At 41.6% G+C, this 144,179-nt stretch overlaps 1 long non-coding RNA gene across 1 annotated transcript; it reads right to left on the bottom strand.

Moving 5' to 3' along the window:
- Positions 1 to 42,202: 42,202 nt before the first annotated feature.
- On the bottom strand, positions 42,203 to 132,294 carry LOC106607394 (protein ELFN1). Its single transcript, XR_001329190.2, has 3 exons — positions 131,848 to 132,294; positions 87,856 to 87,951; positions 42,203 to 47,163 (listed from the first exon to the last, which is right to left on the bottom strand). It is a non-coding gene; the product is annotated as a protein ELFN1 (long non-coding RNA).
- Between the last annotated feature and the right edge of the window lie 11,885 nt (positions 132,295 to 144,179).

Below are 144,179 nucleotides of genomic sequence, written 5' to 3'. Positions count from 1 at the left end.
AATCTACATTTGATAAACCTGACTGACTTCATTTAATATTATATTAAAACCATGTGCAATCAAGTATTATGTGTTTAGCTGTCTAAGATCAAGAAATACTATATTTAATTTGGTCCGACCGTGATTTGATTTGAAACGGTTATGAGAAGCGAATGAAAAAAGCAAGTGTTATTTAATAACTTTGTATAATATATGAAATCCCATACAACGCATAAAGTTTAAAGGGGAATTTCACCCTGGAGGAATCAGGGCTTGTTTTCATCATGTCCGAGGCATTTCTATGTCAGTGAGATGTGTTTCACACATAATTGTCCAGGAGGAAGGCAGGTCTGGGCTTCGCGCACTGAATGATACGCTCTATGACGGCTTCTGGTGTATTCACCCTTTCATGCGCGATTTAACGGTCGCCCCAGCGTGAGTTTTTTTTATGCACGTGATGTTAGAATGTTCTCTCCATTCCAGAATGTGATTGTTACGTAACAGTACATTTAATCCACGCTGCCCTCAAACCAAAGCACGCAGCCTGATTTTAATTATAGGCAGTTTTCAACATGTCAAGTTTAAAGTTTTAAGTTTTTTTTTTCTAATAACAGTTTGAATTGAGGTGTGTTCCGCCTCATTCACATAAAAGTAGTCATTTTTACTTTTGTCTCCTTTTGAAAGACATTACTAATGCTACAGCTTAGCTCATTAGCTACATACATAAACAACAACACTGAATGTCTCAGAGTGGGAGTGAGAGGTTACGCGATTTACTGCCTGCATGCGCCATTTGTATCAATAAATCACTATCAGAAAATGTTGTGTGGTATTATTGATATATTTACTATTTTATTCACGTTTTTCAATTACCGGTGATAAATCATGCATTCCGATTCTTTCATAGATTGTAATGGGCACGTAGTATGTGTGTAAAATACTTTTTTGAAGGTTGTACTGATTATGATGAGCTAAGCTAATTCCAGCAATGTGTGTGGAGCCATGTTCGTTGACATACAATGAATTCTGGGTTTCACGTGATCATCTGTCGGACCAAAGATGCTATAACAAAATGAGGTGAGTAAGGGTTCACTCATTTTTTGAGAACTTCAGGAAGTGAATGGTGGGATGTGAACGATGGTAGACGACACACCCCTTCAAAATGCATACTATAAACCGACCAAACTCATTTTGTCTTCTCTTATTATCTTTGGTTTCTGTGAGAAAATAAAAAGCATGGCTGCGCGCTGAAACTAATCGTCGGATTACTTTCGATTTCTAGAAAGTGTTTTACTCAATTATTTTGATCAACGGTGAGCTCACCGGTGATGTGATTAATTATACATAGTAATTGCTATTAGCTAATTCATATTGTAGTTTATGTCAGCCGAGAGTTAGAAAATATGACCGCTTGTGTTGCGTCAATCTTTCCTCAGTTAGCGCTAGGACAAATGTAGGCTACATTTTTCCAGTTAGGATGATTGTGTTATGCTATAGATACTTCTGTGAATATCGGAACATTGCATCCAAAAATAAACTGCTCACATTCTGGACATAACTTTGAAAGGATTGTGTTTGTGTAAATAGTTTCTGGAAAAAGTGTGGCCAGCTCAAATGCTGATTGTTGTGTCATTCGAAACTGGCCGTTCTAAATGAGCGTTCTAATCACACGGTTGTGATCGTAGCTTCAGGGACCACTGTAGAACGAACACACCCGTGTGATGGTACGTGTGAAAGGGTTAATAGGGGGATGGGGGGGTGAGGTCTGAAAATAAATGTAGTCCTGCTTTGTGTTATAGGCTATTTCTTTTTTATTTCACCTTTATTTAACCAGGTAAGCTAGTTGAGAACAAGTTCTCAATTACAACTGCGACCTGGCCAAGAAAGCAAAGCAGTGCGACAGAAACAACAGCACAGAGTTACACATGGAATAAACAAGCGTACAGTCAATAATACAATAGAAAAAAAAGAAAGTCTATATACTGTGTGTGCAAATGGCATGAGGAGGTAAGGCAATAAATTACAATTTTAGCAGATTAACACTGGAGTGATAGATGAGCAGATGATGATGAGCAGATGATGGTGTGTAAGTAGTGATACTGGTGTGCAAAAGAGCAGCAAAGAAAATAAAAACAATATGGGGATGAGGTAGGTAGATTGGGTGGGCTATTTACAGATGGACTATGTACAGCTGCAGCGATCGGTTAGCTGCTCAGATAGCTGATGTTTAAATTTAGTGAGGGAAATGTAAGTCTCCAGCTTCAGCGATTTTTACAATTCGTTCCAGTCACTGGCAGCAGAGAACTGGAAGGAAAGGCAGCCAAAGGAGGTGTTGGCTTTGGGGATGACCAGTGAGATATACCTGCTGGAGCGCGTGCTACGGGTGGGTGTTGTTATCGTGACCAGTGAGCTGAGATAAGGCGGAGCTTTACCTAGCATAGACTTATAGATGACCTGGAGCCAGTGGGACTGGCAACGAATATGTAGCGAGGGCCAGCCGACTGCAGCATACAGGTCGCAGTGGTGGGTGGTATAAGGCGCTTTGGTAACAAAACGGATGGCACTGTGATAGACTACATCCAATTTGCTGAGTAGAGTATTGGAAGCTATTTTGTAGATGACATCGCCGAAGTCGAGTCAGTTTTACTAGGGTAAGTTTGGCGGTGTGAGTGAAGGAGGCTTTGTTGCGAAATAGAAAGCCGATTCTAGATTTGATTTTGGATTGGAGATGTTTGATATGAGTCTGGAAGGAGAGTTTACAGTCTAGCCAGACACCTATGTTATACTGATCGCACTATACATTTTTGTGCATGTAGATATGGTTCTCCTTCTTTGATAGAGCCATTGGACGTCTTTCAGCGATGTTCCTATCAGCGGATTCATGGCTAAATATACAGTCATACACATTTTTTCCAGTCTCTGTAAGACTACAACTCGATGGGGCGGTGCTTCGTGCTCTGGCCCTGTCACTCCCCCAAGGCAGGCATTTTTGAAAGGGAGGCGAACACTAACAACACAATCCTTTGCGGCTAAACTGAAAGAACTGACCAGACCGCAATGGCTTCAAGTGATTCCTCTCACCACCACGAATTCAACAATGGAGCATTTTTTGATGTTCTATTAGCTACATGGTGACATTCAACCATACATGTTTCAACTGGAATATAGCGAAGAGGATTCGAAACAAAGAGTTGGATTTAGCTAGAAGCTCAGCTACAGCTGATGCCAGCACCAAGAGTGCAGATGACTAATAGTAAGTAAGTTATTTTTTCTTCAAGCCACATAGCTAGAGGTTTTATAATTGGGTATCTATTGTATCTCGATTGTAAAACCTCTTCTCTTTTTAGTCGTAGATTGGCTACTAAACAGCAAGCTACAATGTTACAACCAGTCACCTAAAGCAAGGGTTTACCAGCAAACATCCGCACATGACTGGAGTTGGCTCGCTAGCTCGCCTGGTCCCTGCTAACTTGGTATGTGCCAAGTCTTGCATTTGTAACTTCTTAGCAAACGTGTAACATCAGTCACTGTAAATCATTTTACTAGCTAGCTATGTAACATAATTGATGAGGGTTGACATTGGTTATGATTATGACCATGGATGCATTTCAATCTCACAAAATTATAGATATGATGCAAGATAGGAGTCGGAAGTTTACATACACTTAGGTTGGAGTCATTAAAACTCGTTTTTCAATCACTCCACAAATTTCTTGTTAACAAACTATAGTTTTGGCAAATCGGTTAGGACATCTTTGTGCATGACAAGTCATTTTTCCAACAATATGTTTACAGACAGATTATTTCACCTATAATTCACTGTATCACAATTCCAGTCGGTCAGAAGTTTACATACACTCAGTTGACTGTGCCTTTAAACAGCTTGGAAAATTCCAGACAATGATGTCATGGCTTTAGAAGCTTCTGATAGGCTAATTGACATCATTTGAGTCAATTGGAAGTGTACCTGTGGATGTATTTCAAGGCCTTCCTTCATACTCACTGCCTCTTTGCTTGACATCATGGGAAAATCAAAAGAAATCAGCCAAGACCTCAGGAAAAGAACTGTAGACCTCCACAAGTCTGGTTCATCCTTGGGAGCAATTTCCAAACACCTGAAGGTACCACGTTCATCTGTACAAACAATAGTACGCAAGTATAAACACCATGGGACCACGCAGCCGTCATACCGCTCAGGAAGGAGACGCGTTCTGTCTCCTAGAGATGAACATACTTTGGTGCGAGAAGTGCAAATAAATCCCAGAACAAAGGACCTTGTGAAGATATAAGTCTGCACAAGGTGAAGGTAAATTGGCCAAAATATTTACAAGTGGACATCTAAAATAGCATAATTTACAGTACGCATGGTATAAACATGAATTGGGTAGTGTTTGTATGGTTTGTGTTATGGGGTTAGAGGTAGCCTGAGTAGAGAGAGCCTGAGGACCACAGAGTACCTTCCAGACCATGTAATCAATTTAGTCTACCCCTCTTCTCTTTTACCTTTGCCTTTTGTAAAACCCAGGTTATCTGGAGTCGTCATCATCTTCTATGGTATAATGGCATTCGTAACAATTAGATGTGCATTCCGCCGCCTACTGTGCAGGTGGATAATAAGGATCCCAAAAAGTTAAACATTTGGGTAAAAATAAATAAAATATAATGCAAACTACCAAAAAATATCAACCAGATTTTCTGTAAAATCTCATCCTAATCAGGTCCCAACACAGGCTCAGAAGCCTCCTGTGAGGGTGGGACATTTCCTAGCAACAAAAGTCTTTGTAGTGCTTCTGCCGTGAAGTCTTGGAGCCCCAAACTTCTCGGCTGCAGAAATGATATCCAGCTTCTAGGACGTCTTAGACACTTGTGCTGTACGATTAATCACTGGCTATAAATGTCACAAAATCCACCTTCACAATGTGTGTATCCAGATCACCTGATTGACTTAAAACACTAGCAACTGGTTGCAATGCATCCACTGCCATATCTTCAACACTATTGCCGCTTGCCCCTTCGACTCTCTCTACCGCCTCCAATTAGTAGATCCGCTGCGCAGACCTGATCCTTGACACCTCGACCTCCTTCACCCTAACAGGGTACTCAAGGAAGTCTGGAGTATGATCCCCACCACAGTTGCAACATTTTAAATTCACAGATTCTTTAACATCATACTTCTGTCTGCAAACGTTTGACACGTGACCATATCCTTTACAATTTCCACACTAATGTTTTGAACACAAATGCTCTCACCGAATAATTCACATATTTAGGTAGAGTCTACCCAAACAATAGACAGAATTTTCTCCATCCATCCATTTACCATACAGGTCAGGCGACATGCACTGACCACTCCTGGGATTTTCTGACTAAGGTACTCATCTGTGACCGACTGCCTTGATTCGGTCTTATGTAGCAAAATTTGAAATTGTGTTTTTTACATTGGATAAAAGCAGAGACACAGAGCTACAAAATGGTATTTCATACACTGCATTTGAGTAACAATGGGAAAACTTGCAACCTCACTTTTGAGAAAATGGCCTTTGAATGTTTTTGTACCTATTGGAGAGCTCTTCGTCTGCACCCATTCAGCATCGTTCACATCCTCTTATGCTTTAGCTCCACCAATCTAAGGGTTGATCCGAGCTTTCTGTCCTAACAACATCAGTCAAGCACCCAAGCTAACTGGCTGACAGTTGTCACAGTGACATTCTATTAAAACGTGCATAGTGACGTCTTTTAAGACATGTAGCTAGCTAGCTAAACAATGAACCATAATCACAATTCATGACATTACTACCCTGCATGAATCTGCAGCAATGTTGGCTAGCTAACATTAGGCTATAACAAGCAAAGCAAATGGCTCTGAGATACAAATAATAAGATCTGCTTCTAGTCACCTTGATTGAATCCACCTTTCCCACTGCTTTCTTCACAGTCCTTGATATTACAAATGGATTTCCCAAATGAATCCATGTTCAAAAAACACAGTTGAATAAGAAATGCATTATTGGACCGGTCCTTGCAACTTTTGCTCATTTTGTTCCATTCTTTGATTTCACTATTTTCCATTCATTATCACACACTTCACTTGCCGTACTTTCGGATTCAAGCACATTCGCCATTTCCTCCTTCTACCTATCTGGAGTCATTCCACAGTGCCCTGCTGAAAAATACCCCAAAGTGTTTTTGGTACACAAGCACAGGCAGCCCAATTCTGATCTTTTTTTCACTAATTGGTCTTTTGACCTGTCAGATAATTCTGAAAAATATCTGAGGTGATTAAGACCAATTAGTGGAAATGTCATAATTGGGCTGCCTGTGTAAACGCAGCCAGTGAGGCTCAGCATACAACCATGTAGAACACACAGGCTGCTGCTGACAGGAGGATGGTTCATAATAATGGCCGGAATGGAACAGATGGAATGTCATCAAACACGTGGAAACCATGTGTTTGATGTATTTGATATCATTCCACTCCAGTCATTACCACAAGGCCGTCCTCCCCAATTAAGTTGCCACAAACCTCCTGTGGTAGGACAGGGGTCTCCAACCCTGTTCCTGGTTAGCTACCCTTCTATCGGTTATTTTGCTTCAACCACAGTTTCAACTAACCTAGTTCCGCTTATCAACCAGCTAATTATAAGAATCAGGTGTGCTCGATTAGGGTTGGAGCAAAAACCTTGCGGGACAGCAGCTATCCAGGAACAGGGTTGGAGAGCCCTGATTTAGAACCACCATAAAATAAATATGGATATTTTCCATCAATCTTTGAAATTTGTCTGCCCTTATGGATTCACAGAACATAAGTTGTACAGGGCTCTGTAGTATCAAACAGATATCCAAATAATGTTTGTTTATTTGTCTAATTCTAAAATACAGGGGAGTGTTCACTATTTAATGCTAACTCAAGAGAACTGGGTATTCAACAAGAATGTGATATGGTAATGACATACATATAGAATAGTATGAACAGTGTAGTTCAGTGTGTCTCTGGTGTAGAGACACACAAGTGCAGAGAACCGTAGCTGCAGATTGTTGCACCAGATAATGTTATTCACCCAAAGATTTTTGACGACATCATGTCTATTTCAAGTCTTCTCTCATTGATCGAGACAGGTGGGTGTCCACCCCAAAGTGCTCCATGTCATGATGACAGAGACCTGTCTCGATCAATGAGTGAGAAGACGAAATAGACACGATGGCAGCACACATTGTTGGATTACTTTATGGAGCCAAAAAAATATTCATTATAATAGAGCATTTTCTAAATTAAAACTGACCCCCTGCAACTGGACACGGACATTTTATGCAACTCGTTTCCTCTGAATCGAGGATGAAGACAGCATCGCCAAGGTTGGTCGAAAAATTCTGTGCTACACAAAACAGCATCTATCCTATAACTCCCAGTATTGAGAACTGGTGATCAGCAGATGGGAGAGCTGGTCATGAGGAAATTGCCATTCCAAAGAAACATACAGTAAGTTCAGGGAATACTTGTAAAGCTGTGGGAGGAGTGTTGTCATGATCTAACTGCCATGCCTCATGAGTCATCTGCTTGAAATCCAGCATAATGTCTAATCCCTCAAGAGGGATACAGTTCTGCTACAATGACACACGCAGGCAAAAAAAATTATGTTTCTGTATTTAGAATCCACTCCAGGAAGAAACCCAGACACCACATGTTTTTTCTGTAAGACAAAACAACAAAACAAATTATACAGTTTGAACAGCAGTTGAACCGTGCCAGCATAACATTAGGGTAGACTAGTTGAACATGCATACATGTGTACAGGCACAGATATTACATATACAACAATATCTAGCCTAATAGAAAGAAATATGGCATAACCCTTAACTTTTGACAGTGACCAGACCGTACAAATGAGCATAGGTAGGTAGGAAGATAGACATGGCTGTAGGTAGATACTATCAGGCATGCTTAGGCAAGTATTTTTATAGTAAAACCAGCTTCAGGTTTTGAGATTTACAACAGTAAATTGTTGTTTCTCCTTACTGTTTCCTAGTAAATTTAGCTAGCTTGCTAGATAGGCAATACTTGTTATTTACATCGGATTGGAATCCTATCTTGCATCATGCCTATAATTTTGTGAGATTGAAATGCATCCACGGTCATTACATAGCTAACTAGTAAAATTATTTACAGTTGCTGATGTTACACGTTTGCGAAGAAGTAAAAAATGCGAGGCGTGGCGCATAACAAGTAAGCAGGCACCAGGTTAACTAGCTAGCCAAATCCAGTCATGTGCTAATGTTTGCTGGTAAACCTAGCTTTATGTAGCCTGGCGAAAGTAAACACAGCACACAAACTATTTGGGGATGGTTTATCTGTCAAAGCTTAATTTTAAAGTAGGATAATGTAGATGGGAAATCACCGCAAGTCACCATAAAGTAAAGTTAAGTCCAAATCACAATCAAAGGAAATGAATCTGTTAGTAAAGTGCATAAAAACAATCTGAGTACAATAAGTACAAAGTGAAATGCATAAATGGTAGTGGCTCTGCTTTCTATAGAAAAACACAAGAAAATAGAGAGACCACAATGTTCACAGTTAGAATGGACTTCTAACATTTCAGATATCTGGGTACAAGATGTCTATAAACAAAATGACATCTTGCATGAAAAACCAAAATACATTTTGTCATAAAACAATACGAATACTTACAAACACTGTCCACGTGATGCCCTAACCCCACGTGGAGCAGTAGATCCTCATCTCACCCATACAGCACTGGGAGAAATGTCATATCAACAGATAAGTTACAATAAAAAAATTAAACAAAATACAACACACTGAAGCTTTACACGAAACAGAATGTAATTCTGATAATTACTCACGCTTCAAATAATGTTATCATCAACTCCACAACGTGGTTCTGAGAGCACTGGTATTCAGCTATGAAGAAGCTAACATCCTCATGTCAACCTGAAAGTATCAACAGGCTAACATGACCATCTGGCATAAATATTATAAAACAAACTCTTTGAGTAAGATAAAGTATTATTTACCCACCTAAAGTAACGTTGGACCCACGAAGGATTTCAACAGCTCTCCAGTGTAATTGCTTGCTCTCACTCTCACACACTGCGCATGCACAATCCCATAACTGCTTGCACACCTCATTTATGAATCTCTTCAAGGGACAGTGCCACTAAGTGGATATAAATCAATACAGCTACGCGCTTTTACCACCTGGCTACATTTAGGTGGCTGGTTGTAGCTTGCTGTATAGTAACTAGCCATATCTATGACTAAAAAGAGAAGAGATCTCAGATTGTAAAAGCTGTTCTCTTTTTAGTCATAGATATGACTACCGGTAATTGATAGCTAAATTTCCCACCGCTGTATCACAGTAGTATGTTAGCCAGCGATACACAATATGGGTTGCAGTAGATCAACTAAAGTTAGCTAGGTGGCTTGCAGGAAAAAGAACCTACTTACTGTAGCTAGGCACCAATTTTTGTAATCTGCTCTCTTGATGGTGGCATTGTCTGTAGCTGAGATTCTAACCTGCCCTGCCTTCTAACGCGCAAAGCCCTGACCTGCCTTCCTCCTGGGGCTGTATGTGTGAAACACATCTCACTGTCCTAGAAATGCCTCAGACATGATGAAAACAAGCCCAGATTCCCCCAGGGTGAAATTCCCCTTTAATATAGTAATGACTATATGCGGTGGCAGAGTCAGGGTGAAATTTCCCTTTAAGTTACAAGGCAATACAGACATTAACATAGCATCCACAATCTAGGCATACAGATCCTAAGGTTAACTTACCAGACAAAGCATGAACTAATCAGACCTACTCATGCCATGGGCCTTGCAAGAGAAGCATTTCATACAACCGTATTCCATAGGCAGGATACAGGAGAAGAAGCAAAACAAATACATTTAATCCCGTTTCTAAATTTGAAGGTGTGAACCCTTTAAACCAAAGCCAATGATACCAAGTTACAGTAACCTCATCACCATCCACAGGATGTCTCAGCATCTAAAGGCTTGTGTGGGTCATGAGACCTAATGCAGATAAGGCAGAATTCCTAAAGACAATGAAAGCCCTTTGCATAGAGTAGTTTGGAGTACCACAGAGATCATACAGTACAAGTTTCAGATAGGTATCAAACATGGATGCGATAGCGTCACCAACACACATTCCAATAGCCAGTCCTCTGGATACTGTAGAGAGAGAGAGAGATACATTTTGGCCCCTTGACGGGGAAGGGCTGACTGGTACTTGGGCATTGTCTTCTGTGTTTGTTGAGCCATTTGCCATGTAGCCGGTGGTAACAGAGAGCACATAAATTAAGACCGAGCCTATACCCAATAAGTGGCGATAAGGACATTAACTTAAAAACCCAAACAAATACACTACATGACCAAAAGTATGTGGACACCTGCTTGTCAAACATCTCATTCCAAAATCATGTGCATTAATACGGTGTTGGTCCCCCCTTTGCTGCTATAACAGCCTCCATTCTTCTGGGAAGGCTTTCCACTAGATGTTGGAACATTGCTGCGGAGACTTGCTTCTATTCAGCTACAAGAGCATTAGTGAGGTTGGGCACTGATATTGGGCGATTAGGCCTGGCTTGCTGTCGCCGTTACAATTCATCCTAAAGGTGTTCGATGGGGATGAGGTCAAGGCTCTGTGCAGGCCTGTCAAGTTCTTCTGCAACAATCTCGACAAATCACGATTAAAAACAGCCCCAGACCGTTATTCTTCCTCCACCAAACTTTACAGTTGGCACTATGCATTGGGGCAGGTAACATTCACCTGGCATCCGCCAAACCCAGATTAGTCCGTCGGAATGCCAGGCTGTGAAGCGTGATTCATCACTCCAGAGAACGCGTTTCCACTGCTCCAGACACCAAGCTTTACACCACTCCAGTCGACGCTTGGCATTGCGCATGGTGATCTTAGGCTTGTGTGCGGCTGCTCGGCCATGGGAACCCATTTCATTAAAACTTCTGACAAATAGTTATTGTGCTGACGTTGCTTCCAGAGACAGTTTAGAAGTCAGTAGTGACTGTTGCAACCGAGGACAGACGATTTTTACGTGATACGCGCTTCAGCCCTCGGCAGTTCCGTTCTGTGAGCTTGTGTGGCCTACTACTTTGCAGCTGAGCCGTTGTTGCTCCTAGACGTTTCCACTTCACAATAACAGCACTTACAGTTGACTGGGGCAGCTTTAGCGGGGCAGAAATTTCACGAACTGACTTGTTGGAAAAGCACCATCCTATGACGGTGCCACACTGAATGTCACTGAGCTCTTCAGTAAGGCCATTCTACTGCCAATGTTTGTCTATGGAGATTGCATGGCTGTCACGTATACTCCCTCTCCGGCTTCTAGGTCATCAGGCTGCTGATTATCCCGCACACTTGTCACCATTGCTCGCGCACCTGCACCTCATGACACTCATCTGGACTCCATCACCTCCTTCTCCTTCACCTCCTGCATCTTCCCTATATCTGTCACTCCCCTTGGTTCTTTCCTCAGGTGTTATTGACTCTGTTTCATGTCGGTGTGTTGTTTTGTGTTTCGTGTTTATTTATTAAAACACTTACTCCCTGTACTTGCTTCCCGACTCTCAGCGCAATTGTTACAATGGCTGTGTTTTCGATTTTATACATCTGTCAGCAACGGGTTTGGTTGAAATAGCCGGATCAACCAATTTGAAGGGGTGTCCACATACTTTTGTGTATATAGTGAATAATGTTTATGAGTCGAGAGATGGTGGACTTAACTCCCTGATCAATTAAGATTAAATTATGACAAAATATACAGTTTCCTCTAAGGATAGACAAACTTATCTGGAACAGAAATTAATGTTTGAACAGTTGCTGACTGAAGAAGGAAGTTAAACACATGATAATTGATTTTCATTTGAAGTTCTTTTTCCACGTATGACTCCCCATATTTTTTGTGGCAGTCATCATAGGGATAGTCCTAAACTAACTGTTAAGTGAATGAAAACGCTTCAGTGAGTGTATGCCACACAATCTCTCTCCTCCGTATGTGGTTTGGCAGTGTGCAAAAACATCAGTCAATTGGGACATTTTACATATGGTGATACAAGATGTATTTTAGAGTGCTTCCAAAGCCATTTTCATTAACCAATTCACCCCAGCCCTTAGATCTTAATTTCTGAGCATACTGCATTATTATAGGCTTTTGATTTCTTCTATTTGGTCTGAAAATACATTGCAATTTGTGACCCTATTACTGTCTCTTGATATTCACATTCATACCACATCAGCTCTGTAGATGCTTGAGGACTGCTCCTACAATAGCTAACTACAGAATTCCACGCTTGTGGCAAACTGTTCAACTTTTAAGCCCATCACTTCTGATTGAGACAGAATGCTGCAGCTCCCTCAGTCTAATTGACGTATTGGTGAGCAATGACTTACAGTGGAGTGTTTTGGAGACAGGTCCCTGAAGGGAATATCAAGGAGAACTAATCAATATCGATAGCAACTGCCCAAATTAGAGAAGACTGTAGGGGCTCCCTGCTTAACAGTCTGGAGGCATCAGCCTCTGTGAGTTGGTAGGTAGCAGTGGGATTTTTAATAACACCGAATCCATAAGCAGTGCCTGCAAACCTTGTCGAGTAAAGTTATTAATTCGGTATGAACAATGCCAAGCTGCCATGTGTAGTGTTGTGGGGCACTGGCAATTTAAACAGGGTCCAGCCATTTCCCCTGGCAGAAATCCCTGTCCACATTGTTTTAATGCTCGACAGTATTTATCCAGTCTATTGTCAGTCTGAACATACTGACTCTGGTTAACACCCATTGCTGTTACAAATATTTGCTGGTACATCAAATGGAACAGTCAGATGATACTGCACCTCCATTCTTTGAATTAGTACTATGAATAGCCAAACCTGGAGCTTAACATCTCTTTTGAGAGCTCAATATTATGGTGAGTGCAGTCTGGATTGCAGCAATTAGAAGGCTTATTTCAGCTGCTCATTATGTAAGGCCAGGATGTTTCTGATAGCCTTGTTAACTGTTGTCAGAGTCCAGCTTTGATCCACCTCATATCCCTTCCTATTCATTTGGAACACTGTTTGAATTCTGAAGTCTCTCCCATCTTCAGCATTTCAAAGTCTGTGCACTGCGCTGCAAGTCCATCCCTAGAGTGAACGTGGTCTTCTACAAAGAAGCCATTGCGGTTGTTAGTCATTTGGGATTCTCAGTTGAATTCACACACTGGACTTGGTGTTTTGCAGACAGACATGCTGGCTGTGTTAGTGTGTTGGTGTTGGCTGTGTTTTGTTTCCTCCCTGGCTGGCTGCAACACAAGGCAGGGTGCCTCCCCACAGTTGACCCATTAATCTTCCTGAGGGTGGTAAAGATCGCTGTCTAGCTCCCCTCACAGCCTCGCTCTCACACTCAATACTTCCTGTTTGATGTTCAAATAATTAGAGGGGGACTCATCCTAAAGTTCATGAGTCTTGTTAGAGTCATCATATTGAGGGAATGGGGACCAATGCAGATCAGGTCTGTGAAAGCTGCCGTCTTATACAATCAGTCCTACCATAAGGCCTCAAACCTCAGACAATTCTACTTTGTTGAGGTGAAGAGACTGAGAACCACTAAACCCAGTTATATCGATGAGTGGGGTTGAGATGTTGTGCACTGACTGCAGTTGAGTTTAATGTCGGAGTTTACAATTGAGATCTAGCCAGAATTAATGCTTCTGTGCTTGAGGATTTATTGTTTCTGTAACTGCTCAAAAAGGTCACTGCTCAAAAAGCTGGGCTAACAATGGTGAGACATCCTACCAAGTGTTTACTGTGAGGCAGAGGGCACTCAATTCAGCTGAATACTTGAACATACAACTTGCTTCCCAACTAACAACAAACGTTCCCACAACGTTCCCCTAACACTCAGAAAACCTGACATATGAATGTTCTTGTAACATTGCCATGAAACGTGTCTAGAACATTAACATCTTATCTTCTGAGAGCATGGCAACCACGTTCTGTGTATGTTTGGCGTGGCATTGATTGAATATTCTCCTAACCCTCAGAAAACTGGACAGGTGAATGTTCTTGCAATGTCCCAAGAAACATGTTTAGAACATACATTTAAGGATATTCTGATTATGTGGTCACCAGGATCTGGTTACGTTTTGTTTGACTTTAAAGGAACGTTCTCCTAACTCTAATGCCAAAACATGCTAAATAGGTTCTCGTACATAGAATGAAAAACTGGACACTCAAACATCAGGGGAACGTTACATGTATCGTTACAAAAACGTTCTCTTTCCCTAGAATTATTAGCTGGGGCTTTTTCTACACTCAGCCAACCTTAATATATTTGACAGAATTTACAAAGACCAAATACCAAGAGACTAGGTTTTACGTCATCATTAATATTAGTCTACATTGTCACAGCTACATCTTGCTCTGAGCAATAGTGCAGATAGCATTATGTATTTAAATGTGGAGGCAGAGAGCAGTGGAGCCCAGGAGAGGTAATTCAGGCTAAATCTCAACACCCTCATAAACACGAGGCCTTATTAAGCCACGTCTTCAGACAAGAAAACCATTGCACACTTTTCCTTTGGTTTACTCAACAATATTATGGCTCATGACAACGGTTTGCACACGAAAATATTCTAAAAACTGCTCAAGTACTATTTCAGTTAATCAAAATGGCTTAGCCATGTGTACTATTTATCATTGCTTTGAGAAGATGTGTTTTTTGTATTACTAAAGATGTGTTTCTGTTTTCTAGTGGCATTTTCCCCCTAACAGCCATGGAGAGAACAGCGTCAGAGGTAGGCTGTTACAAAAACATGGTTTTGTTTGGGACATTATCACCAGATGTGTAATTTTGTAAGTAATTATGGTACATGATCAGTTCCCTTTTAGACTAAGAGGTAGACAGGACCCCACAACGTCATATTGATTTTGCATGGGACTTATTTGCTGGCTGAATTAATGTGCAGCGTTGCCTTCCTGACTTATGATCTTTTTGTTTTATCTTTTTAATTGCCCGTCAAGGGAGGGATGACAGTTATAGACACAGGGAAAATTTAAATCTATTATTCCCTGGTCTCACACACATTGTTCACAAGGTCTGAGCTGCAGAATAGTTCACTGTAAATCTTTATTATAACAGTACCACGGGACAAATCACTGAGTTAGCCACAGAGTAAGCCACACCTCTTTTATTAGTGCAGAGTGTATTCCTGACTGTTAATATTACCATATTCTGTATTACTTAACTTTAGAGATAGTTTTGAATGTCTTTACTTTTACATGGACGGATGGAGGCATCTAATGATAATCATATTTGCAAAAGTTCTACAGCTGCACCTTCGAGAGCATCCTGACCGGTTGCATCACCGCCAGGTATGGCAACTGCTCGGTATCTGACCGTAAGGCGCTACAGAGGGTAGTGTGTACGGACCAGTACATCACTGGGGCCATGCTTCCTGCAATCCAGGAGCTATATAATAGGCGGTGTCAGAGGAAAGACCAAAAAATTGTCAGAGACTCCAGTCACCCAAGTCATAGACTGTTTTCTCTGCTGCCGCACGACAAGCAGTACCAGAACGCCAAGTCTTTGACCAAAAGGCTCCTCAACAGCTTCTACACCCAAGCCATTAGACTGCTGAACAATTAATCAAATGGCCATCGGACTATTACATTGACCCCCCCCCCATTTGTTTTGTACACTGCTGCTACTCACTGTTTATTATCTATGGATAGTCACTTCACCCCTACCTACATGTACAAATTACCTCAACTAACCTGTACCCCCACACACTGGCTCGGTACTGGTGCCCCTGTATATAGCCTTGTTATTGTGTTACTTTTTTACTTACATTTATTTGGTAAATATTTTCTTAACTCTTCTTGAACTGCACTATTGGTTAAGGGCTTGTAAGTAAGCATTTAATGGTAAGGTGTACACCTGTTGTATTCAGTGCATGTGACAAATACATTTTTGATTTGATCACAATACATTGTATTGATTACTAGGGGCGTCATGCACCCATTATTTTAGAGGGGGCACGAAGTAGGTGAGGATGGAGGGGTGGTCAAATCAAAGTTTTCTGGCCGAGTACACAGTTTTGCAGATGTTATCGCAGGTGCAGCGAAATGTTTATGTTTCTAATTCCAACATTGCAGCAATATCTAGCAATACAATAACAATACACACATAATCCAAAATTAAAACAAGAAAAAAATAACAAGAAATGAAGACATATCAGAACAAGAAATATCAGAAAGAGCAATATCAGTCCGGAATATAAATAAATATATACAGTACCAGTCAAATGTTTGGACACACCTACTCATTGCGGGGGTTTTCTTTATTTTTACTATTTTCTACATCGTAGAATAATAGTGAAGACATCAAACTATGAAATAACACATATTGAATCATGTAGCAACCAAAAAAGTGTTAAACAAATCAAAATATATTTTATATTTGAGATTCTTCAAAGTAGCCACCCTTTGCGTGCCTTGTTAATTTGTGGAATTTCTTTCCTTCTTAATGTGTTTGAGACAATCAGTTGTGTTGTGACAAGGTAGAGGTGGTATACAGAAGATAGCCCTATTTGGTAAAAGACCAAGTCCATATTATGGCAAGAACAGCTCAAATAAGCAAAGAGAAATTTGAAAGTTTCTTCAAAGTCAGTCGCAAAAAAACATCAAGCGCTATGATGAAACTGGCTCTCATGAGGACCGCCACAGGAAAGGAAGACCCAGAGTTACCTCTGTTGCAGCCCAAATAAATGCTTCACAGAGTTCAAGTAACAGACACATCTCAACATCAACTGTTCAGAGCAGTTCATGGTTGAATTTCTGCAAAGAAACCACTACTAAAGGACACCAATAAGAAGACACATGCTTCGGCCATGAAATACGAGCAATGGACATTAGACCGGTGGAAATCTGTCCTTTGGTCTGATGAGTCCAAATGTGAGATTTTTGGTTCCAAATGCCGTGTCTTTGTGAGACGTAGAGTAGGTGAACGGATGATCTCCGCATGTGTGGTTCCTACCGTGATGCATGGAGGAGGAGGTGGGATGATGTGGGGGTGCTTTGCTGGTGACACTGTCAGTGATTTATTTAGAATTCAAGACACAGCATGGCTACCACAGCATTCTGCAGCAATACACCATCCCATCTGGTTTGTGCTTAGTGGGACTATCATTTGTTTTTCAACAGGACAATGACCCAAAACATACCTCCAGGTTGTGTAAGGGCTATTTGACCAAGAATGAGAGTGATGGAGTGCTGCATCAGATGACCTGGCCTCCACAATCACCCGATCTCGACCCAATTCAGATGGTTTGGGATGAGTTGGACCGCAGATTGGAGGAAAAGCATCTAATAAGTGCTCAGTATATGTGGGAACTCCTTCAAGACTTGGAAAAGCATTCCTCATGAAGCTGGTTGAGAGAATGCCAAGTGTGCAAAGCTGTCATGAAGGCAAACGGTGGCTACTTTGAAGAATCTTGGGTTCACACTTTTTTGGTTACTACGTGATTACATATGTGTTATTTCATAGTTTTGATGTCTTCACTATTATTCTACAACGTAGAACATAAAATAAAAATTGAATTGGTAGTTGTGTCCAAACTTTTGACTGGTACTGAATATACAGTGGGGGAAAAAAGTATTTAGTCAGCCACCAATTGTGCAACTTCTCCCACTTAAAAAGATGAGAGAGGCCTGTAATTTTCATCATAGGTACACGTCAACAATGACAGACAAAATGAGGGAAAAGAATCCAGAAAATCACATTGTAGGATTTTTAATGAATTTATTTGCAAAATATGGTGGAAAATAAGTATTTGGTCACCTACAAACAAGCAATATTTCTGGCTCTCACAGACCTGTAACTTCTTCTTTAAGAGGCTCCTCTGTCCTCCACTTGTTACCTGTATTAATGGCACCTGTTTGAACTTGTTATCAGTATAAAAGACACCTGTCCACAACCTCAAACAGTCACACTCCAAACTCCACTATGGCCAAGACCAAAGAGCTGTCAACGGACACCAGAAACAAAATTGTAGACCTGCACCAGGCTGGGAAGACTGAATCTGCAGTAGGTAAGCAGCTTGGTTTGAAGAAATCAACTGTGGGAGCAATTATTAGGAAATGGAAGACATACAAGACCACTGATAATCTCCCTCGATCTGGGGCTCCACGCAAGATCTCACCCCGTGGGGTCAAAATGATCACAAGAACGGTGAGCAAAAATCCCAGAACCACACGGGGGGACCTAGTGAATGACCTGCAGAAAGCTGGGACCAAAGTAACAAAGCCTACCATCAGTAACACACTACGCTGCCAGGGACTCAAATCCTGCAGTGCCAGACGTGTCCCCCTGCTTAAGCCAGTACATGTCCAGGCCCGTCTGAAGTTTGCTAGAGAGCATTTGGATGATCCAGAAGAGGATTGGGAGAATGTCATATGGTCAGATGAAACCAAAATATAACTTTTTGGTAAAAACTCAACTCGTCGTGTTTGGAGGACAAAGAATGCTGAGTTGCATCCAAAGAACACCATACCTACTGTGAAGCATGGGGGTGGAAACATCATGCTTTGGGGCTGTTTTTCTGCAAAGGGACCAGGACGACTGATCCGTGTAAAGGAAAGAATGAATGGGGCCATGTATCGTGAGATTTTGAGTGAAAACCTCCTTCCATCAGCAAGGGCATTGAAGATGAAACGTGGCTGGGTCTTTCAGCATGACAATGATCCCAAACACACCGCCCGGGCAACGAAGGAGTGGCTTCGTAAGAAGCATTTCAAGGTCCTGGAGTGGCCTAGCCAGTCTCCAGATCTCAACCCCATAGAAAATCTTTGGAGGGAGTTGAAAGTCCGTGTTGCCTAGCGACAGCCCCAAAACATCACTGCTCTAGAGGAGATCTGCATGGAGGAATGGGCCAAAATACCAGCAACAGTGTGTGAAAACCTTGTGAAGACTTACAGAAAACATTTGACCTGTGTCATTGCCAACAAAGGGTATATAACAAAGTATTGAGATAAACTTTTGTTATTGACCAAATACTTATTTTCCACCATAATTTGCAAATAAATTCATTAAAAATCCTACAATGTGATTTTCTGGAGAATTTTTTCTCATTTTGTCTGTCATTGTTGACGTGTACCTACGATGAAAAGTACAGGCCTCTCTCATCTTTTTAAGTGGGAGAACTTGCACAATTGGTGGCTGACTAAATACTTTTTTCCCCCACTGTATGTGTGAATGTTGTGTAAAGACAGAATTGACAGTATATGAATAGAAAAGGTGTGTACAGCAGCAGTTATATAGAATGGGCCTTGACTAGAATACAGTATATACATATAAAGTGACCAGTCTGTCACTTTATATTATTAAAGTGACCAGTGTTCAATGACTCTATGTGCAAAGGGCAGCAGTCTCTAAGGTGCAGGGTATACTGGGTGGTAGCCCAACTGTCACCTTTATTCAGATACTACTCGTTATGTTAGATGTGGCCATTCTGTAGACATGCTGAATGCCTACAATCGATTGCCAAATCCCTATAGTCACGTGACGACTCGGTGAATCCGTCAAACAGTGCAGCCAGAATAATAACCAAGGTTCTGCATTTGAATTTGTTTAAGCTGTTTTCTAGTGACATTTATTTGGATTCATCATAACAATGAGCTAATTATGCTCAATTTCTCTCGTCAGGACACTGTGGTTCAGAGGAGCTAGCCAACAACACAGCTAACAGAATCACTTCAAATTGAAGCTGGAAAGACCGCAAACCAGCTGCACTTCGTTTAGTTTTACCTTTTTTCTATTGATATTTATTTGTACATATCCATAGAAATTATGATTCATGATTTCAACTGGCTGAGAAAAGCTGCCTGCGTGTCTGTCTCATCTCGACTCCCAACATGTTCATTACTATGCGACAGCTGGAGATCGAATTTGAATACTGAAACAATGTTGCAAATGTCGGAGAGACAGACGGCAAGGTTTATGCAAATCTCCACTGTTGAAAACAACATTTTTGTAAAAAAGAAATGTGAGATAATGTCTGGAGGATTTTTATAGTGGAGATCAAGTTTATAAATTGCCTGGCTGGACTGATGAGACAGTGGATTGTACAGTCAGATGAAACAGTAATTTTAACTTAAGGCACTGGCTGGAATGCTGTTTTAACCAATCAGCATTCAGGATTAGACACACCCGTTGTATAAAGTGGTAATAAAAACATTAGTGAACCAACAATTATTACAATATACATACAAATACATATACAAATACACAGTTCAGCAGAATAAACTTGATAAATAGCATTTAGGTATCATGATGACATGAAATATGAGAAATGTTTGGCGCATTTAGTTACTTCCTATTGCACAGTAACGTCAACAAAAATAAATGTTTGGGGGTATAAAAAATGACATCTGGATAGAAAGATTGTAATTGAATGTAGGAAAATATACATACACTGTACATAAGCATTCAAAATACAGCACAACCATATCATCTACAAAAAAGGTCTGAATGAGAAATAATCATTTAGTCCTCGAGGATGCATGGTTTTTAATCTATCAATCCAAAACATCTCTCGTTGTGAGAGTATTTTAAGGAGGTTACCGGCTCTAATAGATGGGATCTGTTCCAGGCTCCCAAAGCGCAAAGACACTGCGCCGTGTTTGACTTCTAAATAGTGTTTTGCCATAGCATATTCAATATCGTTCAGATATCTTTTATTTTTAAACATCTTTTTGTTTGCCCCGCATAGGCTTTACCACACGGTCACGTAAGCATATACACAACACTGGCAGAGTTACAATTGATGAAATGCCTCTGGTAGAGCTTTCGGTCTGTAAGAGGGTGTGTAAAGTATTTACAGTTTACCGTGTTGTTACATTGAGCACATCTTCCACACTTATGGTTCCCTTGTAACCAGTTTGAATTGTCAGACTTTTGGAAAGAATAAACCGGTGTGTCCCTGATCGTGCGTGCCCGTCTGTATGAGAAAAGAGGGGCATTATCCACCAGAGGCTGGGGAATTTGATTGTAGAAAAGGCCAGTGTTTTAAGATTGCACTTTTAATATTGTTCAAGCAATGATTGATGTCTGTTACCAAAGCACAGGCGTGGCGTGCTGTCCTTTTGGGGCTTCTGAGCTAGAAGTGACGGTCTGGGCATGTCTCGAGCCCGGACGTGGGCACGCTGGATAATTGGACTAGAATATCCTCTAGGTAGCCAACCTATGTGTCATGTCTTTTGCCTGAGCATCAAACTCTTTGAGTGTAGCGCAGCTCTGGCGTAAAAACTGTCCAGTAGGGATGTTGGTTTTGAGATATTGCGGATGATTACTGTTGAAGTGGAGGACAGTATTCCTCTCTGTTGGTTTCCGATAGATGTTAGTTTGTATTTTGTTAGCGTCATCCCTGAATATTTTGAGATCCAGCCAGTATGGCAATGGAACATTTAGATGAACGACTGGGTCGCGTCCATAGATACAGAACAAAAATACTTAATGACTGGTTTGCGTCTGTGGCAACCGAACCGATAGAACGAATGGTCATGTCACGTCCTGGCCAGTATAAGGTTAATTGTTTTTGTAGTTTGGTCAGGACGTGGCAGAGGGTATTTGTTTTATGTGGTTCGGGGTGGTGTGTTTGTGTAAAGGGTGTTTGATTTAGTATTTCCGGGTTTTTGGTTGATGGTCTATGTGTTTGTAGTCTATGGTTAGTCTGGTGTGTGTGTTTCTATGTTTGGTTAATTGGGGTTGGGACTCTCAGTTGAAGGCAGGTGTTGTCTATCTGCCTTTGATTGAGAGTCCCATATATTAGGGTGTGTTTGTGTGTGTGTGATTTGTGGGTGATTGTTCTGTGTTGAGCTTTGCTTTGCCAGACTGTTTGTTAGTTGTTCGTTTTTCAGTTTTGTTATTTTGTATGTTCATTTTTGAAGATAATTAAAAATCAAGATGAGCATTCACGTACCTGCTGCGTTTTGGTCCTCATTCACCGACGACAACCGTGACAGAATCACCCACCACTCAAGGACCAAGCAGCAGAAGAAGGAGCAGAGGGAATTCGAGTTGGACTGGCGGGAGAAATGGACCTGGGAGGAAGTTCTGGACGGGGCCGGACCTTGGCACCAGGCCGGGGATTATCGACGCCCGCAGTGGGAAATTGAGGCAGCCAAGGCAGAGAGGCGGTGGTACGAGGCCATGGACGCGCTGAAGGAGAAGCACGAGAGGCACCCCCAATACATTTTTTTGGGGGGGCACATGGGTAGTTTGGCTAGGCGTAAGAAGAGCCGGAAGCCAGCTACCCGTGGTTATATGGAGGAGCGTATGGGGTGGAGAGCGCTATGTTTCGCTGAGGAGCGCACTATCTCACCCATACGCACGCACAGTCCGGTGCGCGTTATTCCAGCCCCTCGCAGGTGCCGTGCTAGAGCGGGCATCCAGCCTGGTAGGAGGATGCCTGCGCAGCGCATCTGGTCGCCGGTACGCCTCCGAGGACCAGGCTACCCAACTCCCGCTCTACGCACAGCTACCATCAGGCCCCTGCACAGCCCAGTCTGCCCTGTACGAGCACCCCGCTCGTACAGGGCTACTAGTTCCATCCAGCCAAGACGGGTTGTGCAGGAGGTAAGATCGAGACCGACTGTGCGCCTCCATAGCCCTGGGTTTCCAGCTCCTGTCTCTCGTGCGGACCCGGAAGTGCGTCAACCCAGTCCGACTCGTCCTGTTCCCGCTCCCCGCACTAGCCTGGAGGTGCGTGTACATAATCTGGTAAGCCCAGTACCAGCACCACGCACCAGGCTACAAGTGCGTCAACCCAGCCACGCCAGTCAACAGTCACCAGAGCTGCCCGCCAGTCAACAGTCGTCACCAGAGCTGCCCGCCAGTCAACAGTCGTCACCAGAGCTGCCCGCCAGTCAACAGTCGTCACCAGAGCTGCCCGCCAGTCAACAGTCGTCACCAGAGCTGCCTGCCAGTCAACAGTCGTCACCAGAGCTGCCCGCCAGTCAACAGTCGTCAGAGCTGCCCGCCAGTCAACAGTCGTCAGAGCTGCCCGCCAGTCAACAGTCGCCGAGAGGTCAGACTGCGCTGAACTGCCGGAGTGGCCAGACTGCGCTGAACTGCCGGAGTGGCCAGACTGCGCTGAACTGCCGGAGTGGCCAGACTGCCCTGAACTGCCGGAGTGGCCAGACTGCCCTGAACTGCCGGAGTGGCCAGACTGCCCTGAACTGCCGGAGTGGCCAGACTGCCCTGAACTGCCGGACTGTCCCGAGTTGCCAGACTGCCCAGACTGTCCCGAGTTGCCAGACTGCCCAGACTGTCCCGAACTGCCAGACTGCCCAGACTGTCCCGAACTGCCAGACTGCCCAGACTGTCCCGAACTGCCAGACTGTCCCGAACTGCCAGACTGGCCCGACTGCCCCCCGGCGATGCCAGACTGGCCCGACTGCCCCCCGGCGATGCCAGACTGGCCCGACTGCCCCTCGGCGATGCCAGACTGGCCCGACTGCCCCTCGGCGATGCCAGAGTGGCCCGACAGCCTGGAACGGCCGGAACCAGAGCCACCTCCAGATATAGGTGGGTTGGGGTGGGGGGGTGTAGCACAGTGCCGTTGTTGACGGCAGCCACCCTCCCTTCCCTCCCTTTAGAAAAGGGGAATTTTTTTGGGGTGTTGCTTGGGGTTATTTTTGTGAAGGTGCTTCTGGGGTAGCACCTTTAAGGGGGGGGGGGTACTGTCACGTCCTGGCCAGTATAAGGTTAATTGTTTTTGTAGTTTGGTCAGGACGTGGCAGAGGGTATTTGTTTTATGTGGTTCGGGGTGGTGTGTTTGTGTAAAGGGTGTTTGATTTAGTATTTCCGGGTTTTTGGTTGATGGTCTATGTGTTTGTAGTCTATGGTTAGTCTGGTGTGTGTGTTTCTATGTTTGGTTAATTGGGGTTGGGACTCTCAGTTGAAGGCAGGTGTTGTCTATCTGCCTTTGATTGAGAGTCCCATATATTTGTGTGTGTGATTTGTGGGTGATTGTTCTGTGTTGAGCTTTGCTTTGCCAGACTGTTTGTTAGTTGTTCGTTTTTCGTTTTTGTTATTTTGTATGTTCATTTTTGAAGATAATTAAAAATCAAGATGAGCATTCACGTACCTGCTGCGTTTTGGTCCTCATTCACCGACGACAACCGTGACAGGTCAGCTGGCTTGGTTAGCAACCCTAGATTTGTGTTCGGGACTATTTCCTGTGGAAGGATGAAATAGTATGAATAAATTCATCAAAATAACGTTTTAATGAAAATATGTAAATCATTATTTGAATATGTTGGGAAACCGTTGTATAAAAGTGATAAGGCCCTCGAAGCCAGTGTTTGGAGGAAACTTTGTTTCGGGCCTAACAATACCTGTGTCAATATATCCTCTGCTCTGAGGACGTGGCTTGGGATGCTGTCTGGGCCGACAGCCTTACGAGGGTTAACGCATGAATGTCTTACTCACGTCAGCCACGGAGATCGTGAGCACACAATCCTTTTGAGCGGCGGGGGCCATGTCGGTGGCTTTGTGTTGTTTTCCTCGAAGCAGGTGTTTAGCTTGTCCAGGAGTGAGGCGTCGGTTTCTGCAATGCGGCTGGCTTTCCCTTTATAATACGTTATTGTCTGGAGTCAGCTGCCACATGCGTCTTGTGTCTGAGCCGTTGAATTGCGACTCCACTTTGTCCCTGCACTGTCATTTTGCCTCTTTGATTGCCTTACGGTCATAGTTGGTCTGTTTAAACAGGTCTATATTCCCAGTCACCTTGCAGTGGTTAAATGCGGTGGTTTGTGTTTTAAGTTTTGTGCAAATCTATCCATGGTTTTTGATTTGGATAAGTTCTAATCTTCACAGTAGGAACAAAATCCTCTATGCACTTCCTGATGAATCCATCTCACCGAGTCAGTGTATATGTATATACTATTCTCAGAGACAACCCGGAAAATGTCTTGCAGCATAGAATCCGATTGGTCAGACCAATATTGAACATTCCTTACCACGAATGCTTCCTGCTTAAGTTTCTGTCTATAGGCGTTGAGGAGCAGGATGGCGTGGTCTGATTTCCCGAAGGGAGGGTGGTGGAGGGCCTTGTAGCTATCCCGGAAAAGAAAGTAACAATGGTCAAGCATGTTCTCTACGCGTACAGTACAGGAGACATGTTGATAGAATTTCGGGAGCGTTTTCATCAGATTTCCTACATTAAAGTTCCCAGCTACAAAGAATGGGTATGCGTCAGGATATGCGGTTTCCAATGGAGTTCCTTGAGAGCCGTCGCAGTGTAGGCTTGGGGGGAATATACACGGCAGTGACAATACCCAAAGAAAATTCTCTCTGGAGGTAATACGGTCGCCATTTGATGGTGAGGTATTCCAGATTGGGAGAAGAAAAGGACTTGAGTTCCTGTTCGTTACCACAATCACACCATGAGTTGTTAATCATGAGACATACCTCTCCAACTTTCTTCATGTCCGCGTTCTTTCCACTGGCTTTATGGACGGGGACAATATATCCGGAGAGAACCATGATTCCGTAAAACAGAGTATGTTACAGTCCCCTGTGTCTCACTGAAAGGAGATCCTTGCCCTGAGCTCGTCTACTTTGTTGTCCAGGGACTGAATGTTACCGAGTAATATACTCGGAAGCGGTGGATGGTTTGTTTGCCGCCTGAGCCTGAATAGGACCCCACTTCTCGGGCGTCAACGTTTTGGTGTAGCACCCGGCATAAAAATACTGCACAGTTACCTTTGAGCTAGAAACAAGACGACCATGTCTGTCGGCGCCATCTTGTTGGCCCTGAGGGGGCTGGGGAATTTGAAATGTTTTCAATTCCCTGAAACATACTTTTTCTGCAATCTAGAGTCATAATCATTATGCCTAATTCTATGTCTATTTTAAAATATGTCTATTTTTCCGCATAGGGTATCTAAGCCTACCTCTTAACCTGTTCAATTGTCATTTTAATGAATGATGCACATTCATTCTTTAAGAACTTTTACGACGCCTCTGTTGATTACAGTTTATTGGAAAGGGGAGGTGTTTATAGGTTTCATTGTAGCTTATTGGAAAATTATAATAATCAATAGTTTCAATCCCCTAAAACTTGGATTTGGGTAATCTGCAGTATTTGAATACACTAAAACTAGCCTCCAACACAAATAACCATCTTCTACACTGTTGAACATTGATTAATGGGGCCTGAAAGATATGGGCAAACAGCTGTCCCTGATGACGGATAGTCAAAGATCAGGCCTCACATCACAAATAGGGGCAAGACATCAGAGAAGCTGACAGCTCCAATACTATCTGTCATCCCTCCCGCAACAGCAATCAATTAGATGTCCAGACAGGACCAGGGAAAATGCTGCATCTTTCGCTTTGTGGAACAAATACGAATATTATGTCATTGGAGAAATGGGGCATTCAGGTGGTAAGTACAATAATGGATACAGTGATGGTGTCAGATTCACACACTGATTTTTATGTCTGACATATAATAAGGGCCATTACTTGCAGACAATAGGCTATGAACCTGTTGATATCATGGACTCTGTATGTGTTGAGTCAACATCCAATGATGTATGATGCTGTCTTAATATGGACACTGTACAACACAGATTTGCTTCCTGGTCAAAGCAGAGGGACTGGAATGGGAATGAGAACTTATTTTTAATATTTTTTTTTTATTTTATTTTTTTTTTTAAACACACCAAAAGGGATCTTCAGCTGTCCCAATAGAATAACCCTTTTTGGTTCCAGGTAGAACTCTTTTGGGTTCCATATAGAACCCTCTGGGGAAAGGGTTCTACATGGAACCCACTAGGGTTATACCTGGAACCAAAAGGGTTCTTCAAAGGGTTATCCTATGTGGACAGCTGAAGAACTCTTTTAGATTCTAGATAGCACCTTTTTTCCCGAAGAGTGTACTTGAAGGTGACTGGGGGCAAAATGGATTTTCATTTGCAAGTGTCATACAGAGTGTTTATGTTCCATTAACTGTCCAACTGTTGAACTCATAGTGAAAGGGATTTCGGGCTAGATAGTTGATATGCCTGCCTTAGTATGCACATGGAGTGCCCCAGAGAGAATTGAGACTGCCAAATGGCTTGAATAGGGCCCAGTATGTGGGGATTACTAATGATTTGCAAATGAAAATACTATTTAAGGTTGGTTTTCATGTCATCCTTCTGTGGATTCATTATGTATCCCTTTGTTTTTTGCTTTCTCTCATGTTGTTTTCGTGTACCTTTTTGTCCCCTGCCTCATAGATTAAAGGTTTACTCAAAATCATAGTTTGCATTTCATATTCATCTAATTCATAGCTAGCTCTACACAAGAGCACACCTTTTGATTTCAACTGTGAAATTGAGTGAACGCTACTGTCATTTTTGGTTCTGATTAAAAGTGAATGTCACCCACTGCTAGCTATACCTTAGCTACACATTCAATGAGTCAATAAAAATATATTAAAACCTAAACTGTGTTGGTTGCTCTGGCTCCTGTAACTCTACAGCTACTACAGAAGTGCCTAGGTAGACTACAGCAACAATGCTAAAAGCAAAGTTAAGCTAAGGTATGCATAAATCCCCAGTGGATGAGTGGATGACTCTATTCACTTAATTGCAAGCCAACACGCATACATAAACTACTTCGAATTATTTCAACCCCATACAGTATGAAGGCCATACCCCTCATTTGAATATTATTTACGTTCAACCGTTAAGATCCAATTATCAGATTGGAAGTGTAGAATTTTCACATTGCCCCTATAATTAGTCTGTTGTGGAATATTCTTTCAATTATGCTTCTTTACCTGGCTGATGGAATAGTAATGACTTATGTTCTTCGATAAGGACCTTTTGTCCCCAACTTTCCTGCATAATGCTCCTATTGTAACAAGACATTCACAATGGATAATCCTTTGCTAAATGTAATCTTTTAATTTTCCACAAAGAGCCTAAACATAGCCTTTTGTCATGGAAGGATATTTCAGTTTTAAATGTGTAGGAACCACCTGTTTGATACAAGTCCACCATTTTATGCCAGAACGCTCACCATACATAGGGAATCTCATTAGAGAAGTGAGGAATGAGAAATTGTGCCAATCCATTCTCCCTCAATAAATGCCATGGGATCTTAAAAGTGACTAGACAGCATCTTTTGCAGGACATTGTTGTGGAACATTGATTTTCCAAGTACCGAACAGGCCCCGTCGTACTTAGCTTTCAAAGAAAAGTATATGCACGGTAGTACAGTACAGCTGCTGGCCATGTTGTGAGTGCAGCTCCTCACAACAGTGGATCTGTGATATTCCCCAAATAGTGGCAGGCTTGTTTCAAGGCAATTACTGTGGAAGAAAAGCTGTCTGTACACACCTCATCTGCCCAGCAACAGTGAACGAAGCCTTATCTTATCAAGCTATTTCTCTCTACCCCAAATCATAAATGTAGCCCTGGTCTTGAAGTATGACTCGCAGTTGTTGACAGTTGTTGATGTAGTTCCTGTCTCTGTTTAATCACTGAAAAATAGAACATTTTTGGTTTGTTTTTGACTGCAACATGTCTGGATTCTGACATAAAAGTGCAGGAAAACAATACAACACAATTATTTGTTGTTGTTTTGTTGTGTTTGATTTTCCTGCACTTTTATGTCGATGATGTTGTTAAATGTGTCAAGGAGTGCTGTTAGTGTAGCAGAGAGTCTAATGTCTCCTGACAATGTATCCAACTACTCTTCATTTGCTTTAGTGTTGAGCATATGTCAGCTGTCCAATTGGGCCTGTGGCTAAGAATCCTTGCAAGGGCCTCTTGTCATTTGTTCCAATGTATATTAATGTTCCAATGTTAATCTGACAACAAAAACGGAGGGAGTCAAAGGCTATATAAAAGTTCACTAAGTCCAGAGTTATGTGTTTACAGTGACAGAGCAGAATGGTAGAATGGTATATTGAGGGAAAGGATAGGAGTATTGTAGTCAGCAACGCATACTTAAGCAATAAGACCCGGGGGGGTGTGGTATATTTAGGCAATAAGGCCAGAGGGGTGTGGTTTATGGCCAATATACCACGGCTAAGGGCTGTTCTTAAGCACGACGCAATGCGGAGTGCTAGGTCACAGCCCTTAGCCGTGGTATATTGGCCATATATCACAAACCGCTGAGGTTCCTTATCGCTATTTTAAACTGGTTACCAACGTAATTAGAGCAGTAAAAATGCATGTTTTGTCAATATACCACGGCTAAGGGTTGTATCCAGGCAATATTTGCCATATACCACACCCCCCGTGCCTTATTGCTAAATTATATACCAGATAGTTCAGTCAACCCTACCAACTCTGCATAATTCTCTAACTTTTTCAAACGCAGCGGATAGGAATATAAACAAAATTGTAATAATATTGGTTTACTTCAAGGCAACTTACCACATGAGACATATAATGTGTATTATTATAAACTGTTTGATCCCTGAATGCTGATTGGCTGAAAGCCGTCGTTAACCAGTTTATAATTGCATTAAGGCACCTTGGGCGTTAGTGATATATGGCCAGTATAACACGGCTAAGGGCTTTTCTTAGGCACGACGTAGTGCGGATTGCCTGGATGCAACCCTTAGCCATGGTATGTTGGCCATGTATCACTATCCCCAAGGTGTCTTGATGCAATTATAAACTGGTTAACAACGTAATTAGAACAGTAAACAAGCAATTTTGTGTCATATCCGTGGTATACGGTCTGATATACCACGGCTTTCAGCCAATCAGCATTCAGGGATCAAACAGTTTATAATAATACACATTATATGTCTCATGTGGTAAGTTGCCTTGAAGTAAACCAATATTATTACAATTTTGTTTATATTCCTATCTGTAAACATACAGTCGCCGCTGCATTTGAAAAAGTTAGAGAATTATGCAGAGTTGGTAGGGTTGACTGAACAAGTTAGATTAGCTACTGGGGAAAACTCTTGAAATGCCGCAAGCCGAAGGAGGTCATTGAAGAATTTGCAAAGCCTGGTGTAAGACTGATGATCCTCTGTCCTGAGTGCAGCCACTGTGAAGTAGTCTGACAGTGCATTAATATCTACATGGGTCGGATCTGTTCTCACAAGTGCCCAGGAGCACAGTGGTATGTGATGATGAGGCAGAGGGTAGAGCGGCTGGCCCAAACATTCAGTGGTAGAGGTTAGCTATGACAAATGTTTACTAGCCAAGAAGTAATGATTGCTCCATCAACACTTTGAAGCAATTAGCTTGTTATTCCCCAGACAGAGCAGATTTGCTCTAAGAGCCACATACCTGTATTTTGAACTCTGAATCACCCCAAAATGACTGGCCACCAAAAGTTAGTCGTGTCTGTCTCTAAGGTAACTGACTAAAATAGCAAACACAAAATAATATCAATGAGCAGTGGGGAAATAAACAATGATTATGTAGGTGTTGGAACTGGTTGCCAAGTATAAACAGAAATCTATTTGATTCCTGTATGTTGTCTCCCTAAAGTGGGGAAACTCTTGTTCCTTTTAACCACAGACAATATGTGAGTATCTACCTTCTTATTCAGGGAAAGAAAGGCAGCATGACATTCTACAATACAGTATCCTACAAAGATGTGAGGAAATCCAAAAGAGCTGTTTCATCCTTTGTATTCATCACATTTTCTTGCACAGTGTATACTAGGTGATATTAGAGTGCTTTGTGTCAGTCAACCTTCACAGGTATAAGGAATCTGCTGCAGCAAATGGCCACAGAGAAACACTGGTATTTTAGGCAAAGGCAAACCCTGGACTCCGATAAGGAGGTGCATCAGGCTGAAATTTGTCTACACTACCGGTCAAAAGTTTTAGAACACCTACTCATTCAAGGGGTTTTCTTCATTTTGACTATTTTCTACATTATAGAATAATAGTGAAGACATAAAAACTATGAAATAACACATATGGAATCATGTAGTAACCAAAAAAGTGTTAAACAAATCAAAATATATTTTATATTTGAGATTCTTCAAATAGCCACCCTTTGCCTTGATGACAGCTTTGCACACTCTTGGCATTCTTTCAACCAGCTTCAACTTGAATGCTTTTCCAACAGTCTTGAAGGAGTTCCCACATATGCTGAGCACTTGTTAGCTGCTTTTCCTTAACTCTGTGGTCCGACTCATCCCAAACCATCGCAATTTGGTTGAGGTCGGGGGATTGTGGAGGCCAGGTCATCTGATGCAGCACTCCATCACTCTCCTTCTTGGTCAAATAGCCCTTACACAGCCTGGAGGTGTGTTGGGACATTGTCCTGTTGAAAAACAAATGATAGTCCCACTAAGCGCAAACTAGATGGGATGGCGTATTGCTGCAGAATGCTGTGGTAGCCATTCTGGTTAATTGTGCCTTGAATTCTAAATAAATCACAGACAGTGTCACCAGCAAAGCACCGCCACACCATAACACCTTCTCCTCCATGCTTTACAGTGGGAAATACACATGCAGAGATCATCCGTTCACCCACACTGCGTCTCACAAAGACACGGTGGGTTGGAACAAAAATCTCCAATTTGGACTCCAGACCAAAGGACAGATTTCCACCGGTCTAATGCCCATTGCTCGTGTTTCTTGGCCCAAACAAGTCTCTTCTTCTTATTGGTGTCCTTTAGTAGTGGTTTCTTTGCAGCAATTCGACCATGAAGGCCTGATTCACACAGTCTCCTCTGAACAGTTGATGTTGAGATGTGTCAGTTACTTGGACTTTATGAAGCATTTATTTGGGCTGCAATTTCTGAGGCTGGTAACTCTAATGAACTTATCCTCTGCAGCAGAGGTAGCTTTGGGTCTTCCATTCCTGTGGCGGGCCTCATGAGAGCCAGTTTCATCATAGCGCTTGATGGTTTTTGTGACTGCACTTGAAGAAACTTTCAAAGTTCTTGAAATGTTCCGTATTGACTGACCTTCATGTCTTAAAGTAATGATGGACTGTCGCTTCTCTTTGCTTTTTTTAACTGTTCTCGCCATAATATGGACTTGGTCTTTTACCAAATAGGGCTATCTTCTGTATATCACCCCTACCTTGTCACAACACAACTGATTGGCTCAAATGCATTAAGAAGGAAATAAATTCCACAAATGTACTTTTAAGAAGACACACCTGTTAATTGAAATGCATTCTAGGTGGCTACCTCATGAAGCTGGTTTGAAAAATGCCAAGGGTGTGTAAAGCTGTCATCCAGACAAAGAGTAGCTATTTGAAGAATCTCAAATATAAAATATGTTATTTCATAGTTTTGATGTCTTCACTATTATTCTACAATGTAGAAAACAGTAAAAATAAAGAAAAACCCTTGAATGAGTAGATGTTCGAAAACTTTTGACTGGTAGTGTCACACATATAAGGAAACAAATTAGTAATTTGGGAGAGCTATCTCTTTCAAACTACTCTGTCCAGTGACAAATAAAACTATACTAGTTATGTGACAATTAATATACTGTAGGCAAATGTTCTATTCATGTCCCTCTGATCCTCCATATCATTCCTACCCCACAGCAGTTCTATTGCCAGACTCTGATGTCGGATTTCCATATAAAAATGAAGGGGAGAACTGAGAGGAAGAGCAACCGTACTTATCGCTATGGAAAGGCAGCTTTATGGTAACATTTATTTGCACAGAGGGAGCTGTGTCACTTAAGAGGATACAACCATTTCAAAGATGAGAGTTTTAAGCAGTGAAATGCACAGTATTCTCATTTCCTGAGTGACTCAAACTGCTGTCTTTGTTGACAAGCTCTCTCCATTTTGCTTCATATTATATGCTGATGGTGTGAGCAGATTTCAGTAGCAAATAGAAATGAGAGAATAGAGAATCAGGGTTGACGTAAAGTAGGCACTGTAGACTAAAGAGGGAAATTTAGAGATGTCCCTCAACTGTACATAAGATCCTGGAGATGGCCCAGGCAGTCATTAGTCTTTATTGTGTGTTGCAATTTCAGCATGGATTGCAATCAACTCAAACCCCAGAGTCTCTTCTTCTTTGCTTGAATCTTATTCGCACCACAAAAAGTGTATTTACTATGTAAATAGCAACAAAATGTATTCAAATTTGGTTTGATATGTTAATTCATGCTTTCATTCTATACAGAACCATAGATATCTCAGTTGGATACCTACCCCAAGTCACAGTGAATTGCATTCATCATTGCACAAATACAGTATATTATTCAATAGAAAGCCATTTCTGATCTGCAGGATGCTTCAGAGATAGCTAGCTGCCATACAAACCAAAGATCTATCTGTTCTAAGATGTCAAAGTCATCCTCCATTTTTCCTCGCATAAGGAAGAAAATATTGTGACCAACAATGAATATGGGGTTTTGCCAAGACAATGACGTTGCTAGCATTGTTGAATGCATAAGTAGTAATGATAGCCATATAATGTGTGATTTCCTGGTCCTAAACAGTAATAGTCAAACTAATTCAATTTTGACTACTGGTCTCACGGCAATTCATATTGTTCTGTATGTAAATCTGTGACACTTTGTTGGATATGTTTCGTTACATACATTATGAACGGAATAGCAGTTACACTATATCATACGTATTAGAGGACGTATAGTATCACACAACTTACCTGGTCATACAATAGCATACGAATTGGATGATGTAACTTACGTCTTGAAGGATTTAACAACGAAGGAGAATTACAGAGAGAATTTACTTTGGTGGTTAGGTGAACTAACGACAAAGGTTAGGATAATTTACGTGGAAAGTTAGGGGAACTAAATGACAAAGGTTAGGGGAATTGACTTAGCAGATTAGGTGAATTGGGTTAAGTTTAGAATAAGGGTTAAATATAATGTTACACTTGTCCCCGACGAGACTCGAACACACAACCTTTGGATTGTTAGATGGTCGCGGATTACGCCCACCCATCCTCCTCGACCAATCTCCCTACTTTCGTTTCTTTCTAAAGTAACTACACCATTAGTAGGTATCATATGTCTTGGAGGTGCTCAGACATACGTATAGTATGCTTCGTATGGCTCTGAGGCCAGGCTGGTTTATCCAACATACATTCAGAGTGAATTAATAGTTATCGTGATCATCCTCAAAAAGGTGTAATTTCTTCCAATCACTACACTGTCTGCGTTGCAATCAGTGACACCTTCTGGACCCCCAGTCGGTGTGTGTCTGATTGTTGGACGGACTTGAAGAGTAGATTTTGGCATTTGCATCAGAGAGGCTTCAGCCCAGGAAGGAAAGAACAAGTGCCTCAGAAATCACAAATGGACTCCTGTAGGGTCCAAATCAAGTCTATGATTGCAGTGTTTGATATATTATCACTTACACACCACAATAATAAAAGGTCTGTAGTAGCTGTTCTAGGAGGGTGCTCAACAACCCATTGGTTTAAGCCAACAATACAATTATGATTATAACAACAGAGAATGAGAACATTTGCCTTTGGTTTTTATATTTTGACAATGTTTCTGTTTATGGCATTAAGCACCATCTCAGACTCATAATTGCAGGTGTATTGATTGATAGTCGATAGAGAGGTTGTCTTGATAGTGGAGAGATTCTGCATTGAGGAAGTGTTTTCAACCTGTCTGCTAGACAGTAGATCGGATAGTTTCCTTGCTATGTTTACCAACGTGTCAGCCATTGCATTTTCCTGGGCACAGTCCTTTACACTCATAGCGCATTTAACTGTGAACACTTGCATTTACTGTAATTGCTATCGTTGTAAGTGGGTCAGATATTATACAATGTAATTAATTTCCTGATTTCCTAAAGAGAAGTGTGATGCTCAGTGTTTGTTTTTGTGTAGTAGCCTACAGAACATGACCTGTGCATATCTGCGGGCAATGTTGTTAGAACATGTGTACTGACCTGAGCTATCCCTAATATACTGTACTGTTTAATGTCTTTTTAGAAAGGAAAAGCATTTCATCTATCGTAAGTATTTGCAGGGGAGCCCTCACCTCTGAATTGAGTTGTAAGCAAATTAATAAAGCTACAAGGGGGACATAATTAAAGCCTAAAAGCTGTTTATCTTCCACAAGAATGGAGCCATTGATTTCCCCCCCCCAGCTTCTTCTCGTTTGTACTCATCTATGATCAGAAGAGTCTTTGTTTGGTGAAAAAAAAAAAATGAGGACCGAGATGTGGAGAGGAGACAGGCGTGCTCATTATCACCAGAAGCAAAAGTTCCTCGAACAAAAAGTCATGTGACCTGTGTGGGTACTCTTCTTATTTTCTCCTGTCTGCGGTGTGAAGGCTCTTTGATTTGCTCACTCTTTTATATCTTAATGAGCAATATGGTTTAATCCTGCTCCAACATATGGCGCGCTCAGCGATTCCCCTTCTTTCTACCTGCCACTTGTGTTGACTGGCGGTCCCTGTGACCTGCCTTTGCACAGCGCTCATTTGATGGTTGGCTCACTCGCTCTCCCTGCTTGTCATTGGGGCTTCACTCTGGTTGCAGTGCCTTGTATTAATGAGCAGGTCCTGGCTCCTTCTGCAACATCCATTGACATCCATCTTCTTTAACTGGAGTGGAGGGATTCAACCCTACAAGATCGAGACACTCATACATCACAGACCAAGACGCCCCTTTGGTAATAATAACCTAATAGACTTGCTCATGGATAGATACCTTTGCATAAGGCAGCAAATGCATCGAGATTGACTGATTTACTTTAGGACAGTTGTGTTTTTTGCTTCATAGAAAGTGAAAGGGATTTTCCGATTAATTTAGACCTGATCTTGACTTAAGCACATCCAATCAAATTAGCTATAAGCAAATCTATGAAGTGCAAAGATCATATCACACAGTGGAATTTTATATTTTTGAAAAGCTTTTTAAGTGAGGCTGTATAGCTAGCTATACTGTATGTAATCTTCTGAATATCATCACATCCTTCATCTGTTAGCTTTTCGTCTTCTCTTAAGAGTTTTATATTCCTAGGCCGTTATTGAAAATAAGAATTTGTTCTTAACTGACTTGCCTAGTTAAATAAAGGTAAAATATGGACACGACCTAGTAATTATACCATCCATTTGAGCTTTGAGCTTTGCCAGTGGAGATCTCATTTGGAAGTGCACTGTAGATCCTGTATACTCTGTACTTGATCACCCACATCCTATTAAACATTAGCTACATCTCTGAAGAGTGGAGAGGAACTTTCGGTGTTTTCTCTCTTTTTCCACTTTTCATAACTTTTCTTCTCTGAGCCTTAGTCACGCTCTGTCTACAGCTGATTAATGCGCTCTCCACCATGTCCAGGGGAAACTCGTTGGCTTCCATCTCTTAACTTTGGTGGGGGATGACGGAGAGGCTGGCTGGGAGAAAATAACCATATCTTCCCTTGTGGGGAAGGATTTGACGAGACAAAATGAACGTTTGTTTTAGCCCATTGCAGCCTTAATGCAACTTATATATTCCAATTCGTTTTTTCCCCATTAAAATAACCTTGTGAATTCAAATGAATGATGATCAGACCGGCCTATGATGTACAGCCATTGTGCAGCCTAGTTGGCATATCCCCACTTTGAGACTCACAATTCAAAAGAAGTGACTCAGCTCTGCACCACCAGTTCTTTACGATTTGACAATGGATAATGTGAGGGTTGTAAGTGCTTAAGAGATTTTGACAGTGTACAGTAGTGCACACACAGTGCTTCTCCTCACACAACTAGCTGTCGACACGTAATAGTAGTTCATTAATAAGACATTTAGTGCTTAGAGACATAGGCCACATGATTTAAATTACCTTTTGAAAGTTTTGCCAGTAAAACCTCATTAATTTCCCTGGATGTGGTATGGTGGAAGAAAGGCATTTGCTGACTAATTATTGAACTGTGTAAAGTTTCACTTTATCAATGATTCATTTAGCATAAGGTTAAAAGCGGTAAACACAATGAATAGAAATCTGAATTGGCCATAGAGGAACATCTTAGACCAAACTATTTATTTAGACTTCCTTGTTAAATATCTGTACATATACTACTACTAGCAAGGTACATTTCATACTGTAAATTACTGCAAAAAAAGATTCATCTTACTGAATTAATTTGGGCGAACCCTAAGGTTGGGTATGTGCTCTCTCCCTGACAGTGCACTTTCAAATCAGATATTCCTTTAAAAACCTGGAGCCTGGCTAGATTAAAGGCAGAGTGAAGCTGATGCTTGGATGCTTTCAAAGAGGGCCTGGTTTATCTTATTTTCCATAAAGCCCTAAAGCAATGGTTCCATACTTATCAGTTCTTTCCAGAATAATCTCTGATGACACTACCCATCCTATTATTTCTGCTGTCAAAAGTACCATACCTTCCTGGAGATATGAGTCCCTAGTTTTCGATGCATTGGATGAAGATTGATATTGACAGGGGATTTACAGAGGAGTAAAAGGGAGTCCATTAACAGTATCACACTGAGGAAATATGTTAACTACTCGTAAGTGTTATTTTTCAAATTCATTCAAAGCCTCCAACAACAAAACGCTTATCAAGTCAACATAATTAGCCCTTGACTAAGCAATCAAAGAACACCTTCATGTTAGACTCAGATTTCTGATACAAATTGCCTCTAATAACATTGGCTAATCGCAACCATTAGGAGCAAGTATTCACACCCGAGTCAATACTTTGTAGAAGCACCTTTGGCAGCAATTACAGCTGTGACTCTTTGTAGGTACGTCTCTAAGAGCTTTCCACACCTGGATTGTGCAACATTTGCCTTTTGTTATTAAAAAAAATTATTCAAGCTCTGTCAAATTGGTTGTTGATCATTGCTAGACAAACATTTTCAGGTCTTGTCATAGATTTTGAAGTAGATTTAAGTCAAAACTGTAACTCGGCCACGCATGAACATTTACTGTAGGTTGGTAAGCAACTTCAGTGTAGATTTGGCCTATGTTGTAGGTTATTGTCCTGCTGAAAGGTGAATTCATCTCCCAGTGTCTGGTGGAAAGCAGGCTGAACCAGATTTTCCTCTAGTATTTGGCCTGTGCTTAGCTCTATTCCATTTCTTTTTTTATACTGAATAACTCCCCAGTCCTTAACGATTACAAGCATACCCATAACATGATAAATCCACCACTATGCTTGAAAATATGGAGAGTGATATTCAGTAATGTGTTGTATTGGATTTGCCCCAAACACAACACTTTGTATTCAGGACAAACAGTAAATTGCTTTTGTTGCAAACAGGATGCATGTTTTGGAATATTTTATTCTGTACATGCTTCATTCTTTTCAATTAGGTTAGTATTGTGGAGTAACTACAATATTGTTGATCCATCCTGTTTTAAAGTCATCATTGGCCTCATGGTGAAATCCCTGAGGGTTTCCTTCCTTTCTGGCAACTGAGTTAGGTAGGACGCCTGTATCTTGGTAGTGACTGGGTGTATTGATACACCATCCAAAGTGTAATTAATAACTTCCCCATGCTCAAAGGGATATTCAATGTCTGCTTTTTTTTACCCATCTACTAATAGGTACCCTTCTTTGCGAAGCATTGGAAAACCTCCCTGGTCTTTGTGAGTGACTCTGTGGTTGAAATGCACTGCTCGACTGAGGGACATTACAGATAATTGTATGTGTAGGATAGAGAGATGAGGTAGTCATAAAAAAATAATGCTTAACACTATTATGGCACACAGAGTGAGTCCATGCAATTTCTTATGTGACTTGTTAAGCACATTTTTACTTCTGACCTTATTTAGGCTTGCCATAACAAAGGGGTTGAATACTTATTGACTCAAGACAGTTCAGCTTTTCATTTTAAATTGATAAAAATTCATAAAAACATAATTCCACTTTGACATTATGAATTATTGTGTGTAGGTCACTGCCAAAAAAGTCTAAATGCAGGCTGTTACACAACAAAATGGGAAGCAAGTCAGGAGGTGTGAATACTTTCTGAAAGTTCTATATGCAGGGTAATATAAATACTATTTTAAGTCGAATCTGAATATTTTATAGGCTAATATTTATGAATACATTTAAACATAGTCTAATCTAGAAGTCTTTGCAGCCCACATGCAAATTATTTTAAATATCATTATCTATCATTATTCCTTTTTTAAACCAGAGGAGCCCGAGACAAAATGCTTTAACAGTTTCAATGAGCATATGGAGTCGAATTTGAACAGAGTATACATTACTTACTGTTTTAATTAACACAAATGTGCAAATGTACATGTGTTTTTAGTCTTACCTAAGATACATTGTCGTCTGGTTTACACCGAGTTTCATTTCAACACTTATAAGAGGCCTCTTTCACTCTATCAGAATTAGTAACAGGAGATGGAAGGTGTGTATTACAGATAAATTATTCAAGGATATTAGTTTTCCTTTTGCATATGGTATTATCTGTATGGCTGCTGAAGCGTGCAAGGGCTAGTATTTCAGTTTTAATTTCTGAAATAGAGAACATGATATCACATGCAGAAGTCAGTGTGTTATATACAGTGCATTCGGAAAGTGTTCAGACCCCTTTACTTTTTTCACATTTTCTTACATTACAGCCTTATTCTAAAATTGATTAAATCGTTTTTTTCCCCTCATCAATTTACACACAATACCACCTAATGACAAAGCAAAAACAGGTTTAGAAATGTTGTCTCTGTCAGGTTGGATGGGGAGCATTGCTGAACAGCTATTTTGAGGTCTCTCTAGAGATGTTTGATCGGGTTCAAGTCCGGGCTCTGGATGGGTCCCTCAAGGACATTCAGAGACTTGTCCCAAAGCCACTCCTGCGTTGTCTTGGCTGTGTGCTAAGGGTCATTGTCTTGTTGGAAGGTGAACCTTCACCCCAGTCTGAGGTCTTGAGAACTCTGGAGTAGGTTTTCATCAAGGATCTCCCTGTACTTTACTCCGTTCATCTTTGCCTCGATTCTGACTAGTCTCCCAGTCCCTGCCACTAAAAACATCCCCACAGCATGAGGCTGCCATCACCATGCTTCATCGTAGGGATAGTGCCAGGTTTCTGCCAGACGTGGCACTTGGCATTCAGGCCAAAGAGTTCAACATTGTTTTCATCAGACCAGATAATATTGTTTCTCTTAGTCTGAAAGTCTTTAGTTGCCTTTTGGCAAAATCCAAGTGGGCTGTCATGTGCCTTTTACTGAGGAGTGGCTTCCGTCTGGCCACGATAACCAAGAAGGCCTGATTGGTGGAGTGCTGCAGAGATGGTTGTCCTTCTGGAAGGTTCTCCCATTTCCACAGAGGAACTCTAGAGCTCTGTCAGAGTGACCATCTGGGCTCCCGAGTGGCGCAGCGGTCCAAGGAACTGCATCTCAGTGCAAGAGGGGTCACTGCAGTCCCGGGATTGAATCCTGGCTGCATCACATTCGGCCGTGACTGGAAGTCCCATAGGGTGGTGCACAATTGGCCCAGCGTCGTCCGGGTTTGGCCAGGGTAGGCAGTCATTGTAAATACGAATTTGTTCATAACTGACTTGCCTATTTAAATAAAGGTAACATAAAGAAATCTGGTTGATATTTTTTATTTATTTAATCCATTTTAGAACAAGGCTGTAATGTAACAAAATGTGGAAAAATTCAAGTGGTCTGAATATTTTCAGAATGCACTGTAATCTGGTAACACCTGAGATTCTCTGGAGACAGTTACGTCATGTCTGAGAGAAAAGGAAATAGCTTTTTTCAAATGGTACTTCAATTGCTAACAATCTCCTGACTCCTTATCTATTGGACGCGTTCCAGTCACTTTCAGATGCTGAAATCTTATCTGAGATATAAAGATACACTTTCATAACGAATACCTGTGTTATTTCCAATCATTCCTCACAAATTTCAAATAGAAGTGCTGTTTTAACCTACAAACAAATCGAATACATATATGTATTAGGTGACCCTTACATTTTGTGAAATTATAGTGATCTTTCAAGAAAAGCAATAACTGTGTTCCCTGCTTTTTTTGATGTGCTGAATACTACCCCTTCACTGCTGAAATATTCACATAACCTCAAAAGCCAAATACACTTAAAGGGACGGTTCACCCAAATTAGAAATGACATATTGGTTTCCTTTCCCTGTCAGCAGTCTATGGACAAAGTTTTACAGCAATACATGCTTGGATTGTGCTTTGCAGGTTGGCATTTATTGTCATGAATCTTGCCCTGGAGGCAGCTCTGCAGCATGGTCACTAGCTGGCACAGCGACAAAGTCATAAAATCTGATTTTAAACCTAACCCTAACCTTAACCACACTGCTAACCCTAATGTCTAACCTTATATATTTTGTTTTCATGAATTTTTATGATATAGCCAATTTTGACTTTTGAAAAATTGCTCAGTTCTTTCTTCAGGGCAAGATTCATGACAATAAATGTCAACCTGCTTTTGCTTTGAATGTTTTGGAAGCATATTGGTTTCCTTACCCATTCCACGGTCCTGTGTACTCACGGTCCTGTGTCAGACAAGCGTGATTGACTCTAAGAGCATTGCTTATAGAAGCGACACAGTATGTGCAGTCAGTATGGGGTTTCAGGTTTTTAAATTCAATGTTCCACAGTTGGCACTTTTAAGGTTAAGATATCTGACAACCATTGGAAACAAGACAAATTGATGTTTGTTTTTCAAAGTATAGGCAGTCCTAGGGCTCGATTCAATCCATGCAGCTGAAGATAAGCGCTGTAGTGCGATTGAAATGTAAAGATAATTTCCGATTGAGACGACATGTAGCGTTTACCGTGAATGCAGTCTCCGTGAACGCAGGAACATTAAATGAAATGTATATCGCACTTCAGCGCAGATCTTCAGCACTACATATTGAATCGAGCCCTCAGCATTTTGTGAATGTAAAAATATCTTCAGCTCCCAAGATAAATGCATGCAGTCACTTCTTCATAAGCACTTGCTTGGAAATGTTCAGCAGAGCATTGGAAACATTGCCAATACTCCGATGGAAAAGGTGTTGTATTACAGGGTAGATTACATTTGAATATTTAGCTATACATGAAGAATGGTACAGTTGCTGAAATTCCTGGACTACAGAATATTATGAACATTTCATAGTTTGGTAGAACCGCTGAACTATCATAAAAACACGATTATGATGTGTGTGATACAAATAAGCAAGTTTTCTCATACGTTCAGGATTCCATACATTCAGGATTCATACATTCAGGATTCCATACATTCAGGATTCATACATACCTTGTTCAGAATTCAAAAGTAACAAAAGAACATAATGAAGATACTGATGGGTGCACCCTTCCCTTTATTTCACAGTACTTTGTCTGAAAGCAGGTAACATAGTATTAAGAAATGAAATAAAAACACTTTATTGTGCTCTTGTTTGTTTCTGGTGTACTTAAACAACAGCTTTTCACTGTTTTTTCCACCGGTTTCCCGACAATTCTAACTTTAATGAGACACAGAAGTGCTACAATATGCAGTATAAAAACATGTAGCTTACTTGCTAATTTATCTATAAATCTGACAGCTCTTGGAATCTATTGAAATGCATTTAGAAAAATTACATCAAATAAGGACTTGTCAACAATATCAACACTGAAAGAAAAACAAAGAAAATTACAGTCGCACACATATCCCAGAAATTTAAGGCGGTTGAAATAAGGACTCAGACAGCCAAGTTACCTCTTGTATCCACTCAAAAATAGTGTATAGATAATATACAAATCCAGCGGCAGAAGTTAAGTTCAGGCATTCATGGGATATTATTTAATAGTTAACCCAGGCATGTGGATATACCTCTGATAGGTGACTTCTAATTTACAAAAGTGTCATAACAGCCACACAGTATAGGAAAATATCCTTCAACAAGAGCCTTCAGTGAAACCAACAACTTCGCTGTTTTTTACTTTGTTGGCTGAGACAAATATAAAATATGATAAGTTATGGGAAATATATGAATTGAAAAAACAAGTAGAGTCAAAGGAAACTCGAGATTATGGTTGTAAATAGCAAATAAATAAAAAAATCGCTCAGAAATAAAATTAAAAAGCTGCCATATACAGATTTCATCATCTATATTGTACATTCATCCATCGGGCTATAGGACAGATATTCCAGTAAAGAATGTGAACTGCATTCTCAGCATTCTGCCTAAACAACAGGTGGGAAACTAAAGTTGCCTGTGGAAAATATTGGTAATATAAAGGTGAACGGTCAATTACCCTTTCAACAAAAGTAACTCTTAAAATGTTTTGGCTCTTTGAAACACAGTAGAACAAATTCAAATGAAATGCATATGGAACCTGATTTACTATGTTCACACATATCTAAGACCAGTGTTTCCCAACCCCCAACTGTATATATTTTTGTTGTAGCCCCGGACAACCACACCTGATTCTACTTATCAACTAATCATCAAGCCCTTGACAAGTTGAATCAGGGGTTTTTGTGCTGGGCTACAACTAAAATGTGTGCTGTTGGGGGTACTTGAGGACCAGAGTTGGGAAACACTTTCTTAGACCATGCAGAAAGAAAATGTTGTAAACACTTCAGCTTTTTCTACTTTGGTTCTAAAGATATGACTAATGGCTCACGATGCTGATGCCTAAGACAGACCATCAGCATCAGAATAATACAATGAACTGTCTATGTGGAATATTACACTTAGAAAATTCCAGCCTTTTAATATTGTGCAGTTTGTTTAGTGGCCTCTAAAATGTATTATGTGAAAGTGCTGTAAATAGGGGAAGGGAAAGTTAAGTGGTCTGGCTAAGATAATACCAATTATCTGACCAGTGTAATGTTTATCAGTTAGGGCACGGAAATCATTAGAAAACAAATAATGAGCTGTCTTTGAAATCCATGGGCTAAACCTGAATCAAACATACTTTTTTAAATCTTATTAACAGCAAACATTGCAGATATAGAAACTGTATCAGTACATAGTTCCATTGTAGAATTAAATATATGTGGGGAGAAAAAAATGTTCTTTTTCGTATGATTGTTCAGTAGTTCTTGAAGAAAAATATTGAGGTTTCAGTAGACATGTTTTTCAATATTTGTTACAGTATTTTCTCAAAGTACACAACAGCAAATCCACTGTCACAGGACTTGGCCATGCGATACCCAAATACCTATAATCCATTGCAACATATAATATGTATATTCTTAATTTGCAATATGTTTTCTTCTTGAAACGTTAGATAAATTCCCATAAATTCCATACATAATGTGACAAATTTAAGATGGTCATTTCCAAGGTGGTCATTTCCAAGGTTCTTTTCCTATTTTACTCACAGTCAAAATATGTTGCTATATATATGTTTAAGTAGTTGATCGCAATATGGAAGTATCCATCCAATCAATAGTGAGTTTCACATATAAGGTTTCTGTGTCATTTCTGAAAGTTGTGGTCCAGTAGAAAATACTTGGAGAGATTAAGATTTCTGTTGAGCAGATACACCTTTCCAGTAGTCTAAAATGTCATGCAGGTCCTCATCCTTGGCAAACTGCACTTTTTTACGTAGCGCATGCCCTGCAGCCATGTATTCGTCCTCGTCTTTGTGCCGTTTGCCGCGGAGTTTGAAGCGCTCCCAGATAGTGTGATGTGGTTTGCAGTAGTACTCAGGACTGGAGGAGTAGCTGAGGTTATGGTACTGAGGTGAGAGCGGAGAGTACGCCATATCTCTGGGACGTGGCCGAGTTAGGGGCTCCAGGATGGAAGGCTTGTGGCTTCCGGGCCCTTCCAGCTCCTCGATCTGCAGCTGGTGGCTGTCGGGATAGGAGTGCCTGTGCTCATTGTACTGCCTGATCTTCTCCGCCTCTGCCCTAAGGATGGCAGCGGCTGGCGTTACAGTGAGGATGGTCTCACCCGCTGGTGAGGTCTTCTCTATGTACTTGGACTCTGAGCGGTAAGGCCTTGGGCTCCGCATTGGACCTCCAGTGGCAGTGCTGGGCCGCTTTGGCGGGACATCCGAGGTGTGGTGCCTCTGTAACGAGTGGTGGTAGCTGTCCTTATACACCGGGGACAGGAAGCTAGACTTGCTCTGCGGCTGCTCTGATATTAGGACCAGCTGGGGCTCCTGGGTGGACACAGCTCCTGATTTCCCCCCTTGAAAAGATGTGGATTCTGACTTCAGAGCATCAATACAGTTGTTAATGATCTGATTGACCTTATCCACCTCTTTTGCAATGGTTGAAATCTCGGCCACTGACCCTTGGCTGTTCCCAGGCATGGACATCCCAGGCATGGACATCTCACACTCTCTGCGTTCATGGTGGTCCCCGGTTCCTCGCACCTCTATGTAACTTCCCTTGGCCATTTTAGGCGTGTCATCTCTTATCTCCTGCAGTTTGTACTGCTCCATTTCACTACCAGATGGTAGGTATGGCATGCGGGACATACTCTCCCCACCCATCATTTGCTTCTGTGACATCCTGGAAATGGTTCCCCCTTCGAGCTCTTGTCCATATTTTAGTTCAATTATACTTTTCTTTAGGCTGCCTGCCTTTTTGTGCTTTTCATCTTGCTGACGTTTTTTACGCAAGCAATAGTAGACCACCCCTAGGACAATCACCATACTAAAGAGACAACCTAGGATGGTCATAATGTAGTGGGTAGCTGTTGCATGGTTTTGTGATCTCTCTTTCCCATTCCAGGGTCCTGTGGAGACTGCCAGACAAGTATGATTGAATCTAAGATTATTCTTTATAGAAGCGACACAGTACGTGTATTCAGTATGGGGTTTCAGGTTTTTAAGTTCAATGTCCTCATTCTGAATTTTGAGGTTTTGAATATCAGTGAAAAAGCTGTTATTGTAGAGAACCAGGCTGTACATCTTCTTGAAGGGATGGGGGATCTGAACAGTGATGGTGGCACTTGTTTTAGAGACTTGCTTCAGCTTCATACTGGGTTTTACATCCACATGAATCACCGTTGGGTTGATACTCATACTCTCATCTGGCTCAGTTCCGGAGGGACAGTCCTCCAGCCCACAGGGAGTGTAGTCTGGTGGGAGTGTGGTGGTCTCAGGAGGCACAGGTATGTACGGCGTCACATAGTCATCTGTACACACAGTGGAGAGCATATGGAGGGCATTCCGAAAAGTCGGGTTGTTAGGGTTCTGGCTGAGCAGACTGTAGCCAGAGACACCTGATGGGGAGTCACAGACCATCCGTTCATTTGTCCTGTTGGGGAATGCAGAGAGCCACTTCACAAAGCCAAGTAGTTCACAGGAACAGTTGAAAGGGTTGGTGTAAAGCTCACAGGTAGTCAGTTTAGTCAGGCTGGTAAACGTGGTCCCATCTAGCTGCTGGATACGGTTCATGGAGAGGTCGATGTTTTCCAGGCTATAGCACTCCAAAAAGGCATTGGGTGTCACAGTCTCAATTAGGTTAGCCTGGAGGTAGAGGTACTGCAGCTTGCCCAAACCCCTGAGGATGCCCTCAGTAAGGTTACGGAGTTTGTTGAAGCCTAACTGAAGGACCTGTAAGTTGAACTGGGCAGAAAAGGCCCCATCATCTATGTAGTTGATCTCATTCTTGGTCAGGTTTAGGTAGGTCAGGTTGGCAAAGCGGCTGAGGGCAGAGAAATGGATACTTTTGATCTTGTTTTCATTGAGCCGAAGGTCCACAATGGTGCTGTTGATATGCGTGGGGATTGCCTCGTATGGAGGCTGGTTTTGGCTGCAGATGGCCAGCCACACAAAACCCTTCTCGCCTTCGATGAGCCAGCAGTCCCCATTGACTCTGCCTATATGGGTCAAATATACTATGGCTAAAGACCAGAAAAAGGCACTCATTACCATAGCTCCACCGCAGGCCATTGGTGCTCCTCTTGATGTCATGGGCAGGGCCCAAAAGCTCTAAGACGGGAACACCACTGTGGTTTCTAAAGATGCTGAACTGAACTCTTTGTAATCTAGCTGGACTTTCAAGTGTTCTCCTCCGTGAGGACAATCAATATATTGGCCTTCTGTCCAGGGAAGGATAATTCGGTCCCAATGTTCCAGCCATTTACAAAAAGATGTTGGGCGTGTGCATTTAGACCAGCATCCATCCAATGACTTTAGCCTGGAGTGAAGTTCTAGAGATGGTTCGCTGAGATTCAGTATTTCACCACCTCAGATTGTCTTGTGCTTATTTCCCCAGGGATAACATCGTTGATCGGTCTCATCCTATTGTGTCTTCCTCTGTCTTTCTTGCTGGGTCGCATTCATGGGCTCAGAGGAACTCCCTGTGAAGAAAAGAGAAGCAGGCACATGTTAGGGGAATCAATAACTGCTTGAATGTGAGGTTTGCAATTTGAATATAATCACATTTACACCACTAAATGTAAAAAGTATATATCTTTTGGCCAGAAATATTCAGAATGCAAAAAAACGTATTAGGTGAACAATAGGTAAGTAAAGAAATAAAAATAACAGTAAAAAGACAGTGAAAAATAACAGTATGGATCCAAGTAATCAAGACACATTTTTGTTTTGCACATTAAGTAGAAATAGTAAATATCATTTTAAAGGCAAAATAGGATGAATGTGTATGCTTCCTCTTTCATTGCCATCCAATTATTTTGTCCACAATTTCAGAGGTTCTTTGCGTTCCCTGTGGCATATTGCTATTAAAGGAAACCTTTGGCCAATTACCACTTGACAGGTTGGGGAAAGCAGGGTCCCTATTATCACATCATTAACCTGGGGACTGTCAAACACAACTGAGTCCAACTAATGTTTAGATGCAGCATTAAATGAATTAATTACACTGCACCATACTGAAATGTTCCTTTGAAACTGTCTTCTCGAGAACCTTCTAGATGTTTTAATTTGACAACAGAAATAGAACATTAATGTCTTTCATTGCCATGGATGTATCTCTTAAACATCTTACGGTAACTACTGAGGATACAAACCGTGAACCAAAAATAGCAAACTGTTCATTGTCAATTTAACCTTGTCAGATAGCTCCCCCGGGAAATTGCAGTGTTCCATTGGGTCTGGTTAAATCATTTGACCCAATCAATTTTATCAGCAACAAAAAAGACACAGCACACAGACAGTCCAAACAGCCCAAGGTTTCCGAATAAAGTTGATAGCTACATGAGAACACCTTGGAACTGGGTGTGTAGCCTACAGATCCTGGTTTTATGGAGAGGTATTAATGAATTATTAATCATAAACAGCAGGTGACCTCAGCATGGGAGGTGCTGATAGGAAGGAAAGTCAAATGTTTAAGTATATGAGTCATTCTCGTAATAGTCTTAGGTATTAACTTGGACCACGGTCAACCAGCACAGCCGTGGTCATAATCAGCAGCAGTGGCCAGCGAGGAACACTGAGACACTTTGTCTTCCTGGAACAATACTTTTGTGTTTGGACTATGAATTGCATACACTATTTCCATTCAAAGAACTACCTTATAACTTTGATATTCCCACCATACTAAATGATGATTATTTTTCCATTTCTTAATGGATTTCATTGTGCTGAAAATAAAAAATTATGGGATAGGCTACTGCACGTGCCAATTACGATATTGATTTCTATGTTATGACTGCATGCCAAATATAAAAGTATTTGTTCTGCTTTTTGAGAATAAGAACTGAGGCTACAAAATGCCTATGGAGGAATGAAAATGATTTACTGCATGCCAGACATTTCAGAGTGAGAGGGGAAACACTTCATCTGCATTCACTAATGTGTAGTTGTCACGAATCCCACCGAAGGTGGCTCCCCTGCCTGCTCGGGCGGCGCTCGGCGGTCGTCGTCGCCGACCTACTAGCCGCCGCTGATCCTTTTTTCTTTTTCGTTTGGTTTGTCTTATTGGTTGCACCTGTTCCTCATTTGTCTTTTGATTTTGGTTATTTAAGCCGGGTTAGCCCGCCCAGTGTTGTGCGGGATTATTTAGCGTCAGGTTTTGTTTTGTATTTGGATGTGCTGGCGATCTACTACTGTTCTATTTTCATGCATGCTGTGCACCTGTTGTTTGGGCACTTTGCATTTTTCACGCCCGTTGTGTTGGCGTCGATCGTGTTGTGTTTTTATTGAATAAACACACAGTTCCTCACCTCTGCTCTCTGCGCCTGACTCCTACCACCACTCCTAGCAACGACTGACAGAAGTCAATACATCTTGCTGACCCAACGCCTACAGTATACTTCATTGTCAGTGGCACCTAGTATTGCTTTTTTATCCAAACCTGAGCCACTTAACTAGCTTTCAAATCAGATTGGACTCAGTCAGTTATTCATTGTTCATTGTTAAAATTCAATATGATGGCAAACATAGCCACAGGAGGAACACTCACCACCAAGGCAGGGGTCTCAGCTCAAAGCGATTAATTACATGTTCTCTTCTCCGGTCCACTTAAAGCAGCCCAGACATCTCTGAGGGAGATATTTGTTTAAACCTCACAGAGATGTGTAGGCTACTGTACAGAACAACACCCGGTACCTCATCTGCCATGCTTACTGCTGTCACACTTGAATATTTCTAAGAACAATGAGAATCAAGAAGACAACCAACCTCTAACCGGCAAAGACAGAGAGGGATTTGTGTATATTCATAATTTAACAAAGCCAATGAGAGCTGTTTCAATTATGAAAATTATGTTTATGAGAAGTAATTTCTTTTCCATATTATACATATTAAGACCTGGAAGGATTCCTACTGTAGATAACGTTTTTTTTTAAGAAAGCAAATCAAATTTTAATCCAATCGAATACAATATATTAGAAATGCAAGTCACTGTTCGAGAAATGGTACTTGTGGACTTCCCTTAAGTAACATCAAATATTCAACTCTTCTAGATCCGGGGACTTTGTTATTACAGCCAATAAGTCATTGTGAATGGTGTGGGAGTGACTGACCATGAAAGTGGGCTGGAAACTCAAGTGATGGATAGGTTAATCATAGAGGACAGCAGTTGAATACTTTAAACCCAGAGGTATGTGGTGTGCACCCTCATCACTAGCCTCTCTTAGCCCTCTGATGCAGCTGCTGACACAGGCCAGGAAGTGGATGTGTTGCCTTGTGGGAGGCCACAGAGGGTGAGAAGAAAGGGGTCCCTAGGTGGTAGAGGACATGGGTCTTTACATTTTTTTAATTTAACCTTTATTTAACTAGGCAAGTCAGTTAAGAACAAAATCTTATTTTCAATGGTGGCCAAGGAACAGTGGGTTAACTGCCTTGTTCAGGGGCAGATAATCATGTTGCTACAACAGGATAATTGTGACAGTTTATTGCAGAGGGAATACACTTCAAATTGGAACCGTGGACCTAAGGTCATTCCAGCAGTCTGTTGACCTTTCGTGTGGTCTGCCCACCACACTCCAATTAGGCCTAAACAAATGGTGTGTTGCCATCTAGCATTGCTATCATAAATGAGGAAGTGAGCATATGTTTTCAGGAAGTCAAAATAACTAACAGCCATACCATGATCTCTAGGGCACAATACGGAACTGTTCATATTCAAAAACAAAACTGTCCACATTCCATAAACTAAAGGACAATATGAATACAATTTCCATTGTTTAGTATCCTCTTACCGCACAGTGTACATGATGCTGGCTTGATTCTAATGGGAATCACTGATAATAGAGGAAGTATGTCCATTGTTCAACATAAACCTATTCAGGACTACACTGGTCAGCGTGTTTGCACATAAGTGCTGATTGGGACAGAAACAGGGTTGTTGAGGCTAAGATTCATCGCTATGTATTACTGACACAGTCATCAGTCAGTGGAAACGTTCCAGTGTTTTCATCTTCTCAATATGTTCTACCTTGAAAAGAACATTTGTTATATCCGTGCAATGATTCATTATACGCTTAGCACCTTTCATTCAAATCACTTCAAGCTCAGTTACAGCAGTGTAATATGTAATATGCATTTTCCATTTTAATTGAGATGTTTAAGCCCAACTAAAACAAAAGAGTGGAGCCATTCGTAGAGCTGTCTTGTATGGGGGGAAAGCATACTGTGGCTATGGATGAGTTCTGACAGTAAATGTCTACCATTGGATCGGAGGGAGCAGTGCTGAAGTAACCTACTGAGGGACTGTTTGTTTTGCTTGGATTTGTATGAGCCCTGAGGGAGAGATTACACACAAATCTAAAGCCCAGCTTTGTCTACTCGTGCCTGTGTTATGTGTGAATCGTAAACCCGATACATTTGAATACTAAATAAGGAAGCACACTGTAATACAGCACAGTAGCAAACTGGGTTGTCTCCCATTCTCATATTTCTGCACCCTCACCATTCCCATACACAATCTGTCCCCATACATACCAAAGATCCTCCATTTTGGGTATGCATTTTGTGGGGGACTTCGAAGCAGTGTTACAATAATTTACTTGGTTTCCATTGAGCTTGGGGATGTCTTGAGGCAGTAATATGCTGTGAGCTGCTCAACATAAAATGTTAGGTGGATGTTTGGGTTTGACAGGTTTCTATAAGGCTGGGGCCGTGCCGGCCCACTCACATCACTGTGTTCCACTGCTGTATGACATGGTCACCAGAGGAGGCTGGTAGGAGGAGCTATAGGAGGATGGGCTCATTGTAAAGACTGGAATGGAATAAATCAAATCAAATCAAAGTTTATTTGTCACGTGCGCCGAATACAACAGGTGTAGACCTTACAGTGAAATGCTTACTTACAGGCCCTAACCAACAGTACGTATTAGGTGAACAATAGATAAGTAAAGAAATAAAAACAACAGTAAAAAGACAGTGAAAATAACAGTAGCGAGGCTATCTATATACAGTAGTGGAACTGTATTAAACACATGAAACATGTGGAATCCGTTCCATTGATTCAATTCCAGGCATTACAATGAGCCCGTCCTCCTATAGCTCCTCCCACCAGTCTCCACTGATGACCACACTTTATGTGGAGCACTCTTTTAATGTCTGTCCATTGAAACTAGAGGATTTTGTTCGCACTGAAAAGGACTGTGCCCGTTGGCTGAAAAAATGCATGTGGCCCAGATTTTAATCAAAAGCACATTAAGACTGCCTTTTTTGAGTACATGGATGGCATCTGTCCAAAGTATTTAAGTGACATTTAGTTTAGCATACCTCTTTCCCACTATATCATGGGCATGGTAAAGTGGGTGGAGTCGCTCTGTCACCTGCTAACCTAGACACTGAACAAGGAAGTACACTGTGCACCTCCATACACTATGTGGAACGCTCTGCAAGGAAATGCCAAAGGCTACCACTACAAAACCACCTACCACAAAAGTGCATTTACCAAGGGGCATTCAAATATAATCACTTTTTAAACCCTCTGAAAGAAAGAAGGTTCCCGTTTGGAAACCCAAACCAAATGTTCCATGAAATGAATATGAAAAGTATGGCTCTGGGAAATATCTGGCGAGGCGAAACTTTTTAAAGAGAAAATTGTCTCTTATCATTGTCCCCTTTTTCTCTGACCTTTATCGTAAATACTGGCTGGCAGTGTCTGAGAGCCGTTCTGACCCGTTCTCAGCTCTCTCTTAGCATGGTGTTGTTTCAGGACCCCTTTAGGTGTTACATGGAAGTTGAAGTTAAACCTGAAAAGACTTTCTATCATTAATAATGCATAGAGGGGTTTGTTTGTCCGCTGTGACTCACTCCAGTGGGCTCCTCATTAATTCCACCACCGCTACTGCGGTCCACAGCATAAATTACAACCCTGCTAGTTTGCCTCGTTAGAGTAACCCGCTGTTGCATATGAATGTTAGTGATTTAGTAAACTACCTTTTGCATAAACAAACCTCTCATCATACATTCAGGTTTAGTGTCTCCGAGTGCTTTAATGCCACCCTGGTACCTATATGCTTAACCAACAAATACTGCAGTGCTAACTAATAAAAAGAGCTTGGATGTCACGCTCTGACCATAGAGAGATTTTTATTCTCTATGTTGGTTAGGTCGGGGTGTGACTAGGGTGGGTAATCTAGGTTGTTTTATTTCTATGTTGGCCTGGTATGGTTCCAAATCAGAGGCAGCAGTTTATCGTTGTCTCTGATTGGGGATCATATTTAGGCGGCCATTTCCCCACTGTGTTTTGTGGAATCTTATTTTGAGTAAGTGCATGTAGCATCTCTGTCGTCACGGTTTGTTGTTTGTTTCCTTTTGTTTTATTCGTTTCTTTAAATAAAAGATGTGGAACTCAGAGCACGCTGCGCCTTGGTCCGTCTCTACACACAATCGTGACAGAAGATCCCACCACCCACGGACCAAGCAGCGTGCCCAGGAGGAGCAGGGATCCTGGGCCTGGGAGGAAAGCCAGGAGTGGAGGACATCCTGGACTTGGGACAAAATAATGGCAGGAGACAAAAGCCTGCCATGGAAGCAGGCGGAAGCAGCGAAGGAGGAGAATCGACGACATCGGGGCTCGCGGCCACAACATAGGCCCAAGAAGCAGCCCTTCCAAAAAATGTTTTGGGGGGGAACACGGGGTGGTCGGCGACGCTGAGGGGTGAGTTAGAGACCATGGAGGAAGTGATGGATAGATTGAGAGAGAGTGAACGGAGGGGTGAAATAGAGACCTTCGAGGAGTGATTGGCGAAATGTGAAGAGAGTGAAGCGGAAGAGCTGTTGGTTTGGCTGGGGAGGCAAGACATTCGCCCTGATGAGCGTGTTAGCCGTCCGATGCCACCTGTGTCAGCTCCCTGTATTCGTCCTGAGGAGCGTGTCATCTGTCCGGTACCATCTGTGCCGGCTCCACGCACCAGGTCTCCAGTGCGCCTCCATAGCCCAGTACGTCCTGTGGCAGCTCTCCGCATTCGCTTTGAGGAGCCTGTCATTGTTCCGGTACAATGTGTGCTGGTTCTATGGACCGTGTCTCCAGTGCGCCTCCACAGCCCAGTGCGTCCAGTGCCAGCCCCCCGCACTTGCCCTGCGAAGGTTGTCATCTGTCCAGGACACGTTGTACCAGCTCTACGCTCCAGACCTCCAGTGCGCCTCCACAGCCCAGTACGTCCTGTGCCAAACCCCCACACTTGCCGTGCGAAGGTTATCATCTGTCCAGGACACATTGTGCCAGCTCTGCGCTCCAGACATCCAGTGCGCCTCCACAGCCCGGTACGCCCTGTGCCAGCTCCACGCAACAGGCCTCCAGTGCATCTTCACAGTCCAGTACGTCCTCTGCCATCTCCCCGCACTCGTCCTGAGGTGCGTGTCACCAGTTCGGTGCCACCTGTACCGGCCCCACGCATTAGGCCTCCAGTGCGCCTTCCCAGTCCAGAGCCTCCGGCGACGGTTCCCAGTCCAGAGCTTCCGGCGACGGTTCCCAGTCCAGAGCTTCCGGCGACGGTTCCCAGTCCAGAGCTTCCGGCGACGGTTCCCAGTCCAGAGCTTCCGGCGACGGTTCCCAGTCCAGAGCTTCTGGCGACGGTTCCCAGTCCAGAGCTTCCGGCGACGGTTCCCAGTCCAGAGCTTCCGGTGACGGTTCCCAGTCCAGAGCTTCCGGCGACGGTCCATAGTCCGGAGCCTCCAGAGGCGGTCCACAGTCCGGAGCCTCCAGAGGCGGTCCACAGTCCGGAGCCTCCAGAGGCGGTCCACAGTCCGGAGCCTCCAGAGGCGGTCCACAGTCCGGAGCCTCCAGAGGCGGTCCACAGTCCGGAGCCTCCTGAGAGGGTCCACAGTCCGGAGCCTCCTGCAACGGTCCACAGGCCGGAGCCCTCCTCTGCGCCAATGCCCAGTCCAGCTCCATGGCCGGAGCCTTCCTCTGCGCCGGTGCCAAGTCTACGCATGGTGTCCAGTCCCGCTCCAAGGCCAGAGCCTTCCTCTGCGCCAGTGCCCAGTCCAGGCACGGCGGCCAACTCAGCTCCATGGCCGGAGCCTTCCTCTGCGCCGAGGCCCAATCCGGGCACGGCATTCTACCCGGCTCCAAGGCCGGACCCGTGGTCTGGGCAGGGCCAAAGTCCCGCACCAGAGCCGCCACCGATGGGGGCGGATCCAAGAGCGGAGTGGGTACTTCGCCCCGCACCGGAGCCACCACCGATGCTAGATGCCCACCCGGACCCTCCCTTATAGAGTCAGGTTTTGCGGCCAGAGTCCGCACCTTTGGGGGGGGGTACTGTCACGCCCTGACCATAGAGAGCTTTTTATTCTCTATGTTGGTTAGGTCGGGGTGTGACTAGGGTGGGTAATCTAGGTTGTTTTATTTCTATGTTGGCCTGGTATGGTTCCCAATCAGAGGCAGCCGTTTATCGTTGTCTCTGATTGGGGATCATATTTAGGCAGCCATTTCCCCACTGTGTTTTGTGGAATCTTATTTTGAGTAAGTGCATGTAGCATCTCTGTCGTCACGGTTTGTTGTTTGTTTCCTTTTGTTTTATGAGTTTCTTTAAATAAAAGATGTGGAGCATGCTGCGCCTTGGTCCGTCTCTACACACAATCATGACATTGGAGATGGTGGGAAAAGAACAACCAACATTGGAATCCATGTGTATGCATTAGTTTCACCTAAATCAAATCAAACGTTGTTATTTGTCACATACATGTGTTTAGCAGATGTTATTGCTGGTGTAGTGAAATGCTTGTAAAACGTGTCACATACTAAAAATGAGTTTAAGGCAGTTAGGGCAGCATAGCATGTTCGTCCTCATAAGAGCCTATAGGTCTATTTGCAGCCCTGGTCTCTTTCCCCATTGGCAGCAATCTCCATTGGCAGCAATCCCCATTGGCAGCAATCTCTATGGTCCAGTGGTAGTGTAGCCCTGAGGGCAGTAGGCCAGAACACCCAGGGCATCAGAGCCAAGCTCCTCTCCCAGTGGACACCCAGGCAGCCCAGGCAGCCATTCCCCAGTCTACTTGTTCCCATTGGGGCCCTGCTGCATACAGGGTAATGATGGATTTTCTTGTCATCCCCTATGAACAACTAATGACACCCTGATTCAATGGTCATACATTAAGTTGTTGTAAATTCCCACTGTTCTGCTTGCTCAGGGCACTTTCATACACTTACATAGCTACACTTTCTGCATTGAATATGTTATTGATGGATTTTATGAGAGAGATACTGAATTCTCCATAAGCAGTCAGCGTTGAGGAAATACTTTTTTCAATTGATGTTTAACTCAAGAGTGTAGATGCTATTTGATCTTTGTTGTAAGTAGTTGCCTTCAAAGTTCCTACAATTAACATATTGGGGCAATACATAGACCCAATGTTTACCATATGACAACTGACATAACACAGCGTAACTGTGAGGCCAACTAGCATTACTGTTTGATAGGAGGGGGCAGACAAGGGTGCTTCGGAAGCTGAGAGCTCATGTTACCTTGAAGGGAAGTCTTTCAATGCACTGAATTCAAGTCTGTGATTGCGAGACCGGCTTCTACTCTCATATGCCGAGCCTCTGGGGTTCTCTCCTCCGCAGCGGCGAGCCAGGGCTTCAAGGCAAAGACATGACAGAATCTCCCATAAGCCTTGTGGATGAAACAGATACAGTAACAAGTGCAACTGTCTCCCAATGAGGTATACTGTATGTAAAGCTGTCATACTGTATCCTATCTCTCTCTCTCTGTCTCCCACAGTCTCTCTGTCTCTCTGTCTCTCTTTCTCACTATCTCTCTTTCAATGTCTCTCACTGTCTCTCTCTCTTTCTGTATCTCTCTCTCTGTCTCTGTCTCTCCCTCTCTCTTGCTCTCTCGGAGGAAAACACACATTTGCAAATTGTATTAGACAGCCTGTATTGGTCAGAAGGACACAGCGAGACTGGATTCTCAGTTTAATCTGGTCATGTCTGTACTGCTATATATAGTCATGTTATCTCCCTCTCATGTCTATGTGTCCAAGGCCTCACCCCCCCGTCTCTGCTGTTCGTCTTTATATCTTGCTCCGTCTTTCTCTTTCGGATGGTGCCGGTGCCTCAGTCCCCTGAGACCGTCCTCATCCCTCCCAATGACTGCCCTTTATTTGATGTCATTGAAAATGCATGCGCTTCTTGCTGGGAAAGAATGAAAAAGGTAAAGATGGGCAAATAGAAGTGGAGAATCAATTGAGCTGAAATGGAACTGCTTATCTTGGGGAAGAAAAACATTGTGCTCACTGAGGTACTGAATTGCTTTGGAGACAAAGGGAGGAGGTGGATGCATGCTTCAGCTATATCCAAGGATATTAAAGTCATGCATTAATTACTAAAAGGAATATTGCCTGGAATTGCCTGGAATGTTCTCCCTAGCCCCCAATCCTGTTTGTTTGGAAATGTGCTTGCTTCCTTTGTGGCATCAATGGCATACTTTGTGGACATGCCAAGCCTCTTCAGAAAAAGGGCCTCGTACAGGAGCACAGACAGCTGCAAGGCACTGCACACTAATGAGTTTATATCTAACTTTACTTCCCTGATAAGTGAGGGGTATTGTGCCGCAGCTCTGTGATTTGAATTGTTTTTCAGACAAAGCCCTTTTCTTTCCCCATGACAATTGGAGTCGCCTCATATAAATTCATCCAGGAAAAGCTTTCACAATGGTATTTATCTCAATGGAAAAGAATGAATGTCACCGCAGTGATCAAAAACGTGACGAAAACGAATAAAGGAAATAAGTAATGATTAAGTTGTGTATGTGGAGATGCACACAATTTCCAGGTTCGTGCTCTCAACGTGCTCTTCAGACATTCTTTGAAACCACTTGAAATGCAGTACTCCTGACCTTCTACAGCAGGGGCAGAAAAGGACATGTAGCAAGAACTATACCAGTTTTCTTAATGTTTTGCTAGATTGTTTTTCAGTGTTGTCACATACGGTATATCCTGTGGTGGTGTTGGGGGATGGTGGTTGTGGTGGAATGACACGCTTGTACTATGTATGGACAGTGCACTACAAACCAACTAACAACTTCAGCATGATGGACAGCAGCAAGGGAAAAAGGTCAACCAATGCATAAAGACGTAGGATCTTAATTTGAGTCAGTTTTCTACAGCAGGAACATAATCCTGCAGCAACAGGAAATGTGGATTATTATGTGGATTATAATTAATCTATATTTTTGTAGGGGTTGATACATTTTTCGTAAGGGAAAATCAAGTCTGAAATTTCAAAGTGGCAATTACAATCTTCAGAAGCCTTTTTAAACCTGAAATACACTACACGTTTTACATTTTCTGCATTGCAGGAACGTTCTCCTGCATTGCAGGAACGTTCTCCTGCAACTGGGTGATCAAATTAAGATCTTGCATCTGTATGAAGTGCTGGAAGAAGGAAGTAAGGCTGCGTTTACACAGGCAGCCCAATACTGATATTTTGTCCAATTGTTGGCAAAGAGCTGATCTCATTGTTCAAAAGACCAATTAGTAGAAAAAGATCAGAATTGTGCTGCCTGTGTAAACGCAGCCTTACACAACTCTTTCCCACAGGGGGAATCCTAAAGAGCAACAGTTATCCTTTCATCAGGATGTAATATATGTAAATGTTGACCATTTGTGCGGAATCTATTTCAAATGCATATCTACTGGGAAAGCACTTTTTAAGTTGCTGAAAACAGCTCCACTTGCCCCACCCAAATGAGGGTGAAACTGTGCATACCCTTTTGCATGCCTGTTTCCATCTCCCCCCAGCTAATTACTCTAAATAGCCAATTAGCCACATATATTAGCATTTCATACATCCACCTCCGTCATAAATCTAGCTTAAGTGTAGTGTATTTGGTCATTTTCAAGGTAGAACATTTGCTTAAATAGTGAATGATTGGGCTAATTAAGAGCTTAAGGGCCAAGGGTTGAGGTCAACTATGTAAGTCCAGACCTCGAGAATTTGAATTTGACACAAATGTTCTATTCTACAACAGGCTATTTGGTATTCCTGACAGTGTGATGCTTTGTAAAACTTTAAATGACTTACTGCTCTGGCATCTCTTGTAAATTCCCAATACCACACTCAATTGTTCTTCAGTGGATCGAGTCCTTCCACAGGCTGATGACCTAGTACGATTCTCACCTTTCCAGGGAGCAAAAAATCTCATTACAAAGCACAAACTCCATTCTGGATGGCCCTTTAAAAAAAAATGATAAGCCATGGAGAATGGCTTAGAATTACAGTGTGCACTGATGGAAGCAGTAGCCTTAATGGATAGAGCTTTTAGAGCTAAAGTCATATCCAAGGTGGAGTTATTGGGAACTGCGGTATGAAAGCACTTCGGACAGTTTGCTCAGTTGGTACTATGAGCAAAAAAACTAAAATATAATGGTCTGAAACTGTAGATCTAATATACAAAACCTTCCTTTAACAACATTCATTGGTTTGCAACATAAACAAACTAAAAAGTTATGGATTTGTCCCAACAATAATTGTGCAATATGCCACAGACTTGTATTGAGTAAACTTGTAGAAAATTAAATTATACTAAAGCCTATTACAAACCGACAAACCAATTGAGGTATTGTCAGAATTGTCTAAACCAACAACAGTAGAACGAATCCAATGAGAAAACAATTAGGTTGTAGACAGCCTGTATTTGTCATAAGAACAAGGAGAGCACAACCAACACTTACAGTTTAATTTAATTCCGTTCATGTAAGAGTAAGATACAACTTGGGATAATACCTGCAGGTTTTATTGCAATTTTCCAGACCATCAACTCAGCACTCACTTCTCTGGCCTTTGAGCCCACCAGCTGCCGGTAGGCAGGAGGATGTATGCCGACACCTCTTCTGCTGCTGACTCAAGACATGGCAGGCTAAACTGGGATCTACTGTACAGTCTTACATGGATAGTTCACCCAAATTATGAAATTACATATTGGTTTCCTTACGCTGTAAGCAGTCTTTGGACAAGGTTTGGCAGCAACCCATGCTTTGGTTTAGTTTCCCTGGCATTCTTTCCAACGTTTTAGCATTTGTGGCACAAATCCCATTCAAGTCATGGTACTGATATTAGCATTTTTCGCACAATGTATTCAAATAATCTATGTGACTTTGTTAAGCTTCACAATCAATTTCGATACTTTCGTGTGATTTGGACATGATGCGCAAAAAAATGATGATATCGGTACCATGACTTGAATGGGATTTGTGCCAAAAATGCTAAAAGGTTAGCATTTAGAAATGGTACCAGGGAAATAAAACCAAAGCATGGATTCCTGTCATACCTTGTCCATAGACTACTTACAGGGTAAGAAAACCAATGTGTCATTTTGTATTTTAAGTGAACTATCCCTTTAAGTGTGACGCTAGACGGAGCACATATTGTAAAGCCTGAGTGTTTGTATTGACATGTTCCGTTTGCCTGCTGCACCGTCCTGCTGCTGTTGTCAGTACATGTTGTGTCATACTGTATATAGGGGCTGTCTGTGAGGTAAAATCAGTGCATGAAGTTCACGTCTGCTAACTATGCGTGTACAGGAACAACGGCACTAATTTCCTCTTCTTGTCAATTACTTTGCTCTGCCAACGCAGCTTTCTACCCCACCAATTAACCTTCTGAAACCGAGTGGAGTTCCTCAATCAAATTATGCCGTGGGAGAACCAGGGTTCTGAGTGACAGCTAACCCTGCCTCAGCACTCTCATTAAGAGGATATAAGCAGAATGATTCACTGTCTCCTCCTTTTTCTCTACTCAAGTCCATCAAATTACACGTTAACTTTTTTATCCGTCCAGGAACCTGTGAGGTTACATGGCGTGTTTAGGGACAGAACACTGACACTGTGTGATATCCAGCTTGGCCAAAAACAAATGTCAGCGTGGCCAAAAACAGATTGGTGGGAGACATAGAACACCTGGGGGCCTGAGCTTAAAGGTCATGAACAGTCAAAATCATGTTTTTCATGAAATTGGATGATATTTGAAGGAAACCAGATTAAAATATGATGACCAAAGTATGAAAAATGACTGTTGCTTCTACATTGACAAAGTTTGATCATAAAGTTACCGGTCCCCTCCCCCATGTCAAACACTTTGAATCATTATTAAGGGGACAAGGTGACATCACCTTAACTCTCATTTTAATACACCAATGGTAACATGATATTCTCTTACCTAATGGAAATAAGTACCGGCTTGTAACCAACATCGGTGTGTTTGCAGAGGGGCGTGGTATAAATAGCTTGACTAAGGTGTCAGCAAATATAATTAAGAGTTTACCCTATTTATCTACGGCAAAGATACTTATGTTTCACCTGTCATCTGTATCTGGTGTTAGCTAGTTACTGGCTAACTAGGTCTTCAGCCAACATGGAACAAAAAATGGGGGTTGTCGTTCAAAACTCAGACGCAGTTGTCAAGTCAACACATCTGTCAGTGTTGCTATGAACGGCATCAAAAGAAACATGCCAAATGGGAGATGTATAAAAAAAAAATATATATATATATATATATATATATATATACTGCTCAAAAAAATAAAGGGAACACTTAAACAACACATCCTAGATCTGAATGAAAGAAATAATCTTATTAAATACTTTTTTCTTTACATAGTTGAATGTGCTAACAACAAAATCACACAAAAATAATCAATGGAAATCCAATTTATCAACCCCTGGAGGTCTGGATTTGGAGTCACACTCAAAATGAAAGTGGAAAACCACACTACAGGCTGATCCAACTTTGATGTAATGTCCTTAAAACAAGTCAAAATGAGGCTCAGTAGTGTGTGTGGCCTCCACGTGCCTGTATGACCTCCCTACAATGCCTGGGCATGCTCCTGATGAGGTGGCGGATGGTCTCCTGAGGGATCTCCTCCCAGACCTGGACTAAAGCACCCGCCAACTCCTGGACAGTCTGTGGTGCAACGTGGCGTTGGTGGATGGAGCGAGACATGATGTCCCAGATGTGCTCAATTGGATTCAGGTCTGGGGAACGGGCGGGCCAGTCCATAGCATCAATGCCTTCCTCTTTCAGGAACTGCTGACACACTCCAGCCACATGAGGTCTAGCATTGTCTTGCATTAGGAGGAACCCAGGGCCAACCGCACCAGCATATGGTCTCACAAGGTGTCTGAGGATGTCATCTCGGTACCTAATGGCAGTCAGGCTACCTCTGGCGAACACATGGAGGGCTGTGCGGCCCCCCAAAGAAATGCCACCCCACACCATGACTGACCCACCGCCAAACCGGTCATGCTGGAGGATGTTGCAGACAGCAGAACGTTCTCCACGGCGTCTCCAGACTCTGTCACGTCTGTCACGTGCTCAGTGTGAACCTGCTTTCATCTGTGAAGAGCACAGGGCGCCAGTGGCGAATTTGCCAATCTTGGTGTTCTCTGGCAAATGCCAATCGTCCTGCATGGTGTTGGGCTGTAAGCACAACCCCCACCTGTGGACGTCGGGCCCTCATACCACCCTCATGGAGTCTGTTTTTGACCGTTTGAGCAGACACATGCACATTTGTGGCCTGCTGGAGGTCATTTTGCAGGGCTCTGGCAGTGCTTCTCCTGCTCCTCCTTGCACAAAGGCGGAGGTAGCGGTCCTGCTGCTGGGTTGTTGCCCTCCTACGGCCTCCTCCACGTCTCCTGATGTACTGGCTTGTCTCCTGGTAGCGCCTCCATGCTCTGGACACTACGCTGACAGACACAGCAAACCTTCTTGCCACAGCCCGCATTGATGTGCCATCCTGGATGAGCTGCACAACCTGAGCCACTTGTGTGGGTTGTAGACTCCGTCTCATGCTACCACTAGAGTGAAAGCACCGCCAGCATTCAAAAGTGACCAAAACATCAGCCAGGAAGCATAGGAACTGAGAAGTGGTCTGTGGTCCCCACCTGCAGAACCACTCCTTTATTGGGGGTGTCTTGCTAATTGCCTATAATTTCCACCTGTTGTCTATTCCATTTGCACAACAGCATGTGAAATGTATTGTCAATCAGTGTTGCTTCCTAAGTGGACAGTTTGATTTCACAGAAGTGTGATTGACTTACATTTTAGTCATTTAGCAGACGCTCTTATCCAGAGACTTGGAGTTACATTGTGTTGTTTAAGTGTTCCCTTTATTTTTTTGAGCAGTGTATATCATTGATGCAATTTCAATGTTGTTTGAGTTGCTTTGTGTATCACCAAATTAGCTTGAAATGATTTTACTGCAACACTGCTCACTGCATCCAAGTTGTTTGACATAGGTGTTTCAAAGAGCTGTCAGTCAAGGTGAGCTCGCGAATATAAGCTCTCCGCCCACTCAGCCCGTCTTTTCAAACTTCCTGGTAGTTAGCCATGAGTACTCTTCAGAACTTTTCAGAATGACTGTTCAGGACTTTTAACGTAGCGAAGAGATTCTCTCTGTTGAAATCCCAACAGCACCTGGAACCACTACAGCAGAGTACACTGTCTGTGACACTGTGACTCACCTGCCCAAGGACCAAGTACCCACATCAACATAACATTGCAGAATGTGGGGAGAAGCTGTGAAATAGCCAACATGTAGGGCTTATTTCAGAGATGTATTTGTTGTTTCCTTGAATCCTTCCAGATTCTTCCGCACACAGTCTGTAGTCCTTGTGCCAAGCATTTTACATTATCAGCACTCAGTGGAGTTACTGTATATAATGTACATATTAAGTTGTGGTATTTTAAGTATTGATTAATACATGGAATGTTGGGAGATAAGGAAGGTACTTTGGCAATCTATTGTTGATGATTTGTAGACATGTTAAAAAACAACACACATAATGTTCAAGGCAAAAGCACTGTTTGTTTGGGGAGAAAAAATATATATTTTTTATATGAATACACCAGCAAATTGCTCTTCTTTATCTTTTTAAATACTAATCACAATTCCCTGACAGAATATTTCATGCTGCATGTCTTATGATAATGGCTTTGTATGGTTGTTTACGTTTTATATGTACGCCAATAATGGAACTGCAGTCTGGACTCTTAGGCTAATTGTTGCAAGTCACTATTCAGCTTTAAAAGCTCCAGAGAACCAGAGAACTGCATTACACATATCAACCCCCAATGCTCTCCCAGTCTGTGGTGACAAGGAACTATGCCAATAATAGACATGGCGCATCTGATTCACTCTGACCTTGGCAGCCCTCAGAGGTCACCGTCCCTCTCCAATACATCACCCATAAAGAAACCCATCCTGCCTGATAATAGTGCTGTGGCAGCTGTATCATAAACACATATGGTCCTGCAGCCGCCACCATGATGTGTAATGCATCTTTATTAAAAGTTGGCTTGGGAGTTAAGAAGTGGAACATAGAAGCATTAGCATAAGACTCCACAGGTAGTGAGCCATTATATGTATTTATTTGTTTTACTTTAGTTTCATACAGTATTCTGCAGTGCGCGTATTTTCTACTTTGTGTATATTTCAACTTCTCTTAAATAATTATCTGAGCATTTCCTTTCAGCTTGTAATACGACTCCTCAATACTTGGCGACGCAGACATCTGATTCAGTAGAGTTGAAGATGGAAATACCTGTAGTGCTTACTGAATATACTGTATCCTCCGACTTAGCAACAGATAAGGAAATACAATCTACTTAGTCATTCTGCTAGGGTACTGTAGTCATTTCAGTACAAGAAGCATGTTCAGAATAATCTATGTTTGTGACTGTGCATGATAGGCTACATCTCCTTGTCACTATGGAGATACTGTACAATATCTCTAACCTCCATTCCCAAACATAGAAGATATGAGTAGCAGATGATAGCAGTCAGCAACGGAATGAAGGAAAGCTTCAGGATTGGATGAGATAGTAAGGAATGGAATCAATCATTGAGAAGCACAGTGGCAGCAAGGACATTGGGCTTGTCAGACTATTCCACTGGCCACATTTGATCTATACAGAAAGCCTCAGACTCTCGGCTGGAGAAAGCGATGGAAATAGGAAGGTTGGAGGCAAAATGGAAACATTGAAAGCCGTCTAGTGAGATGGCTATGTTGGGGAATAAAATAGTTTTTCGTCTTTTGAAATGAAAGAATTTGACATGGTATATATTCCAGAGAGGACAATATGGAAGTGATTTTTTTTTTAGTTAAGGTTAAGCTATACTGAACTGATGGGTAGGATGTCTGGCATACAGTATCACTAAATAATGAATAGTAAAGTTATACTCTGAGAGGGGAGGTAGGCAAGAACATGCTGGTGGTAAGGATATTATCTCAGTTAAGATGGGAGTGATGCAACAGTTTAAAAATAATTTAAATGCTGACTGCTGGTAAAATGTATCTGTCACAAAATGTTCCGCTAAAACTTGTCAGCATTTGCATTTTTATTGCTATTGTCCATTTGAATGTTCTCCCAAAAAGTCATTGATAATGGGATGAGCATTTTGTGAGGCTGTGTATGAGCAGATGCTACCTCACGTAAAAGGCAGAACAGACATCAAATGCGATGCTACATTCCCTGTGAAATAAAAGAATCAAGTGCTTAAGTTAAAGCCCTCCCAAGTAATGTCACAGCTATGCCGGCACCCTTCTGGTTCGATATACAGCAGTTCCCTTCCCTGGCAGCATGTCTTCTTCCACAGCAGCAGCCTGTCTGTGGAAGCTGCACCCTCCATCCGCCCACCCACAGTGATCCACAGGTTCCCTCACAAACAGGGATGATGGAGTCACCAATACCCAACCAACCAACGGCAAGTGTTCCTCTGGCAGGTGTCATGCCATTTTGTATTCCCAGTGGCTGGTGCCTTCATGGCCTGACAGCTACTCACACTAACAATTATACATACAGTGTAAGTGCCATGTATTAATATTTCTAACATGTTTATGCACTTACTGGAGTTACTTTACATTACAATATGAAGTTAGGAGGGCTACTTTTGTGCAGTAGAGTAAAATTGAATATTTTGAGTTATGCAAAGAAAAAAAAAAGTCTCCATAATACTGAAATATATCTAAACCAACTTCACAAAAGATTTCAAACAAATGCTTGTTCTGTAATTTTGAGACTTACTCTTTAATAATTGCCTCAACAACATTAATAATAAAGTGTATCCGGGAGCTGTGTCCATTGTAAAATATGAATACTGTAGGAAGTGTACAAAGGGTACATGTGCTGTAATGATCCCTCGATTAATAATGTTCTGAATTGAATTAGCTATCGAGTATTTTTGTTGAGTTCCCTTGAACCGAGTTACAATACGGTTCACTTCAGAGACATGGTGCACAATCAGGTCCTATAGCTGTTTTGTTCACACAGTGACACATTCAAGGTCTTTGCCTGTTACATAAATAGTTGAGAGACAAGAAGGTGCAGATACAGAAAGAGACAGACTAATACAAAAGACAGGTTATTTTCTTAAATACTCCTTCCACACTCGCTGTAATAATCACAGAATGCTAGGATTGATGGCTCCATGGCGGGGGCCACTCCTGGACGGTCTGAAAGCAGTTTATTTTGTCGTTTGATGTCATGATCCGATTCGAGTTGATAGTCATGACATGTATCTGTAGTGCATGTCTGATGAAGTATAAACCAGCTTACAGCGCAGAATGTGTTGTAGGGAGGCTCCAGCGGGGAGAATGCTGGCTTATAGTCAGCAACTATAATCGAATCTATTCGGAAGGAGAGGCTCAGGTATAGATGTAAAGATCAAGACTAGATTGGATGCCATTCTCTAATTACTTTTGACACAATTACCCTTATAGAGCAATATGGGAGTCCTCTCTAAGGTCCTCTTAACTCAGTCAGAGCGCTCTCCTCTGAACTTTGTCCCAGACCCAATCCTTTGAGCAGACAGGGCACTCGCCCAAATTAATTAAGGTTTCAATTAGTCACGCTAAATGGAGCCTGATCCAAAACGGATTGGATGGGATACAGAGACTGGTGCCTTTAGGCTACTTCTAAAAGAAAGCCTTGTGAACTGAGTTATCCTCGTCAAAATAATCCAGGACCCATTCAAGATGCAGGTTTGAAACTTGCAGGGAAATGAGAAGCCTGAACTGTAGCTTTCTTCCATTGATCATCAGTATTATTTCAAATAAGAGTCTCCCTTGGGGGTAAGCATCCGCTATACAGCACAGTATGTGGTGGGATTTAGGCTGAAGTGAATTTAGACACGGAATGACTGTACTCATCCGTTCATATTACATTGATGAGCTAACTACAGTATGTAAAGATTGGACAGTAGAAATGTAGTCTTTCATACCAATTTGAACTCTGAAAAGGCAGATTAGTCATTGAAGTGTTTGCCAAAATAGTAAGCTATTGTTAGAGCCAAGGGTTGACTAAGCCCTGGTGTGAGGAAAAAGGGAGTAGGATAACCAGTGTTCAAACTTAAAAAAGGATTCTTCTGCCAGTAGATGGCACTTTTTCCACTTCACACGGTCTACTATCTCACCTCCCACAATCCAGTTATCACTGAGATCACTGCAAACATCTGAAAACCATCACTACGGCAGCCTAGACATGTAAAATGAAGCCTGTAAAAGGGAGACAGTCTATGATATGTTCTTTCTTCAAGTACTGTACATTCAGCACAAACAGTTTCCAAAATAGTTTTTTTCAACCCTTTCAAGCTATTTCAAGGAAATTCTCAACGCAAGATCACATTACATTAGAAAACATCAACACACATCTCTCCGTCTGGTCAATAGCCTGTTCTCAGGCAGTTAAGGAGAATAATGTTCTCCTTCAGAGAACTGTGCCTTTTGAGTCATGTTCAGTGTTGCCATACATTACTTACAAAACAGACTTATTTAACAGTGGTTTATGTCTGAGACAATAGTAACAAGTCACCAACAGCAGCTATGACCAATAGGGTCTCACCAAATTTTATTCATGGTTTTAAGTACAGGTATGCCCAATTGTTCCTTCAATGTGTTTTCATACACAGTCTCAGCAACTGGCAGACAACTTCAGCAGAACAATTCTCAGTGTTCTTACAACACAAGATTGAATAGTAAATGTTACAAATACATCTTCAAAGGGGCGGCAGGTAGCCTAGTGGTTAGAGCGTTTGGCCAGTAACCGAAAGGTTGCTAGATTGAATCCCCGAGCCGACAAGGTAAAAATCTGTCGTTCTGCCCCTGAACAAGGCAGTTAACAGGCCGTCATTGTAAATAAGAATTTGTTCTTAACTGACTTGCCTAGTTAAATAAATAAAAAAATAGAATTAAAAAAGGAATTGCACCTCTTGATGAGTGTGGGGGAGGGGAGGCATAAAAACAGATGGTCAAAGATCCTACTTTAAAGGTGAGTGGCCTCAGGTCTAAGCTTTTGTTGTGAGCTGTAAAAGATAAACCAAAGCCTGTACCGTTCCTTTCCTCGCCTGAGTACGCTACAAAGTGAAGTGAAGGCAATTCTTCAATCTCATGTACTATGCGAGTAAATTAAACATTCCTTGTGCAATCCGTCACTCATTATGTGAATCAGAGCATCAGATATTCACATGTTAAATGGATTTCCAATTGTCACAATATTACAAAGCCCCACCCCCCAACCAACCGTTCAATCTCTATCCGGGAGCTTGACATGACTTGAAGGTCAACTGGGCTGGCTAGCTGGCTTCAACGTGAATGGGATGTGATGGAACAGAGAACACAAAGTTCCACGCAGGGCAACCTAGTCACAGCTTACAGTCAGCGGTGAGGAGAGAATCGTCAGGGGTGTCTGTAATAAATGGGTGACAGCTGTCTCTCAACACGGCATCCATCTCCCTGTTTTAACTTACATTCATTTTCCCCATGATTGCCTCTCCCAATGCTAATTCGCTGTGGAGCAGGCTGCGCCAGCCTCCATTAACAAGCTAGTTTGCGCCGCGACACTAATCACACTCATTATTAATCATGAAGTGTAAACCAACCATTTACCCTTTTCAATATGGACGATCCCCTCATGAGGAATACGGCATGCTTCATCCATCTTGTGGCAAGGTCACAGTAAAATAGTAAGCAACGATACCCCACTTTGGTTTTATAATGTCACACTGCATTTAAGACATTACCATGGTGATATGGCGCTATCGTAATCATTAATAGTGCCTGCGGAGCACATAAGCAGGTCTGATCACTGCTCTCGGGGCTGAATGAAATAGAATGACTGAGAAATAAACAGGCATTCTATTTCGTTCCGCCCTTGAGAGCACTGATCATTTCTATCTTCGCATTACTGGAACGCAGGGACGGAAAAATCTCCACAGGAACAAGGCCTATATATGTTTCAGTTTGCAAGTCACAACAGCAGCTTGCATGAGAGCATGCCTTTGAAGAATGGGAAAGAAAGGGTTAACTTCCCTCTCTGCCGAGTTTGAGAAGCATCAATGGCTGACTCTATAATGTTGTTTTATGATCACTTTATGTGTCCACCTAAAGGCTCCCTCTAGAACTCCATCTTTCATGGGCTAATCATAGATGGTCTGTGGTAATCCATTCAAATGACTCTTCACTTCAATTAATTACTGGTCCAGGTGGACTAGAACTGAGGCACTTAAAGCTAGAATCCTTAATTGAAGCAATAACAAAGCGCACACCCCGCCTCTGTTTTGGGAAAAAACTGAGGGAGGGCCTGGAGAAATGTAACCACTCTCAAATTCATAGACAGATGCAAGGACTGACCATCCATGATATCAAAATTACAGTTGAAACCATTTTTTTAAAGGCTAAACAGTGTTTGTTTACATTTACATTGTTTACAAACATTGGAGTAAAACAAGCTTGTATTCTGGGGTATTCTGGGTTCTGATGGGGTACAACTGTTGAACTAAGCTCATGAGGCATTTACAGTACAAGTTATAGTCTTCAAGAATCAATGGGTACACTGAGTATACCAAACATTAGGAACACCTTCCTAATATAGAGTTCCACCCCACCTTTTGCCCTGAGAACAGCCTCAATTCGTCGGGGCATGGACTCTACGAGGTGTCGAAAGCTTTTCACAAGAAAGCTGGCCCATGTTGGAGGTGGACCTGTGGATGTATTTCAAGGCCTACCCTCAAACTCAGTGCCTCTTTGCTTGACATCATGGGAAAATCAAAATAAATCAGCCAAGACCTCAGAAAAAAATTGTAGACCTCCACAAGTCTGGTTCATCCTTGGGAGCAATTTCCAAATGCCTGAAGGTACCACGTTCATCTGTACAAACAATAGTACGCAAGTATATACACCATGGGACCACGCAGCTGTCATACCGCTCAGAAAAAAGACGCATTCTATCTCCTAGAGGTGAACTCACTTTGGTGCGAAAAGTGCAAATCAATCCCAAAACAACAGCAAAGGACCGAGTGAAGATGCTGGAGGAAACAGGAACCAAAGTATCTATATCCACAGGAAAAAGAGTCCTATATCGACATAACCTGAAAGGCCCCTGAGCAAGGAAGAAGCCACTGCTCTAAACCACCACAAAAAAGCCAAACTGCGGTTTGCAACTGCACATGTGGACAAATATCGTACTTTTTGGAGAAATGTCCTCTGGTCTGATGAAACAAAAATATAACTTTTTGGCCATAATGACAATTGTTATGTTTGGAGGAAAAAGGGGGAGGCTTGCAAGTCGAAGAACATCATCCCAACCGTGAAGCACAGGGGTGGCAGCATCATGTTGTGGGGGTGCTTTGCTGCAGGAGGGACTGGTGCACTTCACAAAATAGATGGCATCATGAGGTAGGAAAATGATGTGGATATATTGAAGCAACATCTCAAGACATCAGTCAGGATGTTAAAGCTTGGTCACAAATGGGTCTTCCAAATGGACAATGACCCCAAGCATACTTCCGAAGTTGATGAAAAATGGCTTAAGGACAACAAAGTCAAGGTATTGGAGTGGCTATCACAAAGCCCTGACCTCAATCCCATAGAAAATGTATGGGCAGAACTGAAAAAGCGTGTGCAAGCAAGGAGGCCTACAAACCTGACTCGGTTACATCAGCTCTGTCAGGGGGAATGGGCCAAAATTCACCGAACTTATTGTGGGCAGCTTATGGAAGGCTACACAAAACGTTTGACCCAAGTTAAACAATTCAAAGGCAATGATACCAAATACTAATTGAGTGTATGTAAACTTCTGACCCACTGGGAATGTGATGAAATAAATAAAAAAACTGAAATAAATCATTCTCTCTACTATTATTCTGACATTTCACATTCTTAAAATAAAGTGGTGATCCTAACTGACCTAAGACGGGGAATGTTTACCAGGATTAAATGTCAGGAATTGTGAAAAACTGAGTTTAAATGTATTTGGCTTTGGTGTATGTAAACTTCTGACTTCAACTGCTCATGTTGGTAGAGTTAATGTGACTGTGCATAGATAATAAACAGAGTGGCAGCAGCGTAAAAGAGAGAGGGGGGGGCTTCCTCTGACACCATCTGGTATAGAGATCCTGGATGGCAGGAAGCTTGGCCCCAGTGATGTACTGGGCCGTACGCACTACCCTCTGTAGTGCCTTGCAGTCGGAGGCCGAGCAGTTGCCATACCAGGCAGTGATGCAACCAGTCAGGATGCTGTCGAAGGTGCAGCTGTAGAACTTGAAGATCTGAGAACCCATGGCAAATCTTTTCAGTCTCCTGAGGGGGAATAGGCTTTTTCATGCCCTCTTCACGACTGTCTTGGTGTGTTTGGACCATGATAGTTTGTTGGTGATGTGGACACCAAGGAACTTGAAGCTCTCAACCTGCTCCACTACAGCCTTATCGATGAGAATGGGAGCGTGCTCGGTCCTCCTTTTCCTGTAGTCCACAATCATCTCCTTTGTCTTGATCACGTTAAGGGAGAGGTTGTTATCCTGGCACCACACGGCCAGGTCTCTGACCTCCTCTCTGACATATAGGCTGTCTCATCGTTGTGGTTGATCAGGCCTACCACTGTTGTCTTGTCGGCAAACTTAATGATGGTATTGGAGTCGTGCCTGGCCATGCAGTCATGGGTGAACAGGGAGTACAAAAGGGGACATTCTTGATACACACAGGAAACTGTTGAGTGTGAAAAACCCAGCAGTGTTGCAGTTCTTGACACAAACCGGTGAGCCTGGCACCTACTACCATACCCCGTTCAAAGGCACTTAAATCTTTTGTCTTGCCCGTTCACCCTCTGAATGGCAAAGATACACAATGTTTCAATTGTCTAAAGGCTTAAAAATCCTTCTTTAACCTGCCTTCTCCCCTTCATCTCCACTGATTGAAGTGGATTTAACAAGTGACATCAATAAGGGATCATAGCTTTCACCTGGATTCACCTGGTCAGTTTATGTCATGGAAAGAGCAGGTGTCCTTAATGTTTTGTATACTCATTAGGACTGGAGCCGTCTTGACCACCATCTCTAGTGGCTAGTAATGGGTAGTGTATGGTGTTGTAGGTCCATTGCTGCTTTACATTCAACTCCAGCTGTTACGTTCAAGGATATTTGGCGGCCGTTTCTTGTAGACTAAATATAGAACATGGAAAATCAATTGTGTTGATTGAGCACCACGGGGCCCTGGCCTTTTCACAGGTGTTTGTAGATGTTTTCATTTGAAATCTCATAACTGTGTTTTCCACGAATTCAGGCTGTAGTTATATGAATTGCAACGCATCACATTTAGCAGGCTGCAGGAAAAAAACATTGTCAGAATGCATCATCAAGCCTGTTTGCTGATTAAAATGTCATTCTCTCAATCCAGGCTCTGTCAGGTGGATAAGATTGCACTGGGGAAATGGTACATACGTTTGCTTCACTGCAAGTGATAAAAGCACCTCAAAGAAATCACAAGGTCACTCCCATGCCTCCAACCCTTAACCTGTCTCAACACTGAATACATTGCCCCCACAGCATCAATTTAGTATTGATACATGTATCAGTTATGTATGAAACTTACTAAAAAAAGAAGTGCCATTTGTCTTTCTCTGGGTGCCAACATATATACAGTACCAGTCAAAAGTTTGGACACATCTACTCATTCAAGGGTTTTTCTTTATTTTTACTATTTTCTACGTTGTAGAATAATAGTGAAGACATCAAAACTATGAAATAACATATATGGAATTATGTAATAATCCAAAAATATATTTTATATTCGAGATTCTTCAAAGTAGCCACCCTTTGCCTTGATGACAGCTTTGCACACTCTTGGCATTCACTCAACCAGTTTCATGAGGTAGTCACCTGGAATGCATTTCATTTAATAGGTGTGCCTTGTTAATTTGTGGAATTTCTTTCCTTCTCAATGCGTTTGAGCCAATCAGTTGTGTTGTGACAAGGTAGAGGTGGTATACAGAAGATAGCTCTATTTGGTAAAAGACCAAGTCCATATTATGGCAAGAACAGGTCAGTCAATACGGAACATTTCAATAACTATTTCAATAAAAACCATGAGAGCCAGATGAAACTGTCTCTTATGAGGACCGCCACAGGAAAGGATTACTCAGATTTACCTCTGCTGCGGAGGATAAGTTCATTAGAGTTACCAGGCTCATGAATTGCAAAAAAACGCTTCACAGAGTTCTAGTAAACAGACACATCACGACATAAACTGTTCAGATGAGAGTGAGTGAATCAGGCCTTTGTGATTGAATTGCTGCAAAGAAACCACTACTAAAGGACACCAATAAGAAGAAGAGACTTGCTTGGGCCAAGAAACACAAGCAATGGACATTAGACCATTGGAAAGTCAATTCTAGATTTTTCGTTCCAACCGACGTGTCTATGAGATCTCTGCATGTGTGGTTCCCACTGTGAAGCATGGAGGAGGAGGTGTGATTGTGTATGGGTGCTTTGCTGGTGAAACTGTCAGTGATTTATTTAGAATTCAAGGCACACTTAACCAGCATGGTCACCACAGCATTCTGCAGCAATACGCCATCCCATCTGATTTGCGCTTTGTGGGATTATCATGTGTTTTTCAACAGGAAAATGACCCAAAACACACCTCCAGGCTGTGTAAGGGCTATTTGACCAAATAGAGTGATGGAGTCCTGCATCAAATGACATGGCCTTATTGATTGATTGACTATGACTTTTCAAATTAGTTCTAGGTAAATGTTGCAATTCTTCAGCCATTCCTGGACCTGTGACCAAAAAATGAGCTACATACAGTATGGACAGTACCAAAATAAATGATCTAATGACTCTGCCTCCTCGCAGCAAAATCAGCAGAGCTGGGAAGATTGTATCCCTCATATATGGCATGTATTAATTTGTGGATGTCCATCCCCCATTTCGTATGATATGTTATGAATTCCAATTCGTATTATATACTGCTCAAAAAAATAAAGGGAACACTTAAACAACACATCCTAGATCTGAATGAAAGAAATAATCTTATTAAATACTTTTTTCTTTACATAGTTGAATGTGCTGACAACAAAATCACACAAAAATAATCAATGGAAATCCAATTTATCAACCCATGGAGGTCTGGATTTGGAGTCACACTCAAAATTAAAGTGGAAAACCACACTACAGGCTGATTCAACTTTGATGTAATGTCCTTAAAACAAGTCAAAATGAGGCTCTGTAGTGTGTGTGGCCTCCACGTGCCTGTATGACCTCCCTACAACGCCTGGGCATGCTCCTGATGAGGTGGCGGATGGTCTCCTGAGGGATCTCCTCCCAGACCTGGACTAAAGCATCCGCCAACTCCTGGACAGTCTGTGGTGCAACGTGGCGTTGGTGGATGGAGCGAGACATGATGTCCCAGATGTGCTCAATTGGATTCAGGTCTGGGGAACGGGCGGGCCAGTGCATAACATCAATGCCTTCCTCTTGCAGGAACTGGTGACACACTCCAGCCACATGAGGTCTAGCATTGTCTTGCATTAGGAGGAACCCAGGGCCAACCGCACCAGTATATGGTCTCACAAGGGGTCTGAGGATGTCATCTCGGTACCTAATGAAGTCAGGCTACCTCTGGCGAGCACATGGAGGGCTGTGCGGCCCCCCAAAGAAATGCCACCCCACACCATGACTGACCCACCGCCAAACCGGTCATGCTGGAGGATGTTGCAGGCAGCAGAACATTCTCCACGGCGTCTCCAAACTCTGTCACGTCTGTCACGTGCTCAGTGTGAACCTGCTTTCATCTGTGAAGAGCACAGGGCGCCAGTGGCGAATTTGCCAATCTTGGTGTTCTCTGACAAATGCCAAACGTCCTGCACGGTGTTGGGCAGTAAGCACAACCCCCACCTGTGGACGTCGGGCCCTCATACCACCCTCATGGAGTCTGTTTCTGATCGTTTGAGCAGACACATGCACATTTGTGGCCTGCTGGAGGTCATTTTGCAGGGCTCTGGCAGTGCTTCTCCAGCTCCTCCTTGCACAAAGGCGGAGGTAGCGGTCCTGCTGCTGGGTTGTTGCCCTCCTACGGCCTCGTCCATGTCTCCTGATGTACTGGCCTGTCTCCTGGTAGCGCCTCCATGCTCTGGATACTACGCTGACAGACACAGCAAACCTTCTTGCCACAGCTCGTATTGATGTGCCATCCTGGATGAGCTGCACTACCTGAGCCACTTGTGTGGGTTGTAGACTCCGTCTCATGCTACCACTAGAGTGAAAGCACCGCCAGCATTCAAAAGTGACCAAAACATCAGCCAGGAAGCATAGGAACTGAGAAGTGGTCTGTGGTCCCCACCTGCAGAACCACTCCTTTATTGGGGGTGTCTTGCTAATTGCCTATAATTTCCACCTGTTGTCTATTCCACTTGCACAACAGCATGTGAAATTTATTGTCAATCAGTGTTGCTTCCTAAGTGGACAGTTTGATTTCACAGAAGTGTGATTGACTAGGAGTTACATTGTGTTGTTTAAGTGTTCCCTTTATTTTTTTGAGCAGTGTATGTTACAAATTTTCTAAACTTACAATATGTTACGAATTTGCAAAATGTACTATATGTTACAAATTTGCTAAACTTATGACATTTTACAAAAACTAGCTAGGTGGCTAACGTTAGCTAGGCTAGGGGTTAGTGGTAAGGGTTAAGGTAAGGGTTAAGTTTAAGAGTTAAGTAAAAGGGTTAAGGTTAGGGGAAGGGTTAGCTAACATGCTAAGAAGTTGAACAGTACCTACAAAGTAGCTTGTTCATGATGAGTTTCGAACTCGCAACCTTTTGGTTGCTAGAATTTGTGTTATACACCCACTTATCCTCCTCGACCAGCCTTAAGTAACCATCTGTCTAATCTAACCATACCAAACGTAACATATCATTCTCATTTGAGTGTCCCGGATTTACATTTACTATGCTACGTCTAGTCTATGAGACCAGGCTGATAGTTCTTGTTCCTCTCACCATTAGAGGTTAACATAGAGATAATATTTCACAAACTGTACCTTATCAGAGGTGTGATTGGCTTTTCTTCATATTCTCACCGTCCAGTGTGCAGTGGAACTATGGTGCTAAATGTCAGTCAGTAGAGATGAGAAGCAGTTTAAAGCTGATGCTGCACAGACCTACTCTACTCTTTTTAAATGACTCATATAGATAAAATGATTGTGCAGGGGAGTTAATGGCCATGGGAGGGAAACGCACCAGGGATCCCCTTGATGATGGAAATTGTGACATTTGGCATATGCAAATGTGCACATTTTTGCTGCAGAACAGCATTGATGACATAGTGGAAACATATTTACAACAAACAGTATTTTGTTGTGTGAGACATACTGCATGTGTCTTGAGAAATAACAGCCCTATAGGACAGCAACAGATCTCATCATTTCAATTCTCGCTTGAGATATTTTGCAATAACTTCACCTATACAGTAGCCTTCACAGAGTATGATATTCTTATAATATGTATTTTTTTTTGTTTTCAGATAAATGCATTTTTGAGGAAGAATGACTTTACTGCACAGTATGTGTGTGTGGCATAGTATATTGGCAGCACAAACATATGAGACAAACAATAAATAGGAAGCCTCTATGTGATTCAAGGACATAGGTGAAGGGAGCGGGAAGGTTAGCAGTGGAAATCTATTCCCAGTCTATGTGAGTCAACGTTCTCTGATGTCCTGAGCATGTCTTCCAGGTGGGGTTCTAAGTCCTCTAGTCCCCCTAGCAGTGGAAGATTTACTGGCCCCACTGGGGCTTTAATGATACGGCCTGGATGTACAGAATAAAGAAAAACAAATAAAACCTCCCCTGTCTCTATAACTTAGAGGGTAAAGGTTTTAAACACTGCCATGCTGGTTTCTTACTATTCTCCATTTTGTGTCATATTGCACATGATGCCACAGTGAATCTTGATCTCAATCGCCTCTACAGTACCATGGGAACAATAGGCGATGTTCCATAGTTTTACCACAGCATTCTTTCTGGACAGGCTCTGTCCCTTGTGACACGTGTCAAAGAAAGCAGCTTGGCACAGAGGGCCCTCACCTCTTTTCAACTGTTTTACTTCCAGACGTCTTCAACATCCGTCAAAGGAAAGTGTCAATCACAGGTTCAAAGTGGTCATTAAAAACCATACTCAGAGTCTGTATTGTCTCCTCAGTTCCAAGGCTCAGTTAAAGGAGCTAAATAGAACGAGTGCATGGACTTGAAGTTGACCCCTTGGATCATCCTCAGATAAGAAGTCAACATGTTGCTTTTTGCTAAAGTAGCGCTCCCGGGGGCAGTACATCACCACTATCTATACTGGAGAGATTAAATCAACGCCAGTCAATTGATCTAGCTATCCAGGCGTTCACATTGATGTGTTCAACTGTGATAACATTTTGAAGTCCTTCCAAATGTGCCACTCTCGCTCGTGATTGACAAAGACACATCAAAAGGCGATTTGGCTCACATTGAAATCTAGTTGCCATGGACACTGACATTGTTTGAAATCAAAGGGAAACAGTGTCAATATTAGCTCCAGTTTTAAATTATAATCAAAAATTGTAACAGGTAAAAATCATTAAAACATGAAAGACTAATAGATTTAAGAGTTCTCATCCTGCTCCTAATGTGCATAATGAATATCATATTTTAGTGACCCTTGCATTGGTGAGCATATTATAACTATTGATGGTTTGACCTTATGGACTCAGGAAAAATGTATCTTCATAGTATCTACAATTCAGTCCATACACAATCCTGTAAGTTCTTAGATGCCTACTTCGAAGATTGACAGAGAGCAGCATACCACAATGTGTTTGTCACACCCTGATCTGTTTCACCTGTCTTTGTGCTTATCTCCACCCCCCTCCAGGTGTCGCCCATCTTCCTCGTTATCCCCAGTATATTTATACCTGTGTTCTCTGTTTGTCTGTTGCCAGTTCGTCTTCTCTTGTCAGGTCTTACCAGTGTGTTTTCCTGTCTCGCTGCTGTCTCAAGTTCTGTTTCCTAGTTTCCATGGTTCTGACCATTCTGCCTGCCCCGAGCCTGCCTGCCGTTCTGTACCTGTCTGACTCTGACCCGTTTATGAACCTCTGCCTGTCCTGAGCCTGACTGCTGTTCTGTACCTTATTGTCTCTGCCCTGGATTACGGACCTCTGCCTGCCTTTTACTTGTCTTTTGCATGCCCCCTGTTTGGGTCAATAAACATCTGTGACTCTAGCTGTCTGCATCTGGGTCTTATCCTGAGTTCTGATAGTGCTGTATTGTGTTAAAAAATTACAGAGATGTGAGCTTTTACCTTAGCAGCAGACAACATGTCTATGTGTGGTTCTACCAACAGATTCCATCCCTTTAGGGTTTAACAAGGAGAGTTTGAGGCTTTCTAGCAGTAAACCTTAGTTAAATTCCTGTTGCCATGCTGTTTATTCTCCACTGCCCTCAGATTCTCCACAATGTGAAAAACATGACAATTGAGGTACTGACTACAAGTTCTAAGAGAATATGTTCAGATTGAATCACTTTACCATTCAGTCTCTAGATTGCTGGTACTCAAGCATAGGAAGGGTAGTGTGTTTCTTCCCTGGTTTACATTCACTCTTTTGCAGGTTTTACTATATAATTTCTGCCATCCTAGACACACTTCCTCATCTGCTTGGTACTTCCCTTATGAACTATTTTGCGTACACTAACTATTTGACAGTTTAATATTTAAGTCATAATGCCCTCAAAGCCAGTGTTTGGAGGATACATTGGCACGGGTGTTGTTAGGCCTGAGACGAAGTGGAGGGCCGGCAAATCGTGCCAATATATCCTCCAAACACCGGCTTTGCGGGCATTATCACTTTTATACAACAGGTTAGTAACATATTCAAATAATATTTTCATAAAAACATTTTTTTAATGAATTTAATCATTCTATTTAATCCTTCCACAAGATATAGTCCCGACACAAATCTAGGTTTGCTACACAAGCCGGCTGGTAGTTCGTATATCGGTTCGGTTGCCAGAGACATGACCCTGACATTGTATTTTTGTTCTGTATCTATGGACGCGACCCAGTCGTTCTTTCTAAATGTTCCATTGCCATACTGGCTGGCAACGTTCTTATCCCTTGCTTGCTAGCTAGCCAACTACAGCTAATTTACTGTCATGTCAAACAGTGCAGCCAGAATAACAACAGTAGGTGCATTTACATTTGTTTAAGCTGTTTTCTCGTGACATTTATTTGGATATATCCATAGCAATGAGCTAATGAGGCACGATTTCGCCTGGCATAGAAAATGTGCTCTCTCATCAGGACACTGTTGTTCAGAGGAGCTAGCCAACAACACAGCTACCAATTACACTTCAAACTGAAGCTGAAAAGACTGCAAACTACCTGCACTTCGTTTTGTTTGACCTTTTTTCAGTTGACATTTCTTTGTATATATCAATAAAAGTGAAACCAGCTGATTCATGATTTCGACTGTCTGAGAATCGCTGTCTGCCTGTCTGTCTCGTCCTGACTCCCGACCCCTACACCTTCTTTACTATGGGACAGCTGGAGATCGAAATTGAATATGGAAACAATGTTGCAAATGTTGGAGAGACAGCAAGGTTTATACAAATCTTCGCTGTTGAAAACTAATTGTTGGTCTAAAATAAATGTAAGATCATGTCTAGATGCTTTTTATAGTGGAAATCAAGTTTATAAATTTCCTGGTTGGGCTAATGAGACACTGGATTGCACAGTAAGATTGAACAGAGTAAATAGTCATTTTCGTGTCATAGATTTAGCTGGTGGAATAGACACTTGCTGGAATGCTCTTTTAACCAATCAGCATTCAGGATTAGACCCATCCGTTGTATAAAGTCTACCAGACTAACTGTCTATCCTGTACTCTATCCACCATTCATAGTGACAATAGTGGTAGGTGGATCGTTTGTCCAGATCTGCATTAAGCTAACTAGCAATCATACCACACATAAAAGCATTTAAAGCTGCATCAATTTTCCATATGAATCCACAAGAACAAATAGGTATAGCTGATAGGCAGCGGAGAAACCAGGTGCATAATTATGCATGAAAGAACAGTGAAGACATGAGAGATGCAGCTCAAAAAGCTTTCCTATTGATCTTGTTTAGAGACATTACAATTATCCAACCTATAGTAGTCTACAATACCACAATACAATGAATAATTGCATTATTATACTCTAGGTTGCAGTGAAAATGTAATTTGAATAGCAGCGGGAATGCCGTGGGAATTCATTCAATTTGTATTTTTTATTTTTTATTTAACCTTTATTTAACTAGGCAAGTCAGTTAAGAACAAATTCGTATTTACAATGACGGCCTACCCTGGCCAAACCCGGACGACGCTGGGCCAATTCTGCGGCGCCCTATGGGGTCGGCGGATCAGTTGTGGGTCTTCTCTCTACAGTTTATAAGGTCTAGAAAGGAACAGTAGCAAGCCAGTCTAGGTGTATTTTTACTTCTGTTTATTTTCTATTTTACTAAGCTGCGCTGTCTGTTGCAGATCATCATTCTCCCAAGTCGTCCTATAATAGTATGGCCACATACGCTCCTGGTAGTCCCAGTTATTCAGGAAAGCTTAACACATGCTCTGCCTCCTCTCCAACCCGAGCCTAAATATGTGTAATTTAACTATTTAAATGTATTACTTTTTATATGTGGCAGAAACACAACCAGTCACAATGTTTGAATCGGATTAGGCTTCTTCAAAATTCTCTTGTAGGCATGCTCACGTTCATCCAAAATATCATTTCAGCATCCTGAAAATGGCTTGACATAAACCAGGTTTCCATCCAACCTTTTTTTGCGAGGAAAGTACATGTCGTATGAAAAATGCCAGGACATCATGGGAAAGCATTCAATTTATTACGTTACGGATGAAATAATGATGAACTTCACAGGGTGGTGAAAGTGCACAGTGATGAGTACGCCTTTCAATAAATATCGAGGGTCTTATTCTGGTGTCATAATGATCGATGCTTGGCTGCAGTTTGACAAATAAAATATTGCACTTTTGTCCATAATAATCTGATCATGTAGCCTATACACACACTGTGTCTGTGAGCTTTTGTCTAGAGCACACATGCCAATACCAGAGTGGACACATTCACTGTACCTACGTACCTATACCTACCTACTATACCTACGCAACATTTTTGGTGAAAAAACCAGTAGACCTAGAGTATTTTTTTTATTCGGTACATGAGAATTGAACCGCAAAAGTTATTTTCGTGTGCACTACGTATTTATGCACATAATTTTATCCGCAACAAATTAAATTAGATGGAAACACAACTCTGATGGGACAACACAATCTCACACTCAATTCGTGCAAATATGTAGGAAAACTATTTCAGCAGATTTTTTTGTGTTTTTATGCGTTTTTGTGTGGCTTAATTTGTAACAATCTTTTGAAACTTATTGGAGCAATGCATTTTGGGCAATGATGTTCTACACTGCCTTTTTTTTGTATCCCAAATGTATTTATATAAAAAAACAAGTGTTAACTACCCAATATTGTTAATCAGGGGCGGCAGGTAGCCTAGTGGTTAGAACGTTGGGCTAGTAACAGAAAGGTTGCTGGGTTGAATCCGCGAGCTGACAAGGTAAAAATCTGTCGTTCTGCCCCTGAGCAAGGGAGTTAACCCACTGTTCCCCAGTAGGCCGTCATTGCAAATAAGAATTTGTTCTTAACTGACTTGCCTAGTTAAATAAAGGTGAAATACTTTTTTTTAATTAAAAATATCAACCATGTAGTCACCGAAATACTTACAATATAATAGTAGCCTTAGGTTAAACATTTTTTTTAAATTAATGCCAATATTGTTTTCTATGCTTGTTTTCGCTTAATACTTTGGGATACTGGCGCTATGTCAGATTTTATGAGGGTTGCCAGATTAAAAAGAGTAAAAAGCTGCATTTGTCAGTTTTTTTTCTCTGGTATCGATGAAGGTATTTGATTGGTGAATGGGGATACATTATCATGATGGGAAATTAAATAATCAATAAGTGTGGGAAAACAGAAGACCCGCAAAAAAATCTGTTTGGTTTAAATTCCCCTGGTGCAACTGCATGGTATTTGCCACTATAGCGAATTTTTACTACGATCAATTAAGCCATATCAATGCAGTTAAACAGGTTCATGTAAAATAATGAATTTTGTTGACTTCCACTTATGGCACTTCCAAGGCCGTTTCACAATGATTGTTATGGTCGTGTCAATCATGTTATATACTTAAGCTATTGTAACAAGGCATATGCCAGCATTGTAGGCCTACTGCCTCTGCCCAGAGGCCTACTAGGCTTTCATGGCAACGGCCGTTGGAGCTCACTTTGCCACGTATGAGCTCTGGTTAGAGTCCTCGTTGCAGCTTTCACTTTCTTCCGCTACATTGATGGCAGCGTTGGGATTACGTCCAGCTCACACCTAGTTATGTGATCTAGTGGTGGGAAGCGGTCTGTTCTTCAACATTGTGTTGGGTGTAATTACATTGATATATTTAGTGAACAATGGATGGAAGTAGTCACTACAGGTGTGATCAAGGCTTACATCAAAGTTGCCTGAAGCTGAATGGAAAGTGCCATGCCCAGACCAGTTATTCAGAAGAAAATCCTCTGTATGTCTAACTGGCATAAGTTAACTTACCTGTGTGGACCCAAAACAAACATGTTCTACACCTTTACAAAGTACCTGTTTAAAGTGTTATTACAAACATGATGTCCTTTTGTTACTAAAGCTTATACATCTAATAACCTGACAATGATCCACATCATATGGGTAGACAAATAATGTAAGTGTGTTCTGCAGCAAAACACAACGAGCCTTTTTTTAGGATGCAAACCAGTAATATGAATCACTGTTGATCCATCCTGTTCTGATCTAATGAGATGGATGTAGGATTTTCTACGGCCTAGAATCGAGGGCTTTCCCAGTCATGAAGGATGAAGCTAGGCCTCTCTTGATTCTCATTGGCAAAGACTGAACTCAAATTAGGGGTTATATGTCAGACTCTCCTATACCACTTTGCCCAACATGTTATACCCCAGAGGTTGTAAATAAACCCTTTTTAATGTGATATAACTTGAATCATTATTATAGGGCTGCAAAACCCAAACTGAGCATTTCTCACTGGAAATTGCTGCTGACATTGAACACAGCTTAGGGTTAGGGTATTCAATAATTTCAGACTCTCCTATACCACATTTCCAAACATCTTATACCCCATAGGTTGTAAATTAACCCCTTTTAAGGTGATATAACTTGTATGATTATTATTAGAGCTGTGAAACCCATAGCCGAATGGCTCAGACTGAGCATTTCTCACTAGAAATTGCTGCTGACATTGAACATAGCTTAGGGTTAGGTTATTCAATTAATTTCAGACTCTCCTATACCACATTTACAAACTTCTTTTACCCCATAGGTTGTAAATAAACCCTTTTTAAGCTGATTCAACTTGTATCATTATTCTAGGGCTGTGAAACCCATTGCCGAATGGCTTCATTTATTTATGAAGTGTCACGTCCTGACCATAGAAAGCTTTTATTTTCTATGGTAGAGTAGGTCAGGGCGTGACAGGGGGTTTTGTCTAGTTTATTTATGTCTATGTCTATGTTGGTTCTAGTTTATTTTTTCTATGTTGGGGTTTTGTCTAGTTTATGTATTTCTATGTGGGGTTCTAGTTTATGTATTTCTATGGGTTTTTTGTTGGGATGATCTCCAATTCGAGTCAGCTGGTCATCGTTGTCTCTAATTGGGGATCATATTTAAGTTGTTGTTTTTCCCACTAGGTTTTGTGGGAGATTATTTTGAGTTAGTGTAAGTTGCACCTCTTCGTCACGGTTTGTTGTTTTGTTTATTAGTTTATTTGTATGTCTTGCATAATTTCACAGTTAAAATAAAATGTGGAACGATACACACGCTGCGCCTCGGTCCCATTCTTCAGACAGCCGTGACATGAAGAGCAATTTCCGTTTTATAACAGGTAGTGTCCATTTATTTACAGTAGAGTGTTGATTAATTATTGCTTTCTTCAGTGGAAATATAGAATATGTATAAAAATGCCAAATATACCAAAAACTAAATCAGGTAGAGATTTAGGGCTATTTAACCATGTTAATCATTACTGAAACATGCAAACTACAAACATTTAACCAGTTAAAGATAATGAATACATGACAACTAGATACAAATATTTTATAAAAAATGATAAATACAAAAGTCAAGAGTTGGCTATAACATCAGTAAAAACAAAGTGAGTGTGTGTGTATATATGTGTGTAAGTGTATAATGGTGTGTATTATATAATTTCCCAACATAAAATTGTATCCACATTCCCTAATCAAATATCTTTATCAATACCACATAAAAAAATTAAAAAAATAAAAATCTCCAATCTGGCGACCCTCATAAAATTCGTCATACAGTGCATTCGGAAGGTAATTCAGACCCCTTGACTTTTTACACATTTTGTTACGTTACATCCTTATTCTAAAATGAAATAAATTGTTATTTTTCCTAATAAATCTATACACTATAATGACAAAGCAAAAACTGTTTCAGAAATGTTTGCAAATGTATTAAAAAAAACTGAAATATATGACATTTACATAAATATTCAGACCCTTTATTCAGTACTTTGTTGAAGCACCTTTTGCAGCGATTACAGCCTCGAGTCTTCTTGGGTATGACACTACAAGCTTGGCACACCTATATTTGGGGAGTTTATCCCACTCGTCTCTGCAGATCCTCTCAAGCTATGTCAGGTTGGATGGGGAGCATTGCTGCACAGCTATTTTCAGGTCTCTCCAGAGATGTTTGATCGGGTTCAAGTCTGGGCTGGGCCACTCAAGGACATTCAGAGACTTGTCCCGAAGCCACTCCTGCATTGTCTTGGCTGTGTGCTTAGGGTCATTGTCCTGTTGGAAGGTGAACGTTCTCCCCAGTCTGAGGTCCTGGGTGCTCTGGAGCAGGTTTTCATCAAGGATCTCTCTGTACTTTGTTCCCTTCATCTTTGCCTCGATCAAAGTCTCTCAGTCCCTGCCGCTTAAAAACATTCCCACTGCATGATGCTACCACCACCATGCTTCACCGTAGGTGTCACGGTTGTTGTAGGAAGGAGCGGACCAAAGTGCAGCGTGTGTGTCGTCCACATTTTATTTTCACTGTGAAACTAAGCAATACATACACATAACTAAAGAAAAAAAAAAACGTGACGCAGAGGTGAAACATACACTAACTCAAAAACAATCTCCCACAAACCCAGGTGGGAAAAACACCTTAAGTATGATCTCCAATTAGAGACAACGATGACCAGCTGCCTCTAATTGGAGATCATCACAAACAAAACCCAACATAGAAATACAAAACTAGAACATAACAACATAGAAAAACTAAACTAGAAAACCCCCCTGTCACGCCCTGACCTACTCTACCATAGAAAATAACAGCTTTCTATGGTCAGGACGTGACAGTAGGGATGGTGCCAGGTTTCTTCCAGATGTGACGCTTGACATTTAGGCAAAAGAGTTCAATCTTGGTTTCATTAGACCAGAGAATCTTGTTTCCCATGGTCTGAGAGTCTTTAGGTGCCTTTTGGCAAAGTACAAGCAGGCTGTCATCTGCCTTTTACTGAGGATTGGCTTCCTTCTGTCAACTCTACCATAAATGCCTGACTGGTGGAGTTGGTTGTCATTCTGGAAGGTTCTCTCATCTCCACAGAAGAACTCTAGAGCTCTGTCAGAGTGACCATCAGGTTCTTGGTCACCTCCCTGACCAAGGCCTTTCTCCCCCGATTGCTCAGTTTGGCTGGGCGGCCAGCTCTAGGAAGAGTCTTGGTGGTGATGGAGGCCACTGTGTTCTTGGGGACCTTCAATTCTGCAGAAATGTTTTGGTACCCTTCCCCAGATCTGTGCCGCAACACAATCCAGTCTTGGAGCTCTACGGACAATTCCTTCGACCTCATGGCTTGGTTTTTGCTCTGACATGCACTGTCAACTGTTGGATCTTATATAGACAGGTGCGTGCCTTTCCAAATCATGTCCAATCAATTTAATTTACCACAGGTGGACTCCAATCCAGTTGTAGAAACATCTCAAGGATAATCAATGGAAACAGGATGAACCTGAGCTCAAAATCGAGTCTCATATTAAAGGGACTGAATACTTATGTGAAGAACGTATTTCTGTTTTAGTTTTTTAATAAATTTGCAAACATTTCTAAAAACCTGTTTTCGCTTTGTCATTATGGGGTATTGTGTGCAGATTGCTGGGTATTTTTTTTATCCATTTTAGAGTAAAGCTGTAACGTACCGAAATGTGGAAAAAGTCAAAGGGTCTGAATACTTTCCGAAGGCACTGTATATATACAAATAAAAGTGGGAAACAAAAAAAGGGAGTGTAGAACACCCTTGCCCATCATGCACTGCTCTAATAACTTTCAAAACATTGTTCCGAAGTTTGCATCCCCAAAATGTATTTTCCTATGAATGAAGTTGCATAAAAATGTGTATTTTCACACGAATTAAGACACACAAAAATGCACAAAATCTGCTGAAATACTTTTTCTGCATACTTGCACGAATTGAGTGTGAGATTGTGTTGGATGTGGAAAATATTGTTTTTATGCAAATGTTTCAACATTTGCATGAAAATCTTTCACAATTGGATTGAAACCGAGCTATAAACACCATAAAGACTCTGGCAAGTGCTCTAATCCAGTGTCACTTTGATTATGCCTGCACATCAAGGTTCAACAGCAGCCCCAAACATCTAAAGAATAAGATACAGACCAGCCAAAACAAGCTTGTAAGAATTGTGCTTGAACTACCCTCTCATACTCATCTGGAGGTCAATCATTTTAAGCAGCTACGCTGGCTGTCTGTGGAAAAAATTGTAGTATTATTTTAACTTGGTCTGGTCCACAGAATTATCACAGATTCAGCCCCCAGGTACCTATCCAACTATTTATTATTTGTTAGAGCTGTCCACCAGACAAATACCAGAGCCAGAGAGTGTAATATTAACTGTTTTAAATATAACAGTCTACCTGGTAAGAACAATTAAGCAATAAGGCACGAGGGGGCATGGTATATGGCCAATATACCACGACTAAGAGCTGTTCTTAGTGTCCAAAGTCGCTATGCTTTGTTAATTGGTTGTATGGTGCAGTAGCACAGAAACCTGTTACTGGAAAATTTGTTGCATATATTTTATATAACTATAAATATGGCATTAAATGTAGAAAATCTGATTTCCCCCTAGCTTATCGTGGTCTGCAGCTGGCTCTGGTTGTAGTGTAGGCCTAGTGGAACAAGCAGGGAGAGCAATCTCTTCCGTGGTGGTCAGCGAACCCTCAACCTTCTGGCCTGTAGCCCTGCGTGGCATCGACTATGTCACAAAGACATGCCAGAGTGGCAAAGTTGTTTATCCACGTTTATAAACACAGGGTCGCTAGAGTTGCTGTTATTTGTGGCCATAAACATCATTTTTTATCAATTCTATGAGGGTGTGCATTTTTATTTTTAAAGTTCAAAGGGAGGGTCAGGTGAAAATATTTGTAACGTTGAGGAGGAGGGTGTTTATTTTTATGACCCCCCACCCAGTGAATTTAGAACTGACCCTTCGAATTCATTTTCTTTTGTTGGAGAATGCCATGTCCTGTGAGGGCTTGTCTTGTCTCATGTAGTTATCCGTGCGTATTGTGACCGGTAGATTAGAGAGATTCCCCGGGATCCTCTTAGGGACATACATTACAGGGCAGTGTAACACCTGGAGGGAGTCATGCTAAGGTTGAATCCATGCCAGTCACTGGACTTACCTCTGCTATCTGGGTTAATGTCTCCGATAAGTAAAAGCATCTCTTGGATCCTCCAGCAGCATCAGTCCAGTCCTCATGGATCCTTCTTCTGGTCCTCTGGGGAAACACAGATAATCGAAGGGTAAATCAAACTGCTCCTTTTTGGTCTACGCACAGGAAAACATATGGCAGAGTGCAATGTGTGAATGAATCTCTTAATAACGTCTGAGTGGTTTTAAAACATTTCTGCCCAAACAAAGGTAGAAATCCATGTGGAAATCCATATTTTAGTATCTAGCCAGCTCACACTGCTGTTTTGGTTCAGAACAGGGTCATTGGTTTTAGCAGTGCTCATAAAGGAGTAGTCCCCAATTCCAGTCCTCCAGTAGCCCCAACAGTATGCATTTCTGTTGTGGCCCAGGACAAGCACACTTGATTCTACTTATCAACTAATCATCCACCCCATGACAAGTAGAATGAGGTGTGTTTGTCTGGGGCTTCAGCAGAAATGTGTACTGTTGTGTGTACTCCAGCACCGGAGTTGGGAATCATTGTCATAAAGGATGGATTAGGGGAATTCATCTTAGGTGGGTGACCCTTATGACCTATAATGACCTATCATTGCCGGGGCTCTCTGCAATAGCAATTCATGAGCACGTCCAATAGCACAACAATCTTTTTCAAAGGAATGATTTGATTCACTCTAGAAACCTCAATTAACAGGAACAAGCTAATGAAATCCTGTATACCATATTCTGGCCATGCAATTTCCTGTGATCAGCAAACTGCTCGTACTAATTAAACAAAACTCAATTTGCTTTCCTCCCTCTAAATGGCTTCCCGTATAAACCCAATGACTATTTTCCATACTCACTGCCCAGGGGGAACATGGGTGCTCTCTCTGTTCATGTTACGGAAAGGCAGGACAATGATGAGAAAAGGATGCTTTGTACCCAGTATATGTCATGTGTTAGCTAAATAGAATATGATATATAGCCCTGCTGTTGTCTTTACTGATGTTGGTATGATCCTGTTTATGAAGTCTCTATGCAACACTGCACTAATGAAAAGTTCCTATATAGAGACACCTACATACATATTAACTCAAGCTTCAGATGAGTGCGCTATCAGTATTCATATTAGTACCCTTGTTGAAATGAAATGATTCTCTATTCCCCTCTCCTGTGATCCACTGTTTGCGTGACATGCAGTATCTTGGGAAAAACACAGACAGAAATGCAATGTTGAACAGTAGCTAATGGAAATCTGAAACCCTGCTAGAATTTCAATAAATCTGAGGACGATAGATAACACCATTCAATTAGCTGGTAAGGATGCAATTTGCATTCTGTTGAAAGAGGTGATAGTTTGAGTGCCCCGAGGCAGCTGCCATATAGCGCAGGCGGGCCTATGAAAACCCCCCAAAAACGGCGGAAACAAGAACCAAAAGAAGAGTTTGGGGAGTCTTGGGCGCTATTCTTTTAATTACTCATCATAATGACTCCATTTAGCTGTTCAATGACCCATTTTATGGCGTTGAACAGGCCTGGGAAGCCCTGTGTCCTTGGCAGGATTGATCCTGCAGCTGCCCCAGATAGCTGCCCCAGCTAGCCTACACTGCAGAACTGAAAAACCTTCCCTCGACTCAGACCCCTGGGGGAATACAAGGGTCTCTCAAATATTGACATGAAAAACAACACGTCTACATGGGTTTTCACTGTTATTAAACACAACCGTAACTCAATACATTATTTTCCAGAGAAAAAAAATGTAAACAGAGAAAAAAAATATCAACGGACGAGAAGCGCAAAACCCCAGGGGGATTTCAAATGTAAGTAAATGGTTCCTGCACATATTTGTAAAAAATCAATGAAGTAACTAAATGAAGGAAACAAAATGACAAGTAAACAGGAATCACATCTCCTATTAGAGCGGAATCATCCCCTCCCCCCATGTTATCTCAGAGGCTGATGCTCTTCTCTACTCATACAGTACGTGTAGTTTTGACAGGATTCTGACCTATTTGTGATGTAAGTGTTTCTGAGGTGGGGCGGGGGTTGGGGGGGCGGGGAGCGGGCCGCGGGCCGTGGGGGGTGGGGGGGAGCCGGAGCCCAGGAGGAGGTGAAGGTCCCATATGGCCTTGGAGAGAGAGAGAGAGCACGAGTTTATGGCACATCACCGGCACACTGACCCTAAACACTGGAAGGCTGGGCATCAACTCTGTCCAATCTGACTGACTGACTCTGCTCAGCTGCTGACAAGTGCAGAGGGGCACACAGGGGTATGTGGACCAAAATAGCCCTGCTGTGGTCCACTTCAGCTTGACGCAATTGCTCACAAATCACTGGCATGCACTTTCCTCCAAGATAGCGTTCCATAAAATAAGCTTTGTTGCACTGGAAATGCATTCCCTTTGTGTCTGAAATAATATACTAATGTATTCATTATTGAGGACACCCTGGATACCTTGTTTCAATTCATGATAATGATAGCAATATTACAGGACATTGCTACAAGCGATTAGTGAAGTCCTTAGCTATTACTGTCTCAAGTTAATGATGTTCCCCATGAGTATGGGGTTGAATTTCCTAGACCATTAATAAATTATTGCTATGAAGATACTGCACGTAGAACATTCTGTCTGCCAAGATACACAGATTGCATTACAATCTGTTCAATGTCGAATATCACACGTATTATAAAGGGTACCGCAGAAAGTAACGGTAATGTCATGGCATTGGTTATCCATGGTTCTGGAATTAAGTTAAGGCCCGGGATTCAAACCACACAGATTCCACGCATCACACCGATTACATGTCTTGGATGGAATGTCAACAATATGGATTCCCAATACATTGTTTTGTCTGGCTCGGTTGTTCTTGTACTAGATTCACCGTGGAAGATGTGCAGTAGAAAGATGTTGCCAGTTAGTTGTGAGATAACCATCTGTCCATTCCACTCCCTCGGTCTGTCGACAAGAGAATACAATTAATATTGTACTAAAGAAGAACATGACAAGGCTGAACAATAGAAAATGAAACTGGGGCTGTTAATGTGGAAATCCAACATTTGCCAATTACACATTTTGTTGTGTATTCCCCTCTATGTTTAATACTTCAAAGCAGTGCAGCATAAAACAGCGATGGTAATTACATTGTTAACTTAGTAGTGCATTGCAACCCTTCTCTGAGGGACCTCAATGTGCTTGGTTAAAGCTGAGACTTTAACGAGTGTACAAAGAAAACAACCGAGACGGGATGAGAGATTTCAGAATGGAATGGATCGATTAATCTGAAAACAAAAAGAGCACTGGAATTCCTCAAGAATTCAATGAATAATGAAAGAACCCCTGGCCAATTCATTTAAAGATCATTTTGAACAGAAAGAAAATATGGGTGAGTATGTATCTTTGCTCTGAAAATTTCCTATATTTAATTATGTGTGATCTGCAGAAAATACAAATACAAAAATGAGATAAAAACTCTATTAATCTTCCAGGTATGAAAAAATGCCATAGGCTCACACAAGCTTTGTAGAAGAAGAAAGTGAATTGCTAAGTGCGGTGGCTTTTTGTACAAGAGCATAATTCCAAGGGAGTATTCCCAAAGGCAGAGTTGGAGACAGATGCAGCACTACACAGCACAGTAACATACAGTGAAACCATAAGGATGATGTAAGGTTTTACTGCATTTTTAGGACCTAGTCACATAAGCATTTCGCTGCACCTGCTATAACACCTGCTAAACTGTGAACGGGACCAATAAACTTTGATTTGAGGTGTCTTAAAACAAAAAGACGGTCATAAGCGAGGGCTGAGGGCTTTGCCTCTAGTGACTGGCCGTCTTGGAGGCCATTTTAAAATGAGAAGTATGCAGTCGTGCATTCATGAGTATCCCTATAATTCTTCTCTGTGATGGGCTGAGATGCACACACTGGGATTATGCTTAGACAATCACCGCGGGGACGCCCTTTGACAAAGAACAGCCTCCACAGGATGGAAATAGAAGCCCCGTTTACACCTGGTTCTAACATGGACTGTCCTGATCTTGTCGACATTCTGATTGTGCACACATATTTAGAGAGGTGTAGATGATTAAAAGACTCATTGTGATCTGATTGTGATCAGATCTTCCTGACTACCTCCGGAGGGATCCATTGTATCTGGATATCAATCATGTGTAAACAGAGCTGCATAGTCAAACCATTTAAATCATCATTATACTGGTCTCTAAAATTGAAATATTTAGACCACACAATTAATCATCAGTTGGATTGAAAAGTGGCTATATTCTGTGGTGGTGCAATGCAACCAACCTTTCTAAATGCAGTACAACCACGCTAATCTAAAAACAATGGATTCAGGCTAATAAATTATGTTTGGGTGGAAAAGACTGATTCCAGGAAGACCTTATGGATCATTTTCCCGAGGCAACTATTTGTTTCGTATTTGTTGAATTCTCACTTTGTTGCGCTATGCTCAAGATCCAGTAGGAAAGCAGACCCTGTTTTTGTGAACTTGATTTCACATCTGAGTGAGTCAGTCTCTCCGTTAGACCTGAAGGCATGGAAGCGAGGAGCCACACTGTTGGTTCCCCCTAGGGAGACTGAGAGACTGGACTGTTCTGAAGGACCCGCAAACAGCAAGCCACTAGGAAAACAAAACACACCGAAATCCTTGAAATGAACATGCCAAAAATAGATTATACAGTATTATTGTCTACCATCAGGCAATGTAAATATTCTCTGGCCCTTCCAAACACATTTCAAAAAAATGGGTTTCCTGATACTTATACTACAAGTTTACTGGTTCAATATTGAAGGTATATGACATTATTGTACAAGCACATGTACTTGGAATGTTAAGATGAGTTGTTATACTGAAAGAAGTGTGAGACCAACACAACACATGTGAGATACATTTCTTTAGTCCATGGGGAGCTGGAATCTTCAGGCGATCTCATTGAACCAACCACCAAAATGCTGGTCAGCTAAAAATGAATCATAACAACATGCTTAATAACGCACTACCTTAGTTAAAGGAAGGACCTCAGGACACAAGAGAGGAGCACTGTTCAAAGTTTTTTATTCTGGTTTTTTTTATCCTCAATTTTTGTCAGCTTGACTAACTCATTTTTCAGCTTAATACTCATGACCAGCTGTAATAGTGAGGTTGACTGACTAGCCTAGAAAGGGTTGCATGAATTGATAGCCGCAGTGAATGTTGGCATCATGCACACTATGTCTTAATTGGACTCTGGAGGTGTAGTGGCGCATTTGTGTAATGTGTACTGTATATAACGATATTTTGTAACCCCATACACATTTGCTAATGTTAATACTCTGACAAACGCTGCAACTACAAAAAGAGTGAAACCCTTCAAGTACGCTGTGATACAATAACATCCCATCATTACTTGATGGCTTTCACCTTTTACGACCTGTCAGTCGAAATGCTAACGTTCATATAACATTCATGAGCCATCTAAAAATGTCAGCATGTCATGAATACATCGAGATGACATTGTCATGACTGTATGGACCCCCCCCCCTTCCCCCCGCCTCCACTGTCCTATTAGAAGCTCGTCACGTCCAAATATGATGTCTGCTCACTATTCCATTATGGAGAGTTAATGCTTCAACCTGTCAATGTAACAAATGTCGCGCTCAATGTTATAACACCTAAAAGCTGTACACTTAACTCTTGCACTGTAAAAGAGGACTATGCAGATCTGTGCAAGGCTGAATTTCAACATATTTTCTTACATCGACTTTAATGGAGTATAGGGACTGGTGGTTGTGAACATGGCTGTTCTGCTCTAAAATAAAAAGAGGACTGAATGGTACACTGAGGAATGCTAGGGGAAGCTATTAAATGACATGCACTCAGGGGGTTTCTGTGTACTTCGCCGGGGGAATTATTCATTTAGTAGCTGATCTTTGCCTCTTTGGGAAGGCTCTGTGTATGAATAGTAATGTGCTCCTGAGAATGGCCTCATACACACAGATGTGACAAAGAGATTAATGTACTCCCTTGCCTGTTTTTGCTCTTAAGAATCATTCACCAAGAGCATCTTCATAGAGATTTCTAAAAGGCCATAATGACTTTTATACTTCATCAAAGAAGGATCTCTTAAGTGACACAGGCAATAATGTGTTATTATACTGGATATGTAGGGTGGAAATATTAGCATGACAGTATAACAGGCTCACTGCATGTGTTTTTTACTCTGGGGCTATTATTGCTTTGAGCAGCTTTTCTCCGGGGCCTCAAAAGCTATGGAGAGTTGCATGGAAATCCAGTGTATAATGGTAATCTAGGATTGCTTCTGAGGCACAAAAAGGAAAGTGTGGGAACCCTTAAGACACTAATGGATAGAGGTTATTTTCAGGAATAGAAAGGATTCCTCCAACATTGTGTGCTTTCAATACAACAAAGACGAAGCTACATGACGACACCAAGTGATTGATGGATTGGGTATTTTTCGAACATGCATGGCACACTATAAGGTAACACTTTATTTGGATAGATCAGTAACATTTCAGCTAACTACAGTTGATGTCGGAAGTTTACATACACCTTAGCCAAATGCATTTAAACTCAGTTTTTCACAAGTCCTGACATTTAATTCTAGTAAAAATTCCCTGTCTTAGGTTAGTTAGATCACCACTTTATTTTAAGAATGTGAAATGTCAGTAAAATAGTAGAGAGAATGATTTATTTCAGCTTTTATTTCTTTCATCACATTCCCAGTGGGTCAGAAGTTTACATACACTCAATTAGTATTTGGTAGCATTGACTTTAAAATGTTTAACTTGGGTCAAATATTTTGGGTAGCCTTCCACAAGCTGCCCACATTAAGTTGGGTGAATTTTGGCCTATTCCTCATGACAGAGCTGGTGTAACTGAGTCAGGTTTGTAGGCCCCCTTGCTCGCACATGCTTTTTCAGTTCTGCCAACAGATTTTCTATAGGATTGAGGTCAGGGCTTTGTGATGGCCACTCCAATACCTTGACTTTGTTGTCCTTAAGCCATTTTGCCACAACTTTGGAAGTATGCTTGGGGTCATTGTCCATTTGGAAGACCTATTTGCGACCAAGCTTTAACTTCCTGAGTGATGTCTTGAGATGTTGCTTCAATATATCCACATAATTTCCCTACCTCGTGATGCCATCTATTTTGTGAAGTGCACCAGTCGCTCTTGCAACAAAGCACCCCCTTCAACATGATGCTGCCACCCACGTGCTTCACGGTTCTAATGGTGTTCTTCGGCTTGCAAGCCTCCCGCTTTTCCCTCCAAACATAACGATGGTCATTATGGCCAAACAGTTCTATTTTTGTTTCATCAGACCAGAGGACATTTCTCCAAAAAGTACGATCTTTGTTCCCATGTGCAGTTGCAAACCGTAGTCTGGCTTTTTTTATGGTGGTTTTAGAGCAGTGGATTCTTCCTTGCTGAGCAGCCTTTCAGGTTATGTCGATATAGGACTAATTTTACTGTGGATATAGATACTTTTGTACCTGTTTCCTCCAGCATCTTCACATGGTCCTTTGCTGTTGTTCTGGGATTGATTTTCACTTTTCACACCAAAGTACGTTCATCTCTAGGAGACAGAACGTGTCTCCTTCCTGAGCGGTATGAAGGCTGCTTGGTCCCATGGTGTTTATACTTGCGTACTATTGTTTGTACAGATGAAAGTGGTACCTTCAGGCATTTGGAAATTGCTCCCAAGGATGAACCAGACTTGTGAAGGTCTAAAATATTTTGTCTGAGGTCTTGGCTGATTTCTTTTGATTTTCCCATGATATCAAGCAAAGAGGCACTGAGTTTGAAGGTTGGCCTTGAAATACATCCACAGGTACACCTCCAATTGACTCAAAGGATGTCAATTAGCCTCTCAGAAGCTTCTAAAGCCATGGCATAATTGTCTGGAATTTTCCAAGCTGTTTAAAGGCACAGTCAACTGAGTGTATGTAAACTTTTGACCCACTGGAATTGTGATACAGTGAATTATAAGTGAAATAGTCTGTCTATAAACAATTGTTGGAAAAATTACTTGTGTCATGCACAAAGTAGATGTCCTAACCGATTTGCCAAAACTATAGTTTGTTAACATGAAATTTGTGGATTGGTTAAAAAACGAGTTTTAATGACTCTAAGTGTATGTAAACTTCCGACTTCAACTGTATGTACTAACCCTGACCCTAGTTCTAACCATAACCTTAACCCTTATCCTAACCCTAAACTTAACCCTTCTCCTAACACTAACCTTAATCCTGTCACGTCCTGATCATAGAAAGCTGTTATTTTCTATGGTAGAGTAGGTCAGGGCGTGACAGGGGGGGTTTCTAGTTTAGTTTTTCTATGTTGTCATGTTCTAGTTTTGTATTTCTATGTTGGGTTTTGTTTGGGATGATCTCCAATTAGATGCAGCTAGTCATCATTGTCTCTAATTGGAGATCATACTTAAGTAGGTGTTTTTTTCCACCTGGGTTTGTGGGAGATTGGTTTTGAGTTAGTGTATGTTTCTACTCTGCGTCACGGTTTGTTGTTTTTGTTCGTTCAGTTTATTGTGTATGTATTGCATAGTTTCACAGTGAAAATAAAATGTGGAACGACACACACCCTGCACTTTGGTCCGCTCCTTCCTACAACAACACTGACAAATCCATATCCTAACCCTGATTCCAAACCTAACCCTAAACGTAAACGTAACCTTAGCATGCAGCTGCTTATCAACAGATATTTTGTTGATAGTATAGTTTGTTATAAGTGTGACCCGCTATAATTAACAGAAGAGATCAGTGATGAGATGAGCTTTAGAATAGTTGTCATTAAATCTCTTAACCCATGACTCCATCTGTAAACCTCTGAAACACCACAAGGCAACATGCTCACAGAAACAACTGACCTCCTTGTGTGAAGTCTTTTTCAAGTCGGGTTAAAATAATTATTAGATAATACATTGAAACTAGAACACAACACCATGAAACGAGTAGCCTGCTCACTGGTGCCTGATGCATTTTTCATCGCAATATAGCAGCCTGAAGAACATCTATTTTTAACCAGCTCTTGGTATTCAGTTATTAATGAAACATATCAAGTAACACATCATATTTATGTATCTGTTTTCATGTGGAAGATTAATTTCCTTTGTAACCCCTGCTACAGGGCTGGAGTACTGTAGCGGGCTAATCAAGAAACACAAAACAAAAGTGAGGCTAATTAACAGGCCTCGTGAGGTACACTTTCGTTGAGGGATACAGCTAAGCCTGCTACCTGGATCACAACCAAGAACGTTGATAACCGACACTTCTCACTGAAATGTATATTCAAGTTAATGTTATAAGGAAGTCAGGTGGGAACAAATTTGGTAACAAAACTCCTGAGGCACAACAGAACTAGGTCCAAGAAGAAGATCTCATCCAGAGAATTTCAGCAAAACATCAAAACAGTTAGGGGTAGATCATCTCCTGATATGCCCCAAGCTTGAAATTAGAGTGAGAAGGCCTGCAGTGCCTCCTGGTCGCTCGACAACTCTCCCTGCCAGAAAAAGATGGAGATAACTATTGTCATCAGTGCCATTAGTGGGTTTGGACTCAGTGGAATTCTGGGGACATTGAGCAGGATCACTGGAGCACTGCAGAGCATCCACAGTGCTGAGTCATAAAGTTCTTCTCCCTGTCTGAGAAGAATATTAATCAGAGTGAGTTGGACATATTCAAAAAGTACTATTCTAGACTTGAAGAACAACTAGCGAATCCAAAATGAACTCCTGGTGACATTGGCCTGCAGATGTATTGTGTCAGACAGCACAATGCCACAGAATCATGAGCTACAGCACCATGGAAACAAGTATCTTCTCATTTACACATGTATAATAAATGCCTCCCTTGTGTGTGGAATGAAGTTCTGCATGTAGATCTGAATGAAGGATGTGGACTGTAAAGGATCAGCAGGATTGATATTCCATGAAGATATTGTATAGTGAGCCCCCCATTAAGGCCAGTTGCACTCTAATTGATGGAAGCAGAGCACTGTGAGGTGTAAGTCCCTGCACCCTGTGCTGCATGTTGATGTCCTTCACATTTTCAGCAAGCTTGAGGTATGACGCTGGAACAAATAACATTGTCCTCTCCAAATGCATAAACAAAACAATTGCAGATTGCAAATGACTTGACGAGCGTTAACTCGTGGTGTGCCTGTGGCTTGACTGAATTGTACTGCAGTGAACAATGCGAGAGGTTTGTACATTCCTTGTGGACAATCCACAATGAAGAAATGACCCGAGCTGTCTTTCCCCTACTGCACCTAACTCCTTTAAAGTATCGAGTTGAAGGTAAGGACGTGCAATGTTGAGGGTGGCTGACAGTAGGGCTGCACCAATCATTAGGGCTGTGTTGAACATAGTACTCTCTACAGGAGGGACGGTAGTGGGCCAAGTGTTCTGCTCCTGCTTCAGGAGTTTGTTTAACAAGCTTATGTTACGAGACACCATCTCCTAGTTGCTTTACGGAACAGAGAGAAGTGCCCTGTACTTTAAACACATCCTTGTCCAATGCTCCAAAGCAATCAGTGAAATTGTACAGTCATCCAGCCATCCGGCCAAGCCCTCCCACACTGTTAATGTATGCTCATTCAAATATTCAAAATTGATTTTTTTTTAAAGTGGAAAATCAATTTGCTGCTTCTGATTCCATTATGAGCATGTTATCATTCAGAGCACACTGGGCTTCTGCTGCAATGTGGCCCACTGAAGCCTCTGGAAATCACTCACCACCACGACATCCTACTTGCCAGGTTAGGGCACTTTGTTCTGGCTGCAGTATGAGCTCAATAAATCACCACACAATAACCTGGATCCTTCACAAGAGCTGGGTGGCCCTTCTGAATATAGACACCAATGTCAATAGCCTTGCACATATTGCTGGACCAAATCTTGACATTATTTTAGCCATGACAGCATTCGTTTTTGCAGAAAATCACACACTGGGTTCTCTAAAACGATGAGCCTCTTGGATTCTCTAAGTGATCAAACACAAATGGATACATAAATCAAGAAACGGACAAATTGTAATAAAATCGTCCCGCAGCTGATTTTTTTTCTCAGTTTACTTCAAGAGAGCTCAATAGTGGACAGACTCAGTAGCTAAGTGTTTGCACTCTAAGCATTACACAACGTCGTCATATTAATGACTGTTGCCACAGTTGATTCATTAAAGGGCCTGAGAGAGCTGGTAGTGTGCCTTTGGGTCTGATAAAGCCACAGTGTTGACGTCTACTGTAGCTTAGAATCCAGAGCAACTCAGTGCAAAAACATGTTCCAAAAACAGCTGTGGTCTAGCATTCTATAGCATACAGGTTTGATACAATAATTCGAATATTTCAAGACTGTATTTTCAAAGATTTTTAGACCTCTTTAAATGGTTGCTTGACATGTTAACCATCCGTAATAACCCTAGTCTATTTAATTATGCTTTGATACAAAGGGTAGATGCCATTCAACTATTAAGAGGCAGAAATTCATTTTCTTAAATTTAATGGAATGAAAGTTATGCCAAATTAATGTCAATTGCACATTCTCAGCTATTTTAGAGGACACAAAACGGGACACGAAACAATCATCATATGTCTTTTGGGTCAATGTCCAGTATCTAGAATGATTCTGTAGTTGATTGAACTTGCACAGAAGTGCTTACAAAGGAAAACATTATGCATTAAATGATTAGTTTCAAATAATAATATTGACTCACTCAATGTGTTCTCTTTCTAGGAGGCAAAGCCTGAGCCCAACGATCCAGTCTTGATTTATTAATTTTTTAACACTGCTGCAAGACACTCCACAAGTGACTTGCGACTCGGCAAATTCACACAATTCATTGTTTGCTTGTTGTCGCCACTCCTCCCTGCCCCCCTGCCTGCTCCAGGGCTCTGTGTTGTATTGTGTTCGTGTGCCTGCAGCGTGAGGCCTTCATTAGAGAGACACTCTGAGAGCCTGCTGAGGCTTAGCCCAGACTGGGACTCCTGCCATGTCAATCAAACAGCAGCACAAGGGGACAGAGCCGTTTACAATCTCAAAGCAAAGAAACACCAGTCAATGCCCCAAAATAGATTGATGAGCTCGCCTTTCAACGGTGCAACATGTATAGCACCTGGAGCGCAGACAAAGAGTAGCTACAGATTGGAGTAATTGGCGAAAAGATGTCCACAAGCTGTAATCTGTACCAGCATCTCCAGCATCCTTTATTTTCAGTGGACTGCTGTTTGTTAGCCCGCAGTATTGGAAAGGTTTCGACTAATTACCATAGACAAGTAAACGACTACAATTTACAAGAGGTGAAGCTAAACCCTCAAGCCCAAATGTTTTGTTTCCTATGCACCACTACCATTACTGTAGCTGCCTCTGGTGTATAGTACAGTAGCGTTACTGAATCTGGTGTTTAGTACAGTAGCGTTACTGAATCTGGTGTAGAGTACAGTAGTGTTACTGAATCTGGTGTAGAGTACAGTAGTGTTACTGAATCTGGTGTATAGTACAGTAGTGTTACTGAATCTGGTGTATAGTACAGTAGTGTTACTGAATCTGGTGTAGAGTACAGTAGCGTTACTGAATCTGGTGTATAGTACAGTAGCGTTACTGCCTCTGGTGTAGAGTACAGTAGCGTTACTGCCTCTGGTGTAGAGTACAGTAGTGTTACTGAATCTGGCGTAGAGTACAGTAGCGTTACTGAATCTGGTGTAGAGTACAGTAGTGTTACTGAATCTGGTGTATAGTACAGTAGCGTTACTGCCTCTGGTGTACAGTAGAGTAGTGTTACTGAATCTGGTGTAGAGTACAGTAGTGTTACTGAATCTGGTGTAGAGTACAGTAGCGTTACTGCCTCTGGTGTAGAGTACAGTAGCGTTACTGCCTCTGGTGTATAGTACAGTAGCGTTACTGCCTCTGGTGTATAGTACAGTAGTGTTACTGCCTCTGGTGTATAGTACAGTAGCGTTACTGAATCTGGTGTAGAGTACAGTAGTGTTACTGCCTCTGGTGTAGAGTACAGTAGCGTTACTGCCTCTGGTGTAGAGTACAGTAGCGTTACTGCCTCTGGTGTATAATACAGTAGCGTTACTGCCTCTGGTGTATAGTACAGTAGTGTTACTGCCTCTGGTGTAGAGTACAGTAGCGTTACTGAATCTGGTGTAGAGTACAGTAGCGTTACTGAATCTGGTGTAGAGTACAGTAGCGTTACTGAATCTGGCGTAGAGTACAGTAGTGTTACTGAATCTGGTGTAGAGTACAGTAGTGTTACGGAATCTGGTGTAGAGTACTGTATTGTCACTGAATCTGGTGTACAGTACAATAGTGTTACTGCCTCTGGTGTATAGTACAGTAGTTTTACTGCCTCTGGTGTACAGTAGTGTTACTGCCTCTGGTGTACAGTACAGTAGTGTACTGAATCTGGTGTAGAGTAGCATTACTGCCTCTAGTGTACAGTACAGTAGTGTTCCTGAATCTGGTGTACAGTAGCGATACCGCCTCTGGTGTACAGTAGCGATACCGCCTCTGGTGTACAGTACAGCACTGTTACTGCCTCAGTATTTATTTTAAATCACACCTACTGCATGAAGCTGCTCTGCCCGATATACAGTCGCAGTCAAAAGTTTGGACACCAAATAAATGCTTCACAGAGTTCAAGTAACAGACACATCTCAACATCAAATGTTCAGAGGAGATTGCATGAATCAGGCCTTCAGGGTCGAATTTCTGCAAAGAAACCTCTACTAAAGGACACCAATAAGAAGAAGAGACTTGCTTGGGCCAAAAAAACACGAGCAATGGACATTAGACAAGTGGAAATCTGTCCTTTGGTCTGAGGAGTCCAAATGTGAGATTTTTGGTTCCAACCCCTGTGTCTTTGTGAGACACAGAGTAGGAGAACTGATGATCTCTGCATGTGTGGTTCCCACCGTGAAGCATGGAGGAGGAGGTGGGATGGTGAGGGGTGCTTTGCTGGTGACACTGTCTATGATTTGTTTAGAATTCAAGGCACACTTAACCAGCTTGGCTACCACAGCATTCTGCAGTGATACGCCATCCCATCTTGTTTGCGCTTAGTGGGACTATCATTTGTTTTTCAACAGGACAATGGCCCAACTCCTTCAAGACTTGGAAAAGTATTCCTCATGAAGCTGGTTGAGAGAATGCCAAGAGTATGCACATCTGTCATCAAGGCATAGGGTGGCTCCTTTGAAGAATCTCAAATATAAAATATATATTTTGATTTGTTTAACACTTTTTTGGTTACTACATGATTCCATATGTGTTATTTCATAGTTTTGATGTCTTCACTATTATTCTACAATGTAGAAAATAGTAAAAATTGAGAAAAACCCTTTGACTGGTACTGTATATATCTTTATTTTTCTATTATTCCAGTGCTAATGGATTGGAAACACTATTAGCACTAGCGCATACTACTGTACCAGCTAAACATTCTAACAGTATGTGCCTGAGTGACATGGTGCTTATTATGGTTATATAAGCACTTAGTAGTAGTAATACTGTTTCTATGCTGATAACCAAAAGAGCAGTCAATTAACACCCCATTAACAAACCATATCTCCTCACCACCATTCAAAAGCCATGGGCTATATTAAAGAACCAAAATGTGCTGCCTAAGGCAATCGCACACACTCGACATAATGTCATTTCCCTCAGTATTATCTGAGGTTTTAAGGTTCTAGATTGTAAGGACACGCCCACCTTATCTAGGGAAGTCTTGACCACGCCTTTCTATGCCATAAAGGTACCATACCTTCTGAACTGAGAGGTGGATTCATCGAAATGTAAAAAGTGCCTGAGTATAAAGTAGACTCAGATTCACAGTTTGCATGGTTATCACGCAAGCCTACATCAGAAAATGAATCATTTAGCGAAGTAAGTAATATGAAATGGAACTTGAAAGGTATTTGTCTTTGCTCTTGGGTAATTCAAATGTTTTCCTTTGAAACAATTGCATTATTCATGGAAACCTTTGAAAGTCATGGCAGAGCACCCGAGAGAGTAATGCGTAGCATATACAGTGTAGCAATGTTCACGCTTTCCCCCCAACCGTACTGCACTGTGCCTGCCTGGGAACCAGGCACATAGAGAACCACCGTGCTTACAATACATTACACTTCCAATGAGGATGGGAGGTGAGAGATTTGCCTCCAACACCTTTACCTAGACAACCATCAGGGGACTGATGAGACATTGGTATGTTGCTACACAGGATGACTTTCCTTTCTGCAAACAACTGTGTGCAATACAGGCCTACCGTAGCTCCCAGGGACACACTCTAGAGGACCATGGTGGCACCGTGTTCACGATGGACCATTAAAACGGCAAGTAGCCTTGCAATTAGAGAGGCGAGCTAGCAGCCGGAGGGTTTGCAGTTCGAACCCCGGGTCTGCCCTTTACGTGTCAGTGGAGATGTGGGTCTGCTAATGTGACTGTAGATCAGGCTTGTGAACCATACTACTGCCCTTGGGGGAAAACAAACGTAATGTTACACTAGCAGCACTGTACATGTACAGTTGAAGTCGGAAGTTTACATACGTAAAGTTTACATACGTAATGTTGGAGTCATTAAAACTCGTTTTTCAACCACCTCACAAATTTCTTGTTAACAAACTATAGTTTTGGCAAGTCGGTTAGGACATCTACTTTGTGCATGACACAAGTAATTTTTCCAACAATTGTTTACAGACAGATTATTTCACTTATAATTCACTGTATCACAATTCCAGTGGGTCTGTAGTTTACATACACTAAGTTGACTGTGCCTTTAAACAGCTTTCATCTGTACACGTTCAAACAATAGTACGCAAGTATAAACACCATGGGACCACACAGCCGTCATACCGCTCAGCAAGAAGACGTGTTCTGTCTCCTAGAGATGAACGTACTTTGGTGCGAAAAGTGAAAATCAATTCCAGAACAACAGCAAAGGACCTTGTGAAGATGCTGGAGGAAACAGGTACAAAAGCAACATCTAAAGACATCACTCAGGAAGTTAAAGCTTGGTCGCAAATGGGTCTTCCGAATGGACAATGACCCCAAGCATTCTTCCAAAGTTGTGGCAAAATGGCTTAAGGACAACAAAATCAAGGTATTGGAGTGGCCATCACAAAGCCGTGACCTCAATCACATAGAACATTTGTTGGCAGAACTGAAAAGCATGTTCGAGCAAGGAGGCCTACAAACCTGACCTGAGTTACAACAGCTCTGTCAGGAGGAATGGGCCAAAATTCACCCAACTCATTGTGGACAGCTTGTGGAAGGCAACCCAAAATGTTTGACTCATGTTAAACAATTTAAAGGCAATGCTACCAAATACTAATTGAGTGTATGTAAACTTCTGACCCACTGGGAATGTGATGAAAGAAATACAAGCTGAAAGAAATAATTCTCTCTACTATTATTCTGACATTTCACATTCTTAAAATAAAGTGGTGATCCTAACTGACCTAAGAGAGGGAAGTTTTACTAGGATTAAATGTCAGGACTTGTGAAAAACTGAGTTGAAATGTACTTGGCTAAGGTGTATGTAAACTTCTGACTTCAACTGTATATAGTACTGTAAATACTGTACCCCCAATTCATGTGAAGTTCAAAAGAATACTAGTCCAAAATTGCTGATATCTTTCAAACCAATGAGGGTTCAAAAATATTAAAGCCAATTATCTAAGAATTCTCTTTTTTAGAACCTTACAGTCCTAAGCTCTCAATATGTTGATGCAATGTGAATACTTTGATAAAGCTCAAATAACAAGGGAGCTATGTTGACTCAAGGGGGGTAACCTTTAATGGATTAGAAAAGTTCAGTTAGAGAAGAGATGTCTACTTCCCTTTCCGCCAGACAGAAAACAAGAGTGCACCTTTCCCTGAAAATGTAATGCATATGGTGGGCATTTTACTGTTTGTCTTTAAAATGCCTCATTTAGTGGAAGCTTGACAGTGATTTGTCACTGTGCTGGCATGGGGAAACATAGTGCCAACCTCATTAGAACAATGATTCCGTGAGGATGCTCCGTCCTGTAGGAGCCAGCAGAATGCACGATCCACAGGCCCACAAATGGCTTGCGTCCCTAATGACTGCCCATTTGGTGTCTTCATTTAATTATTTCTCCCATGCCTGCAATCAGTAAGTAAGCCTGAAATTTACCCAACCCTGATAATAATGTGAACTAAATATCCCCTTGAAGATATCTTTATTGGTTGTTTGCTTTAGCTCCGAGCCCCCGAGAGTAAACTTCAGGGAATGGAATGTTTGACCTTTTCCAAGCTGGAACAATAAAGGCCTGATGGCTTGTTCCAGATTGTTCTTATTTCAGCTATCTCACAGCACAGCTAATTAACAATAGACAGAGAATGAGCTTCCACTGCGCTTTTCTAATCTCTCTGTAAACATGGTCCAGTCACAACACTTTTAATACTCTCCTTTGATGTTCTGACGCGTGCCATTGATCTGTATTATGACGCAGCCTATCCTGTTAACAGAAAGACATTTTACACGAGGGAAAAGGGACATAACGTGAGATGCAATGTGGGAAAGGCATGTCTGAACAAATTGTTGAGGGAAGAGGACAGCCTTTTTGGTTTCACAAACATCTACAAAGCAGATCGTTCCTTTCTGTCTAGAGAGAAATACATCCTCACTACTCAAGCTGACATTACTTTTTTTAAATGTGTTATTCTTATTCAGAATTATTCTATGACACAATTTAACGACAGGCAAAACGGTATCGAATGCTATAGTCATGCATTTACCAGTACTTTCTTTTTTATTTAAATGTTTTTACACATCTCTAAAGTCGTGTGGAAATGTTTTACTGTAAATAGACCTTGTACACGGTGTTTTAACTGAACCCTTGCTTGTACATACAGGTGAGAAGTGTTTGACAGGTAAGCTTTAGGAAGAGGTGAGTAGCACAGCTTGTCCTGGTTAACTGTATCTCCACACCCTCCGTGCCTCTCCTTCAGCTCTCCTGCCACTGGGTTCCATCAAGCAGCTGAGATGTAAGACAGCAAATTATCCCCGTATGTCACCTCCCTGATCCACGCTGGCTGACACACGTCCATCACTCGAATGTGTTAAAGGAGCACCGCGGAGAAAGAGAGCCCAGAGATGGACGTCGTCCTCTTTCCCCTCTCCCCTCTGCCTTGAGTTCTGATTGACTGAGCCTTCTTTTGGAAAGGTACTGTATGAGTCTGTCAGTAGCGCAGTAGAGTCTGTTTTTGTTCTCTCTCTCTCTCCCACGCCCTCTCTTTCTTACTCTGCCTTAGCTCTTCCTCTGTGCAAAATACAGTGTGGATCGAAAGTTTCCCCAAACTAGTACAAGTATCTTGTTATCTCTCTACGCAGATCAGAGTTTCACCTCTGGAACTTACAAATCCGATCAAATTCTCAGTGTGACAAATGTACCTTTCAGTCTGAGAATACGTTTTCTCTAGGCCTCGGGGAAGAGGGATCTGCTTAACACATTATCCCCAGATGAAAATGTCATATTGTTTGATAACCGTGAGTCGCTCACAAATGAGTCAGACTCCTGAACATGAATAGCTAGTCGGTTTGCACCTCACTGTTGAGGTGTCGCTAGTGACACGACTACGGTTAGACGTCTTCATCTGGCTGACTGAATTCACGTCATGTAACAGGAATTCAGATCTTGGATTCTTGAGCAGTATGGCTGAAAATTGGTGTTAAAAGGAAGTGATCCGGGTAAAGGTGAGACGAAATGTCATAGCGAAGCTACAGAATATGAAAATGTTTAACATGCATTTGAGCAGAGTAGATGACCATTTCCTTTCTAATATACTGTGAAGAATCTCTGAGGGCTGTTGGAAAGGCATGTTGTGTTTGCGTCCTAATGTTGTATGGAGACCCCCAAGTTAACAACTAAAATAGTTAAAGGAACCATGCATATGTGTTTATATTGAACATTCAAATATAAAATACAATATAATTTAGTAGACCAATCCACATATATATAAATATATTGGATAACCTAACAATTTCCAGGAAAAGAATGGAGAGGAAAGAAATACCATTGAAAGCAATCCCGGTGTGATTTGAATACTGCTCACTTGGTTTGAACAGTCGTGCACTTAATCCAACTCTGTGTCAACACAACATGCTGAGAACCTAATTTACGATGCTCTGCAGGAAATGGAGAGGCATTAGCAGCCTCTTGACCACTTCAAGGAGCCAAAGTGAAGGTTTGACGCAGGGCAGGAGCTGCTTGAGGGAAAGGTGTCCTGCATAACATTACTTCTGTGTACTACTCCCTAAATTCCTGGACAGTTGGTTGAGGCACCAGCCCTCAGAGGGATCTTGGGAAATCTAAGATCAATGGACAGTACTGGGGGGAGGGATCTGCTCAAGGCACTATAGACATTGATAATGTCAGCTAGCAGTAGAGAGGGCCCCAAGTCCTGTTCTCCAGTCCCACCATGATCTCCTTTTCCTCCTGAACTTTAATACTTACAGCGCACTCTAAGCATGACAAATAATGGATTAGAGTGGATTAAAGTCAGACAAACATGAAAAGAGACATATGTTTTGAACCTCCTTCTGACCTAGATATATGTGCTTGCAAAGGGGAGATAAACCTAGTGTGTGTGTGTGTGTGTGTGTGTGTGTGTGTGTGTGTGTGTGTGTGTGTGTGTGTGTGTGTGTGTGTGTGTGTGTGTGTGTGTGTGTGTGTGTGTGTGTGTGTGTGTGTGTGTGTGTGTGTGTGTGCGTGCGTGTGTTCTGTCCAGAGCAGTTTTATGTGGGCATGTGTGAGTTGTTACAACTCTGCATGTGGCAGAAATCAATTTAAAAAAGATAATTGTATATTTCCGGAGGGAGGAGAGGCAATAAAAGGATGAGTCTACATCATTGTGCAGAAATGGTGTTAATGAGGATGATGATCATCTGTAAATGAATCCAATTAAGGGCGTGTTATTCTCAGACCTCATGAATCTACAGAGTTATTCATTTGGGGACAGTTTGTCACCCAGGGAAAGACAATGAAAAGTTGTTGACCATCACCATCCAGTGCTAATGAACTCATATCTGAGCCAGACAGTTAAATGGAGAGAGAGAGAGATAGAGGGAGCTGGCTGTCCAGCAATGTTCCCTCCCCCTGGAAGGTATAGGCCGTGTGGGCATAATGGAGTCAGTCAATGGGATTACCTGGGGGATTAGGAATGATAAACACAATAACAAAATGGCTTGACGAGGACACTATCGTTCGACTGTGCTGTGTTTGAATCCAGCTGATAAAGGCTCTAAGAGTCCGTCTGCAGAATGTTAAGGGGCTGAGTCACACCCACCCACTCAGACAGACAGACAGACAGACAGACAGACAGACAGACAGACAGACAGACAGACAGACAGACAGACAGACAGACAGACAGACAGACAGACAGACAGACAGACAGACAGACAGACAGACAGACAGACAGACAAGAAGTCGTGGCAAAGCAAGAGGCCACTGGAGTCTGCTGATTTGAAAGGAGAAGACGGCAGGATAGGAATAATGATGTAACATCGAATCAACCTTTGCACACCATTTTAACTTGACACTCATTTCAGGTTAGATACAAGACTAGTGTATCATATAGAGCTAAAATGACTGTTTCCTGTACCTTGAACTGTGATATTTTGCTACAGGCTAAACACTTACATTTGGACTATGCACTTTAATGCTAATTGACCATTTTCAATTGAGCTATTTGACCCTCTTCAAACCAATATCATGTACTGAACGAGCTAGACGTTCTGCCTCTGCATGGTAAAAAGGCACACTAGAATTCCCTGCCAACATATTGTATCTACCATTCTACGAGAGAGAGAGAGAGAGAGAGAGAGAGAGAGAGAGAGCATGAGTGGTGTGGAGAGTAAAGTTGAGAACGAATGAAAAGTGACAAGTGAGGTAAAAGAGGGGAGGGGAGATAAGAATAACTGAAAATAAGAAGTGAAAGATAAGGTGAGAGGAGAGGAGATGAGGATTGGGGGCAGAGTGGAGACATGAACAGATGAGAGTGTGTGCGGTGGAGAGATTGGCTGTGTGTGGCTGCAGGATATTAGTGCTGAGGGACCAACAGCAGAGCTAACAGACCTCACATCACATTCTCAAGGAGGGTCAACAAGGGGCATCACAAACAGCGAGGCGGGAGATTATCTTAATTCTGAAGGCAAGAAAATCCAAGATACCGTCCATGCTGACTCCCTCTAATCGATGCCGACAGGTAATTCAGACGAGTGCATGGGAGAGCTTACAGCTTGCAGCTAGCCTCAGCAGAGCATTCGTAGACGTATAGCCCCCCTCACACTTATTCAGGTTCAGTCACGGCAATTCATTCAGGCGCACTTTGCTCCTCTATTATAGACCACAATGGGTAGCATTATGTAATATATAATAACCACATGAGTGGACGTTAAGGGTACTAACAATATGGGAGAATAAAATGTCCACCACCAAACTCTGAACATTCACAGGAAGTCGTTTGTCTATAACAGGAGTATTCAACTCTTACCCTATGAGGTCCAGAGCTTGCTGGTTTTCTGTTCTACCTGATAATTAATTACACATACCTGGTGTCCCAGGTCTAAATCAGTCCCTGATTAGAGGGAAACAATGATAAAACACAGTGGAACTGGCCTCAATGAGTTTGAGGGGTATATAACAATTGACTCTGCCAAAGCTCTGCAAGGTTCTTAGCTGCCTTCCAAATGTTCCAACGTAATGTTGTGACTGTCACTGTAGCGTCTATCATGCTGTCTACTGACAATAGGCCCTAGAACTCCTCAGTTGCTCCTAAGGATGGTATAATTGTTACATTCACGGTGTAGAATCATACGCTACATCAGCTGTATTAAACCAGTGCAAATAACACAGTTTACAGAATTAGTCAAGGCCAGAATTGTACACGAACAGATTAACCGTTTGGAATGAGCACATCTCTAAATAGGGGCCAAAACGAATGGAGGAAAATGGAGGACGGGTTACTAGGGGAGATTGTTGCCGGAGTATATCCTGAGGGCATTAGAGAGAGAAAAGAGGCCCAGCCTAGCTGGTGTCTCACGGCTATCAATGGCACTGCTTCAGGGTTGTGTGAGAGACACTGTTATGTAATTCCACAAGAGTCTCTTTCTCTGATACGTGGCTATTGCTTTTCAGTACAGTCCTATATACCTGTGCTGCCAATTCACCAAAAATGGCTGCATCAAAAAAAACATCAGGCCAGAGACCATCGTTTTGTTAATGTGTTTGAGAAGCCAGGTGAAGCCAAGAGTGTTAGGATTTTAACATTCATATCACAGGTAGAGCAATAGACAGACTAGTGCTCCAAATTTGGAAGTTAAACCACAAAATACTCAAGGACGTACATTGTTTAACATCTAAGAAAAAAAACGCTTCATAGATTGGCTTTGATCTAAACACACAGGTATTCAAAAAAGAAATATCCACAAAAAAGAAAAGAATGTTGTCTCAAAAGGCTGAGATTCAGACGCTGTCAGACAGTAAATGAAACATCTCAGAAAGTACATAAACACACAGGAGATTTGGAAAAGTAAGCATTTTAGCACGCAAGAAAAATGTCTGCTGATCATGAAAATAACATGTATTTTGGCACATCATGCAGCACATCTTTCTCTCCCCAACAAAAAAAATCAATCTCATCCTTTCGATCTCATCCTCATATTAGGAATTAGATAGGATCTCTATGGACTACCCCATGCAGTTTTAAGGACATGAATATCTCTGTTTGCGAATGTGCAGCGAGAGTAACACATTTCACCCCGTCTGCCTGTGTATCTAAAGAGAGAGGATTCATTCACATCTTTCAAAGGAACATTTTCAAGCTCTTACTTGGCAAAACATCATGAAATAAACACAGGTGGACATAAAATGACACAAACCATTGTCATGTACAAATCTAGGATAGTGTCACCTGCAACCAGAGAAACAAAAACAAGGATGTTGTGCATGGTATGAACGCAAACGGTCTGCTAGGTAGAGAAATAACAAAGAAACAGACAGCGGTCCCCATGACTGTAGTTCCATTACAGCCCCGGGGCTCACAGCCTGGACGTCTCACCTACACTCTTGGAAAAAAATATGCTGTCTAGAACCTAAAAGGGTTCTTCGGCTCTCCCCATAGGAGAACCCTTTGAAGAACCATTTTTGGTTCCAGCTAGAACCCTTTTGAGTTCCATGTAGAACATTTCCCACAAAGGGATCTACATGGAACCTAAAAGGGTTATCCTATGGGGAGAGAGGAAGAACCCTTTTGGAACCCTTTTTTCTAAGAGTGTAGGTCCACACTCACTTAAACTCACTGACTTTGCCACTTCTACCCGGAGAGACCATGATGCACAAACACGCATGAAAAGCTTTTAAGTCCCACTGTTCTTCTGCCAAAGTAAAAAGACTGACACACTCATGTTTCATTTTGAATGAAAGAGAAGCAGTGCCACGTTCCTCTGCACACCTCACGCTGTGTGTGGGGAAAAGCACAGCGCCATCCCTCTTTAACAGTGATTAAATAAAAGATGAATGTGTCAAGTGACACGCCTTTGCTCATTTCTGTTGGACGGGTTCACGGCCAACGGAGTTGACATGAGGAGTAATGGAAGTGGAAAGGTAGGGATGCTCAAAGCGATGTGTGTCTACAGTATGTCTCCTCGCAGTAGAGAGACTGCAGGTGAAGGCCTATAGGTTCTTGATTCTGTGGAAATGAGTCGGAGAGCAGGGCCTGTTGCATATTTAACCACCATAGTTGCTCCTCCATTGGTCATGCGGTTCACTATTCGGCATGCCTTCAGGCTTCAGATATGCTCTTAGCAAACTGAGACCAGCAGTATATTATAAATACAGAGGCATTGCTATCTCCCCCTGGTAGACCCAGCCCTGTCTCAGCACAGCTGATAATGCTGGAGCTCCCTAAACAGCCAGGGTAATGAGAAGCGAAAGCCCAAAACCGGCCTAATTAAAAGTAAACAGACATGGGCATGTAGCACCCAGGATAAGCATTTAGCCGTGAACATCAGATTAGACAGTATGTAAGGATACAGTTGTTGAGTTTAAATCTCAGAAATAACAGGGGCCAAAGCCGAGCATCGGCCGGGGTTTACTTTCTTCTGCCCCTCCAGGATGAAACCGTTTCCTGTGTTTGGGGTGTGGTTAATGTGGCTTTCCAGAAGGGATTATAGTTGATAATCAGCTCAGATCTTATAGGAGTATCAAAGAAAATTAATTGGATTTTCAGCCTTTTTCTATGGTATGATTAATGTGCCAACTTAATTTATGCATTACAGACCACTTTAGATGCCCTTATTTACTTCTGTGTTTCTAGGGATGTGTTTACACTCTTATTACTGGAAAGAAGTAATGGAATACATTCCTCATATGACGTAATTGATACTGTTGGTGGATAAATAAATAATACTAGTTGATGATTAATTCAAAGATCAAACATCCTTTAATCTGGTAATATTTAAGTGAATCAAATTAGAAAATGCAATCAGACATGGTTAATTATGATCCAAGAATGTGATTATGGTGTGCAGTTGTTAACCTACAACATGGCCATTGGGTTACTGCCTGTGAGTACAAAGAGTAAAGGTTTAGTCCAGTCACTGCAATAATACTAATAAGGAAACAGAAATCTGCAGGGGGTACAGTTTACTTTAAGAAGGCTGATTCTAACACAGATGTGGATTCCAAATGGATTTGGTTTCATAAATGTAACTTTTAACTTGCATTCTCATTCTCAATGGTGCCCTGAGAACAAACAATTCACAAATCAACATGATAATTCAATAAAACAGGGGAAAAAAAGAAGAAAGTACCAAATTCAACAGATACGCTACATTTCAACAACACAAATAAATTATGCCAATCAACCAAAACGCTCACAAACCTCAGTGAATTCATTCCTCGTTCTAAACTACACTATTGGCACCAGGGATTCAAGATGTAATGAGGATTGTAATTTTTCCAAACATGGGGTGCGTTAAAACTAAAGGCTGATTTATCTAGGTTGGTAGAGACATGAGGGACCTGAAGAGCTAACCAACCCTGTGAGCGGGTTTGGTGCCTCGTATTTTTCTACTTTAACAGAGAAGTGAGATATTTTAGAAGCTTGTACAGCAGAGCTTTGTAAACAAAATGGGAGAAATTAAGTGATCTACAGGAATTTAGAGAGGTCCAGCTGACCTTTTGATAAAGGATGCAGCGATGAGTACTAAACCTGTCAACTGTGATATGCACTCTATGGTACACTGTATCCAAGGGTTTTAGAGTAGTGGCCGCTGACTTCTGATAAATGGTGTCACCATAATCAAGAGCTGGCAGGAAGGTTTCCTGTACAATCTGCTTCCTGCTGTTTAGGGAGAGGCGTGATCTATTTCTATAAATCGCAGCTTCTTAACTAGCTCATCCGTATGTTTTTAAATGTCAAAAAGCCTCGACATTTACAAGCATAAATGTGTAAACCATCTGAAATATTTGAGAATTAGAAAACATCATACATTCAGTTTTTCCCGCATTAAGTGCCAATTTTAAATCAGCAGGTCTTTCTGCCAGGCAACAAAATCAGAATGCAGGTTTAACATAGCCTGGTCAGCAGTAGGGCCAATAGCGTACATAACAGTGTCATCTGCATACAGATGAATATTACAGGTTTTTGCAGATAGACCAATATTATTTATATACAGTAGAGGACAGGTCCCAAAATCAACCCCTGCAGGACACCTTTATTACTATTGAGGTAACTTGACACCATCAGAAAGCACACACTGTGTACTGTCTGACAGATAGTTCCCAAACCACTTGCAAAACGCATGGTTGAGGCCCATTTCAGACAACCTTTGAATGTGTGGGGATGGTCGACAGTATCAAAGACCTTAGATAGGTCTATAAATGTGGCAGCATAGTGATTCCTATGAAATAAGAAATTTAACTCAGAATCTAAGACAAGCATAGCTGCTTCAATGGTGCTATGTCCAGGTCTAAAACCAGACTGGTGCGCATTAATTAAGAATATCATTTGAAGTTCTTAGCTGAGAGTTTGCGAGTGAATTCTAATATTTTTGCAAGGCAAAATAGTTTACAAATCTATCTCCATGTCCCCTTGATCTGGACATATCCTTCTATATTTCTCTTCCCCATCTCACACTGGCTCGGCACAAAGACTCACGTGGTCTTGCTAAAAAGGTAGGATGGCATAATTGACATGCAGGATTTACACAGATCTCCACATTTATCTCAGGGATAACACCTCACAGACTCAGCAATCTGGCACCCCCCAGATCCCTCTCTCTCTCCTTTCTCCCTCTCCTCTCCCTCTCTCTCAGTGCTCTGGTCTCACAGTGGGTGATCACCAGGCTGAGCTGATGCGGCCTGAAAGGCAGCAGTGTTTAACGAGCAGCGCAGGGCGTGTGAGTGAGGAGACAACAGGTGGACCGTCAGATTGATGCGCCGCAGCTGTGGAAGCACCACTATTCTTGCCAGCTGTCGGCCTGAATAATAATCATAAAAAAAAAGGGATCTTTGCAAAGAACCTAGCATGCTGCCAAGATGTTTGTCTATTCCTGCATCACATGGGCGGGAAGGAAAATAAGTTATATACATAGAGATGTTGTTCCTTCCTCTGGTTTAAGTGACACTGCATGGCTTCGCTCATGGCGGTTGCATCATGTAAATATTGAAATGTGTGTGGCTCCTGTCTACAGAACATGCACCAGTTACAGTGCCCTAGTGAAAGTCTACACACCGCTTGCACACTCTTCTTTTGCTGCCTTGAAATGTTATCTAAAAAGGAATTACATTTAGATGTTTTTTCTAAAGATCTACATAACCTACTCCACAATTTCAAAGTCAAAGATTTGTTTTTATATTATTACAAAATTAATAACACAAAAACGAAGATATCTTGATTGCATATGTCTTCACTTCCCTTGATTGAAGCACCTTTGGCAGCCATTACAGTTGTGAATAATTTTGAATGCGATTCTAACAACTTTGCACTCTTAGGAAAACATACAGTTGAAGTTGGAAGTTTAGATACACTTAGGTTGGAGTCATTAAAAATCGTTTTTCAACCACTCTACAAATTTCTTGTTTACAAACTATAGTTTTGGCAAGTCTGTTAGGACATCTACTTTGTGCATGACACAAGTAATTTTTCCAACAATTGTTTACAAACAGATTATTTCACTTATTATTCACTGTATCACAATTCCAGTGGGTCAGAAGTTTACATACACTAAGTTGACTGTGCCTTTAAACAGCTTAGAAAATTCCAGAAAATTATGTCATGGCTTTAGAAGCTTCTGATAGGCTAATTGACATAATTTGGGTCAATTGGAGGTGTACCTGTGGATGTATTTCAAGGCCTACCTTCACACTTTGCTTGACATCATGGGAAAATCAAAAGAAATCAGCCAAGACCTCAGACAAAATATTTTAGACCTCCACAAGCCTGGTTCATCCTTGTGAGCAATTTCCAAATGCCTGAAGGTACCAGGTTCATCTGTACAAACAATAGTACGCAAGTATAAACACCATGGGACCATGCAGGCGTCATACCGCTCAGGAAGGAGACGCGTTCTGTCTCCTAGAGATGAATGTACTTTGGTGCGAAAAGTACAAATCAATCCCAGAACAACAGCAAAGGACCTTGAAGATGCTGGAGGAAACAGGTACAAAAGTATCTATATCCACAGTAAAATGAGTCCTATATCGACATAACCTGAAAGGCCACTCAGCAAGGACGAAGCCACTGCTCCAAAACCGCCACAAAAAATCCAGACTACGGTTTGCAACTGCACATGGGGACAAAGATCGTGCTTTTTGGATAAATGTCCTCTGGTCTGATGAAACAAAAATAGAACTGTTTGGCCATAATGACCATCGTTATGTTTGGAGAAAAAGGGGGAGGCTTGCAAGCCGAAGAACACCATCCCAAACGTGAAGCACGGAGGTGGCAGCATCATGTTCTGGGGGTGCTTTGAGCAGGAGGGACTGGTGCACGTCACAAAATAGATGGCATCATGAGGTGGATGTGTGGATATATTGGATATATTGAAGCAACATCTCAAGACATCAGTCAGGAAGTTAAAGCTTGGTCGCAAATGGGTCTTCCAAATGGATAATGACCCCAAGCATACTTCCAAAGTTGTGGCAAATGGCTTAAGGACAACAAAGCCAAGGTATTGGAGTGGCCATCACAAAGCCCTGACCTCAATCCTACAGACAATTTGTTGTCAGAACTGAAAAAGCGCAAGGAGGCCTAAAAACCTGACTCAGTTACACCAGTTCTGTCAGGAGGAATGGGCCAAAATTCACCCAACTCATTGTGGGAAGCTTGTGGAAGGCTTCCTGAAATATTTGACCCAAGTTAAACAATTTAAAGGCAATGCTACCAAATACTAATTGAGTGTATGTAAACTTCTGACCCACTGGGAATGTGATGAAAGAAATAAAAGCTGAAATAAATAATTCTCTCTACTATTATTCTGGCCTTTCACATTCTTAAAATAAAGGGGTGATCCTAACTGACCCAAGACAGGGAATTTTTACTAGGATTAAATGTCAGGAATTGTGAAAAGCTGAGTTTAAATGTATTTGGCTAAGGTGTATGTAAACTTCTGACTTCAACTGTATGTCTATTGTTTTTGCCAAGATAGCTCAAGCTCAGTAAATTTGGTTAGGAATCATTGATGGACAGCAATATTCAAACCTTGTCTCTGATTTTCAATCTAATTTAAATCAGGACTGAGACTGGACCACTGAGGAACACTCAACACCTCTTGGAAAGCCAATCTGGTGTGTCTTTGGCATTAACTTTTGGGTAATTGTCCCGCTGAAATTTAGAATTTTTATCTCAGGGTTATGTTTTCAGAAGACTAAGGCAGGTTTTCCTCTAACTTTCTAACCTTGGCTTTGCTGCTATCATATTTCTTTAAATCCTGAAAAACTCCCCTGTCCTGCCACTGACATGATGCTGCCACCAAAATACTTTCATTCTATGTTGTGTTGTATTGGATTTGTCCCAAACCTGTAGTTTTTAATTTAGGCCCAAAAATGTATTTATTTGCCAAATTGTCTTGCATTATTACTTAATGGCCTTGTTGCAAACAGAACAGATGATTTGGAGTGGATTAATTATTTTGACGTTGTCATAGAGGCCAGTAATGTGAAGTGAATGCAATGTGGTTGATACTCTGTATTATCAAGTATTGTTGTGGCAGCATTATGTTATACGTACAGTATGCCTGTCACCGGCAGGGACTGGGTAGTTTGTCAGAATCAAAATAAATATGAAAGTAGCAAAGCCCAGGCAGAAAGAGGAAAACCCGCCCTAGTCTTCTGAAAACCTAACCCTGGGATAGAGTTGTACAGTTATAACCGGACAATTACACAGATTGTAACGATACAGAGGTGTTCAGTGTTCCTGAATGGTCCAGTCCCAGTCCTGACTTGAAAATCAGAGACAAGGTTTGAATATTGCTGTCCATCAATGATTCCCAACCAGATGTACTGAGTTTGAGCAATTTTGACAAAAACAATGGTTATATGTTGCCCTAAGAGTTGTGCAAGGTTGGTAGGATCTTCATCAAAATGAATGACAGCTGTAATGACTGCAAAATGTATTTTCACAAGTACTTATATAAGTTACCAAAACATTTTATTTTTTATTTGTATTCATTTGGACAATTTTCTATAATAGTTATTTCACTTGTGGAATAGGTTGTGTACATCGGTAGGAAATAAATCTAATGTAATTCCTAACGTAAACTTTTACGGCAGCAAAATGTGAAGACTGTGCAAGGGGTGGGTAGGCTTTCACTAGGCACAGCAACTGCTCAGAGGAACCTAGAGTCTGATCTGAATCATGATGCATGGCTCTGTGCAACGGCACTCTCCAAACTTGGCACGGCAAGGGATCGACTTCATTGCGCAGGCCACACAACATATAGTGAGCTAAATGTATTTCATTAATTTGGTGTTGCTGTGTGAAGCTGTTGCCCTGAAAGCCCAATGCTGTGTCCACCTTCATTACTCTGCAATCGATCATCATCTGGGCGGCCACTTCTTTGGAAATGACTAGGCTGTGGTCTACATGCTCTTAAAGATCTCAGCCAAAACAATAGTGACAACAGAAACTGTTTCCAAATTGGGACAAAAATTATTACGTTATTCCAAAGTTACGTTTTTTTTTTTTTTTTTATTCAAGGATTTCAACACACACAATACTTGACAGTACTGCAAATCAGGACAGCATTACTGTTCTACAAACAAATCAATATGCAATCATGTTTTATTTCATATGTGCTACCAATAGCAAAAGCAGTTGAAAGACCACTACATTATAATGTAATGACATGTTTTCCATACATACAGTCTAAGGAAGAGGGAGAACCAATAAGTAAAGCATGTACTCCAACATAATTGTTATCATACACTGTGGCCAGCAAACGGTGTGAATACTGGCACATTTTAATAAGTAGATGCTAGTATGTTTAGAGGCAGTTTCTATGGTAACAATGCCATCTCTTCACTCTCTTGTTGACAATCCGTTAGACTCCTCCAGTAATACTGATGGAAATCCTGAGTTTAGATTAGATTAGTTTAATAGTCGCATGTATAGAGTTACAGATGTAATTATTGAGCGCCAAACTCCAACAATGCATTGAAATAAAAAATAAAAAAATTAAATAGTAAAAACGTGGATAATAATACAAATAAATGTATATAGAAATGTCCATGGGGGGGGGGGGGGATTTGGGTGGGCGGGAGGGGAACAGGGATTATCTTAACTCCTAATGCGGACATTGCATGAATGATTTTAAATCTCTAATAGTCTTTAATTATGAATCAATACTTGAGCTTAGGTAATTGCGAAGCCTCAGCAGGCCAAAATGTTGATTTATGGTGCATCTTGACAGAAGTGCTTAGAGACCCTCAACAATTGAGAGCTGCATTAAAGCTACAGCTGATTCACAGTCTGCAGTCAATAGAATTTTAAAATACATTTTGCTTAATTATCTCACTGCCTTAAAAAGGGACTTTTGGTCCCAAATGGCCCCTAAAAACAGGGCTGAATTGAGAACATGGATATCGCACATGAAAAAGTAGCTCCCTGTCCATGACTTTGTAAGCTATCAATCATCTTTCTTCGAATGACGTAGGCATTGATGTCAAGTGTCATCCCCGTTCTCTCGTCTGGTGTGACACTGTGGTTACTGATGCTATGTCTGAGGTCAAAGGTCGCGCATAGAAGTCATGCTTTACTAACCCTGCTCACATTACCTATGACTGATGATGGCATGGCTCTAGCGGCGCTGTCACCACTGTTCACTGCCATGCCTCCTACCTCACCTCATCCATCAGAGGGGTGCTCACCTAGCCACACACCCATCCAAACACCTCACTGGACCCGGACAGACACTATTGATGGTGCTCCAAATGAATATTCATGAATCATAGTTTTGTTTTGTTTGGGGATCCATTTTTAAGAGAGAGGGATAACCACTTAGACCTTCTGCACCAGAGGGCTCCCAGTAGGCGAACAGATGCTGGGCTTAACCCTGGCACAGCAGATGTTGATGATTTATTCTCTTTTTTTGCCAGATTAAAGCTGCCTCGACAGTCGCACTGTGGCCTATCGGAGGAATCAAGCATTTGCCATTGGAGGAAATGGTTCATCACCAACAGCCACCTGTGTAGCATTACTCTTCATTAGGAAAACGCATCACACTAATCCAGTTAAATGCTTAACTCATAATAAAACACTATGATACAAAGGGATGTGTTCCATCTAGGATCAACAACTGCAACTCTTTAAATATAGCATTCACACGATTCATATTAAGATGTCAGAGACTTTGATATGGCACAGCTTCATGGAAGAAAGAAAAATAACATTGTTTTGTGACCACTTGGGGACCAAGGAACCAACATCTTTGAAACCTCCTGACTTTTAATGTCCCTAATCCAGGAGTTATCCTTGAATTTCTCTGTTGGTACTTCAACGTGCAGGGCAACGAACTAAGTCAATCTTCCGTCTACGATCCCTTAAGGGTAAAGCATTACTTGTCATTCCCTGACGACGGGGGAGATAAGAAATCTTCTGAAATCAAAGGGAGAGTATTTTCTTCATAGCCACAGGCGCCAGATTACCCATCAGCAATGGCCGTGCAAAGATGCAAAACGGAGGTTGCAAGAATAACCCGTTGTGATTTGTCAGATGGGGCGGAAGTATAATTTGTACTGATAAACAAGCCAGACTCAACGTGTGCAAATCAGCCTTACATACGGGTGGGAGTACAGCTACATGATATCAAAAGGGGGAAAATAGGACTGCGTCTGTCTGCCACTGTGCTGCGGCAGCGCCAATTTGGACTTTTCTCTAGGGCAATGAGTTCCTTTCAATTCGGTTTCTCCTTCGCTCTCTTGATTTCCCACAGTAGAATTGACAGAATTACAGTGTGTAACGCTCATGTTTTGTCAACTTTCCCTGTTTAGCAGACAAGCACATTATTAATTAGATAAGCAGGGTATTAGACAATCCATTCCAAGGGGCAGGAAGTATTTCATTGCAGATGGCAGTGTGGCCGACTCCATCAAATCCCACCTGTTTCATTGACTTCACTTCTTCACTTTTTAAAACATACCTGTTGTCTCAGCTGTTTGGCTGTACATACCAATGGGAGTAATGCTCTGCATCATAAAACAATAATACCAATTGCTTTACAGGGTGTGTATCATCAAAAGCCCACACATATAGATCCATACTAAACACCACAAAGACATGTACTATTGCATGGATTTCACATTGCATTTGATCTCTTAATAATTCCTTAAATACTGAGAGCACTGTCAATCATAGAATCTCTCAGGCAAAGACAAGCATCTATCCACAGCATTAGCATGCACAGGGGCAGATCTGAGGCAATGTGATCACTTGACATTCAAAGAGAGCGAGATAAGTATTGATTATGGTGAGGAGGGTTTGTCACTTCCACGGCTTGAAGCGGCTACAGTAAAAACATGCAGCACGGAGTTGGACAGTGCACACTCACCTCTCTGCCGGAACCTCAGTCACTACTGCAAAGTGATTCACCCACCTACACTGTGTTGGAACTCTGTATGGAAAACCCATCTAGGTAGGCCAGTGTTTATCTTAATGATCTATTACATGAGCTTGCTGAGAGACTGCTGCTTTGTAAAGACAATAGACTATATTAAATAATATATTTACAGTTTACTGATTCGCACACCATCATACCATACATGCATTTACTGTAATTATCAAACTATTATGAATCCAATCTCATCTAAAGGGGAGATGTTAGACTTCTGTCAATACAGATATATTTTCCTGAAGTAAGACATGGCAAATTCACTGCATTTCTAAATTACATTTTTTTTTAAGACTTACTGATAGTTCACTTTTTTTGTGGTTGCTAAAATTCGCTTAATTTCAGTTTATGTGACAAAACAAGCAAGTATAGTATAGAGAATCATTGTACCATCTAAACCGTTGTGAAATATATTTTTCAGAACCAAAAATATATTTTCAGCTGTTCGAAGCTTGTGTACAAAATCTGAAGTAAAAGACTCAAAAACAAAATAGCACACATAGAACATATCTACCGCTTCTTAGACTTGCTTTCAATGAGAATGATAGATCTATAACACACATTTCTATGTCAAAAAGTCACATATTGCAGCTTTAACACAATCATACAATTCATTTCCTAGCAACAGAGGAACCAGAATTATTTGGACCTTGTGGGTCTTACTCCTGAGCTTTTGTATTTCACAAAGGTTCTAATTAAAGTGATTGGTATCCAGTCTTTTCATTGAACAGGATGTTGCTGATGTGTGTGTGTGTGTGTGTGTGTGTGTGTGTGTGTGTGTGTGTGTGTGTGTGTGTGTGTGTGTGTGTGTGTGTGTGTGTGTGTGTGTGTGTGTGTGTGTGTGTGTGTGTGTGTGTGTGTGTGTGTGTGTGTGTGTGTGTTGGTCCCACCTCACGTTTTGCAGTAGTGTCCAGTCCCCCTGCAACCAGTCTAATCACTTAAGGGTGAATGATAGACTCAAGCGTCATACCTAGTGGAACACATATTTTGCAATACAACTAAACAATATGAACAACATCAATAGATTTGGCTTCAACTTCTTTAGCTTTTCCTATCATCTGATATGCATAACGCATTGACACAAACAATGTATTCGGCCAGAGACTTCACAGACAGTGTGCTGTTTCAAAACGGCAATGTTCATGTCATTTGTAAATGTATGCGTGTAACGTATTGAAGAAAAAAGAAAATTGACAGGTTTTTAAAACAAGTAAACAAAAAAGATGATGTTGTGTCGTTATGCCTGATTGAATATGTTTTTAAAAGAATACATTTGCTATTATTGTTACTATTTCTGACAGTTTCTTGGCATGTACATACATTGCTTTATCTTTCCTCTGTATGATGCGGTTGACCTTTTCACCCTGAATTTCTGCAGTGTGCCTCGTATGCATATTCCGCCATCCGAGAGTATGTCATTCAGTGAAGGAAGGAAATACTGTTTCTCGTACACTCACTCAGTAAAGCCAGATCAATAAGAAAGCCTCTGAAGTGAGCACATTGACAAACCCGTTATGTATCGCCAGTTTTAATGGGTTCTCATGCACAGGATATTCATCAACCCATGCGGTGCTGCAGCCTGCAGGTATACAGCCCCCGTGGTATTTTGTAGCCCTGCCCTGTAATTACTTTGCAGAGAAGATGGCAAGGGAGAGGGGGACGGGGGGAGGGGGGAGGGGGAGAGGGCCGTTCAATATGCCTCGCTGCCGTGCCACTTGTGTGATGCTTGTTTGCTAAAGGTTTTCTTCCATCATAAATCAGTCAGCAAGAGGCTGAGGAACTACATGCCTGGCACACCAGAACGATTTTCATCTTTGTGCACTCGTATATGAGTTGTGACTGATTAAAATTACCCCCCGAGCCAACCCCTGCGAAGGAAAACTTCTCAACAATTAGACTCCTATTATAATTTATCTGTCTCCTTTTCACATGGACACTCTTCTTCAGCAGGGTGGTACGGCATGATCAGGGGCTCAGCTGCTTTTAAACAACAGTGATTTTGAGGAAATTAGACCTTTGTGAACTGGAGACAGCACTTAATCGTCAACCCAACAACATTTACATTTTTACATTTTAGTCATTTAGCAGACGCTCTTATCCAGAGCGACTTACAGTAGTGAGTGCATACATTTCATACATTTTCATTTCATGCAACACTCTGAAACTGACACTGGAAGCAAACTTTTCTCAAGTACAAAATATGTTTTGTATCATCTGGTCCCATTTGTTTCTAAATGTATCAGGGATCTAAATGGCCATCTCTGCCACCTTCAATAAAGTCTCCTAAGTAAACGCCAACACATTTCTTCTTGAGACGGGTCCAGGTCACAGCTCAGTAAACGCCATACACAGTTAATGAGTCAAACAAGCTGCTGATTCAAGGTGAAGTTTGCAAATGCCATTTTGTATGCTTTCTAAAAGATACTATCTCGGCAATTGTGCCATCTTTGCTTTGCAGAATTGAAATACGACAGCACCCAAGGGCAACCATCCAGCTTTAGGACATCAGCTTTTTATTTCCAGCTTATCTGCAATTTCCAGGCTCTATTAGATACAGAAAGTCCTCAACGTTCAGTCATATTGTTTCTTGCCACTGAATGCTCAGGGACTGTCAATAGACTGTATTTTGGATTTAAATTGTCCCGAGATACAATTCAGACAATGCCTATATGACAAACATGTCCTTCAAATCAGAGGCATTTATAGACCCTCCATGTTTCAATGAAATGTTGAACTTGTGTTTTATAGTATAGAACTACGCAGTTTCTTCAGTTGGGATTTGCAAACTGGAATCTCACCTCTCATTTAAACGGATGCAGCTTGACTACAGAACTGTGGCTCAATCTAGCATATGCCACCACAGTGTGGTACAATGCCTGTGTCACCGTGTTCATGGTCTTTAAATGACAAGAGACAGGGTGTGATGGTGACTATAATGGAGGGGTTTTAAACATTGTCAACGTTTACAATTTCATTCACCAATCATTTCCATCCATTTCAAACAAACAGATTACAGTCCGCATATGTTAATGAGAGACATTTCTCAAAGGCACATCCCACTGGGCACAAACTTGTTTCGATGGAATTTGTCAACATATTGTGACATGGAATCTACGTGGAAAATACATTGGATTTGAAAAAAGTCATCAAAGTGGTTGTTTTGAGGGTGAAACTTGTTTCGAGGGTGATTATGTCATCATGGTAACCAAATGTCGGCGTAGACAAACCTTTTATAAAAATATATTTAATGTTTACCTTTCAAATATTTGTCATGTTCACCTTTACAGCAACGTCAGATCTTCAGCACTATGTCCACTATCTGAAAGAAATAACTCATACAAGAGAATTGATATATCTACAGCGACTCTTTGGTCTCCCAACCAGGTTGTTAACCAAGCCCAGCCCTGTTTACCTAAGATATTTGTCACTGACCATTGCCAATGTGCTATTGTGAGAATAATTGTTGAGAGCTCTAACATTTAAAATGAAATAGATTCACTGTTGTTGTCAAAGTCATTCCATAGGGTTGGTTTTAACAGAGCAAATGAAACGTGACCCTACGTTATCACTTACAGTATATCATCAATGATGCTATTTAGGCCTATATCGCATTTGCAAAGTCATCAATAGCAATTGTTTAATTTCAACCCAGAATTAATCCAGAAATAGACAATACAATAGGCCTAGGGTTTCAAGCTCTGGTTGATTTCAAATGTAGTGATTGGTTTAAATAAAGGTTGAAAGCACAGGGATAGACATTTGGGTGACAACTAAACCACAAATCCGACATTGTTTTCCATTTGAATTTGGTTGGGCTTTTAGATGGTTGAAAGAATAGTGATAACACATAGGAAATTCAACTAACTTTTGGCTGTCTTTTTGAATGGGTGAATATAGGTTGTAACTTCATTGATCAACATCTCAACCAAATATGACCCAATTACCCACATTGAAATGGCATAGTGTGCCCAGTGGGATGCTTGTTATCCCAAAGGAGAGGGAGGAATTGCAGCACATATGCTACTTCAAGCTGATATCTTATTAGCACCACAGACACTTCCCTCACATGTGCCATTTAATTATCTTGTCTGAATTTTAAAGATGATTATTTCACAATTACACACAACTTTTCTCATAATCCTGCCATGTAATATGTTTGACATGATAGCATCTCAGATATCTATTTTCCATAGCAGGCCTAACCCTATTCCTCATCTGTATGAGGTGAGATGAAACATGCAAAGTAAAGCACATAATGTATTATGCCCCCTGCATTAATATGGAAAAAGCAAATCTGATTCTTATAGATTCCAGCTGGTGTTATTGCATAATTTACCAAGATACCTCTTGGTGATGAGGCTGACTTGGACTATGCTGGTCTCACTCAAAACCTCTTGGTTTGTCCACATACTAGTCAATACTCAGTGCAAACAAGATTCATGACATCATATTGTAGCCATAACTGGACTCAAAGTGATCAGTACTATAAACTATAATACCAACAGGTCTTATTAACCTCTTGACAAGATCGTTGGTGTTGTATTGAGGCTGTGATCGCTGCAGGTCCTATGCTTCTCTGCGTGATGGTCCCTCAGGCCAAGGCCCCGTACTGATGCTCTCAGAGCAGCACCAACCCACTTCTGGGTTAGACCAAATGGGACTCCATGACCTCGCAGCTGCCAATCCAACACCTAAAGGTTACTACAAAAAAAGAAACGTCCCTTTTTCAGGACCCTGTCTTTCAAAGATAATTTGTAAAAATCCAAATAACTTCACAGATCTTCATTGTAAAGGGTTTTAACACTGTTTCCCATGCTTGTTCAATGAACCATAAACAATTAATGAACATGCACCTGTGGAACGGTCATTGAGACACTAACAGCTTACAGACAGTAGGCAATTATGGTCACAGTTATGAAAACTTAGGACACTAAAGAGGCCTTTCTACTGACTCTGAAAAACACCAAAAGAAATATGCCCAGGGTCCCTGCTCATCTGCGTGAACGTGCCTTAGGCATGCTGCAAGGAGGCATGAGGACTGCAGATGTGGCCAGGGCAATAAATCGCAATGTCCGTTCTGTGAGACGCCTAAGACAGAGCTACAGGGAGACAGGATAGACAGATGATCGTCCTCGCAGTGGCAGACCGGTACATCCGAACATCACACCTGCGGGACAGGTACAGAATGGAAACAACAACTGCCCAAGTTACACCAGGAACGCACAATCCCACCATCAGTGCTCAGACTGTCCGCAATAGACTGAGAGAGGCTGGACTGAGGGCTTGTAGGCCTGTTGTAAGGCAGGTCCTCACCAGACATCACCGGCAACAACGTTACCTATGGACACAAACCCACCGTCGCTGGACCAGACGGGACTGGCAAAAAGTGCTCTTCACTGATGAGTCGTGGTTTTGTCTCACCAGGAGTGATGGTCAAATTTGCGCTTATCGTCGACAGAATGAGCGTTACATCGAGGCCTGTACTCTGGAGCGGGATCAATTTGGAGGTGGAGGGTTTGTCATGGTCTGGGGCAGTGTGTCACAACATCATCGGACTGAGATTGTTGTCATTGCAAGCAATCTCAACGCTGTGCATTACAGGGAAGGCATCCTCCTCCCTCATGTGGTACCCTTCCTGCAGGCTCATCCTGACATGACCCTCCAGCATGACAATGCCACCAGCCATACTGCTTGTTCTGTGCGTGATTTCCTGCAAGACAGGAATGTCAGTGTTCTGCCATGGCCAGCAAAGAGCCCGGATCTCAATCCCATTGAGCCCGTCTCGGACCTGTTGGATCGGAGGGTGAGGGCTAGGGCCATTCCCCCCAGAAATGTCTGAGAACTTGCAGGTGCCTTGGTGGAAGAGTGGAGTAACATCTCACAGCAAGAACTGCCAAATCTGGTGCAGTCAATGAGGAGGAGATGCTCTGCAGTACTTAATTCAGCTGGTGGCCACACCAGATACTGACTGTTACTTTTGATTTGGACCCCCTCTTTGTTCAGGGACACATTATTCCATTTCTGTTAGTGACATGTCTGTGGAACTTTTTCAGTTTATGACTCAGTTGTTGAATCTTGTTATGTTCATACAAATATTTACACATGTTAAGTTTGCTGAATATAAACACAGTTGACAGTGAGAGGATTCTGTTCTGTTTCTTTTTTTGCTGAGTTTAGTTGGCAGTCTGGCTAACTGACTTTAGCCTGGCTAAAAACATAGCAAGCTAGTTAGCCTTTTTAGCATCCCACATCTCCATGTCAAATAAGGCATGTCTCACACTCAATTTTCAGGTATTAAAAGGAGCTTCCCCTTTTGAGCTTCCCCTTTTGTGCATAGAGCTTGTAGAAGCTTAAGACATTCCACTAAGAGGCCCTATTGGGGAGGATACTGATGTCGTACTGATGCTGGGGCCGCTACAGTATTGTGGTATTGTAACTGCAGATTTTGGCATGCTGTTGTACCATATGTTTCTTAGCTCTGTCCACAAAGCATGACTGGTCTCTTTGATTACACTTTACACATTGTTAACCATATACCCAGAGCATCTGGGTTTGAGCACACCAGTATATCATGCTTAGGTAATTTCTCTACAACACACAGCGCATCTACTGCAAACAATTCTGAAACAAAGCATGGATTCCTTCTACAAGACAGTCATGTTTTCTTTTATCTTCAGTATGATTCCTTATTGTGTAGTACTTTATATCACATTTTTTTTCCAACCAGAGAATAATGCTTTGTTGCCTGGAAATCACCAGTTACCATGACGGATTAAAGGTACTATGTCTTCACAAACTTATGCATGTGTTTACTTTAGTTTTACGACTAAATTGACAACCTATCACCACCAGTAGACTCATCATCATCATCATCATCCTCCTCCTCCTCATCATCATCATCATAAGCATCACTACTTGCAATGTCTTCAGAAAGTATTCATACCCCCTGACTTATTTGACATTTTGTTGTGTTTCAGCCTGAATTCAAAATGGGTTAAATATATATTTTATCTTTACATAAGTATTCACACCCCTAAGTCAATACTTTGTAGAAGCACCTTTGGTGGCGATTACAGCTGTAAGTCTTTTTGGGTAAGTCTCTAAGTGCATTGCACACCTGGATTGTAAAATATTTTCCTATTATTATTCTTTAAATTCTTCATGCTCTGTCAAGTTGATTGTTGATCATTGCTAGACAGCCATTTTCAAGTCTTGCCATAGATTTTAATGCCAATTTAAGTCAAAACTGTAACTAGGCCACTCAGGAATATTCAATGTTGTGTTGGTAAGCAACTCCAGTGTAGATTTGGCCTGGTATTTTAGGTTATTGTCCTGCTGAAAGGTATATTTGTCTCCCAGTGTCTGTTGGAAAGCAGACTGAACCAGATTTTCCTCTTGGATTTTGCATGTGCTAATAGCTGTATTCTGTTTATTTTATCCTAAAAAACTCCTTAGTCCCTGGCGATCACAAGCATACCCATAACATGACGCAGCCATTACCATGCTTGAAAATATGAAGAGTGGTACCCAGTGAATTTCTTGTGTTAGATTTGCCCCAAACATAACGCTTTGTATTGAGGACAAAAAAAGTTTATTTGTTTGCCACATTTTGTTGCAGTTTTACTAGAGTTTTTTTAATGTATTTATTTCCCCTTTATTTAACCAGGTAGACCAGATTAGAACAAGTTCTCATTTACAACTGCGACTTGTGCCTTGTTGCAAACACAATGCCTGTTTTGTAATATTTTATTCTGTACAGGCTTCCTTCTGTTAACTCTGTCATTTAGGTTAGTGTTGTGGACTAACTACATTGTTGTTGATCCATCCTCAGTTTTGTCCTATCACAGCCATTAAACTCTGTAACTGTTTTAAAATCACCATTGGCCTCATGGTGAAATCCCTGAGCGGTTTCCTTCCTCTCCGGAAACTGAGTTAGGAAGGACGCCTGTATCTTTGTAGTGACTGGGTGTATTGATACACCATCCAAAGTGTAATTAATAATTTAATCATGATCAAAGGGATATTCAATGTCTTCTTTTTTTTTACCAATAGGTGCCCTTCTTTGCAAGCCATTGGAAAACCTCCCTGGTCTTTGTGGTTGAATCTGTGTTTGAAATTCACAAACACAGATTCAGGGACTTTACAGACAATTGTATGTGTGGGGTCCATGCAACTTATTATGTGACTTGTTTACAAATGTTCACTCCTGAACGTATGTAGCCTTGCCATAACAAAGGGGTTGAATACTTACTGACTCAAGCTTTTCATTTTTATTACTTAGTAAACATTTCAAAAAACCTAATTCCACTTTGACATTATGGGTTATTGTGTGTAGACCTGTGACACAAAATCAAAATGTAATCCATTTTAAATTCAAGCTGTAACACAACTAAATGTGGAATAACGTCAAGGGGTGTGAATACTTTCTGAAGGTACTGTATGTCTTTTTCCAATGGCAATATCGATCAGGACAGCTTCCTCTCCTCCACTCCTTACCGTCATGAGAAGCTGTAATTCTTTTCAGTATCCGCAGCACGATTTCACTCTCTTCCACAAATAACCAAGCTAAGGCAACTTGCATACAAAATAGCTGACTCAATCTTCAAGCTGCATAATCAAGATAAGAAAGACAGGGACAGGAAAAGGAGATGCGGGATGCTAATGTGAGGCAAAGCTCCAGCGACAGCAGCTATGAAACTGTGTGAGGATGTTTTAAAATCGTCAAAACTCTCCCGGTTTAGCTGCAAATATCAAGTTGGCTTGCTCATCCCACCACCATTTACAAAGACGTGGAAAGTAAATGGTGTCATGAAAATGAGGGGTAAACAAGAGGAAGGAGAAAACATCGGTTTGTTTTAATTATTGTCTTCGTAGCCTACTGTCTTTATGTATACATGTTTCGTTCAACATATTGATATAACGCACTTGTGCCAAGCGCCCTGTTGCGGCGCGTAATAGATGACTATACCTTTTATTTTACTTGTCAACTGTGTAAGCCGAGGGTTTACGCACCACTATACGCAACAGCTCAAGCTGTTGTCGTAATATGTTTGGCTGAGTATCAGCTGAGCATTAGGCTCTTGTCATGGCAACCTTTGTAAGCGAACCACACTTTCTCAGCGCTCATGCAAATAAGGCCTACTCAATATCGTGAATCAATTTAGAATTTCATTATCGACATTCATCACAATGGTGCAGTTGATCCACAAAAAGAATGCAATATGCAATATTTGCATATTGGTAAAAAGAAAAGAAAAGAAGATTTGCACAAAAAAAGACTTGTAGACAGATATTGCAACAATATTTGTAAACAATATTTACAAACACCTAGGCTATACAATATGCATTTGCATACAAGACGAATAGCAAAGACGCTATATTCAACCAAGTAGATGTAGGCTGCACCCCCTGTCCTATGTACTAGCTCTGCCTTGAGGGTCATATTGATGTTTGTATGGCTCTGGCTTCAACCATATGAATATGTGACAATGGATATGAATCACAGGATAAAAACAAATATTTGTAGTTGAATAAAATCAACTGCAATCCAAAATCTCTGAGATAATTCAATACATCCGATGTCACTTTTATAGGGATAAATCCATATCCTAATTTAGCCTGCCCTGGTGTTTATATACGTCACAAACCCTTATTTAACCTCAATTACAAAATGTATTACCATGCTCAGAGGCATGCAACCAAGTGTCTACATAGTCACCGATTAATTATACCTGCAATATGTTACAGTAGGCTAAGTATTTCTGTGTACTGTAGGGTATGTCATGTAGACTCACCAGTACAGATTAGCCCTGTTGACTGGGTCAGTTCCTCGTGTCCTCACGGACCTGGCGCGCCTAGCACATCGGGCTGTACTCTGGATGTCATACAGTATGTTGCTTATTCTGTAACCTACCATCCTGCACGCAAACTCAAATTCTGAACGTTTAAAACCTCTGAGAAATTATCCGATAAGGTGTCGTCTTGACGTCAGCAAGGATCTACGCACTAGTGTACATTTAGCAAATTTTTCATAATTTAATTAAATAGGAAAGTAACACAGTTGTCATATAATTCTCAGAAAACCCAAGAAGCAAAGCCATGAGAGAAATATCTTCTATCGTTCAAGGCGAACTCTAGCGGTAAAGAGGGTCCGCTCGCTGTCCATGGTGCTGAAATGCATTACAGGCAATAGTGGCTACTTCTATGTTGGCGTCCTTTTTACTTTTGCATTCCAATTGCATATTACATACAATGAACATGACATGAGATAAGATAAAGATGTTTGGTGGATGGCAACGCTGATTTTCTATTTAGTCAACATGGTTGTGTAATTCTCTATACGGGACATATTATTATAAACCTAGCTATATCAAATAACTTAGAAACCACTCTACGTGAATATTATTTGTAACGTGCTACAGTTTAAATACCTAGATTTGATCGTTCACTGATAAAATAAACACATTCCAAACCACTTAAACTATGCATGTCATCATAAAGGCATGTGCAAAATGTGTTTAAGTTTTATGCATGCATATGCAACTTCAAACCAGTTCTACATTTTCTACAGCTAACTCAAGGATAAGTGATATGCTACAATGTGTTGCCAACACACGTAGCCATTGGAATATGGCTCATGTGTGAAAACTATTCTTGCTAAAAACATGCAATTACTTTTACATCGTTGACTTTCAATGTACTGTGTCGATATTTAAAGACACGACTAAAACGTGTACGTTGAATATGTTAGAGAATTAAATCGTATTGTGTTTACTGCGGCATTGAAGCGTATTAGAGTACAGCATTCCTCCACTAACCAGAAACATTTAAGCGCTTACCTTCTTACAACAGCGGAGCAGAATCTCTCTAGCCTTTCCCGATCAAAAACTGGAACCCTATGTCACCATGAACCCCAAGACATTTTCAAGGAGGCAGCAGATTTCTGATGAAAAATCCAGGGTTCTGTTGGTCTCGGAATACAAGAAATGCAGCTCCTCACTGCGTCAAGCACAAGCCTCAAAGATCCATTAAACAGTGAGTGATTAATTCAAGCCAGAGAGCCCTGATCGAAATCTCTTTCACTCCTTGCCTTTATGTATTCCGAACAGGAGTCGGGAGTTTCCATTATGCCGCGACAGGGCTCTTTTTTCAATCATATCGGGGCTGACACCACGTTTTAACCATAATCGGCGGGTTATTATTTCAGTTGGGAAGCGCATTGGAGAAGGAGAAGAAGCATGTTGATCCTCAAACCCAGTTCGGGTGAAGATAAATCTCATAATAAGATTGTTTGTCACCGCAAGTCTATAAATGGTGGAGTTCAACAGTCTGGAGGGTAATTGTAAATCCTTTTGTTGAAGTGTGCCACTGCACCTCTAAATATAGTATAGATCAGCCATATATATTATAGGGCCTACATATTTAGCCTGGCCTCACAACATGTTCATGTAGAAAAATATGTGTTCTATGGTGGAACTTCATCAAGATAATGTTGATAGGCACGGTTCACTTGTATGCAAACATGGAGCTTATTCAAACGGAGGTACATTGTTTTACTAAATACTTAAAGGGACACTGTTTTGTAATAAGTATATATTTTTTTATAAATCAATTACTTCATATTTTCCCTTAATTTTGTGTTTGTCAACTTGGCAGAAAGATAAGCTGGTATAGCTTTCCAAAATACAAACACAAATGTATTGAAATTGATATAAAGATGTTGAAATGAACTGTACATTAAGACCACCCAGTACTACTTGGGCCATGCCATAACAACCACAGGTTGTTCAACTCCTGAAGCTGGATATTGGCAGCAGTTGATGCCCATGAGAGCTCTTATATTTGATTTATAGAGAGTGCAGCCTGATGTCCTCTATGGTGACGTAGGCTGGATGGGGGATGACCGGTGTGGCCGGCTGGCCAGGCTGCAGATGCTTGTCTGTCAGAGTGAGGGAGTGGGCTTGTGAGGAGCTGGCGCAGGAGGCTGCACTGCCCCTGTCTCATTGCAGCACTCAGGCTCTGGATATAGGCAGGCGGACGGCCGGGCAGCATGGTTCTGCTGCTGCAGCACTGGGGTTGGCAGGAGCACTGTGTCACTCTCACTAATATCTTTATGATACTGGGGGAGGCCTGCTGCTGGGCTGGGCCGTGTTTCCCTGGCCCTGGCTGTTGCAGTGCTGCCTAGCTGCCTGGATGTCTTTGGGCCTGGTGCAGCAGCTGCACACGCCACACTCCTCAGTCAGGCATCAGGGGCTACAGCTCTCTCTCTCTCTAAGACATTTGGGTTATTCCTCCATCCTCCCTTGGCCTCCAGTAAAAACAATTTATTCTGTTTCAGAAGGCAGCACTAATTAATTTAGGTTGTAACCTGCCTAGGTTGAACTTGGGATGACTTCTGCCCCCCCCCACACACACTAACCACAAACAACATAGCAAATTCTGTTTGTTATCTCTGCACAGTCCATCAAAACCTACAGTTCAGGAGCTGTGCTGTATCTTTTCAATGTTCATTTATTTCCCACAAAAAAATGCCTTTGATCATAACCAAAGTGAATGGACTGTCAACCAAAGTTCGCAGGGCAGCTAACAGTAAACATGGCACTAACATCAAATGAATGAAGAAGTAGAAGCTAGTGTACCTGGATCTGAACTGTTTTAAATGATACATCATACGAACAGGAACTTTCTGGTCTATACTGTTTCTGTTTTATACTGTGACAGAACAAATGGGATTGATTTCTGAAGCAGTGAAGCAGTGAAGTGAAGGGGTAATGACAATACCTCTGCATGTCGTCTACAGTACTTTGATATGTTTGTCTGTTCATAGACATTGACACCAAGATGCACTGGGGAATACAGTACAGGTTCTAGGAATAACTACTTGTTATACATGTTAAGCCAACATGAAATATTTTAAGTAGCTTTCAGTGCAAAAGAGAATATTCTAATGTCAGTAAATGGAGTTTTGGGGAAAGAAGGCGAAGCAGGCCAATAGGTGGGAATGTCAAGTGTTATTTATTCAAATCCTCCATTTACTGGCTAAGCCTGTTTGGGGCTGAGGAGAAGAGACGACAGGGCTAGTTATAATTCAGGGCAGGACATGGTGAGGTGCAGTTGGTATAATGGAGCATCTGCTGACACTGAATGCTCCAGATCCATCTTAACATCTGGGCGGTGGGACAGACGAACAGACGCCTACTGAAGCAGCTCTCCTATTGATGGTGTTGCGTCAAGGTAAATGAGATCCCATCAACTCGGAGGTTGTTTGAAAAGTTTGTTTAAACACCCCCTGTAACATGGTTGTCATTGTCTCCGCATTAAAGCATTAATCCGGTGTAACAGATGAAGTACTACGACGCCTTTGATATAGCCCAGTGGAGAATGTATTGATTCGGGTTCTGAAGTGGATGGGATTGTCTCGTCGTAGAAGCGTGGGAGCAACCAAAAACGGTATTTGCCCTTTTCTAAACGTTAAATGAGTGATATTTGATTTCATTGCCCCACGGTATTGCATATTGTCTAAACTGGATTGAGTAAATCCATGTTTAGAGGATTAGAGGGTTTGAGCCCTGTGACCAAAAGGCCTCTTTTTAGGAATGGAAATCTCACTGGATAAAAAAAAAATGGAACAGACTAAAGGAGGGTCTTTCTATAAAAAGGGGCATAACCATTGACATTTTCAAACTTGTATTTCACTTAAAGGACCAACACAAGTAATCCAGCCGATCCAAACCTAAATCGGTATTGCTCAGTAAAGTCAGTGAGGATAACGTATTACTCTGCTGCCCTGACATTCCCTTCTTCTTCTTATGAAAATCACATGAATTATGCACTGGCCTAGTATGACAGTATTCATAAGCATAAAATAATGTTTGCCTTTGTTAATATGTAAATATGAATGGAAGTGTAGATAAAGCTAGTTAAAGCTATTAATCCAGATACGTGAAGAAATCATATAACCAAAGCATATCTTTGTTTGACACTGACAGGGCTTTTAATAGAAAATGAATGTGTACTCCAACATGAAAATAATATTGCAGATTCCAGACCGTCTAACGAGTGCAATGGAAATCATGTTTCAAAAATATCTAACAATATGTGATAGTTCCCAAAACCTTTGTCAGGTTGCGGCAAATGTTCTCCTTACACAAAAACTGTCCAGTTGTGTTGATGATTATACAATATTTGTATAAAACGTCCGTCTGATATGTTTTCAGAACACATTTTGTCTGTTCTTTACCTGGAAACCTAATGAGAGCGTTTGGGGAATGTTCGGTGGTGGTTGTTACAGATGTTGTGCACAGCGTTTTAGTGGATGTTAGGAGACCATTCCAAGGATATTTAAATTAACTTTTTTTTTTTTTTACAAAAAAACCATTGGTTATATCCTTGGAATGTTCTCCTAACATTCACTGAAACGTTGTGCACAACATCTGTAACAACCACCACAGAACATTCCCCAAACATTTTCATTTTCGTGAAATCAACTATCACTCAATATGATACTGTGAGGTTAACGTGCGGACTGTCAGCTTTAATTTAAGTGTATTTTCAACCATATCGGGTGAACCGTTTAGAAATTACAGCACTTTTTGTACATAGTCCCCCATTTTAGGAGACCAAATGTATTGGGACAAATTCACTTAGAGGTACCAATCAAAAGTTTGGACACACCTACTCATTCAAGGGTTTTTCTTTATTTTTACTATTTTCTACATTGTAGAATAATAGTGAATACATAAAAACACATGGAATCATGTAGTAACCAAAAAGTGTTAAATCAAAATACATTTCATATTTGAGATTCTTCAAAGTAGCCACCCTTTACCTTGATGACAGCTTTGAACAGTCTTGGCATTCTCTCAACCAGCTTCATGAGGTAGTCACCTGGAAAGCATTTCAATTAACAGGTGTGCCTTGTTAAAAGTTAATTTTGGAATTTATTTCCTTCTTAATGCGTTTGAGCCAATCAGTTGTGTTGTGACAAGGTAGGGGGGTATACAGAAGATAGCCCTATTTGGTAAAAGACCAGGTCCATATTATAGCAAGAACAGCACAGATAAGCAATGAGAAACGACAGTCCATCTTTACTTTAAGACATGAAGGTCAGTCAATACAGAAAATGTCAAGAACTTTGAACATTTCTTCAACTGCAGTCGCAAAAACCATCAAGCGCTATGATGAAACTGGCTCTCATGAGAACAGTCACAGGAATGGAAGACCCAAAGTTACCTCTGCTGCAGAGGATAAGTTCATTAGAGTTACCAGCCTCAGAAACTGCACCCAAATAAATGCTTCACAGAGTCCAAGTAACAGACACATCTCAACATCAACTGTTCAGAGGAGACTGTGTGAATCAGGCCTTCATGGTCGAATTGCTGCAAAGAAACCACAACTAAAGGACACCAATAATAAGAAGAGACTTGCTTGGGCCAAAAAACACGAGCAATGGACATTAGACCAGTGGGAATTTGTCCTTTGTTCTGGAGTCAAAATTTGAGATTTTTGGTTCCGACCGCTGTGCCTTTGTGAGACGCAATGTGGGAGGAGGAGGAGTTGTTATGGTGTGGGGGTTCTTTGCTGGTGACACTGTCTGTGATTTATTTAGAATTCAAGGCACACTTAACCAGCATGGCTACCACAGAATTCTGCAGCGATACGCCATCCCATCTGGTTTAGGCTTAGTGGGACTATCATTTGTTTTTCAACAGGACAACGACCCAACACACGTCCAGGCTATTTGACCAAGAACTAGAATGATGGAGTGCTGCATCAGATGACCTGGCCTCCACAATCCCCCGACCTCAACAAAATTGAGATGGTTTGACATGAGTCAGACCGCAGAGTGAAGGATAAGCAGCCAACAAGTGCTCAGCATATGTGGGAAATCCTTCAAGACTGTTGGAAAAGCATTCCAGGTGAAGCTGGTTGAAAGAATGCCAAGAGTGTGCAAAGCTGTCATCAAGGCAAAGGGTGGCTATTTGAAGATAAACAAATCAAAATAGATTAAATATTTAACACTTTTTTGGTTACAACTTGATTCCATATGTATTATTTCATAGTTTTGATGTCTCCCCTGTTATTATACAATGTAGAAAATAGTAAAAATAAAGAAAAGCCCTTGAATGAGAAGGTGTTCTAAAACTTTTGACCTGTGTCACGCCCTGACCATAGAGAGCCCTTGGTTCTCTATGGTGTAGTAGGTCAGGGCGTGACTAGGGGGTGATCTAGTATATCTATTTCTATGTTGGTGCTAATATGGTTCCCAATTAGAGGCAGCTGTTTATCGTTGCCTCTGATTGGGGATCATATTTAGGTAGCGATTTCCCCACCTGTGTTTTGTGGGATATTGATTGATTGTTAGTGTGTTTGGGCACTACTTCCTCACGGTCGTTGTAAGGTTGTTATTTGGTTTTGTTATTTTGACTTAATTAAATATGTCGAACTATACTCACGCCGCGCCTTGGTCCGCTCATTTCCAAGACCGTGACAGGTAGTGTATATATTTTTTTATACCTAAAGGGCTTCTAAAATTCAAAATCAAATAGCTAAATTATAGAGAATATGTCACGGTTGTCTAAAGGATCGGACCAAAGTGCAGCGTGGTTGTAGTTCCACATTTTATTCAATCCGTGAAACTTTTGCAATAAACAAAATAACTGAATTTACAAAAACAACAAACCATGACGCAGAGAGAAACAAACACTACTCAAAAGATAATCACCCACAAAACCCAGGAAGAAAAACCCCTACTTAAATATGATCTCCAATCAGAGGCAACGATGACCAGCTGCCTCCAATTGGAGATCAACCCCAAAAAAACAACATAGAAATAGAAAAACTAGAACTAAAACATAGAAAACATAGAAAAACACAAAACACCCCGTCACGCCCTGACCTACTCTACCATAGAAAATAACCTCTTACTATGGTCAGGACGTGACATAGTATGACCATCTTAAAACAATTCCCTGTGTTAGCTTATCACCCCGCCCTCCCCTAACCTCTTAGACTCTAAAAAATACTTTTTTATTATTATTTTTACTTATTTTTAATTACCTTTTCTCCCCAATTTTGATCTTGTCTCATCGCTGCAACTCCCGAAGGTTGAGTCATGCGTCCTCTGAAACATGACCCACCAAACCGCACTTCTTAACACCCACCCGCTTAACCCGGAAGCCAGCTGGTCAACTAACAACTGAGGTCAGCCTGCAGGTGCCCGGCCTGCCACAAGGAGTCGTTAGAGTGCGATGAGCCAAGTGAAGTCCCCCCCTCGGCCAAACCCTCCCTTAACCTGGATGACTCTGGGCCAATTGTGCGCCGCCCTATGGGACTACCAATCACGGCCGGTTGTGATACAGCCTGGGATCCAACCCGGGTCTGTAGTGACGCATCTAGCACTACGATGCAGTGCCTTAGACCGCTGCACCACTCGGGAGGCCTCTAAAGAATTATTAATGAGAAACATAGATGTGTGAGACACAGACAGGCTAACATAGGTACTCTAAAAGCTACAAGTAAAAAGTGAGACAACCAGAGTTTATCCAAGTGTCTTCATTAAACGTTCTGGACTTGATCTACAAAGTGCACAATGAAACTGTAACGAGAAACAGACAGAAGAAGGAATCTCTGACTGAAAGATTTATGCAGCAACGAATGGAACTTTTAACAAAGAATTGAAATGAGCCAACTAACTCTGGGGTAGTTAGATGAGGTGCAAGGAATGATTTACATAAACACTAGGTATTGCAATGAGTGGGGCTGGGTTCAGACACAGAGCCAAAGCAGTTTATTTCGTGGGAGTTCCATTTGAATTCATTTAAATAGGCTGTCTGAAGCGATACTCTATGAACAACAGTATCCCTGTTCAGATTCCCCCTCACATTTCACTCTCTGTAAGTTTATAGAAGTTTCTAAATTAAATGAGTCAAGGAATTTATTCACTGAGGAGAATATCCAGCATCCATTCACCGACTAAAACACAAGAAATGCTACATGGTTCTGTTTGAAGGAAAATCTGTCATGCAAAATGCAAACCCAAGAAGGGTTTATCCCTACTGCTTAACATGTAGACAATACAATCCATCATTGATATAGAAGATACAGCAGAGTCAAAAGCGTTCTAGAGACTTGACTTCTACAGTGCACTGTCCTTAGCATCTTCCTGGATTATACTTTACATTTATTTAAATGGCTTATATCTATGCTAAGCATCAAACAGTGGAGGTGTCCGTTTTTTTTTCATCATCTTTCATCAACCCTGAGTGAATCAGCAGGGGGTCAAACTCACTCTATTATTTAGTGCAAATGATTTTTTCCCCCCTGTAAATTTACAGTAAAGGCTTTTGAAGGCTTCTGCACAGCGTGAGTCGACGGCTCAGAGGAGAGGAGCGGAGAGCTGAGCGTGGGTTAACTCAGTCAGACTTCACTCAGTAAGGAACAGTGGGGCCCCATGGTGGCTCCCTCGGCCTGGCCGTTGGGATAAACACACCACCTACACTAGAAGCCTTGCAAAAGACACATGGCTTTTCAAACAGCTGTGACATGCTGCCTCTACCCCCATGACTCTGGAATGAACAAGGTTTATTTGTGACTTAAATGGAAAGGGGAAAACAGTCAAACAGCCTGACTTCTGTGCTTTCAGCTCTCTGGGTCTGGAGCTCCTCTGGGCTGCAGCGTGGAGCAGGACCTGGGGCTAGGCTCCCGGTGGGGGCAGTGCTCCATGTCTGGAAATAGTGCCCGCCTCAGATTGATACACTTATAAGGAACAAGCAGAATAGTTACTTTGACAGTGGATGCAGACCATACATAATTAAAATTGGCTAAGTGCCTGGGCGCACTGCCTGGGTCATTTTTACCTTCCAGTTGTAACTCAGCTGAGAATTTCCTGTCCTGCATGGTTCAGAGATTTACAGGGTCTATATTTGAGTTGTCCAGGCTTGCGATGTACTCTATTTGACAGAGACATATGAGTCTCTGGGAGGAAGGGGTTAAACGGAATATATATAGCTGGCAGAAGGATTTTGTGAAAGGTAACAATTGAGGGGGGAAATGCTTGCTAGTGCAGGTTCCTTTACATTAATTGACACCCTTGTAAAGGTGTAAAATCTCCAAAGACAAGTGTGAAATACAGTACCCAAGAAAGTTGAGGCAGTGTATGAAGAAGTGTTTCAGATCATTCCCCTGACTGTGTCGTTGAAAGAGGGTAATGATGTTGTATACACTGATCAAGAGGCGAGAAGGAACACTGAGCCTTCACATGTTGGGGGTTTAGATCATAGAAATCTGAAAGCAGCAGGCTGCATTTAAATGTGGTATACGCCTAGAAAGAAGCAAGTCATTAATTAGCTAGCTTGGCTGATGCCTGTGAAAGCATGGGACCTTCTGACTCCCTGCCAGTGCAGTCGTTTATGCAGTCCACAATCCTCTCACCTGTCTGCACACATACTGGCACCTCATTCATGCCCAAGAGAGTTAAAGAAACTGGATTAATTATTTAGGCCTAGGAAATGTCATTATAGATATACAGTATTGTGAATGCTTCAACTGTGATACTGTGAACACTTACCAAAGATCTCTCAAACATTTTCTCTTACATCACCATGATGCACCTGGTTATGATATTGTGATTTTACTTACCATAAATCAGGGTCCACATTGATGTTCTCTTCAGTAAAGTCCTGTACAAGTACTGTTAGACTCATTGTGCACTGCGAACACCCACTGCAAAAGAATGTATCTAGCGATACAGTGCAGTCTACTCATTCAAAGGGTTTTTTAAGATGAAACATTAATGTGCACTCTCTCTCATCTCATGTAATTCTTCTACTCCCACAGACGTAGACAAATACCAGACCTGAAGCGTATACCGTTAGCTACTACTTGGGGTCAGGGGACAAAAGGCAAGCAAAGCTTGAGTTAGAAAGATCCACATGCATATTTATATCCATTTCCAGGGCTTCTTTACATCACTCTACATTGGCATGGACTGTGGTTCTGTCTGTCTCTGACTGCAGGCGGTTAGTTCCCACCAGTATGCATCTGTCTGCGAGAAGCAGCAGCCGGGGAGTGTGTGGTTCTCTGTGGCCCTTCCATGAGAGAGCCCAGCCCAGCAGGCCTCCCACGCAGACGCTCAGCGCACAAACAAAAGGGACATCCTCCTACGCTTTGTTGGCCAAGTGATTCCCAGCTCACGAAGCAGTGGAGAGAAGAAGAAAAAAAATAGATTGAGTGCCGCATGATGATAGGGAGGGGGTGGTGATTTAGAAAAATACCCGACTCATTTTCTCGACTACTTTTTTATGTTTTTGCACAACGTCTCTCTGGAAGTTGGAAGCAATGTTGTTGAATATCCAAGGGTCACTCGTATACTCCCACGACTTTAGGTCCGCAAAAGGGATATGTCGTTTTCGAATAAATGCCTATACGTTGTTGGTAAAGGAAGATTCTCAATCAACTTAGTTGAAAGGCCTTTCTTGCCTGTGGAAGAAAAGGTATCTGACCTTGTGCCCTGGGAGCACTTACCTCTCTGCAGTTAAGACAGGTTCAAAGTGGATTAATGCACAAGTTACACACACACAGACATGCACGCACACACAAACCCTTCTTGTTGTGGTTTGATAATCCTCTAAAAGGTGATCCAACTGTGCTGAAAGTTTAATCAGGATTTGATGTGTCCATTAATCACAATCTCTAAATTCCGCATGAGCATTAGCTTGCCTTGATAATCACTGTTCATTAAGACATGAATTCATTTATGAAGTCCTGTTGGGCTGTAACTTTTCAGAATAATTACATTCTTCCTTCATTTAAAAATTCCAGTTTGAAATGTTAATATTTCAAAGCTATTCAGTCTAAGCTGTGATAATTACTTTTTGTCACAATTTTCTGCTCGGTTGAGTTGTTGGGAGCAAAATATCTGACTAAAGTGTATTAAAATTAATGGACTGTGCTTTCTGTTACATAATGAGGGTACTAAAACACAATTGTTATATTTAATATACCCATTTATAAACTGTTGGTTTAATTTTCTATAATTCCTTGTAATTGACAAGCCTTACCATCAGATTTGAAATGGAGTTTCAATTTCTGTCTGGGTTTCTTCTATGTAACAGATGCTCGAGGGTAGACTGACACACTCGAAGGAGATTGCTCTCTAATTTAACACTTTCCTTTAAATCAAGACAAAAATAACCTTGAGCCATTTAGATCTGTAGAAAAGTGAATTGAAACGTCTGCACTTGACTGTTAGCACATAGAAGTTATGAAGGTGCCTTAAAGGATACTTTGGGATTTGGGGAATTATTTTTTCTACTTACCCAGAGTCAGACGAACTCATGGATACCAGTTATATGTCTCTGAGTGCAGTTTTAAGGAAGATGAAGGTAGCATATCATTAGCTTAGCCCAATTGCTGGAACTCTCCAGGAACTATTAGCCAGCTCCTCTCAAAAGCAGGGAAATAGACCTTGTAGCTACTCCAAAGCTGGGTGGTTGGTAATTTATAGTCTTACAAAGCTATACATAGTAATTGATATTTAATAAATGTGTTAATTTTACTGATAATCGTAAGGAACAAGATTCTATCCACTTCCTCATATTCTGTCCCATTGTCGCATAAAGAGGTATAGAGACCAGTGGAGGCTGCTGAGGGGAGGGCGGCTCATAATAATGTCTGGAATGGAGTCAATGGAATGGTATCAACCACATGGGAACCACATGTTTGATGTGTATGGGCAGCGTCATTGAGACAGATATAATGTTGCGATCTCTATATCTTTATGCAACAACTTGACCAAATATGAAGAAGTGGATAGAATCTTGTTTCTTACGATTATTAGTCAAATTAACACATATATTAAATATTGATTACTATGTATAAATGACCAACCGCCCAGCTTTTTAGTAGTTAGAAAGTCTATTTCCCTGCTTTTGAGAGGAGCTGGCCGGTAGTTCCTGGAGAATTCCAGCAATTCCGCTCTGCTACCAATACGCTACCTCCAATTCCCAAAATCCCAAAGAGTCCCTTTAAGCTTCTCAGGATAGGAAGATAGTCCCTCACATCAGATCTGAGCTGTGAAATCCTCCTGTCCTGGTACATGGTCCTCAGGACAGACAGCAGTCAGTACAATGGCCTCTCCTCAACTGAACTGAGCCCTCATCATCTCCCTCCTTCACCTCCAGAGAGAGTCTTTGCATTTCATCCAGAGCCACGCTGACTAACACTCCAACTCAAAACCACCACACACACTTCCATTCCCATCTGAAATTGAAATTCCAGAGTTGTATCAATGAGATTCTGTCTGAGGCTTGATATCTAAGCGAGATGTGAAGTGACATGAACGCTTCCTTTTCGCATTCTCAGCAGAGGTCTCTCAAGGAGGCATGAGCTATTTCCCACCTCAGTCCTTCACAACTTAACACATCTTCGAACCGCTGTGTTCCCGTATACGCAGCTTTAATAGGTGATGCTTTATGCAGGTCAAAATTCCTGGGCTCCTCCTGGCGTTTTGTATTCATGTGCCATGTCAACATGAAGCGTGATATTAAATCTCTAAATTGCATTGATCCCATCTTCTGCAGTCTGTTGATGTGCTTTCAAGGGTCGTTTGCTTTGGATCAGAGTAAAACGGTTGTGCAAAAGCTCTATCTTACAGTCTAGTGGTGATGTTCCTGATGGATAAGGAAACTCACTGATGATTTGACATAGAACAATGTTTTTAATCTACCTGCTGTGAAATCATATGATATTAATAGCTTCACAGCTGCTCAAGCCTGAGGGAACTATGTGTCAGTGTAGAATGTTGCAGACAACATTAGGTCATGTGTCTACAGTTGTAATCAACTTTTCTTACCACAACTTACTGTTTTCTCTTTTCTTTACAATACTTCTGAGACTTACTGTTTTGTCTTTTCTTTACAATACTTCTAAGATTTACTGTACTCTCTACAATACTTCTGAGACTTACTATTTTCTCCTTTTTTACAATACTTCTCCTTTTTTACAATACTTCTGAGACTTACTGTTCTCTCTTTTCTTTACAATACTTCTGAGACTTAGTGTTCTCTCTTTTCTTTACAATACTTCTGAGACTTACTGTTCTCTCTTTTCATTACAATACTTCTGAGACTTACTGTTCTCTCTTTTCTTTACAATACTTCTGAGACTTACT

This window comes from Salmo salar, chromosome ssa06 (genome assembly GCF_905237065.1).
Source record: "Salmo salar chromosome ssa06, Ssal_v3.1, whole genome shotgun sequence".
In the NCBI taxonomy this organism is placed as follows: Eukaryota; Metazoa; Chordata; class Actinopteri; order Salmoniformes; family Salmonidae; genus Salmo; species Salmo salar.
This window is presented reverse-complemented; position numbering and strand designations above follow the sequence as displayed.